At 37.7% G+C, this 144,179-nt stretch overlaps 1 protein-coding gene across 5 annotated transcripts; it reads right to left on the bottom strand.

Moving 5' to 3' along the window:
- Nucleotides 1-53,865: 53,865 nt before the first annotated feature.
- Nucleotides 53,866-125,408, bottom strand: tnrc6c2 (trinucleotide repeat containing adaptor 6C2). Of its 5 annotated transcripts, XM_049479954.1 has the most exons (24): nucleotides 125,086-125,408; nucleotides 124,252-124,307; nucleotides 112,868-112,946; nucleotides 110,628-110,649; nucleotides 93,918-94,199; nucleotides 79,099-81,303; nucleotides 76,130-76,336; nucleotides 75,459-75,622; nucleotides 74,354-74,431; nucleotides 74,137-74,194; nucleotides 73,597-73,742; nucleotides 72,952-73,098; nucleotides 71,695-71,838; nucleotides 70,995-71,114; nucleotides 70,753-70,836; nucleotides 70,364-70,610; nucleotides 68,763-68,930; nucleotides 67,972-68,154; nucleotides 67,681-67,830; nucleotides 66,257-66,376; nucleotides 63,278-63,493; nucleotides 61,918-61,991; nucleotides 61,682-61,821; nucleotides 53,866-61,417 (listed from the first exon to the last, which is right to left on the bottom strand). In XM_049479954.1, exons 3-24 carry the CDS (start codon nucleotides 112,922-112,924, stop codon nucleotides 61,057-61,059), a joined length of 5,373 nt encoding a protein of 1,790 aa, XP_049335911.1. In that variant the 5' UTR covers nucleotides 112,925-112,946; nucleotides 124,252-124,307; nucleotides 125,086-125,408; the 3' UTR covers nucleotides 53,866-61,056. The 5 variants fall into 5 exon arrangements, with proteins under 5 accessions (XP_049335911.1, XP_022530926.2, XP_022530929.2 ...); XM_022675205.2 differs by lacking the exon at nucleotides 66,257-66,376 and having other exon boundaries at nucleotides 124,252-125,408; XM_022675208.2 differs by lacking the exons at nucleotides 110,628-110,649; nucleotides 112,868-112,946; nucleotides 124,252-124,307; nucleotides 125,086-125,408 and adding an exon at nucleotides 110,148-110,168.
- Nucleotides 125,409-144,179: the final 18,771 nt, after the last annotated feature.

Here is a 144,179-nt window from a genome sequence, read left to right as displayed (position 1 = left end):
ACTCTTATTTCTGTTTGCTAATAATGACTCAAAAGTTTCTGACAGTGAGAGATCTTTTCAATACATACTTTGACTTGCACTGATGCTGTTCAGCTGTGTTGGATGTGTCTGATTAATCAATTTTGTCTCTTTTGTTGGGACACCACAAATAATGACTGTGTTTGTGTTCAGAAGTAATTTCAGTCATTCTAAGAAAATGTTGCCTATCAACCAAATATATTTAAATTCTGTTAAAATTATTATATTATGCAAAATCGTATACTATTAACGTTAATATTAAACCCCTGTGCCACGTTTAAAGATATCACAATGACAAAATTAGCTTTTAAATGGCCTTAATCGGTGAATAATTTTAACACTTTACCTTATACAAAATGTAAAAATAAATACCTATACTGTTCTAAAATAATATTTCAAGTCTTTCACAGTGAAATACATTTATTTACCCCATTCTATTTTCTCTACATATACCTTACAATGCCTCAAATAAAAAGCTGAAAACATTACAGGGAAGCTTTCCTTGAAATGATTGTTTGTGCAAGCTTGCTATCTTTTTACTGCATTGCCCTGCCTTTTAGTTGTTGATTACGTTTGTTTCCAATATTAAAACAGTTGCTAAGATAAACTCATGTTTGATGAAGCTACAGAATTCTAACAGCTTGAAAATGTAATTACACCAACAGTGATTTATTACTAAATACAGTTTGAGAAATGGTTCAGGCATGATTTTTTATTTTTACATTGACAGTGGGACATTTGACTAGGGCTTCCGAACATTTAGCATAGAATAGGAGATTTGCATAAAATTGTAGTTGTTTTCTTTAGATTGGATATAAATCCTGATTATCCACTGAGGAGTTTTTAAGAGTTGTATTACTGGTACAGATTAGGGTTTGGCGTAAAAATAACACGTCACAAGAGATGAATATTTCAGCTTTTATTTCCAGGTATTTACATCTGCATCCAATATATTGTATATTGAACAACATGAAATTGGGTTTAATGAAGTAATCAAGAAACAGGAGTAAGAACATGAACATGACCAAAACAAACTAATCCTTAAATTAAGTCTGTTTTTGCTTGTTTCTCAAAATGCATAGTAATGCTAGTAGTGCTTCTCTATGTAAACATGAATGATGATAGATTAAAAAGTTAGATAGCATATATATCAGATTTGCATTAAAACGTGCCTGAGTTGGGCTTCTGTCTTCAGCTAGTAATATAAATACGTTTTAATGCTTTATTTGCTTTGAAAACATAACAATAATCTTCATCAATTCTGGTTTATTTGAATGATGTGTCCTACTTTTCATATTTGATATTGGATTATTGTTTTAGCACAGGAAAGGGAATTAAGTTAATATTAATTTTTTTTTTATTTGAATAAAGCTTTTGCATTTGTGATGTTGTTGTTCCAGTAAACATTGAAATATGTTGAAAATATGTTAAAAATGAACAAAAATTAAACAAATAGTTTGATATTTGCATCCAGTGTTTGTTATGGAATTCATTCTTTGCTCAGGATGTTAAATACATTAGTTATTATAATAACAAAAATAATTATTAAAAAATTATTATATACAAAAATAGTTTTGTCTTTGCATACTCCAGCTTAGAGAGACAGTCACTGCACCTGCTACAGCAAAGAGGTTTAAAGAGTTGCTCAAGGCCCCAGCAGTGGCAGATTAGCAGCTTTGGATATCAAACCCACTATCCTGTAATCAATGACCCAGTTTCAACTGAGAGTTTTAATTTATTTTCATCAGTCCACATAGATTTTTCCTGATCTCATCTGGAATGTCTAGACCTTCTGTAGCATATTTCAGATGTTGGGATTTCTTAGGAGATCACAGATTATTATTTTGTTTTCATGATATTTTCATGGCAATGTCCCAAACTCAGCACAGTGGAACAATGTTATAAACCTGAATGAAGCTTTAGTCAGGAGGGTGGTGCAGTCATTTAAGAGGTTCTTTCTTCTCATTTTTTCTTGCGTTTTTCTTTTCAGTAGTTCCACATCTTCAAATAGAATTCCCCCTGGCTTATAGTTTGTTGGAGGAGTTATTGTTGGATAAGTAATCTGATAGTTTCTAAGTACAGTTGGACACATGTCTGTGGTTGAATTTTATATCTAGATATGACATTTTGTTAAAAAATAGCATTTATTTTTTTACTTACTTATACTTGTATATACTTATTTACTTAAATATTAACTTTATTAGTTAATAACTTTGTTTTTATTCTCGCTTAAAATGCTTATTTTGACCAAACTTTTGCATAATACTGTACATCAAATTAGCGTGAAATGCGAAGTAGGTGATTAATTTGTTAGATTGAATATAAACCCTGAGGTAACGCCCAAATATGACCACACAGTTGATACTGCAAAGAAGGTACATGACCAGAAGTGAACCGCAATGTGTTTATAATTATGCTCCGAGTGCATTAAGTGTATGTTTGAAAATATGGTGTTTTTATTAGCTTCTTATTTGATGTTTGTGTATTTAAGTGGGTATTTTATTGTTGATGCCAATACTATTTTGTGTGTGTATTTGAGAATTTGAGAATATATCTTCTTTCCACATGTTATTTTTTTCACATACAGTAACAATGAATTTAACTCTGACAAATTTAACTCTGCCTGACTTCATCCAGAATTCTTCAGATGAATTAACTGCTTTTACTTTTTTAATGTTTATTCACTTCTTTCTGGGTTTTTCTCTGAATTGCTACATTATTTTCCTCATTCTGTTTAAACGTGGAAGAGCGGATGTATCTGTTGTTTTCACGCTAAATCACTCTATACAGCCACATTTTCTTTTGTTTATGTGATATTTTTAGACAATATCTGTTGTTTTGTTGTTAAACTGGTGGATGTTCTGTTTTGGACCAGTATGTCTGCTCGACTTCTGTTTCTGTGCTGTGTGTGTTTGGAGCGTTACCTGGCCGTGGTTCATCCTGTGACATTCTTGAGGATGAAGCCACTCAGGTATCGGGTCGGGTGCTCCGTTTTGGTCTGGATATTTTCACTGATGCTGGGAATTAACTCACTGACTTCAGTACTTTTTAAAATCTTGATTATCGTGTATGTAATAGTTCTGGCTGTGGAATTATTCTGTTGTGTGGCGATTCTGAGAAGGCTGAGGGATCCAGGGCCGAGGGATATTGGAAGAGAGCAGGGTGAGATGAATGCTGCCAAGAAGAAAGCTTTTCAAATAGTCTTCATAAACCTGCTGACATGCTTGGCACAAAACATCCCATTAGCTGTTATGAATATCCTTAAAACGAGTCAGCTCGGTAATAACATCAGCACTGCATATGTTATTTGTATGTCAATCAACATGTTTGCAGGGATGGTGCAACCAGTCATGATTCTCCACAAAACAGGCAAATTGTCATTTATAAAATGCTCCTGAATTGTTTTCTTGCTCCTTTCTTGCTTTCTTTGTGATAAAACATGTAACCTGTGTCTTTTGTAACTCTATTATATGTGTGCATTTTTGTTTCTATTTTATAAATGTGTAATGAAATACAGAATAACTGTGCATTAGTAATCTCTGAAAATATTGAATTTAATGTGTGGTTTGGTTTAGTACATTTCTACTAGAACTCTCTATCTTTAAAAATATGTCCATTTTGCCAATTTGGGTCCTACACGTTTGCATATCACAGGATATCATTTGCATCTTTTGCATAAAATGTGCCTCAGTACATGAGTATTAACAGTTCAGATGGATATTAACCAAGAGGTAATTCCCACATATGATCACACAGCAGATTATGTAGCGATGAAGCAAAAGCACGTGATCAGTAAAGGATGCAATTATAATCTTGTGCGATGGAGTGGTAAAACAAATATGTTAACTTATTTTATTAATGCATTTGCTTTTAATTTGTTTATATAAGAGAACCATAAAATCGGCTCTGCCTGAAATCATTTATTTGTATGGAAATATTGTTCTATTGTCCACATTATTCATTAACTTCCTGCTTGGCTTTTCCTACACGCCAACATGAACCACAAGTTCTCCAAAGGTACTGAACTGCACAAGCAAAAGCTGAACCTTTTTAAATTCATACAGTTTCCAAAGTTGACAAAATATTCATAAATGGTCACGCTTTTCTCCGGTCAGATGTAGAAGAAACTGAAACTACAAAAAAAAAACCCTACAAACCAGCACTTTACAATGACCCGTGGCCATGAAGACAGACTGGCAGAACTGAGAATATGGAACGAGGCACCATCTAGTTGTTTAAAACGACCATGCCGCCACGCTGCATCGAAAAAACACCTGCAAAAAGAAAAAGGTGTGTAAAAGGAGGACAGGTGGAAGCTGGTGATTAGTTGAGATACAAGTGATAAGCATTTGAGTTTCCTCCTCGAACTATTGCTGAAGCTTCAGCTCTCTGTGTAAAAACACAGTTATTCAAAGTTTGTAAGGAACGTGAGCACAGATTAGCAGATTTGGATATCAAACCCACTATCCTGTAATCAATGATCCAGTTTCAACTGAGAGTTTTAATTTATTTTCATCAGTCCACATAGATTTTTCCTGATCTCATCTGGAATGTCTAGACCTTCTGTAGCATATTTCAGATGTTGGGATTTTTTAAGGAGATCACAGATTATCATTTAGTTTTCATGATATTTTCATGGCAATGTCCCAAACTCAGCACAGTGGAACAATGTTATAAACCTGAATGAAGCTTTAGTCAGGAGGGTGGTGCAGTCATTTAAGAGGTTCTTTCTTCTCATTTTTTCTTGCGTTTTTTTCTTTTCAGTAGTTCCACATCTTAGAATAGAATTCCCCCAGGCTTATAGTTGGGGGGGGGGGGGGGGGGGGGGTTATTGGATAAGTAATCTGACAGTTGGACACATGTCTGTGGTTGAATTTTATATCTAGATATAAGATTTTGTCATTTTTTACTTATTTATACTTGTATATACTTATTTACTTAAATATTACCTTATGTATTAGTTAATAACTAAAATGCTTATTTTGATCAAACTTTTGCATAAGACTATACATCAAATTTGCGTGAAATGCGACGTAGATTAATTTGTTAGATTGAATTTAAACCCTGAGGTAACGCCCACATATGACCACACAGTTGATACTGCAAAGAAGGTACATAACCAGAAGTGAACCGCAATGTGTTGTAATTTCGCTCCGAGTTTAGTGTATGTTTGAAAATATAGTGTTTTTATCAGTTTCTAATTTGATGTTTATGTGTATTTAAGTGGGTATTTTATTGTTGATGCCAATACTATTTTGTGTGTGTATTTGAGAATTTAAGAATATATCTTCTTTCCACAGGTTATTTTTTTCACGTACAGTATCAATGAATTTAACTCTGACAAATTTAACTCTGCCTGAATTCATCCAGAATTCTTCAGATGAATTAACTGCTTTTACTTTTTTAATGTTTATTCACTTCTTTCTGGGGTTTTCTCTAAATTGCTACATTATTTTCCTCATTCTGTTTAAACGTGGAAGAGCGGATGTATCTGTTGTTTTTACGCTAAATCACTCTGCGGCTGAAATCTGTACAGCCACATTTTCTTTAGTTTATGTGATCTTTTCTGACAAAATTTGTTATTTTGTTCTTAAACTTGTGGATGTTTTGTTTTGGACCAGTATGTCTGCTCGACTTCTGTTTCTGTGCTGTGTGTGTTTGGAGCGTTACCTGGCCGTGGTTCATCCTGTGACATTCTTGAGGATGAAGCCACTCAGGTATCGGGTCGGGTGCTCCGTTTTGGTCTGGATATTTTCACTGATGCTGGGAATTAACTCATTAACTTCAGTATTTTTTTAAAATCTTGATTATCGTGAATGTAATAGTTCTGGCTGTGGAATTATTTTGTTGTGTGGCGATTCTGAGAAGGCTGAGGGATCCAGGGCCGAGGGATATGAGGAGAGAGCAGGGTGAGATGAATGCTGCCAAGAAGAAAGCGTTTCAAATAGTCTCCATCAACCTGCTGACATGTTTGGCTCAAAACATCCCATTAGCTGTTATGAATATCCTTAAAACAAGTCAGCTCGGTGATAACATCAGCACTGCATATGTTATTTGTATGGCAATCAACATGTTTGCAGGGATGGTGCAACCAGTCATGATTCTCCACAAAACAGGCAAATTGTCATTTATAAAATGCTCCTGAATTGTTTTCTTGCTCCTTTCTTGCTTTCTTTGTGATAAAACATGTAACCTGTGTCTTTTGTAACTCTATTATATGTGTGCATTTTTTGTTTCTATTTTATATATGTGTAATGAAATACAGAATAACTGTGCATTAGTAATCTCTGAAAATATTGAATTTAATGTGTGGTTTGGTTTAGTACATTTCTACACTGTAAAACATTTTAAGTTGGTTAAACTCAGCAACATAAGTTCCCCTGCTGCCTTAAAAAAACTTGATGAAAACATTTGTATGAACTCAAGATGTTAAGTTAAACAAGTTGTTCAAATACTCATTACTTATTGTTGATAACTTGATGCACTAAGTTAAAACAACTCAAGTATTTAATTTGTCCTTTTTTAAAAAATGTTCTGTTTAGTCAAATAAACAATTCAGCTTTATTTTAACACACACTTTCAAGTTAGTAAAACTTCAGTAATATTCATACAACTTATTATTTTAAGTTAACCATAAGTATTAGTAACATTTTAAACATTATCATTTAACTGCCAATACTGACAGTATATTGCTGGGGCAGAATAAGAGTAAACTCAGTTAAGAGTGAACTCTGTAGCTCAAAGCCAGCATACATCACTACAAATACAACAAAGTTAATATGCTCTTACAGCCTACAACACTGAGGCCTGGCATTCAACACATATATTATAGTACTGCACGCCCAGGATCAGGTAGCTTTGTACAACAGACAACACAAAGATGGTAAGTAAAGAAGAGACCACACCCAATATGCAAATATTGGCCTGGCAATAAACGTATATATTATAATTAGTGCACGACCAGAATAAGGTAGCTTTGGGCAACAGACAACACAAAGATGGTAAGTAAGGGAAAGGCTACACCCAATATGCAGATATATGGTACCAGGAACCAATAGGAAAGCTGCATGAACCAACACTGTAGAAAGAGCTAAAAGTTGGTTGAAATCACATTTTTTCATTGGCTCAACAAACCTTTTTAAGTTTTCCGATTGAAAACAATGGAGTTGTACTGGCCGGTGAGTTCATTCAACTTAATAACATTAGTTCTTCTGACTAAAACACAGAATTACTTTTTGGAGTGTTGGTGACTCACGCAGCTGAAAGTAATCCCCTTTAGTTTTTTGCTCCTTGTTATTATTAACTGCTATGCGTCGGTTAAAAAGTGTTTAGCCCAATGTGCCCACGGTTTTAAAGTTGTAAAAAGTACTCCAGTCTTTTCTAACTTGCTGCCTATCACTCTACCTCTCTGCATTTTCAAATCTTCACACTTTCATTTTTTTAACCAATAACTTAAAAACGTAAGTTGAATAAACTTGGGTAAATTTGAATAACTCACAGGAAGTTAAGACAATATGTTATTTTAAGTTATTTTTATGTAAAACGAAGGAACTTGAGTTCAATATACTAAACTTGTCATGGCAATTGGAATTGAAAAGAACAAATAAGTTCACATAACTTAATGTGGCTGTAATGTTTTACAGTGTACTAGAACTCTCTATCTTTAAAAATATGTCCATTTTGCCAATTTGGGTCCTACACGTTTGCATATCACAGAATATCATTTGCATCTTTTGCATAAAATGTGCCTCAGTACATGAGTATTAACAGTTCAGATGGATATTAACCAAGAGGTAATTCCCACATATGATCACACAGCAGATTATGTAGCGATGAAGCAAAAGCACGTGATCAGTAAAGGATGCAATTATAATCTTGTGCGATGGAGTGGTAAAACAAATATGTTAACTTATTTTATTAATGTATTTGCTTTTAATTTGTTAATATAAGAGAACCATAAAATCGGCTCTGCCTGAAATCAGTTATTTGTATGAAAATATTGTTCTAATGTCCACATTATTCCTGCTTGGCTTTTCCTACACGCCAACATGGACCACAAGTTTTCCAAAGGTACTGAACTGCACAAGCACAAGCTGAACCTTTTTAAATTCATACAGTTTCCAAAGTTGACAAAATATTCATGAATGGTCACGCTTTTCTCCGGTCAGATGTAGAAGAAACTGAAACTACAAAAAAACCCTACAAACCAGCACTTTACAATGACCCGTGGCCATGAAGACAGACTGGCAGAACTGAGAATGTGGAACGAGGCACCATCTAGTTGTTTAAAACGACCGTGCCGCCACGCTGCATCGAAAAAACATCTGCAAAAAGAAAAAGGTGTGTAAAAGGAGGACAGGTGGAAGCTGGTGATTAGTTGAGATACAAGTGATAAGCATTTGAGTTTCCTCCTAGAACTATTGCTGAAGCTTCAGCTCTCTGTGTAAAAACACAGTTATTCAAAGTTTGTAAGGAACGTGAGCACAAATAGGTCAGGTTGCTTGAAACCTGATGATGAGTTTGACTTCTGTTTTAAGGTAGTAATATAAACGTTTTAATGCTTTATTTTCTTGGAAACCCTAATATATATGTTCTCTTCATTAATTGTTTTAGATCGCCCAGGAATGTAGGCAATCTTATGCATTGTTTGTATATCACAGATTTTTTTTTCCACTTTTTGGACAGTTCTAAAAGAGCATATGTAATGTTGGTGTTCATGTCAAAAATGAAGCAAAGTAAATAATTAGTAAACAATAAAGAATAACTGAAGTTAAAATGCATCAATTTTAATTTAATCAATTTTATTTTATTTTTTTAAAGACACTGTTGTTGTTGAATCATGTTCGACAACAATATTCTATTCTTATATCTGTTGCTCCATGTTCCATTCTTGTTCAAATTTAGTAAAATTCTTGATCACTAAAATGATTTTATATTTCATTCTTACACTAAATACTCTAAAACAAAAATATGGACACCTTTGACCAAACACATTGTCATTTTGTAAGCAGAAGTAAACACAGCATCTGTAGATAACCAAACATAAAACATATAAATCATTGGTGTGGCCTATGCGAAAGTCTGGGCACCTTGCACAGTCAGAAAATATTTTTTAAGGGTGTCCTTTTGCTAAAATCCACTTTTTTTTGTTCTTTGTGAAATACAATAGGTCTCTGAGTTGTGAAACTGTTCCTCAACCTCCATTTTCTGCAGTAGCTAGGAAAAGAAAATATTTAGAAAAAGGAGTCGATCAGGAAAAGCACCATGTCTACGTCAATCAAGTGCTGAGGTCAGACAGTGACGCAGTCTCATCAGACAGGAGCCCAACAGTGCTAGGAACAGCATGGCAGTTTGTTCCTGTGCTATTTGTGCAAATATCACATCATTGTTATATGATTTGCCTAGTAATTCAGAGCTCAGAGACAAATGGTTAGAATTTGTCTATGGAACACCACCACCAGCGAAGTACAAATTGAGAGAGGTAGTTGTGTGTTTAAAACAGTTCTGTTTACACTAATTAAAAATAAAAATCCACCCCGGATTTTTGTTCCAACTGCCTGGGTGACTCTGCTGCGGCTCAGCCAACAAAACCCTGGGGAGGGTTTTTACTTTCTGGACCTGGGTTACCCACCTCTGTGTGTAAGTAACTATGTTAACATAGGATCTCCGGTGGATTTTACATTTTACAGAGAGTAACGACTGTTATTAGTGTAAAAATGTCTTTATTTTAAAACATTTTTAACTGCTGCCCGTCTCAGTGGCGTCACAGTGCTGTTAGCCATGTATGAATATTCTTGAGCAAGAGCCGAAATCCTAACATTTCTCGCCGCCCACTCCTCCATTGGACTGAAGCAGCATTATATCAGATCACCGGAGCGCTTTTTTTTTTTTTTTACAAAGACCACCTCACATAGGATTCACTCATACTAGAGATCACAACTAGACATTTTTAAATAAATGAAAATAGAATGGAATGAGACCTTTTAAAGGTATATTTGCATTTTTACTCAAGATCGTATGTACCTATTATCACTAAACTTACAGTACAGTACAATGAAATTTCTCTCACTGCATATTCCAGCTTAGAAAGCCCATCACAACAATGACAGCAGGTACAGCTACAGCTACTGGAAGAAAGAGACTCAAGGATCCAAAAGTACCAGCTTTAGTAACCCAGTCTGAGTTCTACTTTGACTTCAGTGCACATCATTTATTTTCTAAACTCACATGATATGTTTCATAACATTCTTTAGATGTTGGAAGTTTTATAGAAGTCACAGATATCATTTTCTTTTTGTATATTTCAGTGGGGATTGTGCAAGTGTTGCATAGAGGAACAGTATACCGCCCACTTCACTAAAACTATAAGCAGATTTTTGGCAGTCATACCAGCTGCCAAAATACCAGAGGTTTTCTTGATCTTTCAGGTTTCCTGTTGAGCCTCTGTAATTTTTTTAGATTCGTAAAGCATTCTGTCTATCTTACAGCCTGCTTGCAGTCATGTTCAGGTCTTATACAGATGGCTGGATGTGCTTGTGTTTTATGAGTGTTACTAAAGAGTGACAAGTATGAGTAATTGCTAGCTGATAGGATGATAGTTCCTAAATACACTTGGATACATGTCTCAGGTCTGATTAAGTAGATATGAAACTTAGTAATTGAGCCTTTGATGACAGAGTTACTGCATGTGCATTGATTAGAGACTGTGTCTTTTATTTTGCACTTAAATTTGCATGAGATGATACGTCAGATTTGCATGGTTTGTTTCTACTTTCCTACTTTGCTATTGCTTTTCTTTTTCCTTCTATCTTTTTTGTTTTTTTGTTTGTTTAAAGAAGACAAACGTTTGCATATGACTGTATATCATTTGAATTATTTGCATTTTTTTTGCGTGAAATGCGACTCACTACATGTTGATTTATTTGTTTAGTTGGATATAAACCCTGAGGTTTTTGTTACAGATAAGATGAGAACACACACTGATATTGAAAAGAAAGAGAATAGCTATATGATTACAAAAGATCCAGTTAGGATTTAGTAAAATAACTATGTTGTGTTAATAGATTAACAAAGGTTACCTACGTTATATAAATAACGTGGTCTAATTTAAACATTACGTATGGTCTTTCAATAGGTCGTTTTTTTTTCACAAGATGATTAATTCTACTCTGACAAATTCAACTTCAACAAATTTTAATGTTATTGTTATAATATCCACCCTGTCCATTCAGTTCTTCCTGGGGTTTTCTCAGAACTGCTACATCATGTTCCTCTTTGTGTTCAGAGGTAAAAGCGTGGATGTATCTGTTGTTTTTACGCTGAATAACACTGCAGCTGAAATGCTTTTCTCAATAGCACTACTTCTTTTTAATGTGAATCTAGACATTGAAAATGTATATTTTTTTGTGTTTCTGAACTTTATTCTCGGGATCACTCTGTCTGCTCGCCTCCTGTTTCCATGCTGTGTGTGTTTGGAGCGTTACCTGGCCGTGGTCCATCCTGTAACTTTCTTGAGATTAAAGACGCTCAGGTATCGGGTCGGGTGCTCCGTTTTGGTCTGGATATTTTCACTGATGCTGGGAATTAACTCATTAACTTCAGTATTTTTTTAAAATCTTGATTATCGTGAATGTAATAGTTCTGGCTGTGGAATTATTTTGTTGTGTGGCGATTCTGAGAAGGCTGAGGGATCCAGGGCCGAGGGATATGAGGAGAGAGCAGGGTGAGATGAATGCTGCCAAGAAGAAAGCGTTTCAAATAGTCTCCATCAACCTGCTGACATGTTTGGCTCAAAACATCCCATTAGCTGTTATGAATATCCTTAAAACAAGTCAGCTCGGTGATAACATCAGCACTGCATATGTTATTTGTATGGCAATCAACATGTTTGCAGGGATGGTGCAACCAGTCATGATTCTCCACAAAACAGGCAAATTGTCATTTATAAAATGCTCCTGAATTGTTTTCTTGCTCCTTTCTTGCTTTCTTTGTGATAAAACATGTAACCTGTGTCTTTTGTAACTCTATTATATGTGTGCATTTTTTGTTTCTATTTTATATATGTGTAATGAAATACAGAATAACTGTGCATTAGTAATCTCTGAAAATATTGAATTTAATGTGTGGTTTGGTTTAGTACATTTCTACACTGTAAAACATTTTAAGTTGGTTAAACTCAGCAACATAAGTTCCCCTGCTGCCTTAAAAAAACTTGATGAAAACATTTGTATGAACTCAAGATGTTAAGTTAAACAAGTTGTTCAAATACTCATTACTTATTGTTGATAACTTGATGCACTAAGTTAAAACAACTCAAGTATTTAATTTGTCCTTTTTTAAAAAATGTTCTGTTTAGTCAAATAAACAATTCAGCTTTATTTTAACACACACTTTCAAGTTAGTAAAACTTCAGTAATATTCATACAACTTATTATTTTAAGTTAACCATAAGTATTAGTAACATTTTAAACATTATCATTTAACTGCCAATACTGACAGTATATTGCTGGGGCAGAATAAGAGTAAACTCAGTTAAGAGTGAACTCTGTAGCTCAAAGCCAGCATACATCACTACAAACACAACAAAGTTAATATGCTCTTACAGCCTACAACACTGAGGCCTGGCAATCAACACATATATTATAGTACTGCACGCCCAGGATCAGGTAGCTTTGTACAACAGACAACACAAAGATGGTAAGTAAAGAAGAGACCACACCCAATATGCAAATATTGGCCTGGCAATAAACGTATATATTATAATTAGTGCACGACCAGAATAAGGTAGCTTTGGGCAACAGACAACACAAAGATGGTAAGTAAGGGAAAGGCTACACCCAATATGCAGATATATGGTACCAGGAACCAATAGGAAAGCTGCATGAACCAACACTGTAGAAAGAGCTAAAAGTTGGTTGAAATCACATTTTTTCATTGGCTCAACAAACCTTTTTAAGTTTTCCGATTGAAAACAATGGAGTTGTACTGGCCGGTGAGTTCATTCAACTTAATAACATTAGTTCTTCTGACTAAAACACAGAATTACTTTTTGGAGTGTTGGTGACTCACGCAGCTGAAAGTAATCCCCTTTAGTTTTTTGCTCCTTGTTATTATTAACTGCTATGCGTCGGTTAAAAAGTGTTTAGCCCAATGTGCCCACGGTTTTAAAGTTGTAAAAAGTACTCCAGTCTTTTCTAACTTGCTGCCTATCACTCTACCTCTCTGCATTTTCAAATCTTCACACTTTCATTTTTTTAACCAATAACTTAAAAACGTAAGTTGAATAAACTTGGGTAAATTTGAATAACTCACAGGAAGTTAAGACAATATGTTATTTTAAGTTATTTTTATGTAAAACGAAGGAACTTGAGTTCAATATACTAAACTTGTCATGGCAATTGGAATTGAAAAGAACAAATAAGTTCACATAACTTAATGTGGCTGTAATGTTTTACAGTGTACTAGAACTCTCTATCTTTAAAAATATGTCCATTTTGCCAATTTGGGTCCTACACGTTTGCATATCACAGAATATCATTTGCATCTTTTGCATAAAATGTGCCTCAGTACATGAGTATTAACAGTTCAGATGGATATTAACCAAGAGGTAATTCCCACATATGATCACACAGCAGATTATGTAGCGATGAAGCAAAAGCACGTGATCAGTAAAGGATGCAATTATAATCTTGTGCGATGGAGTGGTAAAACAAATATGTTAACTTATTTTATTAATGTATTTGCTTTTAATTTGTTAATATAAGAGAACCATAAAATCGGCTCTGCCTGAAATCAGTTATTTGTATGAAAATATTGTTCTAATGTCCACATTATTCCTGCTTGGCTTTTCCTACACGCCAACATGGACCACAAGTTTTCCAAAGGTACTGAACTGCACAAGCACAAGCTGAACCTTTTTAAATTCATACAGTTTCCAAAGTTGACAAAATATTCATGAATGGTCACGCTTTTCTCCGGTCAGATGTAGAAGAAACTGAAACTACAAAAAAACCCTACAAACCAGCACTTTACAATGACCCGTGGCCATGAAGACAGACTGGCAGAACTGAGAATGTGGAACGAGGCACCATCTAGTTGTTTAAAACGACCGTGCCGCCACGCTGCATCGAAAAAACATCTGCAAAAAGAAAAAGGTGTGTAAAAGGAGGACAGGTGGAAGCTGGTGATTAGTTGAGATACAAGTGATAAGCATTTGAGTTTCCTCCTAGAACTATTGCTGAAGCTTCAGCTCTCTGTGTAAAAACACAGTTATTCAAAGTTTGTAAGGAACTTGAGCACAAATAGGTCAGGTTGCTTGAAACCTGATGATGAGTTTGACTTCTGTTTTAAGGTAGTAATATAAACGTTTTAATGCTTTATTTTCTTGGAAACCCTAATATATATGTTCTCTTCATTAATTGTTTTAGATCGCCCAGGAATGTAGGCAATCTTATGCATTGTTTGTATATCACAGATTTTTTTTTCCACTTTTTGGACAGTTCTAAAAGAGCATATGTAATGTTGGTGTTCATGTCAAAAATGAAGCAAAGTAAATAATTAGTAAACAATAAAGAATAACTGAAGTTAAAATGCATCAATTTTAATTTAATCAATTTTATTTTATTTTTTTAAAGACACTGTTGTTGTTGAATCATGTTCGACAACAATATTCTATTCTTATATCTGTTGCTCCATGTTCCATTCTTGTTCAAATTTAGTAAAATTCTTGATCACTAAAATGATTTTATATTTCATTCTTACACTAAATACTCTAAAACAAAAATATGGACACCTTTGACCAAACACATTGTCATTTTGTAAGCAGAAGTAAACACAGCATCTGTAGATAACCAAACATAAAACATATAAATCATTGGTGTGGCCTATGCAAAAGTCTGGGCACCTTGCACAGTCAGAAAATATTTTTTAAGGGTGTCCTTTTGCTAAAATCCACTTTTTTTTGTTCTTTGTGAAATACAATAGGTCTCTGAGTTGTGAAACTGTTCCTCAACCTCCATTTTCTGCAGTAGCTAGGAAAAGAAAATATTTAGAAAAAGGAGTCGATCAGGAAAAGCACCATGTCTACGTCAATCAAGTGCTGAGGTCAGACAGTGACGCAGTCTCATCAGACAGGAGCCCAACAGTGCTAGGAACAGCATGGCAGTTTGTTCCTGTGCTATTTGTGCAAATATCACATCATTGTTATATGATTTGCCTAGTAATTCAGAGCTCAGAGACAAATGGTTAGAATTTGTCTATGGAACACCACCACCAGCGAAGTACAAATTGAGAGAGGTAGTTGTGTGTTTAAAACAGTTCTGCTTACACTAATTAAAAATAAAAATCCACCCCGGATTTTTGTTCCAACTGCCTGGGTGACTCTGCTGCGGCTCAGCCAACAAAACCCTGGGGAGGGTTTCTACTTTCTGGACCTGGGTTACCCACCTCTGTGTGTAAGTAACTATGTTAACATAGGATCTCCGGTGGATTTTACATTTTACAGAGAGTAACGACTGTTATTAGTGTAAAAATGTCTTTATTTTAAAACATTTTTAACTGTTGCCCGTCTCAGTGGCGTCACAGTGCTGTTAGCCATGTATGAATATTCTTGAGCAAGAGCCGAAATCCTAACATTTCTCGCCGCCCACTCCTTCATTGGACTGAAGCAGCATTATATCAGATCACCGGAGCGCTTTTTTTTTTTTTTACAAAGACCACCTCACATAGGATTCACTCATACTAGAGATCACAACTAGACATTTTTAAATAAATGAAAATAGAATGGAATGAGACCTTTTAAAGGTATATTTGCATTTTTACTCAAGATCTTATGTACCTATTATCACTAAACTTACAGTACAGTACAATGAAATTTCTCTCACTGCATATTCCAGCTTAGAAAGCCCATCACAACAATGACAGCAGGTACAGCTACAGCTACTGGAAGAAAGAGACTCAAGGATCCAAAAGTACCAGCTTGAGTAACCCAGTCTGAGTTCTACTTTGACTTCATCAGTGCACATCATTTATTTTCTAAACTCACATGATATGTTTCATAACATTCTTTAGATGTTGGAAGTTTTATAGAAGTCACAGATATCATTTTCTTTTTGTATATTTCAGTGGGGATTGTGCAAGTGTTGCATAGAGGAACAGTATACCGCCCACTTCACTAAAACTATAAGCAGATTTTTGGCAGTCATACCAGCAGTATGCATTCAAGCGGTTCTTTCTGAGGTTTTCTTGATCTTTCAGGTTTCCTGTTGAGCCTCTGTAATTTTTTTAGATTCGTAAAGCATTCTGTCTATCTTACAGCCTGCTTGCAGTCATGTTCAGGTCTTATACAGATGGCTGGATGTGCTTGTGTTTTATGAGTGTTACTAAAGAGTGACAAGTATGAGTAATTGCTAGCTGATAGGATGATAGTTCCTAAATACACTTGGATACATGTCTCAGGTCTGATTAAGTAGATATGAAACTTAGTAATTGAGCCTCTGATGACAGAGTTACTGCATGTGCATTGATTAGAGACTGTGTCTATTATTTTGCACTTAAATTTGTATGAGATGATACGTCAGATTTGCATGGTTTGTTTCTACTTTCCTACTTTGCTATTGCTTTACTTTTTCCTTCTATCTTTTTTGTTTTTTGTTTGTTTAAAGAAGACAAACGTTTGCATATGACTGTATATCATTTGAATTATTTGCATGTTTTGCATGAAATGCGACATATAAACCCTGAGGTTTTTGTTACAGATAAGATGAGAACACACACTGATATTGAAAAGAAAGAGAATAGCTATATGATTACAAAAGATCCAGTTAAGATTTAGTAAAATAACTATGTTGTGTCAATAGATTAACAAAGGTTACCTACGTTATATAAATAACGTGGTCTAATTTAAACATTACGTATGGTCTTTCAATAGGTCGTTTTTTTTCACAAGATGATTAATTCTACTCTGACAAATTCAACTTCAACAAATTTTAATGTTATTGTTATAATATCCACCCTGTCCATTCAGTTCTTGCTGGGGTTTTCTCAGAACTGCTACATCATGTTCCTCTTTGTGTTCAGAGGTAAAAGCGTGGATGTATCTGTTGTTTTTACGCTGAATAACACTGCAGCTGAAATGCTTTTCTCAATAGCACTACTTCTTTTTAATGTGAATCTAGACATTGAAAATGTGTATTTTTTTGTGTTTCTGAACTTTATTCTCGGGATCACTCTGTCTGCTCGCCTCCTGTTTCCATGCTGTGTGTGTTTGGAGCGTTACCTGGCCGTGGTCCATCCTGTAACTTTCTTAAGATTAAAGACGCTCAGGTATCGGGTAGCGTGTTCAATTTTGGTTTGGATATTTTCACTGTTGCTGGTTATCAGCACATCATTCACTTCAGAGATTTTTCAGATCTTCACTGCGGTGTTCCTCATCATTCTGGCTGTGGATTTCTTCTGTTGTGTGGCGATTCTGAGAAAGCTGAAAGATCCAGGTCCGAGGGATATGGGGAATAAGCAGGGTGAGATGAACGCTGCCAAAAAGAAAGCATTTCAGATTGTCTTCATCAACCTGCTGACATGTTTTGTTCAAAATGTCCCTTTAATTGTTTTATACATTATCGCATATGGTCAGTTCTGTGGTGAATTTAGCATTGTACGTCCCATTCTTACAGCAGTGAACATTTGTGCAGGGTTTGTCCAACCAGTCATGATTCTCTACAGTGCTGGTAAACGATGCTTCTGAACTGTTACTCTTGCTCCTCATGCTGGTAAAATAGTTTTCCATATTTAGTAATGGTACAGGTTTGTATAGGCTTTGTAGCATTCCCATGAGATGAACAATGTTGGGAGAATGCAATATTGAATTTTAGTAATCTGGTTATTTTTTTCTGTTCTGAAGTAAAGTATAACACTTTACAGTTATTTTTGTAATCTTATTACAGTTACTAACTCAATAAAAACGTTGCTTGCGTTATTTGTGTTCTTGCAACTGATTAAAGCATTTAACCAGGGTGTGCATGCTCAAACAAAACCCACAGTGCAAATTTCTGGAGTTCAAACACCTGGAGTTAAACAAAAATGTGTAAACGTTTTAAATTGTGAGTTTATTCTCGAACTTAAACTACAAGTTAAGTTGAGGGGAACTCTTTGGCGGTGTAGTATTTCAGAGTTTATTCCAAGATGTTAAGGAACCTGACTGAACTCTTTAATGGGCGTGTCCCCCAACCAGTGTGAAGTCTTGTCCACCAGGGCTACCTTTCATGGGGTATTCCATTATATTTTATAAAATGGTTGTTTGCCTTTCCAACATGTAGGCTATAAGAGAAGGTTACCATCTTCTGCACTGTTAAGTGTAACAAAGTGCTGCCAATGCACTAAGAACTGCAATGCAGGATTAAAGTTGCCATGCACTGAAAATATACTGGCACACACTTGTTGATTATGAAATTGTTACCGTAATCAGTAATGATGCTTTTTGTTGAAATTTGTATCATAAAAATATTAGTTTTATAACACAATTTTTTGCATTAATTGTTAATACTGTGAAGGGGTTTATGGTAAAATTAACTCCAGCTGAGATCTGTATTTTACTCTAGATGGGATAAATATTTTAACTCCCACAACAGCTCAGATTTAACTTCTGAACAGAGTTAAAAGGCCAACTACCAGAACAGAGTTACTTTAACTCTGTTATAGAGTTTATTCGTTTGGCCAGGCATATAAACTAAAAATGAGTTGATATTAACTTTCATGGAGTTTATAAAAAACAGAATTTGCTGTGCATGGCTAAAGACCCTGAGTGGAACAGTATTACCCAAACAAGCTGAATTGGATTTTTATTCAGAGACAGCAATGAAGGGAGCCCAGTGAGAAATTAATACACCTTATTGGACTACAATTTTCTATTGGTTAAATTTAAGATTCAAAGAGTTTATTGTCATGTGCACAGTAAGAAAAAGGTTTCCTCATACAATGAAATTCTTTCTTTGCTCATCGCCAAGTAAAAAGAGAAAAGTAGAAAATAGAATAAAGAAAGAAATAACAAACTAACTAAATATCCATATTAAATTGGTGTAATATACATCCAGGATGGAAATATGTACATGATAACAGTAATGTGCTATAGATATTATTTACAATTAAGTACATGATTATCTATAGCAGTGAAACAAAAAGTGCAAAAAGTTCAGTTGTGCAATATAAATGTTTTGCAGTAAAAAAAATGTGCCTTTGAGAAATGTGTTTGACATGTAAACGTGTAAAGAGTATGGTGCAGGGTAATTTCTGAGGTAGGTTCAAAGGTCTGCAGTGGGGAAGATGAAGTTTTTTAGCCTAGTGGTTTTGCATTACACACTTCTGTACCTCCAGCCTGAAGGCAGAAGAGTGAACAGTCCATGCTGGGGGTGGGTAGAGTCTTTGAGGATGGAGGACTCTCTGGTGGTAGATGCTTTGCAGAGAGGGCAGTGGAGTCCTGATGTTCTCCGCAGTCTTTACCACTCTCTGCAGGCGTATACGGTCCGTCATAGTAGTGTTGCCGTACCACACGGTGATACAGCTGCAAAAGAAGCTCTCAATAAATAAATAAAATAGAACTAAACAATGCCTATTATTTTTGTACTTTTTAGTTTTTATTTCAGTATGTTCATGTATAAATTGGGATTTAATTAATTTAGACTTATATTATTTTTTTCAGGAAGTAATGAGCAAAACAATCTCATTCCAATTATGGTTAAATAATGAGTAATCAATAATGAATAACTTTTTAAGTAAATTTCCGAAGCTTTGGAAATGATCAAATACAATATCTGAGCTTTCAAAAGTTTTGTTATTTTGTTACTGCTGGACATTGTGTTTGTGTCCGTGTGTGTGTCGCGTCCTGTTTTTGTGCGGTGTGTTTAGAGCGCTACCTGGCTGTGGTTCATCAAAGATCAACCCAAAGGTACCCAAACTTTTGCATAGGACTGTATATGAACAATTGGAATTATTTGCATGAAATGTGCCTCCTTACATGGTGATTAATTAGTTAAGATGGATATAAATCTGAGGTAATTCTGCGGATGAACACACAGCTGATATCTAGTGATGGAGCAGAGGTACACGATCAGAGAAGAGGCAGTTACTATTATTGTTATAGAGAGATAAAATCAATATGGTGTGTTAAGGGCTTAACAAAGATCAATTAATTTATAATTAATTAATTATTTAAATGAAGACGTACTATTTTATGTATTTTTTTCTGTAGATCTTTTTTTTATGTGAGAGGAAAATGAATTCAACTCTGACAAATTCTACTCAGTCTGGTGTTTTTAATTTTTATGACATTTTGATTATATTACCCACAATGTCCATTCAGTTCTTGCTGGGGTTTGCTACATCATGTTCCTCCTTGTGTTCAGAGGTAAAAGCGTGGATGTATCTGTTGTTATTACGCTGAATAACACTGCAGCTGAAAACTTCTTTTTAATAGGACTACTTCTTTTTATTGTAATTCCAGTCGTTGAAAACATGTTGTTTTATGTGTTTCTGAACTTTATTCTCGGGATCACTCAGTCTGCTCGCCTCCTGTTTCCGTGCTTTGTGTGTTTGGACCGTTACCTGGCCGTAATCCACCCTGTAACTTTCTTAAGATTAAAGACGCTCAGGTATCGAGTAGCGTGTTCAGTTTTGGTTTGGATATGTTCACTCTTGCTGGGAATCAGCACATTCACTTCAGAGATTTTTCCGATCTTCACTGCTATGTTCCTCATTATTCTGGCTGTGGATTTCTTCTGTTGTGTGGCGATTCTCAGAAGACTGAGGGATCCAGGTCCGAGGAACATGGGCGTGGTAGTGGGGGGAAAAGTGGACCTGAGTACCCAGGGCCCAAGTAGGGAGAGGGGCCCATAAAAATCCTGATTTATTCATTTATTTTTAAGTGGTATTTTTATTATTGAATTGGGCCCTCTAATTAACTATTTATTAATTAATCTATCAAAAATTATTGATAACATCTACTGAGAGAATTAACTTTAGTTACAGTCCTCTCAACATATGGGACATTCTGGGAGCCCCCTCCTGGAGGCGGGATTAGAGTTAAGAGCTAAGTGTAATTAAAGTTAATGTAGTCCTCTCCACACAGCTGCTGCTGATGTCTGTATGCTCACGTGAAGCCGTTAGCTTAGCAAATTACCAACCAGGCTGCTGCTGCTGTAAGAATAAAGGTAATTCTGAGCCGCGTAAGGTTAGATATCGACATTAACCGGTCTTTGAAACTCCCCCTTACGTTGGTATGTTGGTTCAAGAGAGAGAGAGAGAGAGAGAGAGAGAGAGAGAGAGATTTATTATAAGTTATAAGTAAGTTATTATTTTGGTTCAGTGCGTGTGCTATAGCCTATTGTCTACTAACACAGCAGAGCTGAAAGAGAAACAGTGCTGAGACTTAATAAATGATCCACCTAGCAATATTTCTGCTGCATATATCAACATGTAAATAGCCTACCAATATCTCTGTAGGTGCGAGTACACACTAGTAATATATTAAGCAATAAAGCAATTGATTATTTTTGTCTGGTAAAAAGCCTTAGCATTGCAGTGCAGTGCTTAAAAAGCTATTATCAACGCTCAATAAATTCATGATGTTACCAAAGCCAATTAATAATCATGTTAAATAACTGTGATCTCAATATTAATCAAAAATAATTGTGATCATGATTTTTGCCATATATTTTTGCCAGAGATTGTAGCTTAAAACTTTATTAATGCTTTTTATTTTAGATAAATACCGCTTTTTTGCTCACGTTCTTCATGTACTTGATAGGGGCCCACTGACATTGCGAGTGTACAGGGCCCAGAATTTGCTGCTACGCCCCTGCCGAGGAATATGGGGAATAAGCAGGGTGAAATGAACGCTGCCAAAAAGAAAGCATTTCAGATTGTCTTCATCAACCTGCTGACATGTTTTGTTCAAAATGTCCCTTTAGTTGTTTTATACATTATTGCATATGGTCAGTTCTGTGGTGAATTTAGCATTGTACGTCCCATTCTTGCAGCAGTGAACATTTGTGCAGTGTTTGTCCAACCAGTCATGATTCTCTACAGAGCTGACAAACGATGCTTCTGAACTGTTACTCTTGCTCCTCATGCTGGTAAAATAGTTTTACATATTTTGTAATGGTACAGGTTTGTATAGGCTTTTGTAGTGTTCCCATGAGGTGAACAATGTTTTTAGAATACGGTAATGAATTATACTAATCTGGGGTGGGTTTCCCGAAAACGATCAACCTTAGCGAATAACGAACGAACTAACGAATGACGTGAGTAAAGAACGAGCCAGTTCTGCGAGTGTTTCCCAAAGAGCTTCGCAAAGTGAAAATTAACGAAGGAGGTTAAAGAACGTCTTTGTTGACTCCTCCCCCGAAACAGCGCACTTAATCGATCCACAAATATCGATTCAACACTGCCAATATGCAGTATTTATTCACTATTACACCCTAAAAACGTAGAAATGTGTTGTAATCAACAACATTATACAAATTATAATATTTAAATTACAAAAGGATGTACTTTGGCATTAATAAAATACTCCTAAAGATACATATGACTAAATAAATACTCGAAAATCTAATCTATTTTAAAACATTAAACTTTTTTTTACTTTTTAAAAAATATTATTGTTAATATATATTATATTAATAGATGTTATACTAATATTATTAATAGTAATATTGATAGTAATATTAATTTATTATTATAATTATTAATAATATAAAAATAATATAATAATAAATATATATATATATATATATATATATATATATATATATATATATATATATATTAAAACCAAAAGGAGTATGTTTTATTATACTTTATACACTCTGTAAAGCTCCAGCTCATCCTAAATCACCATCTCAGTTGGGTTTAGGTCAGGGGATTGTGAAGGCCATGCACCTTTTTGTTTACTAGATTATTCCATATGCGTCAATTAATAGTTTTCATGGTTTTAATATTAATCGACAATAAAAAAAAATAAATAAAAACATTGAATGTGTCCAACTTTTGATTGGTATTTATGAGCTGACACACCCCAGAGTTTGCCCAGATGAACGGCCACAATGTTGGTTAGAAGCATCTGATTAAGGAATAATATTAAATATTACCTGCACATTCACGATACCCTTTACAATACGTGTAGGTGTGATTAAAGACACCGCAGGCGTCCCCTGCACCGGACCTACAGTACCAGGAATTTTACCAATATCATGGAAATATATTGTGTTGTGCTGTAATTCCCTGGTTGGAAGTGTATATAAGTGTGTGTATGGCACAGTAACAGCCTGATTACAGAATCCACGGACTTGGTGACTTTGCAGCTTTGCTTAGACCGTGAACATCATCCGCAGGAATCTGGATTTTAATTATTTATTCGTGGGTTTGATTGGTCAATTCCAATGTGCCCAGTTAGATTACAAGCCACAGACAAAGTTGGCATTATAATATAATATAATATAATGTAATATAATATAATATAATATAATATAATGTAATGTAATGTAATGTAATGTAATGTAATATAATATAATATAATATAATATAATATAATATAATATAATATAATAATTATAGAATTATAGAATTATAGAATTAATTGTAACATAATATAATTGCTTCAACCACGGAAATTATATTTTTTCTCCCTCAATATTGGCGGTCCCTGGTGTTTAAGGTGCTGAACTGCAAGTCGAGGTCCCCTAAAGAAGCTCTTAAGAATAACGAGTGGGTCAGGGCACTCGTTAATCTGCAAGCGAGTTTACGTAGTACTTTAGTTACGCACCGGTTTGGGAAACACTCTTTAATTAACGATCAATCTTAAGTACGAGTTAACGAAGTTCTTAGCGTTACGAAGCTTTCGGGAAACCCACCCCTGATTACTTTCTGTTCTGAAGTAATGTGTAACATTTTCCCTTTTTTGTAATTTCTTTACAGTTACTAACGTAATAAACATGTTACTTGCGTTATTCATGTTGTGTGAACTCTTATGAGGTTTTAAAAGCTTTTACGCAAATAAAACCGATGGCTAAAGAGAGTGAGGGACCCAATATCACCCAAACAAGCTGAATTAGATTTTCATTTCGAGTAATGGATGCCATTTTCTATTGGTTAAATAGAAAACAGTAACATCAAGTGTAGCTTAATAAATTATATAAATGTTTAATGTTGTAACTGCTGCTAGATTTTGTTAAATAAAGCTCATCAATCAATCATTCAACCTTTATTTTCTCTCGAGAATACATTGAAGGTGACCCTCATTTGCAATGTTGCTGAGCATTTACAGTAATAAAAGGATTGAAAACATTTAATAAGTTGGGATTTGTTGGGAGTTGTTTTTGGGGGAGTTTACTGCTTTCCAGAAATCTTGTGGATTAGAGGATCTTGTAATTTGGTTAAGGAAATAATCTGATTTGGGGTTTCTAATTGCTAGTGCTCTGTTTACCAGCTGTAAAAAAATTCAAACAAACAAACAAATAAATAAATAAAACAAAACACAGTGGTTGCCGGATGGGATAAAAAACGGCTGACACGGCTAAAAGGCATGCTAAAAAACTAAACAGCTTGGCAGGTGTGCCACGCTCTCTGATGCTCTGCTAAATAAGCTGAAAAAAAAACAATGTCTATTATTTTTTCACTCTTTTCTTTTGATTTAAGTGTGTTTGTATGTAAATTGTGAGTAAACCAATCTCATTCCAATTATGATTAAATAATGAGTAATCAGTAATGGATTACTATTTTGAGTAAATTTCCCCAGCACTGATGATCAGATACAATATCTGAGCTTTTAAAAGTTTTGTTGGTAAACTGCTGGAAATTGTGTTTGTGTCCATGTGTGTGCTGTGTTTGCGTCCTGTTTCTGTGCTGTGTTTAGAGCGCTACCTGTCCGTGGTCCCCACAAGACCAAACCAAAGGTACCCAAACTTTGCAAATGAGTGTACATAAACCATTGGCATCATTTGCATGAAATGTGCCTCTATACAAGGTGATTAATTAGTTTAGATGGATATAAACCCTGAGGTAATTCTGACAGATGAACACACAGTTGATATCTAGAGCAGAGGTACACGATCAGAGAAGAGGCCGTTATTATTTTTGTCGTGGAGAGATCAAATTCATTAAAAAAGAGAAATTACTTTATAAATAATACATTATTTAATTTGAGAAATTATTTTTTGCATTTTTTTACTTTTGATATATATATTTTTTTTATGTGAGAAGACAATGAAGTCAACTCTGACAAATTCAACTTTGTCTGAAATGTTTTATTTCTATGAAAATTATATTCTATTACCCACAATGTCCGTTCAGTTCTTGCTGGGGTTTTCTTTGAACTGCTACATCATTTTCCTCCTTCTGTTCAGAGGTAAAAGACTGGACGTATCTGTTGTTTTTACGCTGAATAACACTGCAGCTGAAACCCTCTTCCTAACAGCTCTACTTCTTTTTATTGTGACTCCAGATATTAAAAACCTAAATGTTTATGTGACTTTTCTTATTGGGACCAGTGTCTCTGCTCGCCTCCTGTTTCAGTGCAGTGTCTGTTTGGAGCGATATCTGGCCGTAGTACACCCTGTGACTTTCTTGAGATTAAAGACGCTCAGGTATCGGGAAGCATGTTCAGGTTTGGTTTGGATATTTTCACTGATGCTGGGAATCAGCATACTGACTTCAGAACATCGGAAAATCTTAACTGGTTTGTTACTCATCATTCTGGCTGTGGATTTCTTCTGTTGTGTGGTGATTCTGAGAAAGCTGAAAGATCCAGGTCCGAGGGATATGGGGAGAGAGCAGGGTGAGATGAATGCTGCCAAAAAGAAAGCATTTCAGATTGTCTTCATCAACCTGCTGACATGTTTTGTTCAAAATGTCCCTTTAGTTGTTTTATACGTTATCGCATATGGTCAGTTCTGTGGTGAATTTAGCATTGTGTGTCCCTTACTTACAGCAGTGAACATTTGTGCAGGGTTTGTCCAACCAGTCATGATTCTCTACAGAGCTGGTAAACGATGCTTCTGAACTGTTACTCTTGCTCCTCATGCTGGTTATATATATATATTTTTTGTCACCCTTAGCGGCAACAACTGCAATCAAGCTTTACTGATAACTGGCAGTGAGTCTTTCACATCTCTGTGGAGGAATTTTGTTTCACTCTACTTTACGAAATGTTTTAATTCAGCCATATTGGAGGGGATTCCAGCATAAACCTCCTGTTTAAGATCATCCACAGCATCTCAATCAGACTTTGACCAGGTCACTCCAAAACCTTCATTTTTTTACCATTTAGAGGTGAACTTGTTTGTGTGCTTTGGATCATTGTCCTGCTGCAGAACCCAAGTACCCCTGAGCTTGAGGTCATGAACAGATGGCCGGATATTCTCCTTCAGGATTTTCTGGTTCCATCTATAACAGCAAGTCATCCAGACCCTGAAGCAGCAAAGCAGCTCCAGACCATCACACTACCACCACCATATTTTATGTTGAGTATAATGTTGTAATGGGATAACAGATGTAATGGGATACACACTTTCCAAAAAGCTCCACTTTTGGCACATCAGTACAAAAATATTTATCCAAAGTTCTGGAGATCTTCAAGATGTTTGTTGGTAAATGTAAGACAGGCGGTTGTGTTGTTTTTGTTCAGAAGTGTTTTTTGCCTTGAAATTCTCCTATGGAAACCATTTTTTAACAGTCTCTTTCTTATTATTGAATCATAAAATCATTAATGACCTTAACTGATGCAAGTGAGACCTGCAGTTCTATAGATGTTGTTCTTGGTTATTTTGCGACCTCCTAAATGAGTTGTTCATTCCCTTTTGGAATAATTTTGGTCGGTTGGTTTCTCTTGGAAAGGTTCAACAGTGTTCCATGTTTTCTCCATTTGTGAATAATAGCTCTCACTGTGGTCTGCTGAAGTCCCAAAGCTTTAGAAATGACTTTGTAAGCTGTTCCAGACTGATAGATGATCAATGACTTTGTTTTCTCATCTGTTTTTGATTTTCTTCAGATTGGGGCATTATGTGTTGATTTTTGAGATCGTTTAGCTGCTTCATGTTGTCAGAAAACAATGCTGGGAGAATCTGATTAAGAGTAATCTCATTACCTTTTTCTGTACTATTAATACTATAAGTAATGTATAACACTTTGCAGTTATTTTTTTGGTAACCTCATTAAAAACATGTAACTTTCGTTATTTATGTTCCTGTAAACTGTAGTCGAGTTTTTTAAAGCGTTTACTCCGGGTTTATGCTCAAGCTAAACTCATGGCTAAAGACTACAAGTGAAACAATATCACCCAAACAAGCTGAATTGGATTTTCATTCAGAGACAACAATGAAGGGAACCCAGAGAGAAATGAATACACATAATTGGACTACATTTTATTTTTTGGTTAAATTTATATGGGCTTGGGCTGAAAAACAAAATAAAACAGTAACATCAGTGTAGTTAAATTAATTTGATAAATGTTTAATATTGTGAATGCTGCTGTTTGATAAATTATTTAAAGTGATATTGTTTTTTTCTGTGGAAATTCTAACTTTACTTAAATGTATTTAATCCTGTTACGGCACTTTTGTATCATGCTTTATTCATGCTTCTTCTTTTACATGTTTTTATTTTAGTTTTTATTTCCATTTTTACTGTTATTCTTTTACATGTTTTTTAATTTGACTTCTCTGTGTATTTTCTAATTTGTAAAGCACTTTGAATGTGCTATGAAAGGTGTTATATAAATAAACTATTTATTCCTTTATAAAAAGGAAGCATTCTGAGACTGTGTTGGGAAAACATAAATAGATTGTATAGATAATTTTTACACTAAAGACCAAAGACACATGGAGCCCTGTCTTACACCCTGCAAAGCGAGTAGCGTAGCCCGTTGCCATGGTACACCCCCTCAACAGTCTATTTTTATGCCTTGCACACACGTCCTTAAAATAGCATTGGACTTTTGGAATATATTAACGTCGATGGGCGTGGTGGTCTGGAAATGACGTGTGTTCAGGTAAATTATTGGCATGTTTCTTGGCGGCGGAAAAAAAGCATTGCGCGACTAATCCGAAAACCACGTCTAAAAAGCTATATACTAATATGTACTAATTAATATAATTATGTACTAATATATATTAATAATATAGCCTTAAGCTATATACCATATTTGCAATACTGTTATACGGGTTCTATTTATACTGTCATTCCATCTCAATCACCATCAATATTGCACTATTGTCTTCTGTCTTATGTATGTCTTTGTGTTCTTGTTGTATTGTACATATAGTATCGCCCACTCTTTTATATAATATATCTTATTTCTTTTTAATTTATATTTAAATTCTCTTTTATTCTATCTGTTATCTGTACTTGCTGTAAAATTTGGGAAGGAGAGTGACGTAATTTCAATTCTCTGTATGTCATGTATATGCAGTATTGACAATAAACTAATAAACTACTTGACTTGACTGATAGTGTTAAAAGGACCTTGCTCAAGCCCCAAAAACTGGCTTTTAGCAGAACCAGCAACCCTCTCATCAATAAACCCGTCTGAACAAAAAAATTCTACTTTGACTTCACCAGTCCACATCATTTCTTTACAAACCTTCCCTTGATGTTATATAGCATACATCAGAAATATTACATTTTGTTGTGATGAAATTTTCATGGAAATTTTGCAAGCAATGCTGCACAGTGGAAAAATTCACCAGCCTCTTGACTAAAACATCATGCCAGTCATAACAGCCTTCGAGCAGGTCTTTCTTGGTCTTACATATTTCTTCTTCGCCTTTAGTAATTTCACATTTTATAGCTTTACCTTTGCCAATAGCAAATAGCAAAAATCACTCAAGCCATTTCCGGACGGAATACCACATGCTTAATATGAGATGCATTGGCCCAGAGTTAAATATAGGCCGGATTCTGGTCCAAATGCTTGGTTAAAATCTTTGTTGAATGCTTTATGTGCAAACCTCCCAGTTGCCAAGTATAATAAGAGAGAATTTTGTTTCGATTTTCTTCATGTAAAAACAAAATCAATAACTGTGAAGAAGGATGGCGAGCCTAAATGTGTCAGATTTGCATGTAACCTTATGCAAATTTCTAACTTAGTCTCTTGTATTCAGTGATGAATATGCTTTTTTGCTTTGAAAACTAAACAAAGATCATCAAAGATCAAACCCATTAAATTTGCATGATGTGTCCTGATTTTCGTATTTGCATGTTTGTATTATTTTCCAACAGGTGATTGTTTAAAGCCATTTGTAATGTTGGCGTTCCTGTCATTATTTAAATAATGTAAATATTTGTTTTAATTGCAGGATAAATGAGATTAAGATGCATTTAGTCTGAAATGTGATTTAGTTCATAAATATAGAATTACATGCAACTTGATTACATTCATAGAAGTATTCTTGGAAACTATGTGTGTTAAAGCAAATTTATTAAACACTTAAATCACACATAGGGTCCAAATAAACAAAACATTTAAGGTAAAAAATATATTTACTAATTTACATTACATAAGTAGTTGAGGACAAAATGCTGACAGGTAGTTGGTTGGAGGAGCTCATGTTTGATTAATATTCATAGTAGAGAGTTTGAAATGCTAATTCCTTATTTCAGTTGGTGTATCTGTCTTAAGCCAGATGTAGTATCTAGATCTGAGACACTGATAAAAAGTACTGGAGCCTTTAATGACTGAGTAAGTGTACATTTATTTATTTATTTATTTATTTTTAAATAACTTTTATTAGAGACTGTTATTACTGTACATCAGATTTGTGTGAAATGCGTCTGACTACATGCTGATTCATTCATTAGGCTAGCTATAAATCCTGAGGTAACTCCCATATACTGTATATCTGCTCAGTTGATATCTGCTGTGTTAGAGTATTGAGAATAAGTTAGCATATGTCTTGGGTATGCGTGGGTATATTTATATAAATCAGGGGTGCCAAATTTCACACAACACCATTTTTACACTTCTGCAGCACCCTAAGTGACATTTCTTTTTCATTTGCAGAATTATTATACAATAATGAGAAACTTTAATTATTTGATTCCACAGTGAATCATCTTTTCTTATTCTGATTCTATTTGCTTATTTACTTGACATTGGGGGGACACATTTGTTAATATACATCAAAGCCCACTCTATTATGACTTAGAACTACATGTGGATTTACAGTTAATGATAAATAAACAAAATACAAATGTTTCTGTACTTTTGTTTATTATAAGTTAAATCCAACTTGGATGGGGTGGACGGGGAGTTCCTACACCATGGCCTGAAGGACCAGTGTGTATATATATATATATATACACTGCTCAAAAAAATAAAGGGAACACTCAAATAACACAATAAAACTCCAAGTAAATCAAACTTCTGTGAAATTAAACTGTCCACTTAGGAAGCAACACTGATTGACAATCAATTTCACCTGCTGTTGTGCAAATAGAATAGACAACATGTGGAAATTATTGGCAATTAGCAAGACACACTTAATAAAGGAGTGGTTCTGCAGGTGGGGACCACAGACCACTTCTCAGAACCTATGCTGTCTGGCTGATGTTTTGGTCAGTTTGGAATGTGGGTGGTGCTTTCACACTCGTGGTAGCATGAGACAGACTCTACAACCCACACAAGTGGCTCAGGTAGTGCAGCTCATCCAGGATGGCACATCAATGCGAGCTGTGGCAAGAAGGTTTGCTGTGTCTGTCAGCGTAGTGTCTAGAGGCTGGAGGCGCTACCAGGAGACAGGCCAGTACACCAGGAGACGTGGAGGAGGCCGTAGGAGGGCAACAACCCAGCAGCAGGACCGCTACCTCCGCCTTTGTGCAAGAAGGAACAGGAGGAGCACTGCCAGAGCCCTGCAAAATGACCTCCAGCAGGCCACAAATGTGCATGTGTCTGCACAAACGGTTAGAAACCGACTCCATGAGGATGGTATGAGGGCCCGACGTCCACAGATGGGGGTTGTGCTCACAGCCCAACACCGTGCAGGACGCTTGGCATTTGCCAGAGAACACCAGGATTGGCAAATTCGCCACTGGCGCCTTGTGCTCTTCACAGATGAAAGCAGGTTCACACTGAGCACATGACAGACGTGACAGAGTCTGGAGACGCCGTGGAGAGCGGTCTGCTGCCTGCAACATCCTTCAGCATGACCGGTTTGGCAGTGGGTCAGTAATGGTGTGGGGTGGCATTTCTTTGGAGGGCCGCACAGCCCTCCATGTGCTCACCAGAGGTAGCCTGACTGCCATTAGGTACGGAGATGAGATCCTCAGACCCCTTGTGAGACCATATGCTGGTGCGGTTGGCCCTGGGTTCCTCCTAATGCAGGACAATGCTAGACCTCATGTGGCTGGAGTGTGTCAGCAGTTCCTGCAAGATGAAGGCATTGAAGCTATGGACTGGCCCGCCCGTTCCCCAGACCTGAATCCGATTGAGCACATCTGGGACATCATGTCTCGCTCCATCCACCAACGTCACGTTGCACCACAGACTGTCCAGGAGTTGGCGGATGCTTTAGTCCAGGTCTGGGAGGAGATCCCTCAGGAGACCATCCGCCACCTCATCAGGAGCATGCCCAGGCGTTGTAGGGAGGTCATACAGGCACGTGGAGGCCACACACAATACTGAGCCTCATTTTGACTTGTTTTAAGGACATTACATTAAAGTTGGATCAGCCTGTAGTGTGTTTTTTCACTTTAATTTTGTGTGTGGCTCCAAATCCAGGCCTCCATTGGTTAATAAATTTCATTTCCATTGATGATTTTTGTGTGATTTTGTTGTCAGCACATTCAACTTTGTACAGAACAAAGTATTCAATGAGAATATTTCATTCATTCAGATCTAGGATGTGTTATTTGAGTGTTCCCTTTATTTTTTTGAGCAGTGTATATATATACGTATATATATACAAATGTCATTTTCTCTCTCTCTCTCTCTATATATATATATATATATATATATATATATATATATAGAGAGAGAGAGAGAGAGAGAGAGAGAGAATTGATCAAGTTTAGACATTTTATTTAGCGGACATTGCCCAATTACAATTGGTCACATACTTGCAACCTGATTAAGTCATCTGAGACCTTGTCAGAAACCAAAAAAACTGCGGTAGAGTTTTATGAAAATATATATTTTTTAAAGGGGGGTACTTGAGCCCAGGGTACCCAAACTTTTGCATATGACTGTATATCATTTTTATCATTTACATGAAATGTGACTCCCGACATGGTGATTAATTAGTTTAGATGTAAATATATAAACCCTGAGGTAATTCTGACAGATAGACATAGAGGTCTAGAGAGGAGCAGAAGTACACCATCAGAGAAGATGCAGTAATTATTTTTGTCATGGAAAGATAATATAAATTTGTTGTGTTGATAGCTTAACAAAGATCAGTTACTTCAGGATTGATCAAAAATATGGTTTTATATAGATCTTTTATTTACATGTAAGAGGACCATGAATTCAACTCTGACCAATTCAACTCTGTTTAAAAATATTTATTTTTATGAAAATATAGCTTTAATATCGACAATATCCCTTCAGTTCTTGCTGGGCTTTTCTCTGAACTGCTACATCATTTTTCTCCTTCTGTCCAGAGGTAGAGGAGTAAAGGCATCTGTTGTTTTTATGCTGAATCACTCTGCTGCTGAAATCTTCTTCTCAATAGCAGCACTGCTGAATATTGGGACTTTAAAAGCTTCAAATGTTTTATTTTATTTGCTGGTATATGTTCTCACTTGGACCAGTGTGTTTGCTCGCCTCCTGTTCCTGTGCTGTGTGTGTTTGGAGCGTTACCTGGCTGTGGTTCATCCTGTGACTTTCTTAAGATTAAAGCCAATCAGGTATCGAGTAGCGTCTTCAGTTGTGGTCTGGATATTTTCTCTGCTTCTTCTAATCAGCACATTCACTTCAGAAGCTGTGAAAATCATGGTCAGTATTTATTTATTGATTCTGGTTTTGGAATTCTTCTGTTGTGTGTCGATGCTGAGAAGGTTGAGGGATCCAGGGCCGAGTGAAATGGGAAGTGGGCAGGGTGAGATGAATGCTGCCAAAAAAAAAGCATTTCAGATAATCTCTATCAACCTGCTGACATGTTTTGCTCAAAACATTCCGATGGTTGTTTTACTCATCCTTCTACACTGTCAGATGGATGATGAGCTTCGCATTGTGAAGGTCATTTGTGCAGCAGTAAATATTTTTGCAGGCTTTGTCCAACCATTCATGATTCTTCACAATGCTGGTAAACTGTCATTTGTAAAATGCTCCTGAATTGTTATTCTTGCTGTTCATGCTGGTAAAACATCTCTTTGACATTTTGTAAAACACTACTACAACAGGCTAATAAATTGTATATTTTTTTTTTCATTAGCTCAGAAATGTTCCCGGCTTCTAAAATTAGTGTCTCAGCGTTTGTGTTGTCCTACACTGATGTTAGTCAGCTGTGTTGGATTTGTTTGTAGAATTAATATTGCCTCTGTCTGCATACAGTCAATCAATCAATCAATCAACCTTTATTTTAAACTCGGAAGTACATTGAGGGTGACCCTCATTTTCAATGTAGCCGAGCAAATACAATAGTGATTGAAAAAGCAAAATTAAAAGCAAATATTTAATATTTATGAAACAGAAGAATAAAACTGAAACTAAAAATAAAACTATTTAGTAATAAGAATAAAATTAAAAAATAAAAAATAAAAATATATAATAACAGTATTACTGATAAAACATAATAAAAAAAATAAAAATAAAATATATTAAAATAAAATAATTATAAGAAAGTAAATACAAAAACAAAAATAATAAAAAAAATAAATATAAATAAATATATAAATAAATAAATTATATAAAATAAATAAAAGGAATATATATATATATATATATATATATATATATATATATATATATATAAAATAAGAGAACTAAAACATGAAGTAAAATAAATAATTAAGATTGAGTAAAACAGGTACAGGCTGTCTGAAGGTGGTTAGATATTAAAAGTTTAAAATGATTGAGTGACACCAGTGAGCTGAGTTTTAGTGTTTCCTGTAGTGAGTTCCAGCTCGCCGGTGCACTGTAGCTAAAAGCAGATTTTCCCAGTTCAGTAAAAACTCTCGGTACCTGGCAGCTGATCCAATCACTGGGGCGAGTCTGATAATTACTGTTATTAAAATTTATCAATGAAGTGATGTATTCTGGCATATGACCGGAGAGTGTTTTATAAATTAAAATTAACCAGTGCATTTCCCTTCGTGCAGCTAATGGAGGCCAAACAACTTTTCTGTACAGATCACAGTGATGAGTTCTATAAGGGTCGCCAGTGATGAACCTTAGAGCAGAGTGATATACTGGATCCAATAATTTGAGGGAACTGGCGGAAGCATATTTATAAATGACATCACCAGGGGCGTAGCAGCAAATTCTGGGCCCTGTACACTCGCAATGTCAGTGGGCCCCTATCAAGTACATGAAGAACGTGAGCAAAAAAGCGGTATTTATCTAAAATAAAAAGCATTAATAAAGTTTTAAGCTACAATCTCTGGCAAAAATATATGGCAAAAATCATGATCACAATTATTTTTGATTAATATTGAGATCACAGTTATTTAACATGATTATTAATTGGCTTTGGTAACATCATGAATTTATTGAGCGTTGATAATAGCTTTTTAAGCACTGCACTGCAATGCTAAGGCTTTTTACCAGACAAAAATAATCAATTGCTTTATTGCTTAATATATTACTAGTGTGTACTCGCACCTACAGAGATATTGGTAGGCTATTTACATGTTGATATATGCAGCAGAAATATTGCTAGGTGGATCATTTATTAAGTCTCAGCACTGTTTCTCTTTCAGCTCTGCTGTGTTAGTAGACAATAGGCTATAGCACACGCACTGAACCAAAATAATAACTTACTTATAACTTATAATAAATCTCTCTCTCTCTCTCTCTCTCTCTCTCTTGAACCAACATACCAACGTAAGGGGGAGTTTCAAAGACCGGTTAATGTCGATATCTAACCTTACGCGGCTCAGAATTACCTTTATTCTTACAGCAGCAGCAGCCTGGTTGGTAATTTGCTAAGCTAATGGCTTCACGTGAGCATACAGACATCAGCAGCAGCTGTGTGGAGAGGACTACATTAACTTTAATTACACTTAGCTCTTAACTCTAACCCCCCCCCCCCCCCCCCCCCGCCTCCAGGAGGGGGCTCCCAGAATGTCCCATATGTTGAGAGGACTGTAACTAAAGTTAATTCTCTCAGTAGATGTTATCAATAATTTTTGATAGATTAATTAATAAATAGTTAATTAGAGGGCCCAATTCAATAATAAAAATACCACTTAAAAATAAATGAATAAATCAGGATTTTTATGGGCCCCTCTCCCTACTTGGGCCCTGGGTACTCAGGTCCACTTTTCCCCCCACTACCACGCCCATGGACATCACCATAGTCTAGAACAGATGAAAGGGTTGCCTCAACAATTGTTTTCCTAGCGTGCATGGGGAAACAAGCTTTATTTCTATATAAATAACCCAGCTTCTTTCTACATTTACTGACTAGTTTATTAATGTGAGGTTTAAAAGTGAGTTTCTCATCCAGCCATATCCCGAGATATTTATATTCTGTAACTCTTTCAACGGTGGATCCTGCCAGGGTAGTAAAATTTACACAATTAACATCACTATTAAGAGATCTGGAAAACAGCATTAACTTAGTTTTCTTAGCATTTAAAACTAGTTTGTGATTATTTAGCGCAATCTGTAGAGCATTAAAAGAGTTTTATTACTGCAGCATGTATAGAATCAGCTGAGCAATATAAGATTGTGTCATCTGCATAAAGGTGTATTTTGCAATCTAAGGAAGAAACAGAGGCAGCAATATCATTAATGTATATATTAAATAAAACTGGACCCAGAATGGAACCTTGGGGGACGCCCTTAGAAATAGCTAGGAAATCTGATTTATAATTATTGAATGCTGTGCATTGTTGTCTGTCTGTGAGGTAGTTTTGGGACCATTCAAGACCTTTTGCATCAAAGCCAATCTTTTTTAAATTTCTTAAAAGAAGAGTGTGATCAACTGTATCAAAAGCTTTCGTTAAACCAATAAAAACAGCTGCACAGTGTTTCTTCCTGTCTAAGTCTGAATACAGATCATTTAAAACCACAGCCGAGATAGTGCTGTGTCCTTCTCTAAAACCAGACTGATAATTGGATAAAATAGAATTTTCATTAAGAAATGATTTCAGTTGGCTGTTCACTAGAGATTCCAAAAATTTTGCTAGACATGATAATTTTGAAATTGGCCTATAATTGTTCAACTCTGTTGCCTCACCACCTTTATGCAGAGGAATCACATGAGCTGTTTTCCAGACCCTGGGAATTCTGCAAGATAAAACTGAGAGATTAAAAATATATAAAATATAGTCTAAAATAACTGGAGCTGCAAGACGCAGGAAAAAGGGGTCCAGTCCATCTTCTCCAGTAGCTTTTCGTGGATTAATTTTCAGCAGGACATTAGCAACTATGTATGGAGAGAAGGGCTGGAGTGAGAAGAGACCATGGCTTTTAAAAACAATAGGGTTGAGATCAGTTTGATTTAATAATGGATTTGTATTAGTGTTATCAAATATGTGACCAGCTGCAGCAAAGTGAGAGTTAAAAACCTGACAGAGTTCCTTCTGATCTGAGATCAGCTGATCATCCACTAAAGCCCTGGTAGGAAAGGGATTGGAGTTCTTTTTAAGGGAATTTACATTTTTCCAGAAGTTCTGGGGGTTTGTGGAGTTGGAGATTAAGCTAAGGTAGTATTCTGATTTGGCTTTTCTAACAGCAGAAGTACATTTATTTCTCAATTGTCTAAAGATTAGCCAATGGTCTTTCTCCCCTATGCGTCTTGCAATTGACCAAGCTCTATTTCTGGACTTAAACAATGAGGAAACATCGCCAGTAATCCAGGGACTTGACCTGTCTTTAATTCTTGACTTTTTGTGGGGGGCAAGTTTGTTTACCACTGTTAAAAAAGAATTCTTAAAATGGTTTAATGCTAGGTCAACATCTTTGATTTCAAGTGTAAGGTGTATGTCACTCATTGCCAAGTCAGAAAGAAAAGCTTGATCATTTAATTTGTTTAAATTTCTTCTAACCACCATCCGAGAGCCCGTTTTATTCTCACAACTGGTTCTAATGCATCCGATTGGGCAGTGATCACTGATGCCAAGTTCGAAAACTCCTGAGGCAGTAATTTTGTCCATTTTATTAGAAAGAATTAAATCTATCAATGTTGATTTGGTTGGATCTTTCAAGTTTGGGCGTGTTGGTTCATTTATTATCTGTGTAAGGGTAAGATTGCCACATATTTCCTTAAAATAATCAGATGCATCAGAAAGCCAGTTGAAATTAAAATCCCCTAGGACCAGCATTTCAGAGTTACTAAAATTTGATAAAAGGAGCCTTCTGTTTAAAACAGGCTTCTATGATGAAGTGGCGGAAAAATGCAGCCCACCTTGGTTGCAGCCTATACTTTGGAACGCAGTTGTTGATCTGATTCTAATTGATTGTGTGGAATAAAGGAGAAAGTGATGGATCCAAGGGCCAGCACCCATTAGCGACTTAAAGGCACACACCTGGGGCTCATCAAAAAACAAAGCTCCATGTGGGGCATGGAGCCATAAAGGAGAAGGAGGAAAAGAACAGCTGAACCACTTTGGGGAAACATAAAATCATAAAAGTCGCCCTTAGAAGCTGTTGGATTTTTTTTTTTTTAATAAAGGGTTTTGTTTAAATAAAGCCACTATGAGTTGTTCCTAACCTGCCTCTATGTTACCTGTGCTGTGTCAACTTCTGGGTCACGGTGGCCACACCCCTTTATACAGGGGAGGTGCAATTGATTGTAATAGTTCTAACACGATAGTCGGTTTAGGTTTAAAAAATCTGTGACTCTACTAAACATATTCTATCTCTTCTAAAATGTACTGAACCCCTGAGCCATGTTTACACATTAAAGAGATTAAAGAGAGCACCCCTTCTTAGGATAGGCAGATAGAAAACTCTTTCCAATCAGTTGTAAAAGTTGCATGAAGGATTTATTGCTCTTCCGATTCAGTATATTGTCTGGACAGGGAATAAAATAAAAAAGATAAAATGTTTTATCTTTCTTCTGGAAAGTTGCTATTTTGGAGGTACATGTTTCATGGGAAAGTTACAAAAAGAACAGATTTCTCAGAGACTTTTTTTTAGCTTCATCTTTTAGCACTCAACCTGACCTCCACAGTTCCCCTGAACTGTCATTCCCCAACAATTTTCAGCTATCTGCTGTCCAACAACACTTAGCTGTTCATAGCATTTTCTTGCCTTTTGATTTCCAGTCTGTTGACAGTTGCTTAGAGAAACCCATGTTGAATGAGGATTTAAAGAGTTCTTAAATCTTAAATAGCTCGGAAATATGATTCAGCTGAACTTCATTTTAAAACCACCACATCAATCTGCGTAGATATATTCTTAAGCACTGTTGTACAGGCACAAGGCGCAAAAACCGACTGTTGGTACGTTTATGGTCCGGATCAGGTAATGAGTTTGTTTACTTGGAGCTTTTTCTCCCTCTGTTGGGTTTGGTTTTACACGGGCACGAACCTAAACGCAACAAAATACACAACAATAAACTACACTGATTGGTCAGAGCTGACTGGTGTGAGAACAATAAAGTAAACATAGCAAGAATATTCTGTGTTCCAGCGTGTATATCTGTGCAGTGTGAAGTTGCTTTAACACAGAACACTGTAACACTGCACTTTCAAACACAGTGTTTTTTAATGGGATGTGCTTTGCAGATGTACACATAGTAAACAGAGTCGCGCGGCTGTGAGCAGTGAAGACAGCACATAAGGCACATGTAAACATCATGAGACAGAGACAGCTTTTGTTCATAGCTGTAGTAATTAGCGTTTTCTGGCTCATATATTAGATTAAACTGCGCTTTATTAGCAGTTCAGAGCTGACAGAAGATCTGAAGTCCCATCATATCATAGCAGTATGTACCCTTCAAGACGCACACACACACACACACACACACACACATACACACAATAATGTAAATCCTCCTCATTGGCAGTATATAATTAACAAATCTGTGTATCAGCAAGTCCAAACTAGAGTCAACATGTAAGCTGACCCAAAGGAAAGTCTCAGCACCTAATAATACAAGTAAAAAGTTATTTATAGAGCCTATTTATTCATAAAAGGACATTTGTCTTTGATAAACTGGAATTTTTTTTAAACAAAAAATGTTTAAACCTAAACACAGCATGTTTTATTATAATCAAATAAAACACCTGTTACACGTGTGAAATAGTTCTACAAAGAATGTGTCTGATTTGAATATAAATTATTCTGTTTCTTTTGACATGACTCACCCCAAAGCTCCTGTCCTGAATTTTTATTGATAGTCCAAAAAAAAGTTCTTACAGGTTTTCAGCACCCCAGAGGCTCTGATTCCTAGGCTGATCATTCTCTCTGTTCAACATGTCTGTTCTTATCAAATCAGCTGAGTGCTCTTTTATGTGGAGGTTATCTTGGCCTGGTTCTGCTCTGCTGGTGTGTCACATGTTTTACAAATCAAAGAAAAGCAGTCTGTCATTTTCCATGCAAATTCTCTAAGGATGTAAACCAACCCTTCCCTATGATAGGCTAAGTTTGTGGTTAAAGGTGCACTCATGTGGTCAGGCTTGTAAAGGTTCATGATAGGCAGTGGCGTGCACAGACATTTTGGGGGGCAAGTGCTCAGGGGGGAAAAAGGGCACTTTTTATCAATACCATATGTACAAATCAAGCCCTGAATATGTTTCAAGCTTCAACATGAATATCATCATGCCCACTTAATTGTACTGCCCCCCCAAGCAAATCAGTCCAGAACCGGGGCTGTATGTGGTCGTCCTCACGTTATCTCTCATTGATTTGGACTAGAGCGGCTAGTTTATCTGGTGACCAGTCGGCAAAAGATGCTTAGTAGTTTTGTGCTGTATGAGACATTTTACTGCACAACAAAATGATTTCATGTTGGGCTTAGAGGGCAAATGGTTCGATTTTACTTGATGTGTATGTTACCTGGCTGGTGGGACACGAGGGAGAAGAAGCCTATCTGTTGCCGTGCGTGCTGTGCTGAAGACTCGCCTTGCGCGCGACCGTGCAGGGTCACGTGACAGAGGAAGAGAGAGGTCGGGTGTGTGCGAGCTGATTTCAGGGCATTCTGTTTTCACTCAGGTTTTCTCAGGTTTTCAAAAGATCATTTAAAACCGGCCTTAGTAAAATCTTAATGATAATAATATATTTTTAAAAAATTAAATAAAACGTAAAAGTTTTATAACGGCACTTTGGTTGATAAAGGGCAGAGTTGGTGGTGCTTTAGCACCACCTGATGTCTATGTCTGCATGCCTCTGATGATAGGAGAAGAAATCAGGGTCCCCAGGAAAAAAGGACACCAACCCACCAACACCCCTGGACCACCAAAAAACCCAACACCCACCCAAATCTCTGTAAACTGTATGATGTGCTGCAGGAAAACAGGTACAGCAAACACCATCCCCATGTATACATATGTTTTTCATCACTTACTTTATAGATGAGACATATGAGCAAAGATAAAATCAGTTACTGTGCTGTGTGCAGTGACATATAATGAATAATAATTTAATTTATGCTGGTAATCCAAGGATCACTGTGTAGGAAGAAAAAAGTTCATTAGAATTTTATTTGTTTTTTGAAGTTTCGGTTGTGAAAGCAAATACACATAATATTGCATGCAAATGTTTGCAATGTTAACCATATTTGAATGGATAGGCCAGATCATTATTCAATGAAAAATGATATTCATCAATATCAGGTTGCATTATGAATGTCAGTACAGGACTTTGGATCATGATTACTCTAAATATTAAACTTGGTCTGTTTCAGTAATACCTGGCATGATGCCATACACTCTACGCTTACTTTATGGTGAAGTGTAGTCAAAAGTACCATACACGGTTTTACTCATCCTATAGACTGGAAAAGAAAATGGACTTCTGTTCCCATGTGAACGAGGCCCTTACTCATCTTATTTCTTAGGACCAAGGGATGAAATCATGCTAAGGATTTTCCAAATATGAAAAATGAAATTCAAAATCCCAGGATTTATAATGCAGATTCTGTTGATTGAAGGCAGAGAGATATACAGGGACCCCAAATTGCCTGGATCTCGCTTCAGACATTCATGTCTGTTCTGATAATTAATATGTAATTTAGATCTCAAGACTGAGTGTTAGTGAAACCTTCCTAATGCATCTCCACATCATGGTAGCAACAAAAGGCTTTTAATGTGCTTCAGATTTTCTTCTGGTTGTGCACCAAAAAGTTGATAGTAAAAAATGACATGCATGACCAATGTAATGCATTGTTCTGCCTGTCCTTTACTACTCCTGTAAGCCTAGCGCCTTTGTTAATAAATTGTGTGTTTGGTATTTGCGAGTGTCTGTTGTGCATCTGGCAAGCACAACATGAGCTGTATTTTGTTTATACCTGTGAGTCTATGACTGTGGGTTGTGTTCTTTATGACAGTAATGTCAGAAGTCTCATTTTGCATTAAACATTTTGCAACTAAAAATTTCCAGTGATCAGTCCTGGGCTCTGGCTTGGAGGAATTTTAGCCCATTTCTTCTTACAGAACAGCTTTAACTCTGGGATGTTGGTGGGTTCCCTCACATTCCTTACATCTCAGGTCAATCCACAACATTTCTATTAGATTAAGGTCAGGAATTTGACTTGACTTTGATTTAGGGTTGTTGTCTTGCTGCATAATCCACCTTCTCTTGGGATTCGGTTTATAGACAGATGTCCTGACATTTTAGAATTCCCTAATATAAATAATAATTGATTGTTCCATCAATAAAGGTAGACTGTCTTGGTTCAGATGCAAAACACAGATCCAAGCCATGATACTACCACCACCATGTTTTATATTTTGTTTCCTATTTCCACTTTTACTTCACTACATATGTTTGAGTTTAATATTTGTACTTTTACTTGCATTGTTACTCATTATATTTGTAAAAATGTTACAATTTATTCCAAACCCACATTATCACTGCCAGAGAGGTAGATGTTCTGCACTGTCGCTGTGTTTGAAGCTCCTCATCACTGAGCAAATCAAGTGATAAAGCGAATCTTTTAAGAAGAACTTGCTGCTCCTGTTCTGCCTTTCACTTTGAGAACTTTCCACTGCTTTATGTAATAAATACACAGTACTTGGGTACTACATTTAAGAATAATCACAATACTTAAGTACAAAACAATTTGAGTGTTAGTACTTCCACTTAAGTGTGGAGCTTAAAGAACACTTCAACTTCTACTCAAATCACTTTTCTGATAGAGCACTTGTACTTTTACTCAATTCTGGATCTCTAGAACTTTATACATGTCTGATCCTAATGTTGCTATCAAATAATGGCAAATAAGTCAGTCACTGAATTCAAAACAAAACATTTCATTGTTTTGGTTTGTTTATTTATTTGTATATGAATTCGGTATACAGTTACATCCTTCAAAAAAGGGAAAAAGAGAAATACAAGAGCTAACTCTAAAACAAAGTTTATTTAACTTCCATCCACTTGAGGTTACTCAAGTTGGTTTCATGATAACACATGTAAAACAAAAAAAAAAAGCCAATAAAGAATGACACAAACTATTGAGATCTCATTATTCATATGTATTACTTTCAGAACAATCATTTGTATCTCCAGTTTGTCATTTTATAAAGAACTTGAAAATGGCATGCACCTATAGAAACACATATAGAGACATCTTTCTCTTGCCATGTCAGTATTGTGGAGATTAAAGGTTTGGTTTGAACAGTAAAGATATGCTAAAGAATAAATTAAGCTTGCTTAAGTGGTTGGATTAAGTGGTCAACATTCAGCACTTCAGAAAAGTGAGTTTTCCAGCTTTGTAGAGAACAAAGATGGGATGAATAAACCCTGCGCCAATATTGATTGTCATGCCGATGGCTACGGCCAAGAAAAAGTGATCGGGAGCCAAAACACCATCCAGGCCAAAGCTGCACACAATGGGGATGGTCTGAATCAAAAACGTCAACAAATTCAAGCAAACTATTTTGAAGGCCTTCTTCTTGGCCGCGTTCATCTCGTCCTTCTCCCTGTCTCCCGGCCCGGGGCGCAGAAGGCCATTCAGAATTGAGACACAGCAGAGGGAGTCGAGAAGAAAGATGAACAGATACAGAAGCCCAAAGGGGGCGTAGGGAAGACCTGGAAACGTGAACATTGACGTTATGCCCATTGCCAGAGCACATGCCCAGGCGGAAGCTGAGCAAGCTACCCGATACCTGAGCGGCTTGAACCTCAGGAAGGTCACGGGGTGGATCACCGCCATGTAGCGCTCCACACACACCCAGCACTGGAACAGATATCGGGCAGGCATACAGGTACCGATCCAAAGACCCAGCAAGGGCCCGACACAGAGATCTATGCTTATTATACACACTATATACAGAGGAGCCACAAAGCAGTAGATGATTTCAGCAGCAGCATGGTTCAAAGCGAAGACCACAGATACATCCACACCACCACCACCTTTGGAGAGAAGCAGTTTGATGATGTAGCAGTTCAGCGGCAGACCGATGGAGATGTTAATAACCTGGATTGTTACCACGCAGGCAACAGCAGCATTTATTAGCCTCATGTCAAATACATAAGCGGTGGAGTTTGTGACAGACGAATTCATCTTCTCAGAAACAAATGACCTACAGGAAGAGGATATGTTCAGATATTCAAAGCAAACAGCAGAGAGGCAATACATCCATAAAGAAAATAATGCTTATTTTATCTCTTTAAACTGCTAAAGCTAGTCTCAAAACAAACCTGACACAATCTTGAGGGTATGTCTCTTCTTCTTTTCCCTCTCCACTTACACAGAGTAACGTATATATGCCTGTTTACAATAATTACAATGAAGCAGATTACCTCCTGCTTCATAGTGCTGCCTTTATCTTGTCATCAGTACAAGGTCATATTTCATGCAAATCTGATGCATTCGTAAGAGCATCCACTGTCCTAATCCATAACCACAGGCTAATGAATTCAGATGGACACAGATCTGCCATAACAGTGAAATCACCTGCCTTATATTCTGTAAAAATCCCCCTGGTGCCAACAAAACAGCTTTGACACATCAAGGCATGGACTCCACCAAATATGTGTCAAAAGTATTCACATTCATTATTCTGTAGGTAGAAGTACAGCTCTGGAAAAAAATGATCTGGAATAAAATGATGAGTTTCTTTGATTTTACCCAACTGAAAACCTCTGGAATATAATCAAGAGAAAGAAGGATGATCACAAGCCATCAAACCAAGCTGAACTGCTGGAATTTTGCACCAGGAGTGGCATAGATTCATCCAAAAGCAGTGTGTAAAACTGATAGAGGAGAACATGCCAAGATGCATAAAAATGTAATTAAAGGACAGGGTTATTCCACCAAATATTGATTTATGAACTTATAAACTTTATGAATATGAACTTGTTTTCTTTGCATTATTTTGTGGTCTGCATGTTTTTTGTTATTTCAGTCATTTCTCATGTTCTGCAAATTAATGCTTTAAATGACAATATTTTTTTATTTGGAATTTGGGAGAAATGTTGTTGGTAGTTTATAGAATAAAACAACAATGTTCATTTTACTAAAACATATACCTATAAATAGCAAAATCAGAGAAACTGATTCAGAAACAGTGATCTCTTAGTTAAAAATAAAATAATTATAGATACTAGAGATCAAAATACTTCTGTAGAAGCTGAAGTATCAACTAAACTTTTTACTCAAGTAAAAGTGTAAAAGTAGTGGTTTCAAAACTACTTTTAGTGTAAAAGTAATGTACGGGGAAAAATATTACATTAAGGACAAAAAATTATGCCACACCACAGGAGCCTGTAGTGCACTACCACGCCCTCCCCACCCACATTTTATTAAAAGCCATAATGAGCACAATATTATATTAAAATGTTAATGATGAAAAACTGAAACTTCCTGTTTCAGATACATACAGTGTATGCCTATTAAAATGAATGCATTTTAGTACAATGATATATTACAAAACTTCTATTGAGTTTCTGTCACAGATCATCTTCACACTAGGCTACATACATCTGCATATGTACACATGCTCCTGCTGGAGTGTGGTTTGACGTGTGCAGGTGCGATGGATCACATATAAACCAATAGTGTGTCAGAATGGTATGTGTTTATATTTTTCATCTGTAGGACTGTATTTTGGTTTGTTTAACACTTTTTGTTTGCAAAATGTTTCTGTATAGATTTAATGACTGCAATATTCAATTTACTATGTAAAAAATCATAAAAAGGGGCTTGTCCAAAATTTTGACAGTTATTGTATGTGCGGTAGATAAGTCCTCACACAGCTCTACAGAATGAGCAACCAGGACATTTGCATGAACCAAACTGTACAACAGTATACACACAGATAAAGTTAGAAGCTCATGATTGCCAAAACCCCATGACATGTTTATGCAAAGTATATAAAAGTTTCTGAACTTTTATTTTATCAGTGTAAATATTGGGCTCTGATGATGGGTAAATCTGGTCCAGTCATTAATCACAGCTGCGGTAAGCAAGTGGTTATTTTTTTCTGTAACCACTAATAGATGTTCTATTAATGCAATGCAGAAAAATCTTATTACTATATTTTAAACATAAAACATTAATAATAATAAAAATATTTAAAAAGGTATTTTTATTTGTAACAAATAAAAAAATCTATATATACACATTCATTTATTAATATTTAATTTTAATAGAAGAGATTGTAAGGCTTGTTGGCTGTGTCTGCAGTGATGTTGAAAAATCTGTTTTTTTTATGCAGTCGTTATCAAAGTAAACACAGAAAGCCTCACATGCAAATTATTTCGATACCATAGCCATATTCAAATGAACATACCAGATCAGCTTTCTCTGGAAGCTGATATTCATTTATGTAAGCTTGCATTTTAATACAGTTTAAGATTTTAAGATTTATTAATTCATTTATTTATCCATTCATTGTTTTTCTACTAATTCTACTAATAATTCTACTAATAGCTGTTTTGTGGTATAACTTGTGAGCTGTCACCTCTATAGCCATAACCCCGTGCCTTGTTCACCATGATCACCAGTTGTCCTTAGTTTGGACACTTTTGTTGCGTCTGACCAATTTGAAAGCTACACTCCTAAAATTGATGTGCTAGTTTAATCTGAAAATATAGTCCAACATATTACCAAGTGAAACTGAACATATTAAATAATAAGCTTGCAACAACAGTGCACTATATTCTTAAGTAAAATTAGCACATAATTATCATTTTTACATCAGTTTTACAAGAGTTTAACTAAATTCCTTACTTAGAAAAATATTTTTCTATAGTAAGTAAAATTAAGCTGTTTCTATCTTTAAGATAAATAAGGCGCATTACTACTACAACTGACTACTGACAAAAAAAACAAGGTCTACAACCACACCATCTATCTGCACAGCCGAAGAGCAAGCTGCAACTCTGGCATAGAAAAACAACAGGTCTTGCTCTCAGACTAGTTTTAGAGAACTGAAAAGTTGGGAATTAAGATTTTTCATTAACACATATATTTTATCATTCTATTTTATTTAAATTTTTTTCCATTATCTCCCTTATTACTGAACCCACCCAATAGGTATCCCACTATTACTAGTAATTTCCCCAAAACAAGGATGGGGAAAACTAGCACATGCCTCTTCCGACACATCAGCCAACGCCTCTTTTACGATTGCCACACTGCAGCATCATTGGGTAGCCAGCGCACTGAGGAAAGTGCAGCGACTCAGCTTTAATACATCAGCTAACAGACGTCTGTGCAGACCGACACCATCTTGAGAGTAATGTGGGGAGAGCGCGCCGTCTATCCTCCCAGAGAAAGCACGGCCAATTGCAATCTCTCAGAGTCCAGGTGCTGATGGCATACAGCATGACCCGTTGATACAAACGGCAATTCTCTGAACATAGTGGCAGCTCCTTAGTTGGATTTTGTATTGCTATTTGATTGTAATATGTTTAGTTATTCTCAGCTTAGTAAACATTTGTACATGGGACATTCCAGGATTTTGGTACATTTCAGGGGTTGTCACCTCTGAAATTTGATCTTCGATTTGATCATTTTTAGTCATATATTTATTAAATACAGGTAGTAGACTATCAAAAAGTTAGATTCGTCAAGCTCAGGTATCAAAGCAGTTTTTTAAATTAGATTATGCAACATATTTACAGTAACAGGGTTGCGAGTAACAGGGTTGCAAATCTAGGCTAAGTTGTGGTTTATCCCAGGAACAGATGCTAGCTGTAAAATTTAGCTATGTATACAAGATCAAGGACAAACCTGGTTATATAAGTATATAAAGTAAATTTGGACTCTACTCGGAAAAAACTTTTGGGAAAAAAACTTGAAAATTGTTAGAGCACTTACTCTTGGTCTTGCCATGTGGGCAGAAAATGTCCTTGGGATGTAACTTCCTGTGTGCCAGTAGACTAATATTTTTAACTCTTTCTCTGCCAGGTAAAATTGCTTATGGTAAAAGGGTTGCGCGCATGTTGTGGGACACAACTTAATAGCATAAAAACTGTAACATGCAATACAATGCAGACCAAAGAAATTGTTTTCATAAGTAAAGGAGATGCATATCAACAATATACAAGAGGAAGTCATTTATTTAGAGCCATTTTTTGAGGTGGTCCAAAGGTATTCTGTCTTTTGAATAATATCTAAGCAGCTTATTTTTCCACCATATTTTACAGTTTGTCCTATAACAAGTACATTTTTCACAAAAAAATAGTCATTTAGATATTTTGGATATGTACATTTGAAATTTAAGTGGTGGGACAGGAAATGTACCAAAATCCTGGAATGTCCCACATCTGTTTTTCTAAAATGTTTTTTTTTTATGCTGTGACACTAGGGGGCGCCAAAACCAAGGAAGTGTGGCTGAGGACGGCCAATATCATCCATCTGCACAGCAGAAGAGCCAGCTGCATCTCTGGCATAGGAAAACAATAGATATTTTTATTTGATTAATGTATTTAGGGCCATTTATATGACAGAATTAGTGGTATATTCTAAGTGTTCATGGGAGTTTTATGTATTGTTTGATGTAAACCAATGACTGCATATAAAGGCTCTATATACCGATGTTGTGTATATTTAGTGTTAACTTGTGTGTGCAATCCTGTTTAAAACATTCTCAAAATTAAGGAAAGAGTAATAGAGCCCGGCTCTGCAAATGGATGATTTTGCTCAGCCACACTGCTTTGGTTCTGGCGCCCCCTAGTGTCACGGTAGTATTTTAGAGAAACAGAGTTTCTTAGGCTGCCCAGCTGGCATTTCAACATTGAGTAAACGTTGATCAGCGTAGATGTTATGGTTGAATCAACGTTGAATCAGCTATTGATTTTAAAAAGTGAATAACATTGATACAGCAACGTTGTTTCAACGTCATATGTTCAACCTCTAATAAACCATTGCTCACTAAAATTAAAAAAAATCCTATGGTTAACAAAGTGTTAAAAATAAACGTACATCACTGTAGTAAAGCTGAGTATAAGGAAAGTTCCCCACCACTACCAATCTGATTCAACATCTGATCTCAAAACATTAAAACAGTAAAACTATTAGAACATGAACATGATGTTAAATTAAAAAGCAGTTACTGCAAATAGAAGTAAAACACTGTTTTATTCCTCCATCCAGCCGTTTTTAGAAATGATATGGTGATGAAATGTAAAATGATTCAAAAGGCAGAAGGTTAAGGACATTATGTTGATTCAACGTTAAAATTTCAACGTTAGCACAACCATTGAACATTAACTGTTGATTCAACGTTGTTGTCAACGTTTGTTTGCTGTAAAGCAAAAGGACATTGTAGCCATGGCTACGATATAATTACCTCGTTCTACACATTAGGTTCTCGACCCACTCCTTAATAGAATAAAGTTGTTGCCACGCCTTAGGATCTCATGCCCTAATAAGTCGAGGCCACGCATTTTTGTTTTAAACAATGTTACCTTAGTGGCTCCTTAATTGCCCAGTACAGAAGCTGTTGGTTGGATACTTTTTCACAGTTGTTGCCAGTGGAGCTCATATGATTTTTGTGTATCTCCCTCTGTCTCTCTTTCTTCTCTGCTATATTCTCTACGGGAGGTATCAACCTAAGGAATGCTGCATTGGAGTTTGGCTGTGCCAGCCAATCAAAATCGCTACTGACTGCTAAGGGGCGGTCCTTGGCAAATATATGGGTTCACCTGGGAGCTTGTCGGCTTGGTGGTTTTAAGGTGTGTTTAGCACAGCTGTTTGGTAGCACTTAATGTAGCGTGGTGTGTTTTTGCTCATTCTGTCGCTTTTTCCTCATGTTTGTATTTCTCTTTTTACTCCTTCAGCAGCGATGTGTGTGGACAGGTTAACCTGGACGCCCCTCTTCACACAGTGTAGTTGTTTTCTGTTAGACACGCCAGGTAAGGGACGAGTGACACATGTATTTTCTCTTGGTTATTAATCCTGGTTTGGCAGGTTGGCGGGTGTTTTCGTTTTTATTTCTTTCACACTGTTGTCCACGTTTGCTTGGTGGATTGTGACTTATGTGCTGAACGCGGTACTTTCACTCTTCCTCAATCAATCTAATTAGCCTTGTGTTTTGCCCTTCCCTATATTCGCTGTTAAAATCCAGCTAAAGGCCAGAGAAAAATTAACCCAGTTTCTTAGTCTCTGCCATTATTACTGTCTTTAAATTACATGTGTTGCTTAAAACATTCAAAGTTGTTCAAAGATGTGACTAAGTTACTGTTGTCCTTGCCTTTACCTTTCACTACCACACTCCTCATTATCCTTCTCTCTACTCCTAGTTATATTTAATAAGAGGGACGTTAACAAGGTGCATTCCTGTATAGAGTAGACATACATTTTAGTCTTATTTTTATTGTCCAAGACCTAAAAGTCCCAATATCTGCATGCAGGGGTGCAACTACATACTTTTTGAGGTGTATGCAAACAGACTATCGTACTTCCTGATTAGTGCTGTGCTTCTGTTTTTTAATGTGTATTTTCGGGTATGTAAAAATCCGGGGCTCAGCCCAGTTAATTATATTAGTTTATTAGCTGATAAGTTGGATCCGGTGGAAAACATACAATTTTAGGGCAGAGACCAGAGTTAATAAACTCCTTTAAACTAAGTATTGAAATAAATTCTGGCTATCCACAACATCCAGCTTCTAGCTAACTGGTTAGCTAAATACATTATTGTTAAATAGCTTACAGTAATCCTGCAATCCTAAATCAATAAAAACACAGTATTCATTTGAAATGAAATAGTTATTGGGTGCTCAGGTACATTCTAAACCTTGATCTGTGTGTTTTGATTCAGAGACGTGTCTTTTTAACCAGCTATCAGAAACATATCAGTTTACATGGTTAATTCAGTTACCTTTTTTTTTTTTTTTTTTTTTTTTAGAAAAATCGCCGTATTTTCAGACGTGTTAACATCAGCGCTAATATCCAGTGCAAGACCTCAAAACCCCTCAAAATCCTCCTCAGAGAGGCGGTGTGGGGGCTGGGGCGGAGCTTCCCTACTAGCCCACAGCGCTCCGCAAAACCAGTAAGCTGATTGGCTGTTTCTCCTGAAAGGCGGAACTTTATCGGTGAACTGGCTCTGTGATTCTGTTAAGAGATGTTTCATTCACAGCCTGTCTCCTCACTAATAATCAGGGTTGGGCACGTTACTTTGAAAAAGTAATTAGTTATAGTTACTAGTCACTTCTCCAAAAAAGTAACTGACTTACTAACGGAGTTACTCCACTATAAAAGTAACTAGTTACCAGTAAAAGTAACTATTGCGTTACTTGCCCCGAAAAAAAATGAACTAAAGAAAATAAATTATGTAATTACTATTATTATTAGAAAAATAACAAACGAAAATAAACCCAAAATGTTGAAAATAATATAATCTAACGAATTAAAAAAAAGAAACGAAAAACTACACAGGAGCAAAGAAAATTACTAAGACTTGTAATACTGAAAAAAAAAACAACGAAAAAACCAAATAGCATCTGGGGATACAAATTAAACAAACCAAACCACACTCAAAGGAAAAATGTATATATTAACACAACAAAAGAATGGACAAAAACAACAATCCATTAAAAAACTCATTTAAAACAATCACAGGCTTTCTGCGCATAATAATAAAAGTTTTGGTTAGTTTCAAATCATGAAAACAGCTCATCAAAACCTCAACCTATCCTGATTATTTGATTAACTTACAGGTCCTTACTTATTTTTATTTGACTGAACTGAGTTTTATAATATTTATAGGCTCGCACTGAATTCAGCTCCGCGCTGCCAATGAGAGAGAGAGAGAGAGAGAGAGAGAGAGAGAGAGGCGCAGGGCATTTTGTCTGATTTCTCTTGATTAATTATCAGTACATTTGTTGGCTTTAGTGAATTTAATAACATGAATTTAACTACACTTGTCCGACCTTTATTAAAACGTTTTTTTTTTTTTGTTTGTTTTTTTTTTTTTTTTTTTTTTAATAGAAGAGAGAGGTTATTCTGCGCGCAAGGCCGCGCGCGCTGCGCCAAGCACCAACCTTTAAGAGCACTGGATGAGATCTTAATTAATTAATTAATTAATATATTTAATATTTTAATAAATTAGCCCTGGTAATAAGAAACGAATTCTAACGTATAGCTTTATATTTCTGTGTATTTCAAATGTTTTACGTTTTATATAATTGACGGGCAGCACCAGACGCCGACAATGTGCTTTATTTTTCAGATATAAAAGTGAAATTCAGTTAAATAATAGCAAAGTTAAATCAAATAAATTTATGTTTAGTCAAAGTTCTTTTCTCTTTTAATTTTCCATATCAAAAACTCCAGAGTGAGAATAAGCATCTGTTGAAATTCTTAAACAGCAGAATGCCTGCTACAGTTATAGTTACTGTTATTTAGTCTGTGTACTAAACATAAATATAAATCCTTATAACTGACAGAAATAAATATAACTAATAATAATTTATAGTTACTGTGCAGATTTTTAAGTATATTTTATTTGTATAGTTGATTGCTGAAGGCTCTGGGTGAGCTTTTGTTTTTCTGTGGTAAAAAAGGGTGATCAATCGCGCAAAGCTTTTTTTCCTAGCCAAGATAGAAACACGTCAGAAATTTACCTGAACACACATCATTTCCAGACCACCACGCCCATCAGCGTTAAATTTGTCCAAAAGTCCAACGCTATTTTAAAGACGTGTGCCAGGCCTAAAAATAGACTGTTGACGGGTGGCGACGCGCCACACTACACGCCTTGCGCGGGGTGTACGATAGGGCCCTTTGTCTGTTAAAAAAAAGTTTATTCAGCTGCTAAAGTAACGTGCAGTAACGGGGTATCGAAATGGTAACGGCGTTATAGTTACAGTCAGAGTAATTAGTTAGATTACTCCTTACTGAAAAAAGTAACGCCGTTACTACCATCACTGCTAATAATACAGCTGAGCTGAGCGAAACGATTCGGGGCTACTGAAAGCCCAGGCCAGGTGACGCCCCTGTGTATTATTGTACATGAACAAACAGCTCTTACAGAAAATACCGACTAGAATTAATTCAGCCGATACTCAACATGAGTTCAGAGACCGTTGTTTCATAGCTTTATCACAGTTTAACCAGCTGTATTTAAAATATTCATTGATGCGAAGGTTTTGGGAGCCATCTAGCGCCCATTTTAATTTCCTACAGTGTTTTCTTTCTTATTGCCATGTTTCCACTAAAGCTTATTTACACATTAACCTTTACTACACAAATGTCAGTATGTTTTAACATAAATTCCAAGGCCACAAACATAACAAATTATGTGTCTATTGCATAGACAGTTTTTGAGTTGAGAAATTTAGTTTGGCTTCCTGGGTATTAGCTTTTTAGTAATATCTTTAAAATGTGCTTAAATGGAACTGATGTGATTTAGATGGTTCATACAAAAATAAACCAATTAATTACTGTTAAACAAAATGAACTTTTTCTTTTGCTTAAATCATCTCCCCAAGTGATGAGATTTTTACTTCTATTAATAGTTATTACTATTAATAAGGACTATATGCTATTAATAGTGCATAGTTTAGTTTTAATCAGCAAAATTGCTAAACTCATAAGCTATCTAGAAATGTTCTACTATTTGTGGCTGTTAAAATAATTTATAGGAAAGTTAGAAAAATAAAAGCCTAATCCAATCTAAAAGTTAATTTCACAGATAAATAGATCCATACTATATTGATAAGTGTATTTCAGCCTTGTTACTTCAGTGTTTTATATTAATATTTTGATAAGAGGAATTATTAGGTAAAGACTTATTGACTAGTATGTATATAATAGAAGAAAAATATACAAGCTTCAATAATTTTATGAAAATGGGAGTCAAATTGTGATCATGTCTAAGTGGGAAAATGTAGATTCTCCAAGGCTTAAATAATCAAGTCAGATAAAAAATAAATAGGTTTTTATTTTATTAAACATATGATCCAAAAGACATTTTCCTCATTGAGAAAATGGCAGTTTTTGTGGGATCTTTATTGGTTTTGCTTTAGTGTTTGAAGATACATAACACATAACATAACACAAATATGGCCCAAACAATTGCTTATGACTCTACATGAACCAAAAAAGGCTGTGATAATACGAGGCAAATAACACACAACTCTCATACTTGAGACAAAAAATGACTGTTTATTGATATAGGCAGAAAGAATCTTCATAATAGTCATACCCCATGGAAAGGTTGTATCTTCGGTGCAAGTTATAAACAATCACATTCTACATGTAGATTGGAGGAATGGGGCACTAAAAAGCCATAAACATTTACGAATGCCAGTACAGTCATGGTGTTAATGTTCAAACAAAAAGACACAAGAGTAAAACAAATCTCAATTTCTAAGAGTTTAGGCTCCCTTTCAGAAACACCTCTGAAGGTCTCAGATTCTTCCAGGAAAGCCCACAGTGCTTAGTTCGTCAGTGGAGAAAATCCCTACGTGAGGAGACTCTAATCTAAGCTCAGCCCAGACATCTTGTAAAGAACCACTTCTGCTTCCTCTTACTTGCTACTCTTTATCCTCACATCAGGTCTGGACTTCACTCCAGTTTGTGCATAGATTTACACCCCTATTCTTGCTCACTTGTATGCCTCTGCCTGCTCTTTAATCCTCCCTCTTACTCACAGGCTTATCGAATCCAGATCACAAGAACACATTCAGTTCTACACTCATAAAAAACTGTGTTTAAAATGTTCAGTGGAGCAATCTCATGAACAAATGATTAAGTACTTCATTTTATTTTACAAAGCTTTCTCAATTTTCTCAATGAAAATAAATGTTCCTCTCAGGATCCATCCAGCTCCAGCTTGGAACCCCTATTTTTTAAGTGTGTAGAAACTGAACTTCTGGGTCGTTGGTACCCAGCTTTCAGCTTTTATCGAGGCATCTGCTCCTCAATCACTTTACAGGACCACTGAGAACATAAAAGGAAAATGCCAGGCAAATTCTTACTATATAATTATAGGTCCTTTACTACCTTCACACATAACACAAATGATGTTTAAACATAAAGCGATGCATACGTATGGATATTCAAATGTAAAGCACTCCACCTCAAGAAATAAAACAGCGCGAGTTCAGTACATGCCTATTATTTGGTAAATGTTTATCTGCTACGGATTAAAACGCAAGATATTCTGAAATCCATATCCTTCAGTGCTTAGAGTTGGATTTTCATTAATATCTTTTTTTGTCATTAACTTGTTATATGCTCATGATAAACATTAGAAAACAGTAGAATCGGAACTGTGGACCTCTCGTCTTCCTGAGAAAATAGCCAAGTCCATTTGTGAGTGTGCAGGACAGCAAGCAAATCATGTTTTTCACAGAACAGAAACTTAAAATTGATACATACAGGCATAGATAGTCTGTCAACAACAAAAATTAGATTAATTCAAAAGCAATTACAATACAACACTGAATCAGTCCCAGAGTTCAGAAAATAGCTTACATCTTCATTTGAAAAGTTAGTTTTCTCACTCTCTCTCTTTCGATGGAAGTTGAAATTGTCCATAGTCCCTCCCCCACCCCCCCAACCCAAATCTTCTCACTCTAAACTACTTTTGCGTTTCATTTTGCAGACACAAGTTGGTCGTTTGTAAACGGCAGGTGGATTGGAAGGAGACGGAAACCTTTACAGAAAAGGAAACGGTAGGCACCTCTGAAATGAGTCACACCGTCACAAACTCATCTCACACTCAAATGTCTGTTTTATGCATGAATATATCATATCACACATGGAGCTCTATACCCTTTCTAACTATGGCCACAGTTTATCGCTTTTTTTTTGTCTTATCTCCACCACGTTTTTTTCTTTTTTTTGTTCTTTTATACATAATATTAAAAACAAAATGGTGCAAAACTCTCGCTAGTTATTTAACAATGAAAGCCACTATAAAGGTAGATAAACATTTTACAGGTTTTTAAACATTTTACAGATAAAACGAACAAACAGAATCGTATCAAGTCCTTGAGTAAACTTTAACACATGAATTGTCTCCCCTCGTCACCTTTTTGTATATTTTTTTTTTCTTTTGATTTGCTGAGTGAGGGAAGAGAAGACACTCAGTGCAACGTTGAATTACAATAACAACCAGAACATTGCTTAGAACAAGCTTAAAAAGAAAAAGAAATAAAGAAAACACAACAGTACAACATACTGAATGGAACACAAGTGCAGGTGCATCACCAAAACCAGGAACACGGTCTGAACACCCACTAACATACAAAAACAAATCAAAAACAAATCAAATTAAAAGTCATGACATCATCTTTGTGTGATTAATGCTAATTTTCGAAATACCGTAAAAGTGTACAAGCCACACCAAAACAATGATTGGAAAAAATAAAATTCACATTGCGTTATTGGCGATCTTTGATTCAAGTATTGGTGTAGTAACTTGTTTTGTTTTGATATGTTTGTTTTTACTTTCTTGTCTGGAGATGAAAAACAGCTTAATGGGCTTCAGCGATCAAAAGAGGAATTACATCTTTCTTGGAGAGGAAAACCCACCCGTGCAAATACAAGACAAGCTTCTTATTTATTTTATTTTTTTTCTTTGAATGATCAAGTATCCTGTAGGGTCAAACGCAAATATTGCTCATTTAAACTTGTGTTCTGCCCAGTTGGTCTTAAAAAGGGAGAGAAATTTGGATGACTGTAGATTAATTTGGTCTACGGTAATGAGCTACATGACATGAAGCTGTAGTATTGTAGCGTTATCTATGCTGGTGTCATTAGAATGCTTCCTGGGGTTTGGACAGGCTTTACGTAGTCTGTTTGTAGTTTCTGGCTGAGTTCAGAAAAAAAGGCAGTTTCACACCCAGGCAACAGTGATTTCGCGTCAGACCCCGTCGGAGTCCAAGAGCGCTAAGAGAAAACGGCCTTTGTCAGCTTAAGACATGTCATTGTACCTGTTAAAATGATTTCCCTCAGGTGGAGAGAACACAGCTGATACTGAAGGGCCCTTCACTGCTAGGGCAAGTGGAAATGCACAGTTCAATGGGCCCAGGTTAACAAACACACACTTAAAAGAGCATACAGAAAAAGGCACTCCTGCATGCAGTCAACTTTTAGAATGAAGAACAGGACACGTCTGCAAAACAGGAGAAAATCAGCAAGTGCAGTTTTTTAAACATTGTTTTTTTTTTTTTTTTTACCCCTTACATCATTTACATTAAGGATCCAACTTTTATATATACTTATATATATATAAAAACATTTTAAAATGTGATTTAATTTTTTTTGGTATTTAAAAAAAAGTACCAGGGATTAGCCACAACCTGTGCACCATTAGCATATTCCCAATGCACCAAAACATCTCGCTCTGTAATAGGACAGCAAAAGGATTATCTCAGTGATGCAAATGAGGTGTTTCAGTAATAATAGGTGCATTTCCCCAGCCTCTTCGAGACCCATCCAGCCTCGAACGCACAAGAAACGCCAGTGCGCCTCCATACTGGTAGTAATGAAGTCATTCATGTAACAAGAAGTAAACAAAATTCTAAAAACCTGCAGCCAAAATACACCCCTATGCCTTTTCGTTATATTGGCACACGAGACCATAGAGAATATTATATGCAATCAGCAGCACGTGGTTCAGAAGGTCCCACTCGAAATAGGCTATTTAAATCTGCAGAAGCTGCAGGTGCCGCTGAGCCCCCTGCAGGGAGAATGAAGGAGGCTCGCCACTGGCAAGTCTACTTGTAGCTTCTGCAACAAATGTAATATTATCTAATATTTCTCTTAACATTAGATATACCCTAGGCCATAAATGCGCTAACAATAAGAATAAGCTCGAAACCATTACAATAAATTTAGTTCTTTTTGTTTTACGCCCTGAAAGAGTGCTGAAATGACACATTCCTCCAAACACTACTTTAGGTTGGAACCTAAAATGTGATCTTGTAGCATTCAGAGACAATAGTCACATGTATACATGCTGGAGGCCTGAGGGTTTTTGTGGGGGGTGGAGCCCAACCTCTGGAGTCACAATTGGCACTAATGTCGTAAAGGGCCACCGACCACCTCATCGATGTGCCCGTATTTTCCTACTTTGCATAGTAACGTAACGATGTGCTGGTTGGAGAGTAAGCCAGCAGCTAAAAGGACCCGTTCCCTCAGAGAGCGGGCTTTTCAAGTAAGAGCTGCTCTTTTATTAACAGGAAGGGGGCGCTCTTCCTAACGGAACAGGGAGCACTCTGGCTAACGGGTGGACGGCAACGGAGGCTGTACAGAGAGAGGGATAACCGAAAAGGAGAAGGATCCTAGCAGCTGTTTAAGAGATAGGGTCGTGCGAATCCGCACTGCAAAGAATGACATCTTGGCAAAGGTGAGGACCTTAACTGTAGGTCGTGTGCTATAGTTTTTAAGACTAAATGGTTGCATGAATGTTGTACGATTATTCATGCTTTTCCAATATGTTTTTATCCCACTTAAATAATTGTTCAAAATAACATTAAAACCAGAGACAGTGTGAACAGTCAGCTGTTGAAGTGATGGCTAGCTGACTGGGTCAGAACATCTGTAGCATCAGTGTACACCGGTCAGTACCTCAGCGCTGTGAGGGAGGACAGATGACGACAGAATCATGGGAAACCACTACTCACAAATTCCTCAAGTGCCTGATATTACAGCGAGCCTACACATTATTAAGCAAGCTGTTTTAATGTAATGGCTGAACTGTGCAAGTAATATTTCTGGTAGATCATTCAATTTCCTTTATCAATTAAAATGAACAGATTTAATAGGATTTCCCTTGCCAAGACCTCATTTCTTCCCAGTGCACGTTCTACACATTTTAAGCAGAATCTTAGGAAACACTGTTTACACACACAAACTTATAAACAAAACTCTAACACAGAATAAGAACACTAAATATGGCCTATAAGCATTGTTTCTCGTTTGCATTTCACAGGACAGGCCTACAGCGGCACCACGTTAAAGTGTTTCTGCATATCAACACTGAAGGGCTTTTGGTGCCAGTGAAAACCCACTGCATGAAGACCAACATAACATCGTACAGTACGTGGAAAAAAGGGAAAGAAAAAAAAAGAAAACATTCAAAATAATTCACACAAACACCAACACTGGCGATTCCAGAGGTCAGACTGTCTCAGCTTCTTGCTAAAGGTGCGTTAATCAGATAGAGGGAAAGAGGGCAGCGATGAGTTCGAGAGATGAGGAGTCATCACCAGTTCATTTTGGCTTTGACCGTGTGGCTAGGAGCACAGCGACAGAAGATATAGACATTCTGAGATCGGGAGGAGAGGAACGAGTGATAGCGAGCATTCAGGTTTTTCCTCCCTTGAGGTCTAGCAGCTTCCATCACATCATTGCTCTCGATGAAAGGGGCTGCTTTTTGTTTAGTTTTTTTTTTTTTTTGTTGTATTTCTCGGGTTCCACACCGTCCAGATAACAATCCATGTCTGGTGTCTCATACAGACACAGCAAAAAGGCCATGAATAAGTTTGGAGTAACAGTGACATTCACTTTTGATATAGTCCAAAAATAAAAATAAAAGGAGGAGAAAGAGTGTAAAGTCATACTGCAGGTTTCGTCTGATTGTAGATTCAGTCTTGTGTTCCCCTTCAGTCTGACCCCCACAGTTTTTAGTCCATTCATGTCCCTCTGGGGTCGACGAGGGAGCGCAAACAAAGGAGCATTTTTTTAATACCACTAAGGTACGAAAAAGTCTTTTCTTTGCTTTTTTGTATTTTTTTTTCTTTTTTTTTTTTATAGATTTGCTCCATAGTCTAGTTAATTGGCATTGCAGGTGGAGCATGAGTCTGTTCATAAGTGCTTTATTAATTATTAATCCCCCTTGACATGTTAGAAAAAAATGCAAGGATCCCTTTTTCTTTACTGCATTAGGAGAAAACCTCTCTCATTTTGGTGTTGTGCCTGAAATCCGATTCTCTGCTCCGCACTGTGTTTACCTCTCCATTTAGTGTGGAAAAGCGTGCCAGCAGAACACCAAAGCACGAGTCCAAGAACACAGTTGCTGGCCAAAGAGACAGAGACCAGGTGGATGAAAAAGTCTGTAAGTAAAGTCTTTGTAGTTTGACAAGTCTCCAACACGACACGGTTCAGTAAAAAGATTAAAAACTTATCAGTAAAGGAAAAAAAAAGTATTTAGTTTTGCTTCAGTGTGGATGGAAGATAGCAGTGGATGCTTATATTGCACAATGCATCACTTAATTTTTTTTTTCTTTCTCCAGAAACGTCTCCAACCATGTAAAGATAGGATTAAGTGAGTTAGTTCTGATTGATTCAGCATTGAAATCCAGTCGGTAAGGAAATACTTCCATCAAGGGTCTTTGAAACAGTGGCTTGTGAGTTCACAAACAGATGCTTGGTCAAGTTTCTATAGGCGAACACTCATACATACATACGCACGCGCACACACACACTCACAACATTCACACTCAAGACAGCCTTTGACGATGTTCAGCTTATTTTCAACATTAAAACACATGCTCACGCACATCCTGGATATACAGACAGTTAGTTCAGTGTACCTCCCTTTTGTATATCTACTGAATTCAATGCATAAGCTCTCGGCTGATTGGTCTAGCAACAGGCCACATACTGCTGGGTGATGATGTGTTTTTGTTTCCTTTGTTGTTGTTTTTTTCGCTTGCTCTGGTCCAATCGCTGGCTCAGAAACAGAAGTGTGCAAGTTTCAAATTTCTTTAGTTGTTTTTTGTGGGAAAAAAAAAACACTTAAGAATGACCTACAGAAAGAGAGAGACAGCGAGAGAGAAAAGAGCACGAGCACTTAAGGCTAATAGAAGTTCTGAAGAAACCACACAAATGTCGAAATACGTAAGAAGTTAGCAGGAGCTTTTCCCCAGCATCTCGGTCAGGAAGGCTGTAGGGCCATGTGAGGTTTCTCTGTTTCTGGGCTTGGTTTAAAAATGGCTGCCTTTCCTCTGCTTCTCCTGAACTAAAAAGAAAAAAAAATACTTTTTTGGGAAAACTCATAAAATCATAAAAATTATCGAAGGCTTACGTTTCTGTTGATTCTTGCTTTTGTGAGTCTACAAACAATAAAAGATGCTTTGACATGCTGAACGTCTCCAGTTTCTGAAAGATGACGCGATCAGCAGAGGTAGAGGTAAGCGTTCCAGTCTTACCCCAAAACCTACAGGGCTTTTTTTTCAGCTCTGTAGAAAGAAAGCGATTATCATCACACTGATTTGCTTATTTGTTTGTCTCTTTTTTGCGCTGTTTTGTGATTTACTTTTTTTTTTTTTATCCTTGTACCTTCCTCTTTCTTCTTGTTTTTGGTGCTGGACCACTGCCCCTACATGTTCTCTCCACTCAGTAGATCTCCAGGCAGCAGTGTGTTGATTGGGATTGGGCTTCCCATGACCCTGGTCTCCTCTCCATTTGCGGGACCCCATAAACTTGAGTACTGTTGAACGCCTCCCCACAGCATCTCTGGTCCGTTTCCGCCTCCTCCAGTGCCTGGGTTGTTGGACGTCTTGGTGCCTGCTGTGCCTCCGCTGGTCCAGTGGTTTCCCATGCGCTGCTGATTGGATCCAGGGGCGGCGTTGCCCTGCCAGCTGTTGTTGGTTGGGTGGGTCTGACCCTGGGCGAAGAAACGAGTTACTTCCTCCTCTCCAGCAAATTCTGCCAGGATGGTAGTGTTACCCAGAACGCACCTAGACCGGGCAAGAGAAAAGATATTTTTAAATATTATATTGAATGAACTCACCCACTAATTGTATAACTTTAATACTTAGTTAACTACCATTTAATTTATTTACTTTTATCATTAGCTATTTTCTCAGTTGACTGCTAAAGTTCAGCCTGGGCAGTGAACAGTTTTTCTTTTTATGATGCAACAAACAGTAGAAGCTATTAGTGCATTATGACTCATTAGGCTACTGTGTAATACACTGAATTTCCACTAGAGAGCGTCTTACATGTGCAGGGATTTCTGCGCCTTGGCTGCTTCCTCTTTGGAGCTGTAGCGCACCAGCGCGTTCCCCTGCGGCAGGCTGAGGTGGAAAGTGATGAGAGGACCGTGCTGCATACAAAGTGTCCTCAGAGTGGACCCATCAATCTGCAACACAATAAACACACCATAAACACCAGAAACAAATACACCTTTGATAAACGCTATAATTGTATTTCAAGAATTCAAGAAAAACAAACGCACCTGAGGGGTCAGGTTGCGAAGAACAAGCCAGCTGCTGGTCCTGTTGGAGCTGTCTGAGCTCCAAGCAGTGCCCTCTGGAAGAGAACGAGAGACTTCATGTTAAATGGGGAAGCTCTCCCAAAGACGAAAAGCAAAGATATATAAGACAATATTGAAACATTTGATTTTACAGGAAGATTTTAAAACAGTTCACCAATCTCATAATTACACACACACACAGTATCACTTTTCGCTTCTGGATACAATAATATTGATTGTGTCACAACCAGAGATGTATAAAGTACTTGAGACCAAGACTTGAGTAAAAGTACAAGTGCTCTATTAAAAATATGGCTAAAGTCTTTCCTGATACCAAGGGATGTTCCACCCTCAGGTTCTCCTGTCACCTTTCCAGCTAGACTGATGGAAGTTTTTGAACGCTTCCCCGTTACCACCACAGATCCCCTGCTCACCGTCCAGTTTATGACCGGCCTCAGACTAGTTGCTCATCCTCCACTACTGATTACATCAAAATTTATATGCACTCTAACTAGGAATTGTTGGAACAGAAAAACTGCTTCCACTGCTGTTGTGGCTATTCACCTGAATATATTTGACTTATGTGGATTTATAATGAATTTTAACATTAATTTATAAGTTGGATGGGTCCCCCTTACATATTAGCCTTGATAGTACATGTGAGTCTTGGTTCCTCCAAGGTTTTTGCCTCCTCCAGCTCTAAAGGACTTTTTTCTTGCCTCTGTTGCTCACTTGTGGGTTCTATGTTTTGTCTGATTCTCTGACCTGTGGTCACGTTTATGTAAAGGTGTTTCACAGCAACATCCGTTGATAAAAACGCAATATAAATACATTTAATTTGATTTGAGTAGAAATTTTGTTCTTTAAGCACCACACTTAATTACTTAATATTCAACATTTTTGTACTCTTTTTAAAATTGCAAATACTTTATTCTAAAATGTACTACTCAGTAAAAGTAAAAGTACAGTAATGTGTTATGTAGTTATTAAAGAAAGCAGTGGAAAGTTCTAAATATAATTAAATTAAATTTAAATTAAATAATAAAACACATTTGGAATGATTCCTAACATTTTTATAATTGTAACAAGTAAAGATGTAGCACATATAAAATATACTGGAGTAAAAGTATTAAATTTATCGAAAATATATAGTAAAGTAAAAGTGGAAGTGGAAAACCCCAATAATAATCCAATAGATACAGATACAGCTTTTTAGTACTTAAGTACAGTATTGAAGTAGTTCTACCTTGTTAGTGTACTACCTGGAAAGCACTGGAGCAGAATAAGATGACAAAAAAAAGATGAGAAAACAAGATCAGAGAAGAGAGATTAGAAGACAAACCTGAAGTGTAGGAGCTGCTCCAGCCCTGGCCGAGGCCTAGTGACCCGGAAGCCCAGCTCTGAGAGGATTTGGTGTTGGTGAGGCCCGGCGGAGGGCGAGATGGTGCCGCGGAGGTTCGAGCTCCTGGAGCAACCTTCCAAAGGTCGTGGGACATCGAGGCCTGTGTGTGTGAAATTGGACCAGCAGACCAGGTGGACTTCATATCCAAAAGTTTACCTGGGCGGGATGGAGGAACAGAGGTGATAAATGTCAACATATCAAAACTTTTTAAGACATTTAAAAAGGCCAGCACTAATGTAACTAGTGTATAACACAGCCACTTGCAATGTGCATGATCCTCATAACATACACTGACATGCCAAAAGTCACGGGACTGCAGTATGTAAACTGATTATGTGTTGTCAACAGGGGTGTGACAATGCATCGCAATAAAAAAAGAAATACTAGAGACGATTTTACGTTCTGTTACTATTCTGCTAGTGCTGGCTGGAGAACCAGTGGGCGTAAGCAAAGGGCAAAAGACATGTCAACCTTTTTAGACTGAAGCCAATCACAAAGTCACTTTCTGATGTCAATTACTTTTTTAAGACAATCAACAGCTAGAGTTAGCTGTCCATCAAGTTTGTTGCAGGCTCCTAAAAGGGTTTGGTATAGATCTATGTAAGCTGGGAGCTGTAGTTTGTGTTGTGATTGTGTTGCCGTGCCACCCTCGCCTGATGCTTGTTGCCTCCACGTAGTGATAACTTAAAATGCAGATTAATTAATTTATTATAGCAAACTAAAGCCAACAAAAATGGAAATACTTCGGTAGAAATAAAATAAAAATCTATTTAAGTAGATCATTGCTGTTCAGTGATTAATTGAGAAATTAAACACCTAGGGCTGGGGCGACGCGTCGACATAATCGACGTCATCGATTACGAAAATACATCGATTTGCATAACGTGCGTCGGCGCGTCGTAAATATGTTAATTAACACGGTAACATAGAAGCATAGAACTATTATTTAATTAAAATGATTTTTAAGAACAGCTAAACACAGTTCTGCAAGTCAAACGCGGAGGAGTTCACGTGCGAGAGAGAGAGAGAGAGACACACACACACAGAGAGAGAGAGAGAGAGAGAGAGAGAGAGAGAGAGAGAGAGAGAGAGAGAGAGAGAGAGAGAGAGAGAGAGAGAGAGAGAGAGAGAGAGAGAGAGAGAGAGAGAGAGAGAGAGAGAGAGAGAGATTGATTGATTCGCTTGTTCTGGTGAGAGCTCATATTCTAGTCCCATACATAATTCTGCAGCTCCCTCAGTGTTTTCTGTCGTATTTTGCGGCTAGCGCGAGCGCTTACAACTAACACCGCGGACCGCGAGGTGCTGCCGCGCTTGTGCCGAATCCGACTCTCTGCTGAATCTGACTCCCGCTTCGCGGACAGAATCGGCACAACACCCCCGCTGTAGAACTGCGGTAGTGAAAACAGCTACAAAAAAACGCCAGCGGGCATCTAAAGTTTGGGAGCATTTCACGCAAAAGGGCAACAATGTGGTCCTCTGCCATATGTGCAAAAGGAGCACTTGAAGCGCAAACATCCAGGAGCACTATGTCAACAGGGTCACACAGTAAGTTACCGTTTACATCAGGGTCTCCGCGGGTGTCCTTAAAAAGACTTAAGGCTGTCTACCAAAGGTTTTAAACCTGCCACAGGCAGAAATTATACATTTTTGGTTTATATTTGTGCATGGCATTTCGCAGTTTCCAGAAACAGTAGCATTATTCATAAGTTCAGGTGTTTAGCTAAGCTAGCTGCCTTAAGTTATTTTAGCTAGCGCCGTCGGCGCTGCGGTGTTACACCGTTTTCTGTCACCGTCGGAATTTTGTGACCAGTGCTCACGGTTATGAGCGTTCATTGGCAAAACGGAAGCTTTCTATACCTACACCTTACCCTCAGCCCTAAACTGAACCGTTTTGGCCAGTCGGGGTAAACATTATAAACGAACACGTTTCGAATCGGCCAGTGCACCGGTCTGCTGAGAACTACTTGCCCGTGGTCACAAAATCTAGCGGTCACAGAAAACAGTGCAACACACGGTTGTGGTGTATGGGAGCTTATTCATTTTTAGCGTTATAGATCTAAACGTGTTGTACATGTAAGTGATTATAATAAGTGTGGGGTTTGGTTTAGTAGGCTTGTGTTGCTGTTGTTGTTATTATATATAAATATAGTATTTTATCGTTTGCTTTAAAACGTAAAATAATAATTATTTAAATATGTTTCTCAATAAATAGATTAGTCGACTAATCGAAAAAAATAATCGTTAGAATAATCGTTTAAAAAATAATCGTTAGGGACAGCCCTATAAACACCACAGTCATTTGTTTAAGTGTTAAAAAGATTCAGTTTTCATTGTTGCACACATATTGTTTACACTTCAGAAAATATAAATACATTTCTTAATTCACATTTGTTTTAAATATCGTGAGAAAATCAAACTGTGAACTGAGTGTATCACCCCTAGTTATCAAGTTGTGAGATGTTCACTATCTTATCTTGTGAGTGAGGTTCAACACCGGCCAGTGTGCTGATATTTTTAACACTGCTCGATCCACAGTGTAATACGTGTATTGTAAATGGACAGCGCAGATCATGACTGTTCACACGCACAGGTCAGTGCAGCCTTACTTAGATTCCAAAAGACATGGCAAAAGTAATGGGACACAATTCTAGTTTGTGTCCCATGACTGGAGCAAGTCAGTGTATATAAAGGTGAGGAGGAACAGTGGGATACACACTTTACTGCTGACACAGAGTTCAAAATAAAGGCAGATTAGATTATCAGCAGATATGGGTCATATGTGCTGGGACAGATAGGCTGGGACATATGTGTTGGGTCAGGTAGGCTGGGGCACATGGGCTGGGTCAAGTAGGTTGAGGCTTATAGGCTGGGTCAGGCTGGTTGGGGCAGATAAGCTGGGGCAGGTAAACCCGACAGTACCTGTACTCCCCTCCTCTTCCTCATCATTTACAGGCAGACTGAACGAGCCAGAGCAGGTGGCCCCCGGCCACTCACTCATGGACACGTGTGCCGCACTCTGAGACACAGTGGGCGACCAGGCTATAAAGCGTTTAATATCCAGGAGGAGAAAAATAATGCAGGGAAAACCAAATGAGAAGTAATTATCGCAATTAATGCTACGATTATGTAAAACAGATTAGAGATTTAAGATTAAAGCTTAAATAAAAATACAGCAAAAACAAGGATCAAACATACCCAAAACAATAAGCATTAATATATGAATATACTGATCATCCTGAGAGCATTATCACAAGACAATGTGTGAATCTGTGTTTGTTCATCTGATCTTTTACACAGAATGTAGCAGTGCTAGAGGGTTAGTGCTGGAGATGTAACTAGCTATTTTAAAAAGTGTATTTTAAGATTCTACAGCTCTGTTTCAACAATTTAATAATTCAAATGCTTTAATTAATTGTTTTACGCTCAATACAAAAGGTTCTGATACAATTTCTAAAACAACATTTTAGTCATTTGTGCTATATCTGGATTTTAACCTTAAAAATAGTATTGTAATCCCACGATTAATCATATTTTCTCTTAATTGAAACTAAGCATTTGATAAAGGATATTTAAATGTGAATAAAATAATCAGTGTTGGATTTGTATTATTAGTTCCAATCCCTTAAAGAATAACTGTATTAATCACAATATTATGTGACTAATACATGGATAAAACTATGATTACAATTTTTTTTCCTGGTACTTCATTATATTTTTGGGAAGGGGGCAGTAATAATAGTGTTGTGATTTACACCCGATAGATTAGATCCTTTTTTTAACTAGCTTTTTAAACTAGAATATTGTCATTTAATGAGTTAATGAGTTTAACTGAGAGTTTTAATGGAGAAAATAAACACTAGTGTAGCTCTATATTCCACCTAGGTAAAACTGCTAATGCCTCACCAGGCTCTGTCAATTTTGACGAAAAATGAACGTGTTAAAAATTCCAGATTAACTGCATGCATTAACGTGTTAATGTCTAATAAGAATATTTATAAGCAGGGGGGTCAATTAAAGCATAAATCTATGAATTAAGCTATAGTAAGTATAGTAAGTTCTTTTCAAGGTCATTTTAATTATTTTGTTATGTAATCCACAACATACAGCATGGCTGCAGCAGTGTGGTATCGTACTACTATACTCTACACCATACTATCATATCTGCAGTGTCACCAGAGTTTGATCTGATTTGTGCAAAAAGATACAAAAGGAAAAGCATGTCTGAGACGTTTAATTAATTAACATCATACACATCTTATTGGTTATGTAAAAAGAGGCTGATGGCTGATGATTGGTGTTTTGTCATCAGTGCTGCATTATTAACGATTATTATATTGTCTCACCTCCATTCCTGTCTCGCAGCAGGTAGCGATTGACATCCTGAATGTTGGTGTTGATGGTGGGGCCTCCAGAAACACTTCCGGGTGTCATGTTCGGGTCTGCCTCTGGGTCAATGTTCTGTAGACCTTTCCATGGGACTCCTGGACAAAACTCTGGAGAGCAAAAGTCCCTTTTGCTCATCAGTATCTTATGTTTTAATAGTTTATTTTACTATGTTAATTATTTTATTTTTACAGAATGATTCAATTATTTCTATTAAAAGCCCTTCTGAGCTTTACTGCATCATCTCTTACCCGGTGGCCAGCTGATGTTCGTGCCGTTTGACATTTTCTCGTTGGGGTTCTTGCTCTGTGCCCAGCTCTCTGGCGTCACCAGGGGGCTGCTGGGAGACTGTGAACTGGACAGAAGGTTGTATGGGCTGAAAGAGTCTTCCATTGTGGGCTTATTGTCGGTCACATGGGCGGAGGCTGCAGGACCTAAGTCAAAAACAGCACAGTTTACAGATTTCAGTCAAGTTATCAAGCTATTATGTAATAAGAGCATCTCAATAAATATGTTTAGTAAGTTTGTAAACAGTTAATAAACATGAGGCAGTCTGATCAGAGCCAGATTCATCATAATGTTTTAATCTGATCTGACTTTTCTTTTCAGTATGAGTTACACGTAATGAAACCCATTCATTCCAGAGGATCAGTGCAGTACAAAAAACGTGAACATCCAGTTCACTTGGTCTGAAATGAGCTACCAAAATAATAAAATCGATGAACTGGACATGTATAAATACAATGACTGGGGCCATATAGCCTATCAGCCTAGATCTGATCTGATCTGATTTCCAGTCCTTGTTACAGCATACACCAGGGCTGCCCAAACATCAAAAGTCATTTGAAGTTCCTCCCTCAACACTTATGAAAAAGTATTGAATATCATTAAAATTAATATTTAACAACAACAAGCTCCCTTCATTTTGACCCACTGCGTGCAAAAGATCTGAGGCACCCCTGAAGTACTGAATACAAAAGGTTCTATTTAAAAAATCCCAATTGGACCGCAGCTCTAGCAATAGTTGTGAAGGCCCTTGTACCATGCTTGCTGAGGCTGGTCTCCATGTGAGGTGTGGAGGTGGTCAGAGAATCCATACTGCTGGCGTGAGTCCACTGGGACAGACGAGACTGGGGCTGGGGTGAAGCGTCCTTCAGTGCCAAACCGCCTACGTCCATACAGCCTACACCCACGTTACCATTCAGACCAGCTGACAGAGAGAGAGAGAGAGAGAGAGAGAAAGAGAGAGATATGAGTAACAGGTTGATACAAAATTATAACAAAATAAAGTGAAGTGCATGTTTCGATTAAAGCTGGGGTACACATTATAGAGGAAACACACTTATTGACACATTAAGCCTTCAAATCTGACCTGAGTCAGTGCTGGGTGACTCAAATCTGAGGTATTGGACAATATTGGACAAAAATTGACATTGCAATTTTTTTGTGTTTTGCAATAAATACAATGATATATTTTTACCAGATTTGTCCAGATAAAAATGATGGATGTTAACATGGCAGAATATTATTAATGCACTGTTTATCAAAGATTGGAGTAATCAAATATATCCTGCTTTGGGTAGATATGAAAAAAGAAAACTGTGTTCATTTTACATTTGTAGGGAGTGGCATGAGGTGTATGGTTTAATTTGTCTTATGCCAAATCAGATTTTCTTTTCTTACATATTTATCTGTATATCGAAATCCATTTTAGGCTTCAATTTTGTGATTTGTGTTCTACACACCGCACAAAGTGTAGGACTCAATATTGAATATTCTTTGGTTGTGCAAATTGCAATGACGATGCTGAAGTTATATATTGTGCAGACCTTTGTAACAACTTTTATTTTGTTCATAAACTAATAGTATATACTTAACAACTCTTAATCTCACTGATAGACAACGTGCTGTTGAAACAATAAAATGTTTTGACCAAATATTTATGACTTTCACAGGATCAATCAGTGATCAGCTTATTAATGTTTTTCTTACTCTGGGCACATGACTGTAAATTTTCTAATTGTGGCTGCCAACATTAACATTTTAATGCATGCAGAATTGTGTGAAAGGGCTGAAGGAGTCAGTTTTTCTGGATAGGGTTTTCTGCCCCAAATGCTCCACCCCAGATGCCAAGCTCACGCGGGTTGCCAGATGGACACACAGTGGCGAGTGACAACAAGTGTCCAAAATGTGCCCATCTCTATTTGGCTAGTGGTGGTGGAAATGATCTAGCTATGCTTGGCAAACCTTTTTGAAGCTCAGTGATTACCTGTTCAGCAGAAAAATAGCCGGCCTGCCCATTTCCACGGCTGCTGCACACTGTTTGCTTGTTTTTGACTATACCTGACAACCCTGATGTTGGAAATGGGACTGGGGGAATGGTGGTGGGCAGATTCTGATGCTACATCTCACACGGATTACCGTGACGAATAACAAGGTTCAAATAAGAAAATACCGGCTAAAGCTCTGCTGTATAGAGTTGTTGGTGTTTAAATTCAACATGTTTCTTTAATATCTGTTGACACACCCTGATCATGTTATAAGTTACAGAAAGTACAATCCCTGACGGTCCTTTAATGTTGTGTGTTGTAGGCCTAGCTTTAGTAATGTGAAAATGCACTTGTATGAAGGTGTTTTTCTTACAGAGTGGGTAGGAGCTGAAGGAGCTGGGAGAACTCTGCTGTTCTTTGGTCTGCAGGTCAGAGATGGACAGGCCTGAAGACTGAGGGTTTCCTGGGAAGACGTCCAGGTTTGGTTTGCCGAGGCTGGGGTGCAGGCCACTGTGGGAGGGGCCTGGGGGGGCTTGTTGCTGCTTCATCAGCAGGGCTTGGGCCAGCTGCCTCTGGTGCTGCTGGATCTGCTGCTGCATGTTATTGATTGTGCGTGCAACCTGAGAGAGATACAGACAGAAGCCAGTGAGCTACTCGAAGTGAACAACAAGTAAATTATATTCAGAACTGAGATGATCTGATCTGAGAGATGAAATATGTGTGGTGTGTGTGTGTGTGTGTGTGTGTGCGTGCGTGTCTCACTTGCTGCTCCTGTTGTCTGATGGGACCAGAAACATTTCGCTGAGCCTGCATCATCTGCTGCTGAATCTGCAAACGTTGGTACGCCTGAGAGAGAGAGCGAGGCAGCGAGGAAATGAGAAACGAAGAGAGAGAGCATGCTGTGGTTAGAAGCATGTACATAAATTTTTTTTTAAAAAAGCACACACTGAAATGTGCGTGCAGCCTAAATCTCTCTACCTGCCCCCTGTAAAGCTCTCACTCACCATCTGTAGCTGTTGGAGCTGGTACAGCAGGGTCATTTGTTGAGGATTTATTGGTGAGGTTAAAAGTGCAGGGTTCAGACCAATGTTTTTTGCTGCAAACTGCAAGAGCTGTGCTTGAACCTAAAAAAACAAAAAACAAAAAAAAAACATACAATAGCTTTAATTTCACCACCAATATTTCACACGATGCAAAGCTTAATTAAATTACGCAGTATCTCTCTGGCCAAACAGTAGAGCCATAATCTGTTTTGGGGTGAAAACAGACAACAACAGGTGCTAAAGCAGACTTCCCAAGTGTCCCGGAAGTGAGTGAACACAAACACGCACGCAGGCAACACAGATTTTTTTCCCCAATCGCTTGTGGGAAAGAGAACAAGAAAAAGAGATAGGCTTCCCTCGTGTGCATATTCATGAAGCACATGCAAAACAGAGAAGATTGGCCTGTTCTCTACTAAGAGTCTGTGAGTCAGCCAATCAGTTTTTAGTGTGGGCGGGCAGTGTTTTTTCCCCCCTTCTGGACAGGATTCAGTGAGTAATAGAAGGAGCATCATGGCTCCTTTCAAAACTCATTTCTCCTCTGACTACTCTAAAGTATATCCATGTTTGGTAAAAGTAAAAAACAATGAAGGTCTGTATATATAATATGAAAATATTTTTTGCAATTTGTCTGCTAAAGTTAAAGACCTGGAATTGTACATACCTGAGGGGAGAGAAACTGAGGCACTTGAGCGCGCAGATTAGGCTGGGCGGAGCTAAGAGGCGGCACTGGCGGCTGAGGGGGCGGAGCCTGCTGCTGCAGAGCCCGAGCTTGTGCTGCTCCGTTACTGCCAAACATTCCATTCATCTGAAAAAGGGATCAAAAGTTAAATATGATAATCACAATATACTGAAATTAAAGTGTTTGCTCTTTTAGGCTTTAATGTGTAAATTCTGTTCTTTCATGAGCTCAGTGCTTTCTTTATTTAACTCATAAATTAAACTTATACATGTAGTAGCTTACATAAACAAAATTTAGTTCAGTAACTAATATTCGTTATTAGCTGTAATAGGCGTAGACTCAATTCTAGACTAGTTTAACCCTTGTAAGGTTTTTGGGTCTGGAAGTAATTTTAGTTTTTAACTCAATAAAAATGATACAAATATTATTTATTATATTATTATTAGCCTTGGCTCATTTTCTGTGAGGAATATACATCAAAAATCATTTTCAATGAATTAACAATGACTTGTTCAATAGGGCTAATGTGTTGTTCAAACTGATATTATGTGTAAACTGACCTGAGAAGGTTAAATTTCTAATAAAAAATCAATAAAATTATAACACACTGCAGTTTCTTTTGTACATTTGCTGATTATTTTTTCATAAAATAAACAAAAATCAGCTGTATTTCTACTCATAAATGTGATTTAACAAATGTAATGTGTTTTTTTATATATATTAAATTTTTTTACATAAAAATGTAATATATAAAAAATGTAACATGTTTTTTTTTTTTTACAGTATAACAAAAAAGACGAAGACCTTGTAAGGGTTAAGGGGCTGCACTGTTTATAGTGATTTCCAAAGGAGATTGTTTTAACAGCTAAGTAAAAAAAATAAGTGGGTTCAGGTCACCAGTCTGAGAGATTTATAATGGCACATAAGAAAACACAATTTTTTCTAATGCACTGTAACCGAAGCTCTTCATGTATTACTCCGCCACATACAGGTAACCTAGCAACGATGCAGTGCTTACATACCAAACAGCAAAGCTACAAACAGAGCAGCACAGGAACTATTTTACCTCGTGAAGTTTTATTAACCGAACAACATTGTTTTTTCTCATCCTTTTTAACTCAAAATCTTTTAATACAGAGCAATAATGGAACTGTGGTATAATCGCAATAAAACACCTGAGGTTTGTGCTAACCCTCTCAGGTATTATTGATTAAATAACAGTGTATTTGTGCTATTCACCTGTCTGTTGTTCAAGTTTTGCATGGCCAGTCCTGGGGAGACCCCACCCAGTCCATGGCTGGGAAGGCTGTTATTGGTCAGTGGGAGCTTGAGGCCAGGAGAAGGCAGGAACGGTGAGGAGGGTGTGTCATCTGACAACCCGCCATCCTTACAAACACAAAACACACAGTAAGTACAGTACTGTAGAGAAACCGAACAACTGAGTGTTTTATATGGAATGTTGATTTTGATAATTTAGAACCATGAATGTATCCCTCTACCATTTTTACTATTTACCACCCCCCCCCAGACCTACAATAAAGATGTGTATCAAGTATTAAGCAGTGCTAGAGTATTCATACAGTAGCTATTTGATGGCAGTCATTCACCCCCACTGTAAACAATTATGAATAGATAGTTTCACACCACTGCATATCACTAAATAACTCTCTTTGCAACTTAATTATTTGTTAGCTCAAAATAGATTCCTCCATCGATAAACTGAAACACAAATATTTGTAGACCAAATTTCTTTTCATTACTTTTCCAAAACAATTTTATTTTTATAGCCTTGAAATATTTTCAAATTCAATGGCCTTTGCAGATTTTTCCTGACCGTACAAACCCTGTAATTAAAAAAATGAAAGAATTTCTCTTTAAATGTACCTTGTCCAGGAAGGGAGGTCGGTCCAGAGAGGGGTCTTTGGACAGGCTCGGAGGACGGCACACCAGGGGCTTATTCATGCCACTGCTGTAATCAGCCATACTCATCCCCCGCTTGTCCCCTTCGCTTTTCTTCTCCAGCAGAGCGCCTACAGGCAAAGGGCAAAATGAGTCAGAGTAAGAGAGAGTATTTTTGTGCATTTCTAGCACAAAAACATCTCGCTTAGAAAATAAAGTAAACTTTCTGACATCATGTGAATCTGAGTTATTCTTTACAATTTTACATTTATTACTACTGACTTTTACGTAAACACACACACATACAACACACAATATGGAAAAACGTATTGGGACATATATTGGGACGAGAACTGCGTGGCAACTTATCCAAAAGCAGTGTGAAAGACTGGTGAAGGAGAACATGCCCAAATCGGAGAAGCTGATTCAGAAACTGAAGTGGTCTATTAATTTTTCCAGAGCTGTATACTGTGTGTGTGTTTGCGTAAGAGAGAGAGAGAGAGAAAAAAAAAGCGAATGACTCACTCATAGCCTGGTCTAGATTCATGTTGTTACTTCTCAGTGCCTCCTCTGCAGGGTCCCTCTGAGAAACACAAGAAGCACAAAAGCATTTGCACGCATTAATATCACACATTATTCGGCATTTCTCGCTGTATTGTGAAGCTGTAAATTACAGGAATGTTGAATATGAGAGATATACAGTAAGCAGGTGCTAGTTATTGCTGGAATATAGATATCTTACAGGAAATCCCATATCCGTCAGCTGTTTGATAAGACGATTCATTATCCAGGCTTCATCCTGCTTGGTGGATACTTTCCCCTGGAGGAGATGAACACACAGAATACACAGAAGATTGAAATCCAACTGAAGTAGAAGCACAATTATTACACTGAATTACACATTTAATACTTTAAATGTAAAAAATCAATTCAAGTTTATTATTATTTGATAAATACTTTAACTTTTACTACTACCTGTTACTATTTAGTAAATATTACCATATTTTTCACACTAAAAGGCGCACTTAAAATTCTTTAATTTTCCCAAAAAAGCGTCAGTGCGCCTTTTATTGCAGTGCGTCTTATGTATAAATGTTACCAGTCAGGTTGTAAGAAGCAGTAAAGCATTAGCATTAGCTGCTAACCGCTATTTCCCCGTTCAGAGTTGAGTATTATTGGCCTGTAGCCTTCTACTAATTCCGGCTATCACTGCTGAAGCAGCATTAGCATTACTAGCTAACCGCGCTCACTATTACTGGCCTGTAGCCTGCTCCTAACCCCAGCTAGCACTGCTGGAGCGGTTACCCGCTAATGCTAATGCTCCAGCCTTAGTGCGATAATCTAATCTTACTGCAAATAAACGAAAATGCTAAAATGTACTGTTTTTTTGTATACTTAGCTTAGCTTTACTTAACTTAGTAAGCTACCCCCCACCACCATGCAGCAGCGAAAGCTGCTGAATTAGAAGTTTCTTATAGTGTTGGTGCACCTTATGTATGAAAATAGACCAGAAAATAGACGTTCATTGATAGTGTGCCTTATAATATGGTGCACCTTATAGTGTAAAAAATATAGTACATAAGATTCATCATAAGTAGGTATTTAGTTCTTTCTATTAGGACTCATTATTAAACCAGCAAATAATAAATAATTATGAGTTGTATGTTCTATTTAGAATTACCCACTTATTAAAATTAAATTACTAGTAAGAAAAACAAATGTAAATTCCTTAGTTATAAGGGTGAAAAACGTTCGACATTAGGGGGTAAATTAACCTAATTTGACAATTACATATTCCAATATGTCACACAGCAGGGAGTAATTAATGGCTGCAGGATGCTTGGTACCTTCTGTAGGCCCTTCTTGGACTGATTCCAGGAATTGCAGGACGAGCCGCTATCCTGGGAGGTGGGGCTAGTCCACATGTCCCCATCCTCAGTGTCCCACTGGCTGCTGTTCATGCCCATATCCTCCCCTCCGGACCCCCAGCTGTCTTGCATAGATTTGGGGGCTGGAAAAGCACAGAGGGACAATGTTGCTGTTTGAACATGAGAGTCCATCCAGTGCAAAATGACTTTATAATGCAATTTGACCACCAGATGTCACTGTGGTTCAAGATTTTAACTAAACAGAGGACCTTTACACATAATACTGAGGCCAAAATGAGATATACATGTATTGATTGAATATCATTTCAATGTTTTTATCTAATTTGAAAATATATCATGCATGCTTTACCCTAATCTGTTCTGTATGCTTTAGAATTAAACAGATGTTAGGTATATTTTTGTATTCATCTCTGAAAATACCATTTTAGAAATACAAAATACACATTGTATAATTATATAAGCAAGTATATACAGTACCATTCAAAAGCTTGGACACAAATTAAATTCAGTGTTGTATGTAAGATGTGTCCACTAATTTGACTGGTACTGTACAAGAAAACATTTTAAATATTTCTAAATTTTAAATACAAAAATATATTAGAAACAAACTGATAATCGTCCAGTTTTACCTGGTTTGCACGGCCCTGGGCCAGAGGGTGCGCTGCCCCTGCTGTAAGGTCCGGTGGACTCGTGGCAGTTCTCTCCCCAGCCCCCGGATCCTCGGGATGGTTTCCCCCAGGCGGCAGTACCATTATCCACTGGAGGGCCGGAGGAAGGAGGCTCCCCCCAAGACGAGGACTCAGGCTTGGTCTGCACATTGGGCAACTCGCCCCATCCTGCAAATATTAGGAAAACAACATTGTAAAAGAAGTTCTCATACTTTTACATACATAAATAACAAAAAAGAAAGACTTCATCTGTACATTTTCACATATAGTAAATAAATACTAAACAGTGTAATCCTTTTATGTAGATTTTTTCTTTTTTTTATGAAAGATTCACATGGCATTAGAAGAAAAACATAGATGATAGGTTCTTGGCTCTCCTTAAAAATGTAATGTGCTTTAAAACTCCTAATACTACATTGGTCCTACTTTGTAAAAGTAACACAGGGTTCCTGCACCATTTTAAAAGTAAAATTTAATGCTTTTGAAGACCATTTTAGGACCTCAATGAATATAATTTAAGACACAAAAATGTAGTCATAATTTCTTTGGTAGAAAATAATTTATTGTACTGGAAATCAAAATTTAAAATTTGTTCCATTGTGATGCAGAACAGGGCCAACATAACATATGTAAGTTAGTTAGTATGTTAGCTAGCTCACCGTTAATGTTCGTTAGCTCTCCGTTAACCTAAGTTCTCCCCTGGCTAATGTTAGCTAGTCACTGCTAATGTTAGTATTTTAGCTAGCTCTCCGCTAGCCTTAGTGCTCTCTTCGGTAATGTAGCTGAATCACTGCTAATGTTAGTATGTTAGCTAGCGCTGTGCTAACCTTAGTTCTCCCCCCAAATTGGATGTTTACGTTGGACCACTATGTTTTCCCACCAGCATTAAGCCCACCGTTTGAAAATAGCTACAGTAAATTTAAGACTATTTAAAACCTTAATTAACCAAATTTTAATTTAGAACATCTTTAGACTTTTTAAGGACCCGCAGGAACCCTGTAATAGCCTTGTAAGTCGCTCTGGATAAGAATATCAGTTAAATGGCGTAAATGTAAATGTAACTGTAAAGGCAATTTTAGCAAGTTTTTTTTGTCCTGACTGCCATAAGGTGGTACATTCAACGTGTACCAAATTGTATAAACAAGAGTCCATATTTATCAAACTTCTCGGAGTAAGAGTTCTGTTTCAGGATCAGTTTTACTAAATTCTATAAGACAGCTGATGAGACAAGGTCTTAGATCAGTACTTTTACTTTGAGGTTTTTGATAAATGATGCCCATTGACTGCAGGTTGGAACTGGAGTAACATTAGGTTTGAATACCTGCAGGTTTACATGTATGTCAACATGTGTTGGTGGCACTAAGTTTACAAAATACCAGGGAGGGCTGTGCAGTTAATCAAACATTAATCTAAACCAGCAGTTAACCAAAGTAATCAGGCCCAGCCTTCCCCTGTTCAAAATTCTAAAACATACTATTTCCTTTCAAACAAGTCTTAAACAAGTCTCCTGGAAACCGTTTTTTTGGGTGAGTGAATTCCTTGTTTGTTGACAGTCATCTTAAATTTCCAGTGTTTGTTAAGATGTGGCCAAAATTACCAAATTTGTCAAAAGAGGTTATTTAAAAAAACACAAAAGTAAAAAAAAAAAAAAAAAAAACAGACAAAAGGACTACAGATTACAGATTACTTTTGCAATTCCCTATAGTCTGTAAAAGTGGTGAATCATCGTTGGGAACGGGGAGCAAAAAAAAAGAAAATATTATCTGAGAAATGTCGAGCGAGTGCAGGGCTTGTTCTCAGCAGGACAGAAAAATTCAGACAGCAAACATCTATGTCTGCCATTGTGCCTGAGCGCTGCCAAGAACCGAAATAGAAAAGCTTTCATGGGGCCGACAGCAGGGCCTGAGGGCCCGACTCTGTCAAGCCAAGCACAAGGCGGCCATGTCTTTTTATCTGCAGGCCGCGGGCCAGCTGGCAGCAGAAGACTGCAGAGCGCATGCCTTCACAGCTTAGCTTGTTCTAGCAATACTCCAGCACAAGGACGGACAGCAGATGGCGCTTTTGGACGCAAACATAAATCTGTTTTTCTTTCCATGCAAATAAATAATATGAAGAAAACTGAAGAGTTTTCTTTTGTTTTTTTTATTTCCTGCCTCTCAATTTAAGTTACACTGTATTACATGTGCCCACAGCATTACATGCCCACAACATTAACTAGAATATTAACAAACGTGCTGTTACAATAATTACATTATCAATTATTCGTTAATGTTTACCTCAATATCACCTATTTAAATTTTCTTAGCAAAAGTAGTCCATTAACTTAAATAATGATGTTGATTTTGTTCAAAATCATTGATCTCACTGCATTTACATGTGCACACTTTTTGGGACTATATATTTTATTCTTTATTTCTCTGTTTCTCTAGTTTATTTTAGTTAAAATACTAAATTTCATGTTAATTATTTTTTTTTTTTACTTTTTTCATTTTTGTTCTTAGATTTCATAAACTCTTTGTATATTTTTTATTTAATTATGATTTAATTATAATTATAGTGTCTTGTAACTTTCTGTATTATGTTCTTATTCTGTATATAAAGCACTGTGAATTGTCTGTGTATGAAAGGGGCTACAAAAATAAACTTGCCTTGCCTTATGTTTAATTTATATATAATAATATAGATTTTCAAATATTTAAAAAAATCAAATATTTAAATGATTTTCCAGTTAATTCCTTATAATATTCTTTATTACTAAAAGTTATTTTCTCTTTATAAGGGTGTAGCACTAGTATTACATTACATAATGTCTACATCAGCTGCATAAGTTGTTTATCACTATTATTTCTGTTTTTGTGACAAGCATAAATATACAACTAATTGTAATTAACTAAATGAACAAATAAAAAACAAGCAGTCATTTCTCTTACCTGGGTTCACTATTGGCATTCTGTTGTTAGGCTGGTTAGGTGAGCCGTTGTTGTTGCCACCATTGGAGTGATTCTGTGTAGGACCCTGGTTGTGGTGAGGGTGATTGTGATTGTTGTTGCTGGGCGCTGTATGGTTGTTGCTGCGGCTGTTGCCGTTGCCTTCATTACCAGGATGGGAACTAGGATTATTCCTGTCCCACATGTTGATGCACGTTCTGTATGCTTTAGGATCTCCCCAGGTGGAGGTTCCATCATCAATTTCCATCTTGCGGCGGATTGAGGAAGGAGAAGGCTCCTCCCAGCCGGTCACATCATCTCCTGTGTCCTGCCTTCCTGGAGACCCCCAGCTAGAACTCGCTTGCTTCACAGGGGGTTTTGCACCCCAGGAACCCATACTTCCAGGGCCATTGCTGCCACTGTTAGATTCTTGCTGTTTGCCACCCCAACCCTGCACGGGAGCATTGGAGCGCTGGGAGTCTCCCCAACCTCCGCTTGATGCTGGAGGTGCTTTGCCCCAGCCCCTCTGAGGTTCCTTCCAGTTTCCTCCATCTCCATCCCAAGAAGAGTTACCAGAGCCATTCTTTCTCCCCTCTGAAGGCTCTCCCCACTCTCCACCATTTCCATTACTTCCCCAGCCTGAGGAAGCACCAGGTCCGTCTCCCCAGCCTTGTGATTTGGTTTGAGGACCATCTTCCCAGCTGGGGGACTTTTCCTCTGAACCCCAAGACTGACCACTAGAGCCGTTGGTGCTGGGGCCATCCTGGGGCATTGGCTCACCCCAACTACCGACGGATCCATTGGACACCTTCTTATTAGCAGGTGGTTCACCCCATCCATTGCTCGGCTGAGTGGTGGGTGGGAGTGGCGCTCCCCAGCCTGAGCTAGGCATACCTCGAGAAGGCTCTGGAGCATTCTTGCTTCCAGAGTCCATCCTAGGTGGAGCATTTATGTTGGGATTGACACATCCTGAAGCAGGAGGAGGAGGAGGTCCAGATCCAGTTGAAGTTGTGTTAGAGGACGAACCCCAGGTTTCAGAGCCTCCTTCATCTTTCATGTCCGTATTTTCTTCCATTTCCCACACTGTGTGCTGACGAACTGGTGTTTGTCCCCAACCGGAGTTGCAGAGCACACGAGGGTCTAGGTCCTGCCTTGGCAGAAGTGGAAATTCCATGCTGGAGGATCTTTCTCTTCTTCTTCCCTCGCTGCTGTCCCTGCTGCCCTCGCTGGCTGGAGCATCAGTGCCCCAGGAACTCATTGGCTCTTGAGTGGGTCCATTGTTGGTATCCCACCCTGTACCTTCAGCGCTTGATTGTTTGTTCCAGTCGCCCCAACTTGCGTTTGCGCTTCCACCTCCACGACCCCAAGATGAAACACCACCAGAATCCCAGCCGGACTCTTTGGATTCTCCACCTTTGCCATCTCCATTTTCCCAGACGGAAGTCCCATCTCCACCAGTTTGATTAGTAGGAGACTGACTCAGGGTTCCTCCCCAACTGTTCACAGGGCTCATTGGCTCAGTCTTAGTGTTTCCATCAGTTTTAAGCTTAGGTGGCTCCATGCTGAAAGACATACTTGTCGGAGATTGGTGCTGCTCTGGAGTGTCCGGGTTCCCCCAAGCACAGTCCCCTACAAGGCTTCCATTGGCACATCCATTGTTGCCATTTCCACTGGGGCCATGAACAGGTGCAATGCCTCCTGGGCCACACATTGTGGGAGGGAGTGAACTTGACCCACCCATACCACCTGGCCCGGACCCCATCACTGGGGCTTCATGTCCGAGCACAGGCCAGGCAGCCGGGTTAGCGCTGGGGTTTAGGTTTAGATTAGAGGGACCCCAACTGGACTGGGTCCTGCTGCCCATGGATAAATCAGTCTTTCCCTCAGAGGGCCATCCTCTGTTAGCTCCACCCTGACTGGAGACCATACTTGAAGGATGATTAATGCTGGCTTTGCTGATTGGGTAGTGACTGTGTTGGCTAGCTCCTGTAGCCATACTCATGCTGCTACTGACAACCTTCGATGTGTCAGCGTCCAAAGTACATTCTAATGACTGGCTGTTGCTTTGAAAAATGGAAGGCCAAGTGTCAGTGTCTTTATCGTCAATAATCACTTGATCCCAACAGGTGCTGCTGCTGCTGCTGCTGGTTGGGACGCCCCAAAGGGAATTCTCATGCTGGGCTCCCTGGTCGCTCTGAAGGGGCAGCACTGTAAAGACAAAAAAGAAGCATCAATGTAATTAGCATAATCACATCTAGTATAGTGGGTGTGCATGAGCTGAGAAAATTCTACTTTGTGGAAGTGTTTTTCAGTGTGAAAAAGGCTGGCTGACAATGATCTATGACTCCACCCCCCTACAGTAGGTATTTTTCATACATGCATAGTTTTTATATTTTCAGAATATTGCAATGCTCCGTGGACCGTGGACGAAGTCACACTAGTTAAAAAACGTCTGCGTACTCCTCTTCTGAATGTCTTCTGGAAGCAGAGGAGTGTGGAAAAGAAGCACCATCAGTCTGCCTTCCTCTATTGCCTTGCTGCAATGCTGAAGAGAGGCTGAGGTGGAACGGGGTTCATTTATTGGAATGAAACCAAGACTAGCCCCTCATCCATCATTCCACACGCCCCGCCAGGTCCCCACAAAACCGCGACTGCATCGCTACCGGGGATCACCAGGGGCTGCTGGATAGCTCAGAACTGTGCACATACCCTACCCCCCATCAAATGCACACACACACACACACACACATGCAAAGCAGAGAATGCTTTACTGCTCCCTAGCTATAATCAATCACGAGGCAGCAGGTAATCGATGGCGTATAAATGATGGTGAAAAGGGGATGGAGGGCATTGATCTTGCAATGCAAACACAGCCAGCTTTTTCCCCAAGCTACTGAGTGCACTTCTCCCAGTCTTGGAATACGTTACTATCCTTCTCAAAAGGTAGAAGGCAGTGTTTTTTTAGTGCTTTACAAAGACCCAACAAAAAAGCCCTATGATATTAGTTCATATTTAGCTAGGACACGTGCATGCCATTTATGGAAGCATTCAAAGTAATAATAATAATAATAATAACAACAATAACCTTTCCATTTCCCAAACCCATCAACACTATAAACACAGAAGATTAAAAAAAGCACAGGAGGAATAAACTACTGGGACTAAGATAATGTGGAGAAAATGAATGTTTTGAACAGTAATTTAAAGTTGAGAAGTTGCGAAGAAGAGGTGGAAGGGAGTTCCAGAGTTTACAGGCGGCAGCACTGTAAGATCTGCCACCCAGGGTAGAACGTTTCATTGAGGGAACAGTAAGGAGGCTAGAGCTTAGATCGGGCCCAAATTATCCAGCCCGACCCGGCCAGAGCCCGTGCACGGTCTGCCAAAGCTCAACTGGACCTGCCCCATACACTGTGATTTTGAGCCCAAGCCCGAATTAAACCAATTTTTTTTTTTGTAAGTAGAGCTTTAAAACTGAGCAAAGGCTAAAATAAAGTCTGTTTAAATGAGGGAAATCTGTTCAGAATGATGTTAATTAACATTGCAACACTGAAGAAGCATATTATTTAAGAATTTTTTTATTAATATGTGTATTTATCTCTGAAACACAAACTATACGAACAATGATCCACTGCCTAAACATCAATAAATAATTATGTCTGAATGACTTTCCTCTAATTTAATATAAATGAACATGGTTTAAGAATAGAAAATAATTTCTAAACAATCACTTTTTTATATTAAGCTTATATTAGTTACTTTGCTATATTGTGATTATTACGCCATAGTTTTATATAAATATATATAAAAATAACAGTAAAAAAAAAACTATGTCTACGTTGCATACTATTTTCTCAAGCCTGACCCAGCGAAAGTGGTGGGAAATCTGGGCCAGACATGGTCAGAGTTTGGGTTTCCGGCAGAGAATGTAAACTCTAAAGGAGACCACTGTTGGAGGAACAGAGACAGCAGGAAAGACTATACAAAGAAATGAGTTTAGACCGATATGAAGGGGACAGACCATAGATAGATATGAAGGTAATCCTAAACTCCTTTAGGAAGCCAATGTAGCTGCTGGAGAACAGGAGTAGTATGTGCTGTGCGCTTGGTGGAAATAAGAAACCTATCTGTGTAATTCTGGATGTACTAAGGACCATTTAGCAGTTAATAGGAGGTCTGTATAACAGTGAGTTTTAGTTATCAATATGTGACAAAAATCTAGGCAAAGTATTTATTCTGTGTGTGATCGAATCTATTGAAACCCAGCACTGACCATATGACAATAATCATCAATCTGAATTTGGAAGATATTGAGAATTTTAAACTTGAGCAAATGAATGTTGTGCATTTGGACTTTATATCCATTAAGTCGCTCAATTTGGACAATGAAAACCAGCATCATTCAATGATACAGAAACAAACAAACAAATAAAATAATGCACAGTGAACTGATGGCATACATTGAGCTAATAACATAGTCCTGAATTTAGGAACTCTGATTTCTTCGCCGACTGCAATGCTATTCGCCTGCCTTTGGGCTTCGGTTCCATTAAGCCTCTCAATCCAAACAATAAAGAAAACCATCAATCGATGGTAAAACAGAAGAGCACAGTGTATTGACTGTGTGCATTACAATGCATTGATGCCAGCACTGAGAATTTAGAGACTCTGGAGAATTTAGAGACTCTGAGCAGGCTGCAATGCTTTTGTGTTATCTTTAGGCTTCATTTCCATTAAAGGCTTTCAATTTATATAATGAACATAAGCATCAATCAGTGGTTCAGGGGGTGAACACATTGTCTTGATTGTGTATTGCACATGGCAATGTATTAATACTCAGTTAATACTCGGACTAATAAAAAAAATAAGCCAGAATTTGAAACCTTCAGCAGACAGTAATGTTTGTGTCTTACCTTCGGGCTTCATTTCCATTAAGTCTCTCAATTCGGCCAATGAATATAACCATCAATCAGTGGTACAATGCACTGCGGACAAGCTGTCAAGCAGAATGCGTCCGTTCATGACGCCTTCAAGCAGACGCGAGCTGTAAGGTCCTGCATAAATTGCGCTCGTGCCCTGTCCCTCCGAATGCAATTTTCCCCTCGGTGCACTTATCTGCTCTCCCCAGACACCCTTATCTCCCAGAGCCGTCAGGGCCCAATGCATTTCAGCTACTGCCACACAAGCTCGTCTACATCACACAGCAAGCTTTCAGACAGGGAGGTGAAGCCGTGCCGTGGTCAGTCCAGCTCAAACCGGTGTAGACGATTTTCAAGCAAACCGCAGCCACAGTCTTTTTTTTTTGGAACCACAGATGTATACAGTGTTTAGGCCCGGGTTTCTGAGGGAGAAGGCCTCTAAAAAGGCATGCCAGCGGGGGAGTCAAGATGAAAAGAAAAACTGTTTAGGAAGAAAGCAAGCAAGCTCGCTGCTCTGTGATCTGCACGCCAATGATAAACAAACATTTCAGACTGGAAATTGAAAGGAAAGAGCTAAAATATATTAAAATACTAAGTAAAACCAGTGAAAAGCTCATTGACAGTTCTCCAGGACATACATAAAAAAAAAAAGAAATCGTTCAAACACTTCACACAAACTCATTCACAAGCCTCAGAATTCCCCCACAAGCATCTACAGACCGTATCAACTTTCACTCATGAAAGAGGCATTTCCTGGGCAAGTCCAGGAGGAAGAGGCAGATAAGGACAGCAATCACAACACATCATACAGAACTGCACTGTGGAACGGCTGACTGTCAGTCTCAGATCCACCAGAGGTGAGCTGAAAATAATAATATTTATCCATCACTGATTATTAATCCATCCACTATTAATCAAATAATTGAAGGGATAATATCATAAAAACTGATTTAGTGTGATGTTGAAGTATGAAAACATACGATTCACTCTCCAGTCCATACAGTCTATATATGTGAAAACTGAGCTACATAAATAGACACAGAACAGTTAATGGACATATATATTTTTCAATATAATTAACACGAAGCCTATAGCAGTATAGTCACAGTCCATTTTCACTGAAAAAAACGTATTCAATATATTATTTCTATATATATATATATACATATATATATATATATATATATATATATATATATATATATATATATATATATATATATATGTATATATATATATATATATATATATATATATATATATATACATATATACACACACAGCTCTAACCTCTGGAATATAATAAAGAGGAACATGGATGATCACAAGCAATCAAACCAAGCTGAACAGCTTTTTGAATTTTTGCTCCAGGAGTGGCATAAAGTTATCCAAAAGCAGTGTGAAAGACTGGTGGAGGAGAACATGCCAAGATGCAGAAAACTGTGTTTAAAAACCAGGGTTATTCCACCAAATATTGATTTCTGAACTCTTCTGAACTTTATGAATATGATCTTGTTTTCTTTGCATTATTTGAGGTCTGAAAGCTCTTTTTTCTTATTTCTCATTTCTTTGCAAATCAGAAATTGCTCTAAATGACAATATTTTTATTTGAAATTTGGGAGAAATGTTGTCTGTAGTTTATTGAAAAAAATATTAATTTTACTCAAACATATACCTATAAACAGCAAAATCACAGTAACTGATTCAGAAACTGAAGCGGTCTTTTCATTTTTTTCAGAGCTGTATATCCCATATATTCCAATAAAACTGACTATGAGTGAGTGTACACTGATTGCTTTAGGCTTGCAGGCTCACACGAAGCTCAGGCTGACTGTGCTAGCTAATATTTCTGGAGAACTTCAGGTTGTATCTCATTGTGTGGTGACCTGAAAAAATGACTGTTACTGAAATGTAGTAAATTCAACGATTTTTTTTTCCTTGATTATTAAGCTGCAGCAGCATTCACATTCCTTCCTAATATAGAGAGACTGATTGGTTCTGCCAAGAGTTTGACTAGTTCTCCCAGTGTGTGCGGTCAAAAGGCAGATGTAAATAGAGCGGATGCATTTAACCCATCCATTTTTATGTACTGGCAGCTTGTGAGAAGCCCTGGTTCACAGCACACAAAAGAGTAAAGTGTTGAAGTGCCAGTACTGTGTACTGCTGAGTGCCGGCCCACTTCAAGTATTTATATGTGGAGTGTTTTTTACCATGACTGCTTTCTGAAGAAAGCACCACACAGGGCAGCCAAAGAGGTTATTTCTATCAGTTTTAAAAGCCACTGTACATTAATTCTCAGGGAAGACAAAATATTAAAATGATCTTTTAAAAACAAACGAGTGTCATTTTTATTATTTTTAATTCAATGAATCTCTACAGGTCAGGAAACCTGTAATGGGTAATGTGCCTTTTTACGTGAATGGGCAGAGCTAAATTACCGTCCACTTTGCCTTGCCGCCCCAAGTTTTGGGGATTTGGGAGTTTGGTGAGATTGTGTAACTGCACAGTTGCACATGTGTAGGTACTGTAGGTACAGTATAAATACAGTTTTATTATATTGTTTTGTTCATTTTGTTTATTTTTGAAATGCTGTCAGAATGTGCAAATGTGAAATTACATACATCCAAAAAATCTATTAAACCACTCTTTTTTTGTTTTTAAAATTAATATATTACACGTTGCAGGGATGGTCAGCCAGTATACTAAATCATTCCATTCATTAGAATAGTTTGTCCACTCCCAACTCAGGAATACTACTGCTTTTAATGTTAAAGAAAATATCTTAGGGACTGCTGCTTTAATATTTGACCAATCCAATATTTGACCAATCCAATATATTGGATTTTTATCCTTAGATAAACAAATCCTGGTCAAATCTAGCTAGGATAAGGTTACTTTGTCAGATTGCCACATACCTCAAAACACTATCAGGCTGCTGTTGTTTTGTTTTGCCTGCAGTTGGGCTCCAGGATCAGACGGCTCATTTAGAGGAAGCGAGTCTACACGTTTAAATTCCCTCTGGAGTCCGCAGCCAGACGCTGTTTGGGTTAAACAGTAAAGCAATGGTACTGCTCTGCAAAAAGCTCAAATGTCCTTCAACTGAGCTGTTTTGGCAAAGGCTGAAATGCCTTTAGAGCAGCACTGGCATTGTTTCAGCGGCTGAATAAACTGAACATCTCACCGTTTTCTCCCCCTGTGCTTCATAAGAGAGGGTAGCCACTGCTAATGCCTGACATTTCCAGCAGAAGTGTCACGAGCAGGGCGAGAGAAATGAGGTTAAGGAGAGAAAGAGAGAGAAATAGAGAAGCAGTCTAAAGATGTGAATGGAAAGAGCACCCCAGTCTCCCAGCCTCTCTTTCGGAATGGGACGCCATTTTATCGGAGCTGAAACGCAGCCAACAGAGCGAGGCTCCTGTCTGCGATTCTCTGCTTCAGACTCTTTCATTACTCTCTCTCTCCAAGCAGCCAGTGGGAAATCTGCTCTCAGCTTTACTGCCACTTATATCTGCGCCCGGAACAGTGCAGCGGAAAAAACAAACAAACAAACAAACAAGCAGACTGCATGATGAATTCATCACACCCAAACAAACCAGCTGCTTCAGTATTGTTCCCACATTCGCTGACGAGAACGCCGCGAGCAAAAACAAAAGCACAGAAGAAATAAAGAGAGAAATAAAAAGGAAAAGAAGAGAGGATGTGGACGGAGGGGTACCTGGAGAGAGTGTCCGCATTACCATGCCAAGAACACAGGAGGAAAAGAGGAGGAAGCGGCCGCTTGTCTGCTCCAGCGTGTCTGCGCCCAGGCATCTGAGCCTCATCTTGAACCAGTGCCAAGAAAGACTGCTGCTGTTGTGTGTGTGTGTATGTGTGTGTGTGTGTGTGCGTATGTGTGAGACTGACAAGTTGAATCCTTGTTGCTATTTTTAAATACATTAATAATTTCTGTTCTTCCAAAAAAGGCTCAACATTGACATTCTGTCAAATCAGATCATTCAAACGAATCTTCAAAACAGACGTTTACGATATGGACAAAAACGGTCATGTGGGAAATACAGTTATCTGATATCCCAATATAATTGTGAAAAACAATAAATGAAGATTCTAAATTAGTTTAAGCTAATTGTGTGTTCAGTGTTCACTGTGGACTTGTACCTCGCTCCGCCTCCAGTCTAGTTACTGTATGTCACATAAGCTCAGTATGTTTAATGTGAAAACACACTGAAATGTTTTACATTTAGAAAGTTCAACCAATGATGCAGCTCCACTTCTCTGGAAGGTGGTAAATATAAGTTATATAAAGACTTAATCAACACTCCTCATTACTCCTCAACATGTTCAAAGCTTTGCTGTTTAAGCTAAATCGGGTAACACTTTACTTGGATGGTCCATTTGATGATCCAAGCTAACATTCAACTGCATGTCTATTTAATGCAACTGAACTGAAAGATGAAAGTAAATGGTATTCTACTGAATGTACAGTAACCCAACATACAACTCTAACCCAAACTCTATTCTTAACATTTTAGCATTGGGTTTAGAGTTAGGGTCGGGGTTAGGTGTAGGGTTAGATTTTAGGGTTGATTCAGGGTTAAGGTTGAAGTTAGGTGTAGGGTTAAGTTCTATTTTGAATAATTTACATTCAACACATGGTTAAGTTGCAGTTAATAGACATTTAGTTAAATGTTAGTTGAATGTCAGTTGAGCATCAATGAGGCCATCAAATGGACCATCCAAGTAAAGTGTTACCTTATTATCTATGTGTGTGTATCTACATCCATATCAATGGATCATGTGCAGTAATGGAAGTACATTTTGTTAAACACTTAAGCACTTAAACACTAACGAAAACTAACAATTAGGGGTGGACGACATGGCCCTAAAATAATATCACAATATTTCCGCGATAATGATATGCTTAGCGATATGACAAAAACACTGAATTAAACAAATATATATTTCAAGAATACACTACTGCAACAAACAGAAAATTAACTTTTTTATTACTGCATACAATATATATGATATGATATGGCACACCCCTTACTGAGATATTTAAAAAAGTAAGAATAAGAATAAAAATAAGAATTTTATTTCAATTGTAACAAAATCAAAGATCCAGAATGCAATGATACTAGAGCTTGGCAATATGGCCCAAAAAACAAATCTTCGATTTTTTTAAATCGTTTTTTTTCCCCCTACTAAAATCTCCTAAAAGTCGCTAAATGACATCATCGCCTAATTTGCATAATACATGTTTTTGAAGCTGTAAAGGATTAACATTGTGAGAGAGAAAAAAGTGAGTAAAAAACAATAAATATGTTAGAAATGATACAAATGAACTCCAACAAATGAACAACTTCTGTTGCTTTTTTAAATAAGGACTCACATCTCAAAATAACAGCTAAGCTGTTAGATTTAGTAGATATATAATGGGAAATGATAAGAGTGTGCATTTTTAATTAGCTAAAAACAGCAACAAACTAGTACCCTGATGTGATCATTAGGGGTGGGTGAAATGACATGATATTTCAGGGTATAATATCATTCACAATATTCAAAAATGTTGGTGATATTATTGCGTAAGATACGATTTGGCACATCCCTACTTACAGTAACAACAGACATTCAAGAATAAGAGGAATCTCCCTCCAATCGCTGTACAAAATGCTCACAGAAAACCTGCCAATGCACTAAACACACACACACACACACACACACAATAACTCATTCTGCAGAGGCTAAAGTGTCAGATGTGTCAGAGATGCTGTTTATTTACCCTTTCCCCAGCCTCTCTCAGCCAAACTGCAAGTGACGTCATGGCAACATTCTTTGTCTGAAATAAACCCCTTTCAATGCATACGGCCTCTGCGGATCAAAGACCCCTCTCACTCCCCCGAACACCGGAATGACGCGCATGCACTTTACACTCATCCACCCCTAACAGAGCAAGAGGAATCAGGACTGAGACAGAAAAAAGGGTATAGAAATGTAAATGTGAAAGAATAGCAAGGCAGAATTAACTGAACAGTGCACAGTTAATGAGAAAACGGCATAATTAATTGCTAATTTAAAGCTAATGCTAACATAGCCTAGCATAGAAGCTGGTAAATTGGATTGGATTTCTTTTATTTACCACATTATTCAATGCGCCTATGAATTACCATTGAATGATACGTGAAAAAAAAACAACAACAGATTGGTGCATCCACAGTTATTGCATCATTACTGAGGCACTTGCAGAACCTTCTGTCTGTAGTAATAAACTTTCTAATACCAATCAGCTATTAGTTGTATAGTTACAACTAAAGCACGTTTGTAGTGAACAAATTGTGTAAACTGACCAATCACAGATATGTCCTTACTAAAGATTTTGAAAAACACTAGGGGAGGGTAAATTTTTGATTCTTAGATGCATCTTGATTCAGACATAAAGGATTCTGAATTAATTCACAAATGCCAAAAATGTATTCATACCTGCCAACATATAACACATTTAGTGGTACCTCCTAGTACGCTTGTATAACTCCATGTGCTAAAGTGTTTCTCTGTGTTAATGTGTTCACAACCACTCGTGCTTTCATACCATTTATGTTTAGCATGACCGCTAATCCAGCAAGCTATCTAAAAAGGCCATCTGCTACTTTCCTCCACGCTTCATTTTCCTCCAAACTGTTGAAACTGTTGAGTGTTACTGTGCAAAAGACTCTGAGGCTCTGTCTTTCTCTCTCTTTCCCTCTTTTTACCAAATTGAAAACCTCTGGAATATATAATCAAGAGGAAGATGGATGATCATAAGCCATCAAACCAAGCTGAACTGCTTGAGTTTTTGTACCAGGAGTGGCATAAAGTTATCCAAAAGCAGTGTATAAGACTGGTGGAGGAGAACATGCTAAGATGCATGAAGATGCATGAAAACTGTGAATAAAATTAGGGTTTTTTCACAAAATATTGATTTCTGAAGTATTTATGAATATGAACATGTTTTTTTTTTTGCATTATTTGAGGTCTGAAATTCTTTTTTATATTTTAGCCATTTTTCATTTTCTACAAATACATTCTCTAAATGACTATATGTTTTATTTGGAATTTGGGAGAAATGTTGTCCAAGGTTTATAGAATAAAACAACAATGTTCATTTTATACATATAAATAGCAAAATCAGATAAACTGATTCAGAAACTAAAGTATATAAACTAAATATATATATATATATATATATATATATATATATATATATATATATATATATATATATTACACTGTTTAGCCATAACATTATAAACACTTTCTTGGCTTTAATATTACCTAAAAACATTAATTTTAGATTTTTGTATTAATAGTTTGAGTAATTTAAATTACGTTTTTTCAAGTAAATAGAAATTGTCTATTAAATAATCTATTAAATAGCGGAATTCATTATGGATCTGTTTTGATAACTGTCTGGTACCAGTATGAAATATTCAGCAGCAGAAAATCAGAATACCATTCAAACAGTAGCAAAGACAACAGAAGCCGCCCGGAGCTACTGTGTGTGTGTGTGTGTGCGTGGGGTGGGGGGTATATGCTGAGACGCATTTTGCATTTCTCACAGCCACATTATCACACCCCCTTCTGAGCTAGGCAATCTGTACCACCTGCACACACACACACTCACACACACACACACACACACTCACACATACACACTCTCCCTCTGAAGGACAGCTGGAGTCTGATGCAAACAATAATCTAAAACAATACAAGACTTGGAGGCCATCAGCCTTGCAGATTTCAGACCCTCTTTTTTAAAGATATAAAGAAGGTTTTGGATGAACGCAACAGAGTTTAGATCTATGCTATTTCACCATTTTGGATCAATATACACTGCCAATCAAAAGTTTTAGAATGCTCCTTACTATTAAGTTGTCCATTAGAAGTGCTGAACTCCACTTCACCTGTCAGACCTAATTCTTTTCTCTAATCATGTTAAGCTGAGCTAAAGGTGCTGTTGCCATATGAGTCAGCCAAACCCAACTCTTTCTGTACCAGTTTTCTCCAGTTTCCAAGAGTCTTTTAAAGGTGTAGTAAAACTCACTGCTCTCTGGCTTCATCTGTAACAGTTTAAGCATTTCTGTGTAAATTATTATGTCCCATGCTGCTCCCAGACTTTCTAGGCCCAGGTGGTTAATCAGTAACGTCCTTACATAGTAACCCACAGAATATTCCCAGCCTCCAAAGGTTATGAATTCATTTTAAGCTGTGTCAATCAGCAGGGCTTGACATTTGATTTTAGGTATCCTGTTACTGATATGTGAGACCACCATTTGTTACCATAAACACACATACCCAATAATTTTTTAGATCGCCAAAAGAGAAATGAAAGGAATAAAACTTGGTGGGGAGATTTGGCATTGTGAGACATGCAGATAATTCAAGATGCATGCATCCCTGTACCTGACTGACTATACAATGTAGTACAGTTGCAAATGCTTTCCATTCGGACTATTTGATAGCTATATACAGACTTCATACTGTAGGTCCACTGTAAAATCAAAGACACAAACAAAACCACCCTAAAAATCGAGCATGGCTTTGGCTGTTACAATTGTGGGTCACTGAGAAACTACAGTACATTATATTTCAGCCAAACTATCTATGTAAGCAAGATAATATCTGTTGTGAAGACGTTTATGGCATTGAGGGGGAAAAGAATGTTCCTGTAATCAGGCCCTGTTACCAAAACAACCTTTCTGCCCTCTGCCCCATATCTAACACACACACACACACGCATACACAAAACACACACACACACACACTGGACATATTCTTCCTCCACAGGTGCTGAGATGTTTACAAGAGCATGTGTCTCCGTATCGTTCTGCTAGATTCTTTTGTTCAACACTCAAATCCAGAACCACTGGTTGGTGAAAAGGTTCTAAAAAACAGTTCTAAACAAAAACAAAAGTACCACCTAAAAATAAGGCTCCTTTAAAAGGCGGTTATAAATCGTTCATAAAGAAGTTTATTAATGCACGTGGAGCCATGTGGAGGCCATGCTTTTTTTACGCCCACTCCCTCTCCCCATTACACTTCTCAGGCAGCAGCAGCCTGTTACTCACACAGAGTCAGAGACAGCGCTGTGCACTCAGAAAAAAATGTGTATCTACTTCTTGTGCCAAGAATCAAGACGTTGCAACATGACGTGTTTGATTTAATTGCCTTAGGTAACATTGCACATCCTCCGATGTGACTACTGCACATGCACACATTACGATTTGTTGTTCTACACAAAAACAAACAGTACCACTTTAAAACAAGGCTCTTTTATAAAGGGTTTAAACACAGTTCATAAAGACTTATAAATAGTTATAAATAATGTTACTAAAATACATTTCTAAACATTAATGACCTCCTTTATGAACTATTTATAATTTTTTATAACTATAAATATATGGGTAAGTATAAATAAAAAATATATGGGTTATAAATAGTTCATAAAGGAGGTCATTAATGCTTATAAATTAAGTTGTAAATATTTTAAAAACATCAATAAGCACTTAAAAAACACATAAATAGAAAGAACAGCAACAATGACTTTTTTAACATATATAAAAATATATAGAAAGTTTTGTCATTGTATATGTTACTATATTTAAATGAGTAAAGTTATTAACAGGAATGTTAATGACGGGTGATGGAAAAGACAAAGTCAGATAAGCATCTAGTAAGATCTGAGGTTTAACAGTATAAATAAATGTGGAATCACTAATTGGTTGCCCTTACTACTTGTGTGTTGTAACTTCTTATTAATGGTTTATAACCTAATTAATAACCATTTATAAATTATGTATTAACCCTTTATAAAGGAATAAAGGAGCCTTATTTTAAAGTGGTACCAAACAAACACACACACGCACAGCTGCTCACCTGTGAGGCGGTCGTTGGTGTGAGTGTTTGGTGGTGTTGTTGGTGCACAGGCTGAGCTGGTGGGCAGTGGTTGACCCCTCTTCAGCAGCTGTTTGTGCTCGTGATGCCTGAAGCGTGGAGGAACCTCTCTGGGGGGGAAACGGGGGACACACTGCGGGGGCTGGAGCTGCTGTGGGCTGCAGGGGCTGTGGCTGCCATTACTACTGCTACTGCTGCTGCTGCTGCTGCTGGGGATGGACAGGGACTGGACCAGCGGGGGACTGGTCTTAGTGGAGTCTGGCACTGCAGGAGAAACAAAACAGAGGCTGCATGAAGGAAGACAGTAAACAATACAAATGAGAAAGAAAAGGCTGCTAGCCATTGCATCATTGTAACCAGGTGGTTACTGTCCATCATACAATATGAGACAATATGCAGTTCTATATTGAAATTAACATGTTTATGTGACTTTTATTGTTTTTACACTGCTTATTTACTAAACAGATTACAAATCAATATGTATGCAGTAAGATACCACTTAAAAATTATTAGTTTCTTTAATTTTAGCAAAGTGAAAACCTCTGGAATATAATCAAGAGGAAGATGGATGATCACAAGCCATCAAACCAAGCTGAACTGCTTGAATTTTTGCATCAGGAGTGCAGGCATACAATTATCCAAAAGCAGTGTGTAAGACTGATGGAGGAGAACATGCCAAGATGCATGAAAACTGTGATTAAAAAACAGGGTTATTCCATCAAATATTGATTTCTGAACTCTTAAAACTTCATGAATATGAACTTGTTTTCTTTGCATTACTTGAGGTCTGTAAGCTCTGCATCTTTTTTTCATTTCAGCCATTTCTCATTTTCTGCAAATGCTTGCAATGACAAAATTTGTATTCGGAATTTGGGAGAACTGTTGTCCATAGTTTATAGAATAAAACAACAATGTTCATTTTACTCAAACATATACCTATAAATAGCAAAATGAGAGAAACTGATTTAGAAATTTCCAGAGCTGCATAACTTTAGAATAAACTCCAAAAAAACATAAAGTCAGTCGTCAGTGATAGTGTCTACCTGTAATAACCCCAATATAACTTTGGAATAAACCTAAAATAATGTAAAGCCATTTTTTGTGAGAATGTCTACCTGTAATTAACTCTATATAACTTACGAATAAACCCAAATAAACCTGTTTTAAGTAATAAACTTACACTTTAATCAGATAAACAGATTAAAATTTTATCAGAGGGCTTGAAAAATTAAAAAAAAAAATACAAAATTAGTTTTTTGTGGTGATTATCTGTTTTTCTTGTTTTCCTGACACAACGCCAAACATGCTTTAAACAAGTTTAAAACAACTTCATTCTCTAAAACCTTTTTAGAGGTCTTTCAAATCAGCAGTATTATTTACAAATTTGTACAAATTTTTCTTCTCTCTCTCTCTCTCTCTCTCTTAAGGCAGTGTTCTGTCATGACGCTTGGCGCTGATGATACCCAGCTCACAGAGCTTGTTCCCCTGCCAGCCAATCAGCTCAGCTTTCTGCTCACCCTGCTGACCAATCAAGCAGTGTGCCCGTCTACACTCCACTAAACCTCCCCCATCCCTCGGTCTACCATCCTCCTCTCCTCTCCTCCTCCTTTCCTTCAGTCTCATTGTGCTCATTGTTCAGGGCTCGACTGAATCCATTACAGAGAGCAGATGGACGCTGGGGCTTGTGGGATTTTTCTCACACTCAAGACTCAGACAGGCAATATGCTGAGGAACTCTAAATTCATATAAAAAAACAGTGTAAATCTCAATGTTGTTCTTTTATAATGAACAGACCAACAGAAATGTTAAAAATGAATAATATAATAATAAAAAAAAATCCTTCTATAATAGTTTCCATTGTGTAGATAAAAGGTTATTTAATAACAATATGAGCTATATGACCCTCTCAATTTACAGAAATGAAAAATGAGCAAACTTTAAATAAGTGAAAAGACTCAATTTGGTCACTGAAGTTTAGTTCATCAGCACCTCACTATCTTGGACAAGAAATGGGAATACTAGACTTTTCCCAGGAATGATCTGGGAATATCTAAGCGCACACAATTATAACACAATTAAGTATTTATTTATTTGTATATATTATTATATATATAAACCGAGGAAACTTTTAATATATACACTCGGAATGATCTCAATAGGAAAAATGGAAATACTATTTTTAATATATAAAAATAAATATATTGTCAATTTAGAAAAAAATTCAAAATAAGAGAAACTGATCTCTTAATATAAAGAAATTATCAACACAAAGTTTTCTTAATAAACAAAAAATACAGAAAAAAGGTTCAAATAAAAGGACAAAAATCGATTTTTAGAAGAGCAGATATTTCAATCTACAACATCAAGAAGATTTGTCTCTTTCTCTGTCTCTCTCCCTCTGTCTCTTCCTCTATCTGTCTCTCTCCCTCGGTCTCTCTCCCCCGTGCACTTTCTCGCTCTATCTTTCTCTCTCTCTCTCTGTCCCTCTCTTTCTCTGGTTTAGCACTGGGTTCTAATCCGGCTCCAGATTACAGCTCGGTCTCCTTCTGCTCTTAATAAAGCCCTTCATTTCACAAACAGCTCTCCATTAGCAGCCTCTTCTGTAATCAGCGCTCTCGTTTGAATTTGGTCGTCTCGGGACAGTCGTTTAATGATGGCAGAGGAGAGAGAGAGGGAGACGGCTGCTGATTTAACTCCTGACAAAAACTGAGAGCTGCTTCAGTTTATCATGCTCACAGAGGAAGTGTGCCAGGACAACAATTTAAAAAAAGAAGAGCTTTTGAGAGGCGGTGCTCGTTTATGTAATGTAAAGAATGAGATTAAGACTCTATTCCACCTTCAGAGACTTACATCTGTACGAAATAATCCAGCTGAATTTCATGTGTTTACCAGTAAAACTGTATCAATAAAACTGTACACTCATATAAAGACATCTGGAGAGCCCTGGTCAATTTACATGCAGATGTGTAATTAAGTCACATGAAGAACAAACACACAGATTTTAATGCACAATTTGTTTGATTACTGAAATTTTAGAAATTGTGTTAAGAATAATAACATGCACCTGAAGCCTGCAGAGACTTTTACATTGGACTGCATGTTAACTAACCATCTTCACCCTAGTTCTAGTTCACAAACACTTCAGCAGCTCACTTTTCACCAACACTAACAATCAACAACTCAACTTTCTCTACTACTAACAAACAGCAGTTTAGCCTCACAAACACTAAATCAGCAGGTTGGCTTTTACCAACACTAAATCACCAATTCAGCTGTCATCCCTAACATTCAGTAGCCCAACGTTTACCAACACTATTGATCAGCAGCTAAGCTTTCACCAACACTTAGCTTTCACTGACACTAACAATCAGCAGCTCAGCTTTTAGCAACACTTACATTCAGCAACTTAGCAATCTCCAAAACTAACAATCAGCAGCTAAGCTTTCACAAACATTAACAATCAGCAGCTCAGCTTTTTGTTTTATTAGAACATACTGGAGGTTACCTAAAGCAGTAACACTACAAAATAAAACAACCACAAGACCCCATATGTGGCAACAGGAGCAGATAGCTTCCACATCTGCAGCAGAACACACCAGAGTCTACTAACAGTAGCAAACCTTAGACCACTGATTTCAGGAGGGCCAGAGATCAGTACTCTGGATTGCTCCCAAGCTTGAAAACAGCTGGCACACTTGACCAAACATACCGAACAAACAGAGCAGTGCTCTAAACTCCGAAAAAAGCTAATGTGAAAACAGCCCCAAGTGGGAAAATACTGCAGCTGCAGCAGACTTTGCAGGAACTCTTCAAATACAGGTTAAAAGCAGCTGAGCAGAGATGCTGATCCAGTGAAAGCAAAGGCAAAGCTCAGTAGAGTCTACCTTAACACTGATCTTCTGCTGTGGAGGACAGACCACACTTCACTATGCAGATACAAGCTGGAGTTTCCTAAATAAAGATTTCTGACAAAATGCTGGAGGAGCAGGTGTCCACAAAGGGCAAGTGTATTAGATGATATAATGAAGTTGAGGGTTTGAAGATGTTGGAGGCTGATTTTCTGAGGGTATGCAGCTGGAGGGTGGAGAAGGGCTGCATCTAAATGCGCCACCATGCTCCACAATTCTTCCTTCTGCCTTCCTGCAAGATTTAGTAAAGCTAGTAAAGCTCCTATTTGCATCCAGAAAGGGCGAAGCAAATGGAAATGAGGAGGAACCAGCGCAGGTGGAATCGGCAATAACCCAGAACCTCAGACAGCGCTTCAGAACGAGGGGGATGGGGGACTTGTGGGGGACAGAAGGCTCAGGAGGCCCCAGGACAGACCCGGCTGAGCTTTAATGAAGAGGCCACATCTCCGTCGGGGTGAAAGAAGCCGGGCTGGGGTCAGACGGGGTTGTGGGAGAGGTCTGGTGCCCCTATTAGTCCAGCCCTTGTTGAGGAGCAGTTAGCGTGTGCTTTGAGAAAGCGCTGAGACAATGCTGGGGTGTGGGCGAGTGAGGAGCGTCTGAGAGGGCTTGGCTTTGCCCATCTGTCCTGCTTTATAGGACCGTTCACACACAGCTTTTCACCCCTCACATGACCTTCTGCTGAAGAAGAGGAAAGAGTGGTCTGGGACACAGAGCTTCTTTAGGTTTACACTGGAGCTGCAAAGCTAATATAGCTAAGAACAATAGAAGCCCATGTACATCAATTAGCCAGGTGCTAACCACATGGTTTCTATACAATCATTACAAGATCTCTTTATGGTTGGTGGTTCCTGACACAATTTCTTATTTTGCTTTAATCATTTTGAGCAATACATATCCATATTTTTTTTAAATAAGCCAAACAATACCAACAGAATAAGAAAAAAGTAAAAAAAAGTCTAATAATAACAACAAATATCATATAAACAGTGATGTACACTGCTTTCAAAGGTTTTAGAACACCCCATTTTTCCCCTAACATCCTGTGCAAAAAAATGTGCCAGGGCATTTTATTTAAAACAAAAAAAAAAGACGAATTTTAGTATTGTAAAAAAATTCATAAATTGTTTTAAAAAAATGGGGGTGATTTTTTTGCAATTCAATGAATAACAGTTTAACCCTTGTGTGGTGTTCATATTTTTGTTACTCGTTTACTTTGTTACTTCTATTTAATTCAGCAAAATTAAGCAATTTCACATTAAAATGCTTTACACATGCTTGCTTTACCTAAATTGCAAGCAATATAAACAGCTTACATGGTTAATATTTGCCCTTTACCTTTTTTATGTTACATTTCTTTTAAAAAGTGCTACTCTTTTTTTATTAGTTTTTTAATAAAATGTAAAAGAAAATGAATTGAGTAGATATGAGTAGAAAATTTGTTTAGTTTCAAATTTACAAATCAAGCAATGTTTATTAGTCCTTGGACAAACATACTGTAGGTAATATAAAGTGTGGTTTTTTTTTGAAAATGTGTTTTGATATATGTTTTTCACAAAAAATGAGCCAATGCCAACGAGTTTGAGTTAGAAAAAATATTTTTTTTGTATCATTTGATGAAAAATGAAAACGGGTCCCACAGACCCGAACACCACACAAGGGTTAAAGCTGGTAAGTAGCAATGGAAATAAACACTAACAACTCAGCTGAAGTGCAGTAATATAGTACTTGATAAGATGAGAAAAAAATAATTAAAAAATCAGCTTATCTGGGCCATACAGCATTGTTACTGGACCACTTAAAAATAAAAACTACTAAAAACCACTAAAAATTTTGACCAGTAGTTTATACAACATAAAATATATTTTTAAGGAGAAATTAAAATACAGTTGTTTAAAATGAGAATATTTAATAAGCAAAATAGAGCGATTACAATGCTCATTCCTATTACTCTGTAGAATTGTATCAATTATAATACAACACAAATCAGACAAAGGACACCATGCAGAGATCCCCCAAATCCTCCTAAAGCGGACAGAATGAGGTCAGAGATCATGTACACATCGCAAAACTGCAATAAAACAGCCATTTCTGATCCAAGACTAATGCGTTCTTCATAAATTCACATTCATCTCATGTAATTACCTGAATGTTACATCATATTTACGACCCTGCGCTTAATTTATCACCCTCTGCCCAAAGCTACATCACAACACAGGCAGCGTGATAAATGATAAACACGCACTGTTGACAAATACCCTGATTAATGTGCGCTGTGATAAACGCACGTAACATTCTCAAAGACTCTGTTCACGATTCGTTTGGTGAGTATTTATAAATGTCAACATTAAAGGAGAGCACTTCCTTTCTGCTTTGGCGGATTAGCCGATAATTAGGCTGCTATCCATGAGTGTCTCGTTCAAAGTGTTGACGCAATTAATTGGATGTGAAATTACAAATTAATTCAATCTGGGATTGCAGTGTGTTGAGCGACGGCATTGTTATGGTTAGTGCCACCTTGTAAATCCAGCGGCGCAGCAGCAAGAAGTCTCCGGAGACGACAGAAAACAGTTGGCGAGAAAGAAATAGGTGAGACTGACACATTCACAAATGCCCTTTCACTTTCAGAATTGCGCTGGCAGCAAAAAAACACGTTTCCTGATTACGGGCAGGAAAATGCCACAAACTGCTCTCACCTCCACATCACTCCGCCCTCAGCCGGCGCTGAATCACTGCCAGCAGAAAGCTTTCTTTTTGCCCCACAAAAGAGCATCCATCACCACAGAGTTACTGACAGCCTTCAAAGAACACAAAAAGCCTGGAGCCACCCGAGTGAAGAAGCTTCTTAAAATCTTAGGCTACTTTTATGTGTATCTGGATTAAAACTGTAGTTTTTTTCTTTAATTTATGTTTTTGACTAAACGTTGTAGAAAACTACTGAAACCAAACAGCAGAAGCTTCTTACACTTACACTACCTGTTTTTTTTTTCACTTTTACACTACTAGTTTATTACAGTTTGCCAAAACAAGTGTGAGGATCATAAGAACATTAAAGGGCTTTATTAAGGGAGCCCATGCTTCAGTTTTTGTGTTATTATCCATCAGTGTCACACCTTAACCTGTGTCTGTCCTGTGCTTTTTCCTTTTTTGGTTCTCTGTGCTTCTGCCCTCTGTTTTTCTGTTTGTGTTCCCAGCCATTGAGAATATTTGGGATGTTCTGGAGGACGATTTGTGCAGTTGTCAGACTCTACCATCATCAATGCTGCTGCAAGATCTTGGTGAAAAATTAATGCAACATTGGATTGAAATAAATCTTGTGACATTGCAGAAGCTTATAAAAACAATGCCACAGAGAATGCATGTTGCAATCAAAGCTAAAGGCGGTCTTACAAATTATTAGAGAGGGTGACTTTTTTTTTTTGGTGGTGCCTTTTTTTTGGGCCAAGCAGTGTTTTTTTGCATCAAAACAATTGTTAAAATGATTGTAAGCTATTTGAGTACTAATAGTGACCCCTTAGGAAAAAAAAGTCTATAATTAAGACGTTATATAAGTTATATAATTAATTTATTACTATAATAAAGTGGTTATTACTATGCCAAGTCTACATCTTAACATCTAAACGTGCAGCAATGCTTACATACAAACACTGTTCTTATGTTCTTATATTTTACATGAGATAATACTGATTTTATGTGTACATGTACATTTTATGTGTACAAAGCATGAATACATGCTTTTCTACTTGTATGTTCATCCAATATATTAACTTGTGTTTTTCTTTTTTTATTCAGATTTGCAAATGCGATCAATCAACACGGCACTAATTACTTGCTAAGGTGTTAATTTGTTGTGGGTCTGGCTGTGCAGTAAATATAGCACAGTGTGTAATTTAGTCTTCGTCGGATGCTCACGGTGAGATGACACACTGCTATTATTAAGGGGAAAGGGGCATCACTACAAAAAGCTGTGACCAACACAATTATCCTTCTATGATGTAACTTAATTACATACAGAGCAACACAGCCAATTACTGCCTATTCAGTCAGACAGTCAGATTCTGTGTTTATTCAGCTAAACTATCAAACTTCCAATGGCTGCAGTTATTCGTCTAGCATTTGAGTGAGAGTCTGAGTGTGCGTGTTTGGAAGATTCAACCCTATTCCCAGCTATCAGCAGATGTGTGTGTGTGTGTGTGTGCGTGTGACCCGCTGCTAACAGAGGTTATGGCAGATAATTGGTCAGGCTCCTGGGTCCGCCTGCTGTTCATCTATATGCATGAAACAGACAGGATCAATTATGGAGAGCGAGCGACGTGTTAGGCGGGACGCTGAAGATTCTGTCCGCAGGAGTGGGGGAGGCACACGCACACACACACACACACACACACACACACACACACACACAATACACACATATTCTCAGTGCTAGTGCACACTACACTCCTACTTACTTTGTATGACACTCTTCCTGCGCTTGGTCTTATCGTGTGGCATGCTCCTGAATGCTAATATAAAAAACCACAGCTAGACGAAGCTTCCAGATACACACAGCTTTTACACAGGAGGAAAATAAGCCTTTATAAAGCATTATAGAGCACCCCCTTACTTTTTTGTAATGTACTACAGTCTGTCAGGGATCATGTGAACAATCCTGGGCAATAAAAAGCTCCCCCTGCACATCCTGTAATGTACTACAGTCTGTCAGAATGAATATAGGGATTATATGAACATTATTGGGTGTTAAAGAGCTCCCCCTACATGTTCTGTAGTGTACTGCAGTCTGTCAGAATGAGTATAGGGATCATATGAACAATACTGGGCATTAAAGAGTGCCCCCTACATGTCCTGTAATGTACTACAATTTGTCCTCATATGAAATGTTATCTAAAGGTGCTTTAAGACATATCCACTGTCCTGGTTGTCATATTTTTTTATACATTTATTTAGATTCCATGTAAAAAAAAAAAAAAACTCCTTCTTCTAGGTTTCCTTGCTTTCCTTACTATTAGTGAAGACAACTGTAACTCTGTGTTTCATTATTATCTTTACTTTTGTCTTCCACACATTTTTTCTGTTGCTCTTACTTTCCACTCCCTTCCTTATTCACTCATCACCGCTCATCTCTTCAAACACACACACACACACACACAAAACAGTATGAGTAACACTGCAATGGCATTTCAAGCCAGAATCACCATCTGCATCAGAAACTCCAAGGCAATGATGTCACTGATCCATAACACACACAACTTTTTCCAGTTCTGTAGACAGAACACACTTACATAAAACACACACACAAACACACACACACACACACACCGAATGCTGCAGGGAGAGGCCAGAGAAGATCCAGAAAGCAGACAGACAAAGAAAAAGGACATAAAATACAACATGAACAGCAGATGGTCTGGAATCTGTTCCTTCAGATATATCTCATACCATCAATATAGAGCACTGTCTAAACCAAACAATACACAAGCATACTGTGGTATATTACGGTCAGTCAGATTAAGCATCTCAATATACAAATCTACTGTGTGCAGACTTGTCACGGTAATTATGTTATCAACTTATCATCATATAATCATATAATATCATTCTCTTCTCTCAGAGGTGAGGATGAGTCAACTGCACCAGGTACAGATCAGCACTAGGGCTGGGTATCGAAATGTCTTAGTACAACAGAGTACTGCAAGTTCTAAAAACTTCGGTCCCCGTTTTCAATACTTTGCATAAAATGTGGAGATCGCAGCGCCATAAATATTATTTAATTTTGCCAATCTAGTGCTGATTGTCAGGCCCGTCCAGCCAAGCCAAGCACCCTATGCCCAAATAAGGACTTCCCCTAATTAGAGCACACACACACACACACACATACACACACACACACACACACTCTGAGAGGCACTCCATGCCCATATATGGACTTCCTCTAATCAGGGCACGCTCATGCAGTCATCCAGCCCTGATTAGAGATCAGCTTCACCTGGGCAGAGTTGCTTATAAGCACGCTGCTCCTCTCTGCTGTTGCCGAGTATTGGTCGCTCTCATGGTCTGTGTTTCCTTGTGGTTCCAGCCTGTTTGCGACTCTACAAAGCGTTCTATCTCCCAAGCCTGTCTTCCCTAGTTCCTGTTTTTTCCTTGGACTCCTCCCGGCCTAAGTATCCCTGTTTTATTTCTTGTTTTGTTTGTTTGCCCTGTTTACTTTCTTAGTCTAGCCATTTTCCTAAGCTCTGCTTAGTAGTTTTCTGTTTGCTATTTTGTAGTCTAGTGCTCCCTTTGTTTTTCCCCATTCCCCTTACTACTTCCTGGTTTTATTGTTTTGGCCGTTCCACTTATTCCTTAGTCCCTGTTTCTTTTGGCCCAGTCCCGTTTACTTTGTCAGTGTTTATATTTGTTTTCAGTTTTGCCCGACTTTAGTGTGTTGCTCTAGTCCTCTTTTATATTGTTTATTTTGTTGTTTATTTCAATAAATTTTACTGCTTCGTTCTACATCCCAGCAGTGTCTCTTATTTTCTCTCTGCCTGTTTACAGTCAGGCATGACACTGATATTTCTTAAAAACACTCTTAAAAATTGAACTGCAATCAGTAATATGCTTAGGGAAAATATTTGTAGTTTAAGAAGTTAAAGTAACACTGTGATTTTGTTCTTAATGAAGCTCCACAGATACGCATGCTTAGGCCTGGACAATAATTCGATATCGGTATTTATCGCGATAAGAAATGTTTCAATAACGGTGATATCAGTTTTGTGGTATATCGATATGTATTATTTACAGAATCACGGACAGGCGTTTTTTACTGGCGTCAGCTCGCCGCAGAGCTCAACACATTCAGCCCCCATAGCTGGGCTACGTCAGTGCGTGATGACGTAACCACACAGGCACGTAGCCAAACAGGCTAGGCTAGGCAAGGCTAGGTTAAAATGGCTAGGCTCTGGTCCGCTTCGCTACGCAGCAAAAATGTCTCGCGCTGGAGCCAAACGGAGCCGGGACAAGCGGATCCAAGGCAAAGGTAGACTCGGTTCGGTCGGCCCCGGATCCTCGAGGCCGGCCGCGGGTCCGCTCGCTCGGCCGCGGGTCCGCTCGCTTGGCCGCGGGTCCGCTCCCTTGCCGCTTTGCTGCAAATTGTGCCGGAGAGTGCAGCCGACCAGCAGCGGTAATGTTAATACATCTAATCTGTTCCACCACTTCAAGCAACTCCACTACATACAATATTTTTCTTATACTGACAAGCACTTCCATAGCTTATGTTGTAACTAAGTTATTCATAGTTGATAAAGCCTATAGGTTTGTTTATTTGACGGGAAAATCTTGTTGCTTTTATGTATATAAAGGCTTCTTGTATTCTATATCCTAGTTGAAACACTTTTGTTTTAATCTGTTAAATTTGTTCACAAAGAATAAGAAGTTCTGCCTCTGTTGTAATTTATATTTTTATTGGTAATAGTTATATAGGCTTATGTTTGACAGGGATGTCATGTTATTATTTTGCTATATGCAAATAATATTGAGCATTGATTTATTTTGACTACTTTTATTTCTAAAGTAGTAAAGTTTTTGTGAAAGGAGGTTTCAGACATTTTCAGACAGTAGTAGGTACAGATTTCCATTAGTTAGATAGTTAGATAGTTAGATAGTTAGATAGATAGATAGATAGATAGATAGATAGATAGATAGATAGATAGATAGATAGATAGATAGATAGATAGATAGATAGATAGATAGATAGATAGATGTGCATATAATGAGGGTATCTGATGCCAGCCATACAAAAAGTGCAAATACACAGTTATATAATAATTTAAATCCGCAGTGCTGCAGGGATCGCAGGGCTTCTTAGCAGTTTTCTGAGGCCTTCAAAGTATTTATATCGATATCGAAATTATATCGTATCGACCGAAATTTAAGGAATATATTGTGATATATATTTTGGCCATATCCCAATGCTTTCTGGAAAACAGTAAGAAAACTTCAGAATAAGTCCTTGGCCATGCCTGTTTTACTCAAAGTTAATGATCACGTTATCTCAGATAAGACTGCAATGGCAAATACTTTTAACAGTCATTTTGTAAAGTCTGGCTTTGTCTCTGAGAATACATTGTCCAAAGGCCCTACTATAACGCCATCCACAGCTTGTACTCTTCAAAGTGCTCCACACCTGCACCCTCCTATACACAGCTTCTCCTTTCGGCCTTTTACAGAGGAGGAGGTCTTAAAGGAACTGTCTGCTCTAGACCCCAAAAAATCAGCTGGGTCTGACAACCTCCCCGCATTTTTCATTAAATCTGCAGCTCCCATTATTGCAGCACCCATAACCAATCTCTTCAATCTTTCTTTCCATACGGCTGAAATACCCTCCGATTGGAAAGAAGCTATTGTCCTGCCCTTGTTTAAGGGAGGGGAGCAGTCAGATCCAAATAGCTACAGACCTATCTCTATCCTGCCCTGTGTGTCTAAGGTATTTGAGAAGCTTGTATACAACCAGCTCTCTGACTATCTTAATAATTGTGGTATACTCTCTGATGTACAGTCTGGGTTCCGCGCTGGGTACGGGTGCACAACAGCCACTTTAAAGGTATTAAATGACATTACACTTACGCTAGACACCAAACAACACTGCGCGGCTATATTTATCGACCTTGCAAAGGCCTTTGACACGGTTGACCATCCCACCCTCATCCGTAGGTTGAGTAGTATTGGGGTATTGGGTCACTCGCTGGCTTGGTTCTCGCACTATCTCTCTCATCGAGTGCAACGCGTAAGGTTTGATAATTCACTCTCTCACCCCCTCTTGGTTACAAAGGGTGTTCCTCAGGGTTCTATACTTGGCCCATTGTTGTTTTCCATCTACATCAATAATATTCCCCTAACTGCTGGCAATTCACATATTCATCTTTATGCTGATGACACAATTTTATATGCCTCTGGTCCTTCTCCGTCTTCTGTCCAATCCACGCTTCAGGATAGTTTTCTTCAGGTACAACATGCCTTTTCACAATTGAAATTGTCCCTCAATGCAACCAAGACAAAAGTCATGTGGTTTCATAGGAAGGGTGTTCCCTCTCCGTCTCCCCTAAACATCTCAACCTGTGAGGGGGAAATTTTGGAGGAAGTCTCTACCTACAAATACCTGGGTATTTGGCTAGACTCTACATTGTGTTTCTCACATCACATCTCTCAGTTACAGTCCAAGGTGCGGGCCAAACTTGGTTTCCTTTACCGCCACCGTCACGCTTTTACTTTCTCTTCTAAACTCACGCTTATAAAAATGACTATTCTTCCCACACTTGATTTTGGAGATACTATCTATAGAACTGCCTCTAAAGGCACTCTTGCTAAACTGGACACACTCTATCATTCTGCCATTCGTTTTGCTACAAATGCCCCCCTACATACTCATCATTGCAGTCTTTACTCTCTGGTAAATTGGCCATCGCTTCATACTCGTCGTCATATTCACTGGCTCACTCTTATCTATAAGACCATTCTTAATCAGACACCCCCTTATTTGTCTCGTCTATTGCACCGTTTACCTACCATGTATAACACTCGGTCCTCTCTTCGTATTTTGCTAACAATTCCTCAAACCAGATCTATACTTGGCCGTGCATCATTCCAGTCAGCTGCTGCCACAGACTGGAATGCACTACAAACTCACCTCAAACTGGTTACTTTTATCTCCGTCCCAGCCTTCAAACGTTTTATTTCCCACCATCTCACGGATCCCTGCAAATGTTTCCCCTCCATTTAATCCTTCAGTTTAGTTTCCTGCCTCTATACCTAGGCCTGCTGATTTAATGGTTTTTAATGTTTTTTCTTATCCTGTTTTTATGTTTTTGTTTGTTGTTTTTTTTTTAAGTGTTACTTATTTGTGTTTTATGTCAGGCCATCACTGTAAATAAGAACTTGTTCTTAATGATCTGCCTGGTTAAATAAAGAAGAAAAAAAAAAAAAAAAAAAAATGACGTAACCACACAGGCACGTAGCCAAACAGGCTAGGCTAGGCAAGGCTAGGTTAAAATGGCTAGGCTCTGGTCCGCTTCGCTACGCAGCAAAAATGTCTCGCGCTGGAGCCAAACGGAGCCGGGACAAGCGGATCCAAGGCAAAGGTAGACTCGGTTCGGTCGGCCCCGGATCCTCGAGGCCGGCCGCGGGTCCGCTCGCTCGGCCGCGGGTCCGCTCGCTTGGCCGCGGGTCCGCTCCCTTGCCGCTTTGCTGCAAATTGTGCCGGAGAGTGCAGCCGACCAGCAGCGGTAATGTTAATACATCTAATCTGTTCCACCACTTCAAGCAACTCCACTACATACAATATTTTTCTTATACTGACAAGCACTTCCATAGCTTATGTTGTAACTAAGTTATTCATAGTTGATAAAGCCTATAGGTTTGTTTATTTGACGGGAAAATCTTGTTGCTTTTATGTATATAAAGGCTTCTTGTATTCTATATCCTAGTTGAAACACTTTTGTTTTAATCTGTTAAATTTGTTCACAAAGAATAAGAAGTTCTGCCTCTGTTGTAATTTATATTTTTATTGGTAATAGTTATATAGGCTTATGTTTGACAGGGATGTCATGTTATTATTTTGCTATATGCAAATAATATTGAGCATTGATTTATTTTGACTACTTTTATTTCTAAAGTAGTAAAGTTTTTGTGAAAGGAGGTTTCAGACATTTTCAGACAGTAGTAGGTACAGATTTCCATTAGTTAGATAGTTAGATAGATAGATAGATAGATAGATAGATAGATAGATAGATAGATAGATAGTTAGATAGTTAGATAGTTAGATAGATAGATAGATAGATAGTTAGATAGATAGATAGATAGATAGATAGATAGATAGATAGATAGATAGATAGATAGATAGATAGATAGATAGATAGATGTGCATATAATGAGGGTATCTGATGCCAGCCATACAAAAAGTGCAAATACACAGTTATATAATAATTTAAATCCGCAGTGCTGCAGGGATCGCAGGGCTTCTTAGCAGTTTTCTGAGGCCTTCAAAGTATTTATATCGATATCGAAATTATATCGTATCGACCGAAATTTAAGGAATATATTGTGATATATATTTTGGCCATATCGTCCAGCACTACGCATGCTTATTATTTTTGTTCCAACAAGATCCAAAAGTATGGTAGCCTCTCATGGTGGCAGCATGAGAAAGCGATTACCATGACAGCTGTTAAATAAATACAATCTTTTTGTATTTTTTGGGTTATAATTTAGAAAAAGGCACCAAAAATGTATCTTTTGGGTATTGGTATCGAATTCAAAGTATCGAACTTTAGGTTTTACTGCTGCTGTAGTATTTCACACCCTGTATTCAAGCGATACAAGGACATTTGTAGCTTGTAGCTTCCAGTGCAAGACATACAGATGCGGAAAGCGTATGCGTCTATTGTGAACCAATCCTCGCAAAAGAGGTCTGGATCATCAAATGCACCACATCAGTATAAAGGGTTTGTTTAAAAACAGTTTTTTTGTTGTTTTCTAAAGGATATTAGTTTTCTTTTTTTTCCATTTAAAATCTAGGGCAATTTACTATCCAAAATAACAACAGGTATTGAGTAGTTGTTGACAGGCCTAACTGCACATATTACCTAAGATTATAAAATATTTAGTAAGGGTACAGGGTACTTTTGTAAGAATACATGAGGCTTAAATTACCTATGGCATATCAGTATAGATGGGTATAGATCAGTAGGTATGGGTATGAATGCTACACATGGGTAGAGATAAAAAAAACAAAACAAAAAAACAACATTAATGTCAGTAATGTGAGTATTAGTGCACCCACTTTATCAGACTAACCCAGGTGACTAATCTTTGGAATCGCTTTTAAAAAATGTATCTGGGCCATAAGCAGCCAGAGTCAGAGAGAGCACAACTGGCCTTGTTTTCTCTGGATGGGCTGATGGCACTCTCTCCCCACATCACTCCCAAGGTGTTTGTGTGAACAGGCTTCTGTTAGCTGATGTATCAGAGCTGGGAAGCTGCGCTTTTCTCCGAGCACACTAGCTACATCTTACAAACACTATGCTACATCAGCAGCATTTTAAAAGGCGGCAATGGCTGACTTCACGTTTACTGCAACAGAGAAGGCATGTGCTAGTCTTCATTCTGCTAGTGTTGAGGGCATTACTAGTAAAAGCGGGAGTCCTAATGAGTGGGTAGAAGGGTTGGCCTTCCCAATTGGGGAGAAAACAGAATTAAGGAAATAAATTAATAGCAAATAAAAAATAAAAATCATGCTGGCCAGGCTCTAGTCTCTCCCTGCTACTTTAACAATCACCTGACCTGAAGCTGTGCTGATGTCCAAGCGTCTGTGGAGCATGTGGACGAGGATTTGACCTTGGATTAGTTACTGCTGGACAGAGGCCAGAAAATGAGCCTGTAGAGTTGTACTGGATACAGTCAGCATGTTAACACACACGCACACACACATAGAGAGAGAGAGAGGAGAAACTGGGCTACTCCAGCAGCCGGGAGCATTTCAGACTCCCAGCATGCTTGTCTAGCTCCTACACACACACACACACACACACACACACCTCACTGACCATATGCTAATGAAATAATGCATGCGTCACCGAGCATTAGCATACAGCAGCTAGCCAACAGAGCAGCAAAAATTCCTGCCTAATGAGCACCGACTCCCATCTCCACCCCACCCTCCACCCAACACCCCCCCCCGACATTAACCACACACTACAGCCGCTCGTACAAATTACAGCATGCTCCTACTGTCTCCATCAAGAACAGATTTCCTTACCTTTGGTTTTCTGTTCAGCAACCTGTGAGTGAAGAGAAAAGGAAGTGTTTTTGTTTCACAAACACGTAAACATATTTCACTGTTGGCCATTTGCATGCAATTTGCATAACACGATGAATATTCATAACCCCGTACTGTAGCAGGCAGACAAAACCCGACCTGACATTTGCTCTCGTCATAAATCAGAGCCGTCAGTTTGGGGATTAATTAAAGCGCAGGGCTGGAGCTGCAGCAGCTGGACACTGTAAACTACAGAGAGGGGCGGGAACTCTCGTTACTGAGATACAAAGAAGAAGACAAAGACCCTTCCTCTCTCTTAAGTGCCTCATTCTCATTCTAATAACAAGGGCTGCACAAGGACTTACATCTGATATTCAATATCAGTACAGGCAAATAATGATGTAATCAGTTCGAAAAGATACTGAACAACTTATAGAGGCTACAAAACAATTAATGATGAATAGTGAACGATTCATAGTAATATATATATATATACATATATATATATATATACTAAAATTCATAAACGATTTATGGATAGTAAACAATTCACAGTGGATACAGAAATATTCATAGAGGTTACTGAACAATTCTGTAACAATATTACACGTTATAGCACAAACCTCAAGTGTATTATTGCGATTATATCACAGTTCCATTATTGCTGATTATAAAAGATTTTGAGTTAAAGAGGATGAGAAAGTGCAATCTGTTCGGTCGCGAATTAAAATCGTGCCATTACTGCTCTGTTTGTAGCTGCGCTGTTTGGCTGGTAAGTGCTGCATCATTGCTAGGTTACCAGTATTTGGTGGACTAATACATGGAGAGCTTTGGTTGCAGTGCATTACCGGCTGAACAATCAAAATGAGATATTATAGGACTATGGACTACAAATTCATAGAGGATATTAAATCATTTATAAAGGACTAAGGATAATTCACAGTGAACACTTATAGCAAACAGTTAACAATTCTTAGTGGATGCTGAATGATCTATAGTGTGTACAAATTAATTCACATAAAAGCTGAACAATTCATAGTAGATAGTGAATCGTGAGTACTGAACACTTCTTAGTTGGCACTGCGGAATTCATAGTGGCAATTCAGTTTCTGAATCAATTTCTCTAATTTTGCCATTTATAGGAATATGTTTGAGTAAAATGAACATTGTTGTTTTATTCTATAAACTACAGACAACATTTCTCCCAAATTCCAAATAAAAATCTTGTCGTTTATAGATTTTAGACCTCAAATAATCCAAAGAAAACAATATTTTAAAACATATAGGTTTTAAAAATTCAGAAATCTATATTTAGTGGAATAATATGTTTTTTTTTAAATCACAGTTCTCCTCCACCAGTCTTACACACTGCTGTTGGATAACTTCCTCTTGATTATATTCTATTATTATCTATATTATTATATTATATATATATATACACATAATGGATACAGATTTTTTTCCAAAACGAAGCGCTTCACACCAGACCTATTCTGATTGACTGTTTCCATCTGTACTGTTTAATTATGCAGAAATGGAATTCCTCTTGAAGATGGTGCGGGGGATTCCCTCGAGGAGGAACGGTGAGGGAAAGTCAATGAGAGCATGTTCAAAGAAGTACTGAAATGCTAGTTCAAACACTCAGTCCACTAATCCCAAGAGTCCCTGTGAAGCCTCCAGTGGAACGTGCTGGCAAGGCTAGCGGTGTTGCTAATCGAGTGGAAACAGATTACAAACAGAGCTCTGTCTGATCACAAGCCTGCAGGGGGAGCGGAGAGTGGACAGAGTGTGGGCACTGGGCTGGGTCACAGTTCTGAGTGCTGTTTCTAATCCTCAGTCACAGGTAAACCTCCTCGTTTAGTGTTGGCAGTGACTGCAGAGCTTTTTATACAGGATCTCGTATCGTATGATACATCACGCAGTCCTAGTCTGATGTGCGGGAGGACACTCCAGTCATTAAATCGAGGTTTAATCATAATTAATAAAGCATTTCAGACATAAGCTGTTTTCCTCTTGATGCCAGCGGCAGACTGACTGAGCCTATTATACCTATTACATTTGATTCATCACTTCGTTTTAACCTGCATTTTTATTTATTTATTTTTATTTATTCTGTTTAATATACAGCTCAAATATGAGCATTTCTTTGAAACATTGTATCAGACTTAAGAGCAATTATTTATTACAGAGAGAGAGAGAGAGAGAGAAAGAGAGAGAGAAAGAGAAAAAGTTAAACTCACCTTTTTCTGAGCGATGTCCTTCTTTGTTTTTTCCTCTGCCTTTTTATTTTTTTCCATCAAATGGTTCAGCTTCCTTCAGCTACACACACACACAGACACAAAGAGAGAGAGAAAGAAAGAGAGAGAGAGGGAGAGACAAATTAATACTTTATGAAATGTTTTCATCAGCAACACACTACCACACACACACACACAGCACTGCTGTCCTAATATCCCCTTTATTCTCCACACCTCCCACACCAACATCACTGGGGGTTAAAAGACCAAACGTCCAAACCACACAAAAGCTCCCATAATAAAGTTATTAGCCCAGTGGTTATGGATACAATACAAAATAACACTGTTTTCAGAAGATTTTGGGTATACAAATCATGTTTTTACAATCCCATACCATTAAAATGGTGGAGGGTTACATGAAGCATTATGAGACAAAAAAAAGTAGTCCTCAAAGAAAAAGTGTTTTTATCAGCTTTGCCACTATTTTATCATCATCAGCATATGTGGATTCACTGGTGGGTTTGGACAGGAAATGAAATGGCTACATTTGAGTTGTTCCCATGCTGACCTACACCTAGTTCCAATAACTTTTAGAGTTGGCAAGTTTCTCTACGTTGAAGCACAATTTTACTCCCAACCTCACATAAGTGTGAACTATGTAGAACACTCAAACACTGAACTATGAAGAGATATTTTGAAAGCCTGTAGACCTCCCCTTTAATTCAGCTTAAGCAAACAAAATGAGCCAGGGGTGCCTAGTTACGTTACTTGAGCACAGTCTGCAGTATGAAGAGCTCCTTCTGTTTGTTGTTTTTTTTAAATGTTATTACAGATTGTTCAATGTGTTTATCATAAAAACTCATATTGCAAAAACGATAAACATGCGTTTTATTGCACAGCCCTAGAGTATATTCATCCTCTCTGCCTCTCTTCCCCCAACCCAGCCACTTTCTGTCCTGCTCGTGGCAGCAGCTCCAGAAAATAACACACAGCTTAATCACAACAGAAATAATGGCCACTGTACTGCTCTACATTAGCCGGCTGTTACAGAAGAAGTGTCAATCAAAAAGACAGACAGACGGACTGCAAGGCTGCAGAGCAGAGCCCTCTGGGACGGCGTTGGCAGACAGCCAATGCCAATTAGCCGTCCTGATTTACCCCCTCACCCCACCTCCTTCTCTAATCCTATTGGCCGATGCGCCCGCTCACCAGCCAATCCGAGCGGGCGGGATGATGACTAGTGCTGGCAGCTCTGGAGCATCCTGGCTTGGGTCCAGAGAAAGGAGCGAGCAGAGGGATAGTGTTGAAATTACCTCTACATGTGTGTGTGTGTGTGTGTCTGTGTACGTGTGTGAGAGTGTGTGGTGGGGGAGGACACTGAACGGATTTAAAAATACACACTGCAGCCTCTCAGTGTCAGAAGTTTCTAAAGACAGAGCCTGAAGCTCATAAAGCAAAGATATACTCATACTGAATATTCAAACATTCAGCAGCTTCCATATTTAAACTGTGCAGATCAGTTAATATATATACAGCTCTGGAAAAATATTAGAGACTACCTAAAAAATGATGAGTTTCTTTGATTTTACCAAATTGAAAACCTCTGGAATATTATCAAGAATGGATGGATGAACACAAGCCATCAAACCAAACTGAACTGCTTGAATTTTTGCACCAGGAGTGGCATAAAGTCATCCAAAAGCAGTGTGTAAGACTGATGGAGGAGAACATGCCAAGATGCATGAAAACTGTGATTAAAAACGAGGGTAATGAATTTTAACTTGTTTAAGCTGATTTAGTGGTCTTTTTTCCAGAGCTGTATGTAAGTTCATACTTCTTACACATCTTAGCTACATCTTACAGGATCTGCTGTAATGTTTTGGTGTCAGACACCACAGCACAGCAACACATATGGACAGTCTAGACCTGCATTGGCAGCACAAGAGGGATCTACTTCACAAAATCAGAGAGGTGGTTTTGAATGGTATGGCTGATGTGTTATACACTGCACAGTATTTTAGGCAAATAATACTGTAGTTTTTTATTGCATTTATCCTCATCCTCCTCAGTGTTTGTCACTGCTAACCCATAATCACTCCCCTCACTGTGTGATAGCTTCAGCTTCACCTAAACACAATGGTAGTTAGCAGAGAAAGGGAAGGAAGCCAGAACAAGTCACAGCCTGAAAGTGTGTTTGTGTTTTTGTGTGTGTGTGTGTGTGTGTGTGTGTGTGTGTAGCTGGTACAGCACTGGAACAGATCCAGTCCTGTGGAGGCCACAAGGCTAACAGAGAGCTGAGTGTTCGCCAGGCTGTCTCTCGCAGGTCAGGGAAATAACGGGCCTTTACACTTCCTGCAGCGGAGCATTAGCAACCTATTGAGAGCCTCCTAACCACACACAGCCTAGCCAGCAGAAGCATACAACTTTAATACCTGTGATTCTCACCAATTTAGCTTCATTTGTTTAGTTTTTCAACTATATTTATTAATGTAATGAGTTATTTTTTAGAATCCACCATCATCTATCAAAGCTCTATCATGTTCAAGTAATCCATTCTGCCTCCTATACACTCTAAAAAACAGAGGTACGATATGAGTACTTTTTTGTACTCGAAGGTACATTCTTTATAATTGTACCCTCAAAGGTACAATATTGGTCTTTACGGGGTCGGATTTGTTCCCTTTGAAGTACAAAGTCATTTCTAACAGCAATAAGTACAGATTTGTACCATTTAACCAGCCAAAGGGTACATTCAGTATTCTGCATCACTGTACTAATAAACAATATATATTTAAATTGCACATTTTTTATTTGAAAGCCAGACAATTTTGTATCATCAAGTTTTTGAGCCATTTTTAGTTGATGACAATGTTTATAATCTTTATAATCTATACTGGCAAAAAAACCATGGGTACAAAAAAGGACTTTCACTGAAAGGTACTTTTTTGAACCTTAATATAAGGTACAGCCCCAGTGACAAGCTTTGTACTCTTTTAAGTACAAATCTGTACTTATATTTCTTAGAGTGTACTGTAGTGTATTACAGTCAGTCAGAATGAGCATGTTGATCATATGTATGTTATAGAAAATTATAGAGCATCTGTATGTTTACTGTAGTGTATTACAGTCTGTTACAATGAGCTTGTTGATCATATGAATGTTATAAAACATTATAGAGCATCCATATGTTTACTGTAGTGTATGACAGTCTGTCACACTGAACAATACAGATCATCAAATGCATCCCCTGTATTTTCTGTTGTGTATTACAATCCATTTATATTAATCCACTGTATAGTGGAGGTGGGCAATATGATGATATACTTCCGTATCACAATAAAGTTTCTTATCATATGGACAATACGGGTGTGCCATGTCATATACAATAATATTGCCAAAAAAAAAAAACATTTTGCAGTAGAGTTTTGCTTGTCACTTTATTTTTTTTGTTATATTTTTTTATTTTATAAAAAAAAATATTTTATTTCATAAAAATTAACTTTTATGAAATTCACTTTTTACAGAATGTATAAAACAGATTAAACTTTCATATCATATTTACATAATACTTATTTTGTTGCAGTAGTATATTGTTGAAATTAATTTGAAAAAGATTATTGTTATTGCAAAAATACCCTAACACTTCCTGATAATATTTTAGGGCCACCCCCAATGGAAAATTTACTTTTTTTAAGCATATCAAACATATCATATCAAAGCATAAAGAACACAGATCCAGCTAATTAGCTGTGTTTAATTGCATGAAGGACAGAATAAAAATAACTGTATTCAGTGTGAATTATTGTTTGTAGTTTTTAAGTATCTGTTTTTAACATAATATGTTTTACTATGACACCCAGGTCTGCTTTACGGTAACTAAAGCTGTTGTAAAGTACTTTAATAAAACTGTTTTTATTATAGAAATCTGTACAGTCTTAGTACGTATAGTCCACAGATTTAATGGTGAAATTTGCAGAAGAAATTCTATACAAAAAAAACATGTCACAGGCCTGTGCTGACAACTACCACGAAAACCACACTCACACAGAGAGAGAGAAAGAGAGAAAGAGAGAGAGAGAGAAAGCTAGGACGGAAGCTATTCATAATATCCAACACGAATGAGACAAAGCAGTTGTTTCTTTAGAGGCCCTGGATGCAGTGAGCTCTCTGAATACTGAGTTAAAGGGAATCTATCAATTTACAGAGCTTTGAAAATCACTGACAGAAACAAACAGTCCAAAGTCCCTGGAGGCTATAAAAACAGCACTGAAAGCTAACATGCTAGCTACATTTGGGCTTAAATGTCAACATTCCGCTCTGTTAAAGAGGTTGTGCCACCGGCTCAATCAAACGTGCACCACCGTACCTTTGTTTTTCCCCCAGAGAAAATGAAACATCAACCGACCTTGACTTTTAGCTTATTTATTTATTTATTTTCATAGCAGGTTGACCTCTGGAGTGAGTCGCTGCACATTGTGAGGAATTTGATTTGTCAAAGCTGTCTGGCATGGGAGCAAGGAAGTAAATATAGCGAGAAGATTCAGTGTTCCAGTGCGTATATCTATGCAGTTTAAAGTTGCTTTAACACTGAACGCTGAAATGCTGCGCTTTCAAACACAGTATTTTCAATAGAATGTGAGTCGCATGGCTGCAAGCAGTGAATGCAGCACAGACCACGTATGTAAACAGCATGAAACAGAAACAGTGTTTGTTCCTAGCTTTGTTAATTAGCGTTATGTGGCTAATATATCAGATTAAACTGTGCCTTAATAACAGTTTAGCTCAATTAAAAGAAGTATATTTGATAGCTGGGTCGGATCAAGCCCAGATCATGCTTTCAACACAACCGCTCCCGCTCCAGAGTTTGTTTGGGACTGGACTGAGACCACCTTCAATAGCTGGTTTCAGTCCGGTTGTTTTGATCTGTACCCAAGTGTGAGTGAACCGCACCAAAGATACATACAAACCAGAGTTTTAACTGGACAAAATAGTGCTGGTGTGAAAACACCTTTAGTCTATCTGCAATAAAGAACATTTGTATTAAATGAACATTACAAGGCAGACCCAACTTCTGCAGTGTATTACGTCTGTCTACAATAATGAGAGTGTGGATGTTATTCATATTGTAGAACAGTGTGTAGAGCCCCCTACACTTCCTGTAGTGTATTACAGTCTGTCAGAATGGGTTTGTGGATGATAATAGCTTTACAAAACATTGTAGAGTGTTCCCTACACATCCTGTAGTGTATTTCATTCTGTCAGATTAAGCTTGTGAATTATATGAACATTAAAGGGTATTATAGAGTACCCCATACAACTGCTGGCACTGTGACTATTTATGAGATTCTTGTTTCCATTTTAATAGACAACAGTATCAGGTTGTTGGTAGTGTATAAACGTCCATTGCTTGTTAGCAAAACCTAAATAAGAAGCAAACATAAACTAATATATTGCTTTGATTTAGTTTACGTTACTTTACTTTAGTTTAGTAACTATCACTTTAAACCTGCTCACAAGCAGAGCACCAACACTCGACTCATTTACAGACAGGTGTGCAGGGTGGAGGGGTCGGGGTGCCCCGTTCAAGGGCAATTCTCTGGGCCTGGGCCAGACCTTACACAGCCTACACACATACACACAGACACACACACACACACACACAAACACACAGCGGACCCTGTCGCATACCATAACTCACACACATAAATACGCAGGCAAACAGATTTCAGCCTCTTACATCAGGGGCTCTTACAATTCAACACCGAGCTACACAGTTAGCGATGAGCTAATAGCGGAAACCCATGTAGACGCTGAGAGGAAGGAGAGCTCATGAATTTGTCACTTTTGTTCAGCAGCCAGGGGGAAACATTCTTGTTTAAACACACCGAAAGATCTGGAGCCCAAACTCAGCAGCACCTCCAGGGCCATGTTAATAATGGAGATGTTTCCACACACTAATCCTCACAGGCTGTTTTGAAAAAGATGTCTGGTAGCTACCCTCTTCAAAGTTAAGGGTTCTTTAGAGAAGCGCCAGAGAAAAAAAACACTTGAAGAAACTTTCTGAAAAGTCCAATATCATTTTCATCAGTAAACTTTAGTATTCATCATTGCCTCCATTTTTACACTATGTTTACAGAGACACAAAAATAATAGCTTGTTTTGAAATCCTAATATTTGTTACATCACAAATTTGTATGCATTTACATAATATATATTCACATTTTTTTTGTTCAGGGTGTAGAGGGTGCTGAATGAAGTGCAAAGCACTTTCTGAATGAAGCGATTCAGTTAATATGGTTAATTATTAATCATTTCTCCACAGACCTGGATGTTATGCTATATGTTGCAGGCTGTATTATGAAAAGCGAGGCAGGGCTGAGCAGAGTGTTTCCTAGAGATCTTCACACTCAGGTCAGAGAACACACTGTCCTACACACACACACACACACACAGCTTTGATACAAGCAAAGAACTCTATACCCTGTCCAATCAGCTGCTTTGGAAAGGTCAGAGATTAAATGGATAGCTTGGCATCACTTCTTACTCCAGTTGTAGTTGATCAGTCATGACTGCTTTGGTTTAGTACTGGTGCTACCAAGCTAATGTACCTAAAAACTAAAGGTATCTCATTCTCAACCAATTAGCATGATGCTAACCGCATGCAAGGAGTCTATTAGAGATTACTGAACAGATTAACTAAGCAGTAAGCTACTAGTACGGTAATTGCAAATTAGTGTAAATAAGCGCTTCCTTTACGTGTTAGCCACATTAGCCTGGCAGCTTCAGTGTATACCTAAAGAAGAACCAAGCATGACCCTGCTGACCAACTCTGTTTTTTGCAGTAAAGAGGGAGGAAACTGGGTACACTTGTTTCCTTTGTAAAACTATGGCTTTAAAGATGAACTCAAATCAACAAAAGCTCCACTGGGGCAAAGGCGGCTCTGTGGGCTGGTTGACCACCTGCTTTTGGAGAGGTCTCAGCGTGAGAGTGTGTGTGTGTACGTTGAGTCTATAGAGCCCACTCAAGTGCAAAATCGTCGCACTGAATCACTTAACTCCCTGACAAGAGCTTTTTTTAGCCTTTTGACTGCAGCTCAATGACCCCAGTGTCCCCCCCCCCCCCGGACCCCTGACCCCAGCTTTCACACACAGCAGCCGAGAGAGGCCCCAGGGCAGCTGCAGCTCAATTGTGCCCATTCTGATTTAAACTGCTCGTCCCAGCACTTTTGACACCATGACTTTTTTGAAATTTGCATTTTCCCACATTTAAATGAGCCCTTTAATGTATTAAACTGCAGAAGAGCAGTATGTTTAGATGTTGCTGAACTCCAGGGCTTAAATAAATGCATTTTACTTCTTTTACTACAATTATTATGCTCTACTAATACATGGTCTATTTCTCTGTGGTGCTGATGCATGTTAATTTATTCTCAATTCAATTCAAAATATATTAAGTAACCATAGTTTTGATTGCTTAAATTAGTAAATAACTTATGTTTTAGTCAGTATTCTCTACCAACCAAATGATTTCAAATATTACTTAAGTACTATGCCCATTTAAAGGTACAACTGTTCAAATTGTTTATCACTTCCCATCAATCTAATAATTAAAGCCAGCTGTAAGTGTACAAAAAAATACTAAGTAAAATATCAGCAGATTCTTGTGTGCCATGTGTTTATATACATTAAACTCTCATTTACATGATATAGAAGGAAGGAACCAGTGGATCCTGGGCTGTAAAAGGGTCCTTTAACATTTCATGCACACTGGATTCTGAAATATGGGTGAATGAGAGAGTAAAAATGTCAATAAACAATATCATATTAAATATTATTTTTGCAGTAAATTGCATCTTAGTAGTTTAAGATTCCTAAAAAAAACTTTCTATAATACTATCCTACACATTGTACAGGTATTTGTACCCAGAATGTGTTGCACTCTTGTAAAGTTGCTATAAAATATAAGCCTAAATAAAGAACACAGTTTCTTTTTAATGTCCAGAAGAAAGAGAAAGAAGAACTGATTCCTCCCAAAAGGGAGAGATGCTAAATATATTGTTATTTTTGAAAGAGTTTAAATGAAAGCATTAGATTGTATGGAACTGGGAACTAAAGAGATTATTATAACAAATTATTGCACATAAGTCTAGTACACACACAGTTATATTAAAAGCACACTGAAAAGCTGGGTGTCCCCAAACTTTTGGCTGGCAGTGTGTAATACACAGAAGCTGGCATTAGGCATTCTCCACCACGTCCCCGTCCATTTAATCTCATTTCATCAACCCCAATGGAGTGTGACGCACAGGAGCGGGGAAATAGATCGAAGGAAAGAAAATTACGCTCCGTGATTTAGACCGTGATGGAGATACCAAACAGCGTAAACCAAGCGCCCGAGGACAGAACGCAACCTGAATGTGAAGAGAGATGACAGCTCAATCAGGAAGAAGAACCAAATCACTGCGTTTCAGGGAACGAACAACAAATTCAGCCATGTTTTAATCCCAAAGACACAGACCTGGAAAAAGCACTGCCTGCAGATACAGCGGATCCTGATTTCAAACAGCTCAGTATGCAAAAAGGACTACCCATCAGCCATAACATTAAAACCACCACCAGTGCAGTGATGAGATGTGAATAACAGATTTTATCCAGTAGTTCCAATGCTACTCGTCAAGGGTTGATATTATAGGCAGCTATTAATGAAACAGTCAGTATTCCTGTTAAAAACAGGAAAAGTGTACAAGCATTTAAATAACAATGCCCATATGAGTGGGTCAGAACAACTCCAAAATATCAGGCAGGTCTTCTGTCTGATAGGGTCTTTCCCAATATGCAGTGCTCAGTAAAGGATCATGGGGCAGCCAGGGCTAATTGATGTTCATTAAGGCCCCATGCCTTGACACTTAGGAGCTGCTTTGTTGTAACAAAACGGGCCTGCACAGTATTAGGCAGCTGGCTTTAATGTTATGGCTGAATTGTATAACAGATGAGCTTCCAAATCAGTTCATCACTTCTTTTGAAACCCTGTTTTGAGACACTGAGATTTTTTTTTCTGCTGCCATGCTTCCTAATAGACACTTAACCTTTAAATTTTAGGGTGAAAAGACTCGAAAAGGCAGCCAGACACGAGATATGATTGACTCCAAAAGCCACAGACAGCAATAATAAAGCAGACCTTGAATAAAAAAAGATATGAATTCTTTTTTCACTTTCTTTCATAGTGAAATTCCAATCTTTTAAAAAATTAGAGCTATTTTGCTCTATTTAGGACAATGCACATAAAATGTGCAACTAAAACAGAGATTTTTCCATTTCCAAAGAGTGCTGTTGTTTCAAAAGAGCTGCACAGAACTGAGAACATCACCCTCACACATTTTCCAGGGACAGTTCATTAAAAAACATTACAATATTTAAATGTAAAAGGGTTTCCAGTAAATTTTTGCTACGTTAACCTTTTATCTCTAGAAGCAAACATTCAAACAGTACCAAAAAGGGCAGTTTAATTAAGTTTGCCTTAAGCTGGGAAATGCAGTTCTTGACCTATTCTTGAACTGGCCTAATAAAGAATCTGCATTTACACTGATTTGTTTATGAACAGCTGGAAAGTAGAACACAGTCAACATATATCTACAATCTAATCTGGTAGGTAAATCATAAGCTAGCATCAAGCCCATTGTCTATGACATAAAACCATAAATGATAACATTAAGGTACAGATACTGCTGATCACTTTCACTTTATCAGGAAAAGAAAGGAAAAAAGAAGCAAGCAATATAAGTTAATATGCTGTCTTTCCCAGTTTTATGTACCAAATACAGAATTAAATCAAACCAATTTATAGCATCACTCAATATCAGTCGGTTTTTGTAGCTGTACCTTTAAAGCGTAATATATTGTAGATGAGTTCTGTTCTAATTGGTCTTCATTGACTGTGCCTCATTAAGTCTTGGCTGAAAAACTCTTCTAACTTCTAAAAAGCCACAAATCAGCACACAAATAAACCACTGTAGGTGAGTAATACACTGCAACCAACTAACACAGAACAGAACTTGCGTCAATGTTGTCTTACTTTCTGTGTCAAAAAGTTAATGTGTTTATAGTTTCTCTAAAACACTGTCACAAAACTGCCACAACCTCATCATCCTTTTAGGCATAAAACTAAATTATGACATATTTCCAAAAAATCCAGTCATTTCCCATCACCCATTGTATAATAATAAAACATATTATATAGCCTATATTAAAACATAGAGCATCTCAACACCGTGACAACATTGCTGGCATCAAAACAATAGGTTTTCCAGCTAAGAGTTGCAGCTTATATCAGGTAGCATGGAGTTTTTGGAGATTCTATGTTTACACAGTGTATTATGGCATGGGTCCTTTAATTATGACCTATACAGTCACAGTGCTTTATCTAAGCTTTAGTATTATCTACTACACCAACAGTTATAACAACAATAGTAGTAATAATAATAATAACAACCCTATAACAACCCTTTGATATTTTGGAGATTTCAGCAACCGAAATACAAAAGTCTACATATTTCAAAAATGCAAAGAAAACAACTGTAGTCAATCCAGATATGCATTATGTACAGCAAATGGTGTTTAATATAAGGGGCTTGTAGTGCGTATTTTTTAAAAATATAGATAGTAAAAAAGTATAGTTATGAAAACACTGTGTGAGAGGAAACAGCCTGTTTTAAATTTACTGCTTTTGTGATGTCTAAAACTATAATCTTTCTTTTCATCTAACAGTAATTAAATCCCATCTTATTACAAAGTTGTGTAATAAGGTGAGTTTTTGTCTGGATTTGGCAACCCTTCAGAACACATAAAACGTCATAAAGTGCAGAAACAACAACAAAAATGTCTTTTTAGTACCAGATTATATATAAATAAATTACAAATCCACACAAATTTAAAGGTACAATAAGTAGTACAAGTAGTTTATTTAAATGACTTTATAAAAAAGGTTACCTAAAATAAATAATATCCACCAACAATAATCACTGATTTTTACAGAGTTGCGTGTTGTGAGGGTACAAGGCAGTTTGTGAGCTGTATTTCTCTTTTAATAACAAGCCAAAGGGTATGCAGCATGAAGGAAACTTAAAATAAACAAACCTGTACAGGAAAATACGACATATTGTACCTTTAATTCAAACATCCTGAATAGGCACAAAAGCAAAATCTACAATCTACAATCTAAGAACACACAAAACACTGCTACGCAACATACAAACCACACGATCCACACAATGAGGCATGTGCTCTCAGATGGACTGGCCCTCTGAAGCAATGTGAGCTGGAGATGGAGGACAGGCTGGAAGGGAAAAGCGGATTACGTGTCTTTAGGAATGGTCATTAGTCCAGCTTACCTTTGCAGTTCCAAATCAGGCTTTGGCAGCTTTCAGTCTGCATGGCTGGGAGGCTTCTGGAGCAGAAAGGCAAAGTTTTCTTTCTTTTTTTATTTTTGCTTTTTTTTGTAACAAAAACAACAAAAAATTTTACCCGTAAGTAAAGTTGACAACGATTAGAGGTAATCTAATCTAATCTGGCAGATCTGAGGAAATGGCCAGCAGTAAGAGAGAGTCCCATATAAACTCAGACGTGTTTGTGATAATAAACACTGAGGTTATAGTGCTTGCTGATCAGGGCTTCCACTTCATCTAGAAGAAAGGGGGGGCACTGAAAATGACCCTAAATCTGACCTTTAGGAAGATAGCCTTTTATGAACTTGACTACCATAACATTAGTAACTTCAGTAACATCAGTAAGAGTAATAACAACACACTAGTGCTGCATAAATGCAATGCTAAGCAATGCAAAGCAAAGCAAAACAATCCAAGGCTGACAGGTAAAGGTTGGGTGCAAACCTAGCTAAATTAAAATATAGCCCAGAAATTAAAGTCAATCTCAGTTTAGAGAGCTGAGACTTTAATTTATTACAAATATGCAAATGCAATCCAATGCAATGCAATGCTTTTCCAGCGCACTCAGCACTCCAACACAGCCAGCCGACTATTCTGTCTCGCGCTGCACTGCAACACACAACACAACAAAACCTCAATTCTAACTCAAACCAGGTCAAATCTGTTCCAACTGCACTGGCGCACGAGCCAAATGCTCAGATATTGCGTCACACCTAAGGTGCAGAATAATAAAGGAGAGCGGACAGTAATGACTGAATGAATATGTTGACATTAGAAGACCTGCTGCTGCTGTTTCTGCTGCTGCTGCTGCTGCTGATGCTCGGCTCAGATGAAGAAGAAGAATAAAGTGCAAATAAAGATCGCGAGCTCTAAAAAACAAAACGAGCCGCCGCGCGCACCGAGACTTATTCCAGAACTGTCGCGCGCGCGGAGGGCTGATGATATCCAGGAGTGAGCGCGCGGAGTGTCCGTCCAGAGGAGCTCTGTGTGTGTCTCTCTCTCTATCTCACTCTATCTCACTGTCTCTCTCTCAGTCCGCCGCCTCTCCTGCTGCTTTTGCTGCTGCTGCCATTTTGTTCGCTTGTCAACGTTGTGGGCTCTTGTAACGGAACCAGAATGGGCGTGGTTTAGATGGCTTTCGGGGCGTGTCCCAATTCCAACAGCTAATCCAGTGCAGAGCTCTGATCCAGTCAAAAGAGTCACCCACAGCTTTATTTATATCACCATTGCTCCCACACACATTTATATTCCAGTTTATATACAATACACAATCCAAAGAGTGAACCTATATGTTACACGTGTAACCTGTAAGTAGCACAAAAAAAAAATAAAATATATATATATATATATATATATACAAGGGCGTAGGAGCGGGCTTGATATTGGGGGGGACACATTTGCCAATATGAACCCAAACCCACCCAATAGTTTCCTAGAACAACATTTGTGGAAATTACTTTTAACTAAAAGTAAATTATTATTATAAGGTGATTTTACAACCTAAACATGTTACTCCACATTACAGCTACTGTTGTTAGAAAAATTATGCAAGTAATGTCTGAGTTATCACCTAATATTTAAAATAATATAACAGATTATTATTATTATTGTTATTATTATTATTATTATTATTATTATTATTATTATTATTATGTATTGGCATGTCAATTCTGTTGTATATTTACATTTTCTCCTGCACTTTTATTTTTTTCTACTGAGAGCTCTTCTTAAGATGGTGTCCTTTTATGTAAAAGAATGTAACTTTACGTTTCATAGAGACTTTTATAAACGTCAGGATATGTGGTCTTACTGTGAAATACAAATGAACAGAAGTCACGTTACAGCAGTGTTTCTCAACCCAGTTCTTATATATTCTACTGCATATTAAAACTGTTCTGCATATTCTAGAGCTTCCTCTGGTGGATATACATGATTAATTTAGGCTCCATATGGGGCTAAAGGATTTTAACAGGTAAACTCAGTAAATTACTGTTTATTAGCTGATCAGGTGGAAAACACTAGTTTAGGGCAGTGATCGGGGTTAAGTAACTGCTTTAAACTACCAACTTAAAGTACTGTACGAAATTCTGGCGATCATCTACATCCAGCTTCTAAATAACTAGTTAGTTAAATCAATTTTCGTTCATTATAGCTCACAGTAAGTTCTGTAATCCTAAATGAATAAACAGTTTGAAAATTAAAGTGATTAGCTGATCAAGTACTGGGAAACATTACATATATATTTTATTTTTTTCCTTTAACCCTGACTCCCAATCTAGCTCATTCCAAAGATAAGCTTACACACTAACACAGCTGCAGTTTATTGATCACAGTGGGTTTAATCTGTGTGCTGATTCAGAGACGTGTATTTTTAACCAGCTATCAGAAACATATCATCACAGTTGAAGTGGTTAGCCTATCGTTACCTTTCTTTTAGAAAAATCTCCGTATATCCATATCTGTTTTAAAATCAGCTGAAGCTGCTGCGTCCCGATCCCGCTGCTAAATCTCACAGCGAGGGGGCGGGGCTTCCCCAACAGCAAACTGCCTCTGCTCCGCGCGCCGCAAAACCAGCAAGCTGATTGGCTGTTTCTACTGAGAGGCGTGACTTAATACCTGAACCGGCTCCGTGATTGGTCCGGTCTGTCTCCTCATTAATAGTACAGCTGACCTGAGCGAACTGATATCATTTTTGGGGGGGACAAATCCACCTGTTTCTAATATTGGGTGGGACATGTCCCACCCATCCCCCCCGGTTCCTACGCCTATGTATATATATACAGCAAATAGTGAAATCAAGTAGTAAAAGAGTGTACTGTAATATCACAAACTAAAACTACAAATGTACATAATTCAAGCCCATCTTATCACAAAGTTGTGTTATAAGGTGAGTCTCTGATTCATTTTTTAAACTTCTGGGTATTGTTATTATTGTTGTTATTGTTATCATTTTATAATACATTTTTCTGTTTTTATTGTTGCATTTTGTTTTATTATTATTAAACGTCTCAACTATTTTTATTATTTATAATTATTATTTTCCATTGTTTTATCCATCTTAATTTGTCACATGTTTTTTCCCCTCTTGCTGTGGCTGTTGGCTACATTGTAAACAATGGCCCTGTAAATGAAATGTCGAGCTTAAACAATAAATAATAAAGAAATAAAAAATAGGCTACATTCTGGAACTATTTTGAGCCATATAACACCCTCCACCATTTTTATGCTACGTGGAGCAGTATCTGCGTTCTACTTTTTACACCAAAAGCAGTCTGAATTACTTTTTTACATTGAGTTTAGTGATGGAAGAATGTGGGATTTTTTATTCCTCCTTAACAAAACTGGTGTTTTACTTTGATTAGTATGATTTTTACAATAATAATACAAACAATGTTGGTAAATTAGGACAAACGGTTGTCTTATGCTAGTAAAACAGCTGTTTCATATAGTATAACTATATGATTTACACCTAAGCTTAACTCACTTTAGTTACAGTACCTAATACTCTATAATACAGTTTAAATACATCTTCAGCACTACAGTAATCTACAGTAATCTTTTAAATACGATTTAAACACTCATTTCTCCGTTATACGTTCATACAAACCAATTTTAAACATCCCACTTCTGAGTGTAAACACGTTCTGGAGCAGCAGCAGCAGCTGCAGCACCAGTGTAGTGCACTAAGCAGGGAGCGACAGACCGATTGAGGACGCAGCCTAAGCTTAGTGCCTACGTGCCGAGCGAGGAGCCAATGACCAAGCGAAGTTTCTATATAACCCCGCCCACATAGTGATCGGCTCCGCCCCGTTTGGATCCATAATAGTGAACATTGTAAACACGTCAGTAGTTTTAACTCCTTATAAACGAATAACTACAGCAACTAAAGTAAAAACACAGTATTTCAAAATTTCAAAAAATATATATTCTCAGTCAGAATTGTTCACAGTGGTCTAAATAGTCCCTAGAGAAAATGTATTTTTGTGGTGAAATATTTATTATTATTATTGGTAAGCATAGGAGTGATAAAACCTTGAAACAGGCAATGGAAAATAAATGTGGTTTCCAAGCAAATTCCTGGGTTCACTAAGCTGATACTGTTGGGCTCTTGCAGCAAACACTGCCCACTGAGCACAAGTGCTCAGTGTATCACTGTATGTTTGCTCACTAGTGTGTATGTATGTGTTCACTTCAGAAATAGCAGTCAGGCTTCATCTGGATCTAACACAAACAGCCTAAAATGTGTCTAGTTTAAGTAAATAGGTATGTTTAAAGACCTCCTAAGGACATTTATCTGTAGCTAATGTAGCGTACTGTTATATGCATGCACTTAAGTATTAATGTAAACTTTGCTTTATATAGCCAAAATTTATTTATTAAAGATATAAAAGAGATTTGTAACATGGCTCTTAATGTGATTCAGTTTGACACTCTGGTGTTCTAAATACACCACATGCTGTGTCTGGGCAGACATGAGCAAGGTTTTAGAAATGGGGACAGCAGTGGCAGTGGCAGCTTAAGTCACTGTAAATGTGATACAGACAAGCTCACAAATGAGATAATATAAATTCCAAGCTTCAGTTGGAAAATATGGTAAAATTTAACAAGCTTTTAATAACTAGGAATGCATAGATACAATTTTTTGTCCAACCAAGTACACTTATGAGTGTATTTTTGTACTTGTTGGTACTGGTGCTGATACTTACTTAAAATGAAGCAATCAGGGGCATTGTGTAGTAGTGTAGTTGTTAGTGTATAGTATTGCAATGCAACAGTTTATTTGTTCATTGATTTTTTTTAAACAAGCATATTTCCAAGAAATTATAAAGTTATGCTCTGATAAAAACATAAATTAGTTTTACTCTATTGACATACACTGACCAGAAAAAGTCTTCACCTGGATTTAACTAGGTAAATGATGTGGGGTTGCTGCAGTTGATCAGGTCTAGGTTCAGCAACAGTATGCGCTGAAAGAATGAGGTCAGCTGACTACCTGAATATACTGAATTTAGACCAGCTTATTCCATCAATGGATTTTTTCTTTCCTGATGACACAAGCATATTCAAAAGCTTAAGGTGGTCCAACAAAATATTAGTGTGTGTGACCTTTTTTTTTTTTGGTGGTGACTTTTTTTTTTTTGGCTGGGCAAAAAAAGATCACATTAGTCTATTGGATGAGACAGAAGAAAAAACAGAAGGAAGTAACTAGAAGGTGGGGCTGACTGAGCTGTTGGAGTTTAAATATGAGACGTGCTGTATCTTCCTAACTTACTCAATATGCACTACAGGCACATTGTAATGGATGTTGGTATCTGAGAATCATTTTCAATTACAAGTACGAGTAAATGAGCATAGTATCAAGCAAATACCCAATTCCAGTACCAGTATTCATGCATCTCTAGCCATGACATTTTAAATAGCACCAGTCTTAGCTGAGCGCTAACACATCACATACAGTATAAACCCCATAAGAGCGCTAAAAGAAATTAGCATTATTGTAGAGGTTGGTTCTTGGTTTATGGTCTGAACTGAAGGTGAAACTCTAGCAGTCATGGTTCAGGTTCTCAGGTTCTCTACAGTCTGCTTCCCCCTCATTAGGCCACGTGCTGGGCTGTGCAGCGGGCGCTCTGTGATGGATGAGCGGGAGTTTAGTGGCCTATTGATTATGAATTTAGATTCGCACCTCGGCTCCGCCACACGCCTGGATGATGTCAGCGCAGACGCCGGCTGCCGACTGACATTTCCAAAGGCATTACTTGACATATGCGGAATAGCGCCGGCAATTATTCCCAACACAGAGATTCCCGAAGCCATGTGTTCGGATAATGGAAGATCACAAATTCTGACTGGCTCACTTACCACAAAAAAGACCCTAACAAGAGTAAACTGGTGGATTTCTGTATGTGAGCCCCACCACAAAACTGTATAAACAGCTGTGCTGTTATAGTAGCAGCTGGGTAACAATCAGGAGTCTACAATGTCTACACTGATCAGACTGTATCTCCTACAGAGCAGGAGGAGGGGTTTAATATAGCATCAAATGAATCAATCAAATCAATAACACAGCAGAAGGAACTCAAATTAACACAACAGCTAACAGACCATAGACCAGAGAGAGAAAGAGAGAGAGAGAGAGATGGGTTGACTGGAGAGAAACTGTACATATAGAGAGAGAAAGAGAGGGAAGAATGAGAGACAGGGAGAGAATAAAACAGAGGAAAGGATGGAAAATAAAGCAAGAGAGAGAAGAGTAAAAGAGAGAGGGAATAATGGAAGAGACCAAACAGAGCGAGAGAAAGAGAAAGAATGTAAATGGCTGCAGAGTATATAGAGACTAAGAAGACAGAGAGAGGAAGGGATAAAATGAGAAAGCATGAGAGAAAGAGAGAGAAAGAAAGAGAGAGAGCGGGGGGGTATAGGCAGAGGAAGGGCAGGAGGGACTGACTAGACAGTGGGAAGAGGCAGATGGAGAAAGAGAGAGAGAGAGAGAGAGAGAGAGACAGTAAAGAGATGAGACAATAGATAGACAGGAGAGAGATTGGATAGAGAGAAAGAGAAAGAACAAGAGAAAGAGAGGGTAGAAAGCGAGAGAGAGAAGAGTAAAAGAGAGAGGGAATTATGAAAGAGACCAAACAGAGTGAGAGAAATAGAAAGAATGTAAATGGCTGTGGAGTATATAGAGACTGAGAAGACAGAGACAGGAAGGGATAAAATGAGAAAGCATGAGAAAAAGAGAGAGAACGAAAGAGAGAGAGAGAGAGAGAGAGGGGGGGGGAGTGTAGGCAGAGGAATGGCAGGAGGGACTGACTAGACAGTAGGAAGAGGCAGATGGAGAAAGAGAGAGAGAGAGAGAGATAGAGAGAGACAGTAAAGAGAGGAGAGAATAGATAGACAGGAGAGGGATTGGATAGAGAGAAAGAGAAAGAGAGGGTAGAATGAGAGAAAGAAAGAGAATAAAACAGAGCAAAGGATTAAAAATAAAGAGAGTGACAAGAGTAAAGGTGAGAGGGAATGATGGAAGAGACCAAACAGAGTGAGAGAAAGAGAAAGAATGTAAATGGCTGTGGAGTACATAGAGACTGAGAAGACTGAGAAAGGAAGGGATAAAATGAGAAAGCATGAGGGAAAGAGAGAGAGGAAGAGAGTATAGGCAGAGGAAGGGCAGGAGGGACTGACTAGACAGTGGGGAGAGGCAGACGGAGAAAGAGAGAGAGAGAAAGAAAGAACGGAAGAAAGAAAGAGACGAAGAGTGTACAGACAGGAGGGACGAGACTTGAGTGAGACAGATTGTGAGCTGAGAGAGAGAGTGAGAGAGAGAGGGGTAGAAAAGAGAGTGAGAGATGGAAGAAAGGGAGCACATGAAAAGGGCAAGAGAAGGCGAGTGAAGATGCTGGGGGGCTGGGCGGAGATGCTGTGAGAGGTTCTGTGCTGCTGTAATTTCCCTCGGGAGAAGAGCGTGGTAGTCTAAAGGACAGACAGAGAGAGTGAGAAAGAGAGAGAGAGAGAGAGAGAGAGAGAGAGAGAGAGAAAGAGAGAAAAGAGACGGAGAGATATTGTGCAGAAAATTACATAAAAATACATAAAAATTATCACTGGTCACCTTATTAGAAACACCCTTCCTTGTGCTTCCACTCACTGGCCACTTTATTAGAAACACCCAGCTTCGTGCTTCCACTCAGTGGCCAATTTATTAGAAACACTCTACCTTGTGCTTCTACTCATTGGCCACTTTATTAGAAACAAACAACCTTGTACCTTCACTCACTGACCACTTTATTAGAAACCAGCTACCTTGTAGATTATATCCCTGCAACAACATCAAATATCAAACATCATCACCAATATACAATAATAATAATAATAATAATAATAATAATAATAATAATAAAAATAGTGAAAATATCATGAGTTTAAGTGGGAGCTAAGTGGTAGTGTGTCTCCCCCTCTCTGTGTGTCCCTCTATAAGCTCATTATCAGCGGCGAGAGCAGCTCTGCTGTGGGAAGGTAACGGTTAATCAGAGTTATAGCACACTTAAGCCTAATTGATTGCCTTCACGGATCTAAATGAATAATTAAGTGGTAACAAGCCTTGTTTCTGTTTCAGCAGCCAGAGAGTGAAAGGGAGGATGGAGAGAGAGAGAGAGAGAGAGAGAGAGAGACGGAGAGAGAGAGAAAGCAAGAGAGAGAGATGTCAATCTTTAGATTAAACACCTACATATTATAAAACAGGGTCTACTGGGTTAATATTCAGCTGTTTTTATCTTATTCGTTTACTGTTATGTACATTATGATTATGACTATCTATTTATGTTTTATAGAATAACCACACACGTGCGTCAACTCTTTAGAAGATAAAGTAAAGATATAGTTCAGCAGATTAAGCAATAATAAGTAAAATAATAAGTAAAAAGCAGTATGAGTCAGTCACAGCTTGATTTCTAGTAGATGAATCTAATATTGTGAGTATGTATAAATTCCTCTAAAGTTCTTCTGAGACATATGCTGTTACGTAGGATGAAGGGGATGGACGTAAATGCAGAATATTTATAATTTATTTAAATTAACAAACTAAAACAAACAAACAAACAAACAAAATAAACCAAAGTTACACTGAATACATAACTACAGAACACTAAACTTGAAAACAGGACTCTAACAAACAGCATGAGACAAACCTGACCATGGACAGCAAACAAACCAACAAAAGACTAGACAAAGAAGGCTTGAAACAAAGGGGCTTATATACACAAGGAGGGAACAGGAAACTGGAAACACCTGAGGATCAATCAAGAGGGGGCGGGGTTACAAATAACTAATGACAGGGTGGGGCTAGGGCGGAGACAGGACCAAAAACACAACAGAAGCACATGGCTGGGAAACACATGACAGGTAAACAGAGGGGAGGAGCACAAGGGACCAAATGAGAGAGAAACACAAGACAGACATGGGCTAAGCTGTGACATATGCTGCTGAGCTATAAATCCGAAGGACAAATGGGTAGGAATGGGTTTGGGTATGGAAGGTATGGATATAGGTACACAGCAAATTTCTCGAGTTTGAAAACCTAGAGTTTGAAAACCTAGAATTTTTGTTGTGGTGGCTGAGCAGTGAGAGCGGCTCTCAGCAGAAGAGAAAAATTCGGGCATTTGCAAAGAAGATGCTTCTGCTACTTTTAAGTTGTATATCTGGCTGCATTTTGGCTTTCCAGTAGAAACAATAAACGGTAACAGTAACCAACAAGACACAAACCATATATAAATACTGTAAGTAAATCCTTAACGTGACTGTTTCATAGGCAGTTGTACTAATCCCTTAGCTCTGTACTGTATTTTAAAGAAATGTTCTAGGAGAAAAAAACACAAACCATAGGCTTAATATGACTGGTTGTGGTTTGCACTTATTGTTTGCACTATATAATTTATTTATTTTTTTATTCTTATTTCGATTTCTTATAGAATCAATGTGTGAGAGAAACCAGTCTGTTAAGTTTGCGTTATATGATTTTGCCAAATAAAACTCTAGTTTTCAAGCCATTTTTCATTTTTGATGTTTTCTTTAAAATTTCGTCTCATTCTCGTCTCGTGATATTAGTGTCTCGTCACACCCCTAGTATATAAAGATGGGTATGGGTACAGATGGGTACAGATGAGTACGGATGGGCATTAACACAAATAAGTAGGGTACAGATGGGTATAAATCGGTATGGGCATGGGTACAGATTATGGATCTGGTTAAGGATGATTAGTAGTTCTTCATCTTCATTTTCATCTTATTATCCATTCTGAATGAGCACAAGACATGTTTAAAAACCTTTGCAACAGCAAGTGAAGATAAGACACACTGTAAGCTCATCCGCTACTGTATACTGTATACATTTTGTTTTTCTGATTTCACATTATAAACCAGTGTGGGCATTGCTAGCTGCACTATACAAAGCTAATTCTGTTATCCTGAACATGTCATTAAAATTAGCCAGCTTCAGTACTCATCTTATAGTCCTTCTGGACTCCAAGCTGTTTCCTTATATCACATTGCAGATGTTCAATGTTATGCTAAGCTTGCAGACTGCTGTGTTCCATCCCTGGCAACCTGGGGTGTGGAAATAGAACGGGGAAATGGGTAGTGTGCTAATATAATACATGTTTGTTCTTTAAGATTTATTCATTTTTTTAATGAATTTATTTTTTTAGTGCGGTACTCCTCTTGCTGTTATTAACCAGAACCAAACCCACTCTCTCTCTCTCTCTCTCTCTCTCTCTCACACACACACACACCTCAGACCCTCTTTCTTTCATAAACACCCACACACACTCACCTACCACACACACTCACCTACCAACTGATTAATTCAGTTTTCTTTGCTTGGAACCCCTGAAGGTCAGAGGGAGATGATCCAACCCGGTTACACTCCAGGCTTTAAAATATAATCAAACTGATGTACTGCAACACACACACACACACAAATATATGAGCTCACAGTTACACACATGCCCATGTATAATAAACTCCTTGTTTAATATATACTACTACTACTGATATTACTAATAATGCTTCTACTAATAATGATGATATAGTTACCCCATAGGAATGGGTTCACTACCAGACTACAGGGGGCACTGTAACAGTCTCTGGTAAATATTTATAAACATACTAATTCAATACTGCTCTATATAGCTTAGAATATATACACGGAAAAGAACTGTCTAACTAAAACTTTACAGTGGCTGTATATATGCAGTGGATGCGGGGAGTATGATCGTTGTTTGGTTCTTATTTAAAGTAGTTACAGTGTGTAAAACTGCCTCCACCATGTTTGCAAGTTCTCAATTAGAATTGTTTTTGTTGTTGTTGTTGTGTGTGCTATCTGCTGTAGGTTGGTCACAAAATCATTGCTTAGTCCTGTCACTGTAATTTCAATATTAAACCTGTCATATAATATTTAGACATAACCTTAATAGTTTTTGCTTTCCTCAGTTTTGCCCTGTGCATTTAATCAGGAGATTTATTTATTTGTGAATGAGCCGCTATGTGCAGTTTGATTGAAAAGAGTATTTTTAAATAGTGAAATATTAGTATAATGTGTAATATAATTTAAATTATTTTAATTATTTAATTATAAAAAATCCTTAAAATTTAAATTCTCAGAATTCTTGATTAAAAAAAAACATTGCTCGGATACCTTATGCTTTTTATTATATTTTAGTTATATTATTGATCTTAAAATTGAGAACAATATTGCTTATCACAAACAATTTCTTCATATGATTATCATGATTGGCCTACGCTAGTCCCATATATGGGCTGTTTATACTGTACGTGGTGAATGGTATAGTTAATTAAACATAAACACTGCTTACACACAAAATCACACTCTTATTTCAGGTAAAGTGAGGAGCATTGTGTGTTCTGTGATATGAGCGCTTCCGTGCTTCAGTAGGCCCAATGTTTTTTATATCAGTGGTTTTACTATAGTAATAGATGCAGTCTGAGGAGTGTAATAACTGGCCTGTCTGCTGTCCAGATGATTTAACCTTCCTCTTCTCTTTCTGCTCTCTCTTTTCCTCTGATGCTGTTCATCGTGGACCTCTATCTATCTCTCTCTCTCTCTCTCTCTCGCTTTCTTCTCTGTTCCCTATTTCCAGCCAACACACACACACAAACACACACACACACATGCACACAAACTCATACATATAAACACACACATATATATACACACACTCTCGCACACACTCTGCAGAGAGAGTTATGAATCTTTCATGCTGCTGCTCGCTGTAATCCCTGAGGCGTGCTCCCAGGAGGCACACACACACGCACACACGCACGCACACACACACACACACACACACACGCATGCACATTCTCGTCCATCACTTTACATCGGGAGAGACAGGGACAGAGAGAGCGAGCGAGGAGCAATCAGAGAGAGAATGATAGAACGGGGGATGGGAAGAGAGAGAGAGATAGAGAGAGTGAGTGAGAGAGACAAATGGAAGGTGAGCTGCAGGACCGATTTTGTGTGTGTGTGTGTGTGTGTTACATTAGGAAATTATGCCATGTTAATTAATGATACACCAGGCAAGAAATTGAAACAGTGTGTGAGAAAAAGGACACTGAGTAACAGAGAGAGAGAGAGAGAATGCAGTGTGTTCTCTTTCTAACAGCAGCTTCTGTTTATCAGATAAACACACACACACACACACACACACCGATCCATTACAGAGCGATCACTGCGACACACTCACTGTGAGTTATGAGGCAGTCTAGGCTGCTGGGTGTCCATGTGCATGTTAATATGTGTGTGTGTGGGTGTGTGTGTTTGTGTATGATCTCATATACTACATGGACAAATTATTGAGACAGTAGCTACTTTGCTACCCTTTGTTGTACCAACATTTGGCTGTTACTTGCAGAATCAATGTACAACCCCTGGCAAAAAGTATGGAATCACCAGTCTTGGATGAGCACTCCTTCAGACATGTCATTCTGTAAAACAAACTCTGATCAAAAACATGATACAATAATAAGGTCATTCCAAAGTGCAACTTGTTGGCTTTCAGGAACACTCAAAGAAATGAAGAAAAAACATTGTGGAAGTCAGTGAATGTTACTTTTATTGACCAACCACAGGGAAAAAAATATGGAATCACTCAATTCTGAGGAAAAAAGTATGGAATCACTCAAATTGAAGGTAGAAAATAAGGACACACCCAGTCAATTTCCTTTCCCTAAATGGACACCTGCCTCAGATTAGATCTGCTCGTTAGTCTGCAGTTAAAAAGACCTGCAGTCATGACACCTTGGAGGGCTGCTGGACGAATTAGAGTGGCAAGAACCATGGCTCCAACAAGAGAAATGTCTCTTGAAACAAAAGAGAGGATTGTGAAACTTCTTGAAGAAGGTAACTCTTCACGCATGGTTGCTAAAGATGTGGGCTGTTCACAGTCAGCTGTATCCAAGATATGGACCAAATACAAACAGCATGGAATGGTTGTTAAAGCCAAGCGTACTGGTAGACCGAGAAAGACATCAAAGCGTCAAGACAAGCAACTTAAGGCCATTTGTCTTGAAAACCGAAAAAGTACAACTAAACAGATGAAGCATAAATGGGAAGAAGTTGGAGCCAATGTATGTGACCGAACCGTAAGAAATCGCCTAAAGGAAATGGGATTTCAATACAGGAAAGCTAAAAGAAAACCATCATTGACACCTAAACATAAAAGAACAAGACTGCAGTGGGCTAAGGAGAGGCAATCATGGACTGTGGATGACTGGATGAAAGTTATCTTCAGTGATGAGTCAAGAATCTGCATTGGACAAGGTGATGATGCTGGAACTTGGTGCCGTTCCAGTGAGATTTATGAAGAGGCCTGCCTGAAGAAAACAACCAAATTTCCACAGTCCTTGATGATATGGGGCTGCATGTCAGGCAAAGGCACTGGGGAGATGACTGTGGTTAATTCTTCTATCAATGCACAAGTTTACATTGACATTTTGGACAGTTTTCTCATCCCTTCAATTGAACAGATGTTTGGAGATAATGAAATAATTTTCCAAGATGACAATGTATCGTGCCATAGGGCAAAAACAGTGAAGGCATTCCTTGGAGAAAGACACATTCAGTCGATGTCATGGCCTGCAAATAGTCCAGATCTCAACCCAATTGAAAACCTGTGGTGGAAATTGAAAAAAATGGTCCACAAGAAGGCTCCGACCTGCAAAGCTGATCTGGCAACTGCTATCAAAGAGAGTTGGCACCAAATTGATGCAGAATACTGTTTGTCACTCATCAAGTCCATGCCTCAGAGACTGAAAGCCGTTATAAAAGCCAAAGGTGGTGCAACTAAATACTAGTGATGTATTTTGAATCATCTTTTGTTTATCTGTTTTTCATGATTCCATACTTTTTTCCTCAGAATTGAGTGATTCCATATTTTTTTCCCTGTGGTTGGTCAATAAAAGTAACATTCACTGACTTCCACAATGTTTTTTCTTCATTTCTTTGAGTGTTCCTGAAAGCCAACAAGTTGCACTTTGGAATGACCTTATTATTGTATCATGTTTTTGATCAGAGTTTGTTTTACAGAATGACATGTCTGAAGGAGTGCTCATCCAAGACTGGTGATTCCATACTTTTTGCCAGGGGTTGTAATACTACCTCCACCATGTGTGGAAGCTCTCACTGAGGTTTGTTGTTCTGCTTCTTATTGTATTACATACTAAGTTGAGATTTGAACTCCATTATTTCATTTTTGCTTCCTCCAAAACCACCTTTTGTTGGAGTAATTGTATCTACTGTCCAGGGAAGGGTTTCTACTTGATTATAGACTTTAAATCTGATGTCCATAAGTTTTGGGATTTAGGGCCCTCTCTGGTGAGAGTGGGTAATTGCACAGAGCATGCGGAAGAATCATTTTAAAGTGGACGGGTGTGATGCAGTCTCCTTTTAAAGCGGATGAATCCGATTCCGGGTTATGTTCAATCAGAGAGAGAGAGAGAGAGAGAGCGCACTCAGTCAGAAACATCACTTCAACTACACACTTTGTTTTTACTATGAGTGAATGAGTTTCTGAGGTCTGAGTTTCCCCTTCTGAAGTCTCCATTGCACCACCAGCCGCTTGCGGTCAGTAAAACTGAGCTGAATCCTCTTTTAGAGGCTGTACGTGTGACGTAAGTACGTAAAGACGCGTGTTGAGGCCAGAAGAACTAAGAACTGAGAAAAGCGAGCGACACCACATTTTTTAGAATGAGTATATTAGGCTTAGCAGGGATGGTCGTTCCAGCACACTGGTATCATTATACACAATATTTTATCACTTCTCCACTCAGAAATGCTTCTGCTTTCAGTTTAGAAACAAAATAATATGGACTGCCACTTTAAGCTTCTCTAACCCATACCTGGTTTTAGGCAAGATGCCAATAGGTTTATGTTTATCTGCTCCAGAGGGTATTATTCAGCAATAGGTGCAACTTAAAGTAGATCAGTGCATGCATTAGAAAGCGATGTCCATTCTGTATATACATATACATACATATAAGTGTAGTTTGTACATACAGGGGTTGGACAATGAAACTGAAACACCTGTCATTTTAGTGTGGGAGGTTTCATGGCTAAATTGGAGCAAATTCACGGCAGAATTCAATGTGCACCTCAACTCTCCTGTTTCCACCAGAACTGTCTGTCAGGACAATAAATTATTGTGGTCTAAAACCAGGTGTTTCAGTTTCATTGTCCAACCCCTGTACATATGAATGTGTCATTTTATTAAAAAACAAAAATGGCCTCCTTCAAAACAGAGACCCTGATGCTAAAGCACTACAGTCACTAGCCAGGTGGAGCTTCTGTGGCCAGTTTCTGTTAAAGTGGCCAGTCAGTATGTGTGCACAGAGGGAGAAGCAAATGTGTGTGTGTATATGAGAAAGAGAAAGGGGAGAGTGTGTGTGTGTGTGTGTGTGTGTGTACTCTAGTCACGGCGATGTGATCCCTGCAGCCTGTGGGGGCGGGGAGAGCAGTGCCAATTTCACACACCTCTGCTCCTGCCATTTCTAACTGCACTCCTTCACCTCCCCTCTCTCTCTTTTTCTTTTTTTCTCCCCCTCTCACCACCTCACCCCTCCATCCCTACGGTCAGAAACGACAGCAGCAGCAGCAGCACACACATCCATCTCCATCTAATAGCACCACGAGCCTGATAGGATATATGACATATGAATGCAAATTTGAGAAATATGTGAATATATCATTTTTCTGCAAAGAAAATTACTTATTTACTAAATATTATAAGTTTAATTTTATATACAGTCATATATACAGTTAGGACACTCATTGATTTTTTTCCATCTGGGACTCATTTAAACAATACTAAGAGTTGGAACATATATAACCAAACAAAATTACCTTTAAATACAAGCTGTAACATAATGAATAAAAATAAACATTTCTTGTAAGGAAAAATTAAGGCCCCCTTATGCTTCCTATGGTTATGTCCACAATAACCTCAATTAAAAGGTATTTATAAAACCATCTACCCATCTCTGACATCGACTGACAGCTTTTCCTACTCCTCCATGCTGAATTCTTTCAGCTGTGTGATGCTTCATCTACAGTGTATGTATAGATGGTTTCAACATTTCTTCAAGCCCCCTTTGATACAACAAAGAATTCATGGTGGATCTATGATGCAGAGCTTCCCAAAACCAGGACATTTAAAAAACTATGCTTCACAGTAGGTATGGGCTTTCTCATGGGTTTCCTCAATGTTTTTTTTTTACGCTCAAGTGCTGTGTTTGGTTTGCGCCAAACCTTCCCTTTTGTAACTGTGCCAAAATAACCTAACTTTGGATTCATCTGTACAAAGAATAGTGTTCCAGAAGTCCTGTTCTTTGTCTATGTGTTGTCTGGCAATCTTATTCTTGTTCTGATGTTTGTTTGTTAGTTGTTTTTTACTTATTGGTTTTCTCTTTTTGCATGCTTCCCATGAAAAGCAAACTCGTTTGTCTTTTTTTTAATATAATTTTCTTCCCAATTTACATGGCCAATTATCTGATTATCCAATTAGGACTCCCCCTATCACTAGTGATGTCCCAACACCTTCTTCTTTACCTTCTTCTTTACCCCCTCTCCAAGTCTATCAATTGCGCAAAATGTCTTTGTGTCTTATGACTGGATTCGACCAGTTTAAATCCTGTTCATGTACTTTGTCATTAGCTACCGGTGCCCTGAGAGAGCACAATTGGACATGCTGTCTCTGGGTGGGGTAGATGGGGCTCTCTCCCCACATCACTCCAAAGGGTGATGTCCGCAGCACGAGGCATCTGTGAGCTGATGTATCAGAACCGAGTCACTGCGCTTTCCTTTGAGCACACTTTGATGTTACATGGCAATGCTGAATCAGCAGCAGTTTGAAAAGAGGAGGTGCATAGCTTGACATGTATCAGAGGAGGCATGTGCTTGTCTTCATCCTCCTGGTGTTGGGGCATCATTAGTGATAGGGGGGAGTCCTAATGAGTAGGTTGGGTAACTGACTGTGTAAATTGGGGAGAAATGGGAAAAATAGAAATAAAATGATAAAAAAAAGTCTTTGTGTCTATCTAGCAATTCCAATGCAACCACTTTAGCATACCTTAGCAACCACTCTGCAACCACAGAGATACCACAGCAACTGGTAACCAATATGTCCAGGCTTATCACCTCCCTTACCTAGAGTAAGGGAGAGATCTGAGTGAATCAATTCATATACTGTATATAAATGTAGGAAACTACCAAGGAACAATGAGTGTTAAATAACTCATTTACTGTTTGTCTACTAGTCAGTGTGTGTGTGTGTGTGTGTTTCTCTCAGTGTGATTAGAGGCGATAGCTGTATAATATCTGCATAACAGGCCTGTAATTATGTCATGATGCACACACACACATACATGCACACACTGCTGATGTATTCCCACCTGTGTGTGTGTGTGTGTGTGTGTGTGTGTCATTGCAATGTTGTTAATTCTCAGCGTGTTTTAGGCAAATAAGCGGAACAGCAGAGGCCACAGGAGCCGCCACGCGTCCTTGACTGTTTAATTATGAATAGCAGGTTGTCTGTGGATCTGTTATTCACATGGCAAGCGACAAAAATAAACATATAAGTATGTGTGTGTCTATATGTCAGAGTTTTACTGCCTTTGTGGGGACTAAACACAGCCAAGCTTCACTTACCAACGTTAGTACAACGTAATAATTTTTTTTTTTAACTAGACACTTTTAAAGAATTGACTTGCTTTAAATGTAATCTAATGAGTTACTGTCCAAAAAAAAAAGACCAAAAGAGAAGCAACTTCTCTTTATCTTTATTGTTAATGTTCATGTGTTTATTACACTGTGTACATTTAGTCTAGTTAGTTTTGGGTTTTAAAATGCAGTTTAGTGAGCAGATTAAAGAACTCATCCTGATCAACTCCATGCCCTGTCTCCCTATCTCTTTACGCTTAACACTGATTGGTTTGTAGAATATTGTCAGTTTGGCGTTAAAACTGTCAAGGCGCGTAACAGATTTCCACTGGATTAAATTTATTTCTGTTAATATCTATCTATCTATCTATCTATCTATCTATCTATCTATCTATCTATCTATCTATCTATCTATCTATCTATCTATCTATCTATCTATCTATCTATCTATCTATCTATCTATCTATCTATCTATCTATCTATCTAACTAACTAACTAACTAACTAAATAAATAAATAAATAAATGTTAATCTGCAGTTAGACAGGTAGATACAGGAGTCACATACGTAAAATAACTGCTTTAAAACATGCATGCATGTGAAATGGACTTTTGACACAACACCAATTAATTTGCTTTCTCTGTTGTTGAATGGGTGACAATAGACTGTCTCAACTCCGCCTCATGGTTCTGAAAGCCTGAGGCATACAAAAAAGAGATTTTCACACTGCAAACAACCCAGACCTTGATTTAATTGATCCATAGTTTTGGACCATAGTTTGCGGCACCTTTCACCACTGCTATTTAGGTTCAGAGTAAACTAAAATGTCTGTAAAGGAGTTCAGTGCTGATCCGCTGCCCCGTAATGTGTGCTGTTCAAAAAGCAGTTTGTTCAAATAAACTTTAGTGTGATTGTTGAGGCTAAATGTTCAGGTCAAATATGCAAATATATGTAATCGTGCTGGATTGTGAATTCAAAACAGGTTGTTTATTCCACTTAGTTTCCATATCTATATATAACATTGTATTTAGAATTTTTTAGGAGTTTTGTATTTAGGAACTTATGTAAGAGTCTTACAAAAGTCTCTAAAAATCTAAAGAAATAAAACTAAAAAAAGAAATTTGATTTTCCTTGATGGTCTCTTTCAATGTAAACCAGATACAGACTTAATTTTGGGTGAAACAGTATGGAAACTGGTGTGATTAGAAACATGTTCATATCTGGATGCAGTTGTTTCAGCAGGAGGTCCTGTGCTGGTTGGCCTCCCTTGGGTGTCTGGGTAAGGGTGTCTGGGTGGGGATTTCTGGGTGGGGGTTATCCTTCAGTCTGGAGACTATGCAAACAGTCACAGAATCTGCACCCCCGAAAATGGCCAATGGCATTGAAACCGATAGCTAAATATACAAATCATAATAAACTGACCATCTCTACATCCCACATATGTTACTATTTTATTTGAATATTGTCAATATTGTATTGTTAAAGATATTATTTTATTGTCTGAAATATTGTTATTGATTGACATATGAATCATTTTCAATTTTCTATTGTTATTCTTTATCGTTATCACTGTATTGCTAACTTTTAACCTCTTTTGTTACTGTATTACTATTATTATATTGTAATTTTTAAGGTCATTGTTAGTGCTATTGTTACTATATTACTATTATTTTATTGTAATTGTTATCTCTGTTATTGGCATAATATTATTGTACTGTCATTGTTAGCGCTGTTGCTACTGTAGTTAGTCATTGTTATTGGTAGTGCTATTGTTGCTGTATTATTGTATTTGCATTGTTAGTGCAATCGTTGCTGTATTATTGTTGAATTTGCATTGTAAGTGCTATTGTTACTGTATTATTATTGTATCTGCATTGTTAGTGCAATTGTTACTGTATTATTATTGTACTCGCATTGTTAGTGCAATTGTTACTGTATTATTATTGTACTCGCATTGTTAGGGCTATTGTTGCTGAATTATTGTACTCACAATGTTAGGGCTATTGTTGCTGTGTTATTATTGTGTCTGCATTGTTAGGGCTATTGTTGCTGTATTATTATTGTGTTTGCAATGTTAGGGCTATTGTTGCTGTATTATTATTGTGTTTGCAATGTTAGGGCTATTGTTGCTGTATTATTATTGCATTTGCATTGTTAGTGCT

The sequence above is a fragment of the Astyanax mexicanus genome, chromosome 5 (genome assembly GCF_023375975.1).
Source record: "Astyanax mexicanus isolate ESR-SI-001 chromosome 5, AstMex3_surface, whole genome shotgun sequence".
In the NCBI taxonomy this organism is placed as follows: Eukaryota; Metazoa; Chordata; class Actinopteri; order Characiformes; family Acestrorhamphidae; genus Astyanax; species Astyanax mexicanus.
Note: the sequence above shows the minus strand (reverse complement) of the source record. Positions and strands in the feature narration are given on the sequence as shown.

Bases quoted from the DNA above. Each gene is read 5' to 3' on its own strand.
- tnrc6c2 (XM_049479954.1), bottom strand. From the start codon at position 112,924: ATGGAAAAAAATAAAAAGGCAGAGGAAAAAACAAAGAAGGACATCGCT. The intron at 74,195-74,353 runs GTAAGATATCTA...TGTGTTTCTCAG, and splicing joins TGACGGATATGGGATTTCCT to AGGGACCCTGCAGAGGAGGC. The intron at 63,494-66,256 runs GTACTGTCGGGT...CATCCCGCCCAG, and splicing joins GGAAGAGGAGGGGAGTACAG to GTAAACTTTTGGATATGAAG.